The sequence below is a fragment of the Macaca fascicularis genome, chromosome 6, assembly GCF_037993035.2.
Source record: "Macaca fascicularis isolate 582-1 chromosome 6, T2T-MFA8v1.1".
In the NCBI taxonomy this organism is placed as follows: domain Eukaryota; kingdom Metazoa; phylum Chordata; class Mammalia; order Primates; family Cercopithecidae; genus Macaca; species Macaca fascicularis.
In genome coordinates, this window is record NC_088380.1 from 147,556,285 (window position 1) to 147,678,845 (window position 122,561).

At 39.5% G+C, this 122,561-nt stretch overlaps 11 protein-coding genes across 12 annotated transcripts; all 11 read left to right on the forward strand.

Moving 5' to 3' along the window:
• Nucleotides 1-14,949: 14,949 nt before the first annotated feature.
• Nucleotides 14,950-19,027, forward strand: PCDHB2 (protocadherin beta 2). The gene has a single exon (XM_005558032.5). The coding sequence runs from the start codon at nt 15,127-15,129 to the stop codon at nt 17,521-17,523; it is 2,397 nt and encodes a 798-aa protein (XP_005558089.3). The 5' UTR covers nt 14,950-15,126; the 3' UTR covers nt 17,524-19,027.
• A 1,770-nt stretch (nt 19,028-20,797) lies between these two features.
• Nucleotides 20,798-38,679, forward strand: PCDHB3 (protocadherin beta 3). Its single transcript, XM_015452015.4, has 2 exons — nt 20,798-23,230; nt 38,575-38,679. The coding sequence occupies exons 1-2, from the start codon at nt 20,975-20,977 to the stop codon at nt 38,581-38,583; spliced, it is 2,265 nt and encodes a 754-aa protein (XP_015307501.3). The 5' UTR covers nt 20,798-20,974; the 3' UTR covers nt 38,584-38,679.
• Nucleotides 38,573-55,184, forward strand: LOC107130077 (protocadherin beta-4). The gene is made up of 2 exons (XM_045394338.3): nt 38,573-52,366; nt 53,539-55,184. The coding sequence occupies exon 1, from the start codon at nt 38,770-38,772 to the stop codon at nt 41,155-41,157; it is 2,388 nt and encodes a 795-aa protein (XP_045250273.2). The 5' UTR covers nt 38,573-38,769; the 3' UTR covers nt 41,158-52,366; nt 53,539-55,184.
• Nucleotides 52,112-55,184, forward strand: LOC102143015 (protocadherin beta-5). The gene has a single exon (XM_015452016.4). It carries the CDS (start codon nt 52,332-52,334, stop codon nt 54,717-54,719), a length of 2,388 nt encoding a protein of 795 aa, XP_015307502.3. The 5' UTR covers nt 52,112-52,331; the 3' UTR covers nt 54,720-55,184.
• LOC102142377 (protocadherin beta-6) lies at nt 52,112-70,179 on the forward strand. Its single transcript, XM_073994452.1, has 2 exons — nt 52,112-52,366; nt 53,539-70,179. Exon 2 carries the CDS (start codon nt 67,156-67,158, stop codon nt 69,535-69,537), a length of 2,382 nt encoding a protein of 793 aa, XP_073850553.1. The 5' UTR covers nt 52,112-52,366; nt 53,539-67,155; the 3' UTR covers nt 69,538-70,179.
• A 2,547-nt stretch (nt 70,180-72,726) lies between these two features.
• On the forward strand, nt 72,727-75,957 carry LOC102145552 (protocadherin beta-17). Of its 2 annotated transcripts, XM_065546902.2 has the most exons (2): nt 72,727-72,933; nt 73,220-75,957. In XM_065546902.2, exon 2 carries the CDS (start codon nt 73,220-73,222, stop codon nt 75,284-75,286), a length of 2,067 nt encoding a protein of 688 aa, XP_065402974.1. In that variant the 5' UTR covers nt 72,727-72,933; the 3' UTR covers nt 75,287-75,957. The 2 variants fall into 2 exon arrangements, with proteins under 2 accessions (XP_065402974.1, XP_005558092.2); XM_005558035.5 differs by having other exon boundaries at nt 72,727-75,957.
• A 13,351-nt stretch (nt 75,958-89,308) lies between these two features.
• On the forward strand, nt 89,309-92,140 carry PCDHB7 (protocadherin beta 7). The gene has a single exon (XM_045394339.3). It carries the CDS (start codon nt 89,496-89,498, stop codon nt 91,881-91,883), a length of 2,388 nt encoding a protein of 795 aa, XP_045250274.2. The 5' UTR covers nt 89,309-89,495; the 3' UTR covers nt 91,884-92,140.
• Nucleotides 92,141-94,522: 2,382 nt separating this feature from the next.
• Nucleotides 94,523-100,174, forward strand: LOC102144815 (protocadherin beta-8). Its single transcript, XM_005558033.5, has one exon. The coding sequence runs from the start codon at nt 94,717-94,719 to the stop codon at nt 97,120-97,122; it is 2,406 nt and encodes an 801-aa protein (XP_005558090.3). The 5' UTR covers nt 94,523-94,716; the 3' UTR covers nt 97,123-100,174.
• A 2,275-nt stretch (nt 100,175-102,449) lies between these two features.
• PCDHB16 (protocadherin beta 16) lies at nt 102,450-106,540 on the forward strand. The gene has a single exon (XM_005595989.5). The coding sequence runs from the start codon at nt 102,623-102,625 to the stop codon at nt 104,951-104,953; it is 2,331 nt and encodes a 776-aa protein (XP_005596046.4). The 5' UTR covers nt 102,450-102,622; the 3' UTR covers nt 104,954-106,540.
• A 718-nt stretch (nt 106,541-107,258) lies between these two features.
• On the forward strand, nt 107,259-110,519 carry PCDHB10 (protocadherin beta 10). Its single transcript, XM_015452017.3, has one exon. It carries the CDS (start codon nt 107,395-107,397, stop codon nt 109,825-109,827), a length of 2,433 nt encoding a protein of 810 aa, XP_015307503.3. The 5' UTR covers nt 107,259-107,394; the 3' UTR covers nt 109,828-110,519.
• Nucleotides 110,520-114,833: 4,314 nt separating this feature from the next.
• Nucleotides 114,834-118,697, forward strand: PCDHB11 (protocadherin beta 11). The gene has a single exon (XM_015452019.4). It carries the CDS (start codon nt 114,982-114,984, stop codon nt 117,373-117,375), a length of 2,394 nt encoding a protein of 797 aa, XP_015307505.3. The 5' UTR covers nt 114,834-114,981; the 3' UTR covers nt 117,376-118,697.
• The last annotated feature ends 3,864 nt before the right edge of the window (nt 118,698-122,561 follow it).

The following is a 122,561-nucleotide window of genomic DNA, read 5'->3' on the forward strand; positions in this document are numbered from 1 at the left end:
GAATAAGAGTCCCTGTCATCCAATTACTAAAAGTTTGGTGGGAGGATATTAGTCGGCTTCGTTCAACACAACCTGCCTTTCATTCCGAAATTCATATTCCTTTGGAAAAAAGCAGAGTATTGTTCAGAACATGCTTGTCACATTATACTCCAGTAATCTTTATTATGGGAAGGAAATAAATATGAATGTCACATCAGATTTAGTCAATTAACAAATAAAGGAAACATTATGTTCCATGGAATACCATGCTGTCATGGCACTTATAGTATCCTGGGAAAGACTATGTATCTAACATATATACATATGTGTGTAGAGATATATACCCTACTAGTGGAGTCAGAGAAGGCCTCATTGAGAGAGTTGACATTTAAACTAGAATGCAAAGGAAAGCAAGGGCTAAGCAACGTGGGGATACAGAGAGAACATCACATGAAAAAAAAAAAAGGAAGACTAGAAGGAATTTGGAAATCCTGGAGAATAGAGAGGTTAGTGTGGCTAGAAGTCACTTATTAAGGAGAGGAGTGACTTTTAAAAATGAAGCCAGAAAAGTAGGCAGGGGCTGGGTCATTGCCAGATCTTTTAGTCTATACTGAGGATTTTAAACTTTATTATTAAAGCAATGAAAACTCACTGCAGATATTTCAGCCTCAGAGCGACCGAATTTTACTTTGATTTTTACAAGGTCATTCTGACTGGTCTGTGGAGAACTGGCTGAGTGGGTTCGAAAAAGACAAGAGATATATTTATAAGAGTCCAGTGAGCAAATGAAGATATTCTGGGTGAGGGTGTTGTAAGTGGATGCAAATAGAAATGGAATAATTTGTCATAATAATTTGAAGAGAAAATACACCAAACTTGATGATGGGTTAGACAGGGTGGTGAGAGAGATGGAGATGTTAAAGATACTTCTGATTACCATCTTCAGAAGCCTAAAGATCTTCCTTTTTAGGCTTTAGAAATTAAATCCTTTGTTCTCCCCTCAAAAGTGGCAAAACATGACATTCATTATGGTAGTACAGTATGGAAGATGCATCCTGAATCTTGAAAGAATCTACCATATATGGGCTCCTTAAGAAACTTAGGTCATAGCAGTTCTTTGAGAAACATTCCACTGTCAACAGTGGAAAAGTGAAAAAGTTTTGAGACTCGCTAGCGTGCGTACAACATGAATATGACATTCAAGATAGACTTCTTAGTTTAAAAGAATTAGATAGATTCATGGCAGGGCTACCAAACCATGTAGACTGGAGACCAGTATAAAAAAAAAAAATTTAGGCCATGGGCAGTTGCTCATGCCATAATCCCAGCACTGTGGGAGGCTGAGGCAGGAGGATCACTTGAGATCAGGAGTTTGAGACCAGCCTGGCCAACATGGTGAAATGCTGTCTCTACTAAAAATACAAAAATTAGAATGGTGTGATGGCACACACCTGTAATCCAAGCTAGTTGGGAGGCTGAGACATGAGAATCCCCTGAACCCAGGAGATGGAGGTTGCAGTGAGCTGAGATTGTGCCACTGTACTTGAGCCTGGGCGATAGAGTGAGACCCAAAAAAGAAAAATGTATATTTTAATATGTCTCTCTACATCTTTGATCTCATTGTCTCTTAAGAATTTATTGCCCATTTCACAGATGAAGAAATTGAGTCTTGTAGAAATTAGGTATTGTATAAGTATAAAGAACACATTATACATTTTATAAATGAAGAATCTTAGTAAGGTCAGGGAGGTTAAAGGGTCTTCCCACTATGGCACACTTAGTATGTAGAAATTGCTATATTAAAATTCCATGAAAGAGAAGATAGAACAAGAAAAGAAAGTGTATAGGGGATACAAAATTAAGAAGCTTTAATATGTAAAAGATAAATAAGGAGTCCCCAAAGGGATTAAAAGGGAATGGGTAGACAGAAAAAATTTCAAGAGTGTGCTGTCACAGGAGTCAGAAGAGAGTGTTTCAAGAAGGATGGAATAGTGGACTATGTTTAATGTTACTGAAAGTTCAAATGAGAGGAGAATGAAAGTACTGGATTTGGCATTATGGAAGTGAATTAATGAACACTTTTAGTGTTGAATTGTAAAAGTTTAAGGAGAGACTGAGGAATTGAGGAAGTATTGTCAGTACGTGTATAAAATCTTTTCAAGAAGCTTGAATATTTAAGAAATTCATAGAAATGAGATGGTCGCTGAAAGGAAGTGTGGGACCCTGGTAAGTTTGTTTTCGCCTTTTGTTTTGTTTGTTTTGTTTTTTTGAGACAGTTTCTCTCTGTCGCCTAGGCTGGAGTACAGTGGCGTGATCTCAGCCAACTGCAACCTCTGCCTCCCGGGTTCAATCAATTCTTGTGCCTCAGCCTTCCGAGTAGCGGGGATTACAGGCGTACGCCACCATGCCCAGCTGATTTTTTGTATTTTTAGTAGAGACAGGGTTTCACCTTGTTGCCCAGGCAAGTCTTGAACTCTTGAGCTCAAGCAGTTCACCCACCTAAGCCTCCCAAAGTGCTAGGATTGTAGGTGTGAGCCACCATGCCCAGCTTCTGGCAAGATTTTTAAGTTGGATGATAAGATCAAATAATTCATTGAAAAGAGAGAGTTTGAATATGCAGGAATTAAAATAATTCACATTCAACAAAGGTGAAACTGTGAGTGAAATTCTCATAACTTATGATGTGCTTAAAGGTTCTAAATTTTTGCATAAAGAAGAATGTGCTGCATGTTCCATTGAGGTAAGGGAGAAAGATAATAGAGTATAGTGTAGGAGTCATTTAGACTTATATTTGTTTGTGGGAGTAAACCAGACAATGTAGAGAAGTTCTTGCTTTCATAGTATTACACTAATAACAGTAAACATTTATGAGGTACCATGATGGTCCATGCTCTGAGCTGAGCATGTCATAAGTGCTGTTTCTTTTTCTTTTCTCTTTCTTTCTTTCTTTCTTTCTTTCTTTCTTTCTTTCTTTCTTTCTTTCTTTCTTTCTTTCTTTCTTTCTTTCTTTCTTTCTTTCTTCTTTCTTTCTTTCTTTTGAGATGGAGTCTCGCTCTGCCACCAGGCTGGAGTGCAGTGGCATGATCTCGGTTCACTGCAATCTCAGCCTCTTGGGTAGCTGGGACCACAGGTGCGCACCACCACACCTGGCTAATTTTTTGTATTTTAGAAGAGATAGGGTTTCACCATGTTGGCCAGGATGGTCTGAATCTCCTGATCTCATGATCTGCCCACCTCAGCCTCCCAGAGTGCTGGGATTACAGATGTGAGCCACTGCGCTGGGTCTGCACTGTTTCATTTAATTGTCACAACTTCCTGAAAGAGATAACACCATTATATCCATAATTTTTTTCAGATGATAAAGCAGAAGTTTGGAGAGATTAAATAATTTTCCTAATTTAATGTATGTGAAGAAGCAGAGCCAGGACTTGAATATGAATCTCAACACTTAACATCATAAAGTTGGTTTTTTTTGTTTTGTTTTGTTTTGTTTTTTTTTTTTGAGACAGAGTCTTGCTCTGTTCCCCAGGCTGAAGTGCAGTGGTGTGATCTTGGCTTACTGAAGCCTTCTGCCTCCTGGGTTCCAGCGGTTCTCCTGCCTCAGCCTCCTGGGTAGCTGGGATTACAGGTGCATGCCACCATGCCTGGCTAATTTTTGTATTTTTAGTAGAGACGGGGTTTCATCATATTGGCCAGGCTGGTCTCGAACTCCTGACCTCAAGTGATCCGCCCACCTTGGCTTCCCAAAGTGCTGGGATTACAGGCGTGAGACACCGTGCCCAGTCAACATCATAAAGTCTTAATCATCATTTTAAATATTTCCTTAAGGTATTGCTAACTCAAACTGCAGGATTTTCCTTTAAACTGGGAATGTGAGCCAAGTTCAAACAGAAGAAAGAGGCCTATTCCTATCCTTTTTTTTTTTTTTTTTTTTCTGAGACAGAGTCTTGATGTGTCAGCCAGGCTGGAGTGCAGTGGCCTGATCTCAGCTCACTGCAACCTCCACCTCCTGGGTTCAAGCAATTCTCCTGCCTCAGCCTCCCAAGTAGCTGGGACTACAAGCGTGCGCCACGATAGGCAGTTGTTTTGTATTTTTAGTAGAGAAGAGGTTTCACCATGTGGGCTAGGCTGGTTTCCAACTCCCGACCTCAAGTGATCCGTCCGCCTCGGCCTCCCAAAGTGCTGGGATTACAGGCGTGAACCACCACTACCGGCCCTATCCCTAGTCTTTTAATTGTCATCCCTTGACACTTCATACAGGGCTCTGTGATGTTGACTGACTGGCTGAAAGACTGCAACCCCCCCATGGGCTGTCATGTTCATTCACATCATTTGAAAAAAATCTTGTTTCCTGCAAAATCAAAAATACTTTATCTGCAGCAGAAGATCATTTCAATGGGTTTGTGTTTAAGTTGGTACCATAAAATTAAACTTAGCTCAAACCTCACCTCCTCTGAGACTTTTCCTGATACTCACTTCTATTCTTACTTAAATATCCCTTTTTAGTACCTGATAGTGCCTATGCAAATCACCCTGAGTCACCTTTTTAATATTCTAACCTTCTGCGGTGTAGGCACCAGGCTTTACTCAACTTTATATCCCCAGTGTTTTTTACAGTGCTTGAATATAATCTCTGTGTAAAAAATACCTGCGAAGAATTAATCAGTTCAATGAATTCATGGCCAAATGACTGGCTTGATGGAAATGGAAGAAATCCAATTCGGTTCCTCTCAAAGGAAATCTCACAGCTGATATTATGATAATAAACAATTAACCATTGTTTTTGTTCACATTAAGTAAACTAAATATTGGAGAAGTAATTAAAACTCAAGAGGTGAGAATTCCGCCACTAGATGTGAATATGAACAGATTTTGACAGTTTCTGCAGGAAAGCGCTGTACAGACCAGATTTTCAGTTCGGACGCCTGGTGGCACTACAGGCTAAAAAGTAGTAGGAGGAGGAGCCCTGCATTTGCCTGCAGACTCCATCTTAGAAAAGACAAAATCTGAAAGGTCCTGGGAACAGATACGAGATGGAAAACGTCCGCAGCGAGCTCAGATTTTAGAGCTTTCTTCAAATGAATGGGGACTACACAAATGTTTGGAAGTCTTACAGGACTTCCGAAGACTTCATTTACTAAGGGCAATGCACTCAGAGGATATACAGGAAATTGTGCGCGAAAAAATCTGGCAGAAAACGCAAGTGGTGGGTTTTCATTTTCTTCCCGGGCGTAGCGCAGGCGGCCCGGGAAAAGGAAAACTGCTTTTTTATGGTCAGGGTTTCTGGAGATTGGCGCTGGCGGCGGAAAGGGGAGCGGCGGGAGAAAAGACGGGAGCAAGATAGTTTCCAAAGAGACCAAATAACATTTTAGATTGACCCACAGAAGAGCCCTTACTCTCAAGTAGAAAACCGGACCTATAGGAGCCCTGCATTTCCAAGTATTACCTGTATAAATTTTTTTTTTTTTTTTTGTCTTTTGTCTTTTGAGAAAAATCTGTGTCTGAGGTGTAACCGTTTCCTCCTTTGAAAAATTCTTCTGAATGTTCCGGAATGTGCACCAGGAACATGCATGAGGTTTGGGTGAATTTTCCATCATTGGAAACTACACACTCATTTTCAATTTCCATTTTCACGATAATGTGCTGTGCAATATTGGGCTAAGTAATTTGTCCATACGTGTGAAAAAATCGCTGGATGAACCAGAACCCAAGGTAAGTTTAACTCTCCCAGAGAGGAATTGTAGATATTTGAGACCTCCTAGGTCCAAGTCATGACAATCAACGACAAACTTTGAGATGCAGGTCTCACAGCAACCTGGTTGTAATAGTCTCGGCTGAAGATTTAGTCTGAGTAAATAATTATGAATTGGCTCTCAGAATTCTCCAGGCTCACGGAATTCTGCAACCTCCGGAGAGCATTTTAAATGCTAGCAGAACATTTTAAATACCACTGATACCCCATGCATCATAAGCATCCGCTGCAAGAGAATTACCAGGCAATTTCAGTGCCACGTGGCAAATACTCAGGCAATTAACAGCAGAAATAGTTTCAGAAATAGTTTCTTCATGTGAAGGACGGTGGAAGACAATGCCATTGGATGACAATTACATAGAATTGGTCATATTGACACTTATCTGTCTCATCCTGGAGCACTTCTGGAAAGACTTCATCTGTTTAAGAACCATAATCTCAGCACCCTGAGATAAAAACAAAACAAAACAAAAGCCTTGATCCTTCCTACCAGAGTTTCCTTTCCACTGGATATTTAAAATATTCCATAGTCCGACAACCTAATAATGCAGGCCAGAAAAGACAGCTACACACAACATCACTTTATTTCCAATGAAACTAGATTCCAGGAAGCTCAAAACAATACAGTAGGTAGAGACAGCTATCATCTTTGGCATTCTTCCTTTTGGATTCTGGATAAAAGGTAGAGAAAAACAGCACCATTCTGAATGTTTTGGTTATTTTATGGCTCTAATTTCCATCGTGTTTTTTTCCTGAAGCATAGCTAATTGTTTATTAACAGTTAACAGATATTGACGGCTTAGCTATTTTTATCTTTTTATCTATTTCACAAAGGTCTACTTAGAAGCTAGTAGTGTATTTCCTCTTTATTGTTAAGCACAGAAAAGGAATGCATTTTTTTCTGCTCATGCCTAATTTCCTTTGATCTTTCTCAAAGGTAAATTACCTGTAAAACTTTGAGTAGACTGTCCTAGCAGATATTCTGAAGCTTGACAAGGAAACTCATCCCACTTCAATCCATAAAATGATAGTCTTCATAACTTCTCAAAGGTCAAGCTATTTATTTTAAAGCCATCTTTTGCTTTTCTTGATATTTCGTAAATGATGGCTGACAAGTTGTGATAGTCTACTTTTCAGCAGGACTGGTCTCCATTTACTTAGTTTAAGTAACTATTTACTTGATTACTATTATTAATATATAGTTTTAACTTTTTATTTGAAGTAGTCATTTGATGATTTTGGTGATATTGATGACCACGAAATCAAATGCAGATGTACAACTACAAGAGAAAAAAACTGTAGAAATAAATGTCTTTTTCATTATTTAAGACAGAAATCAACTTAGTTGCTGTGTAGCTTATTTATGTCAATGTTAAATTTGTGTTTGTTAATTTTTACTAAGTTTTCTTATTAAACATCAAAAATGATTAATTCTTTGGCAATTAATATCACAGCATATCCAGTACATTAAATGTCATGTAAAATAGACTGACAAAACAATCTTATCTTTTTTCTTCATGTCAATGTTTAATATTCTCCCATATGGTTTACGAAAATTAAAGAATATACAACAGAATATGCCTCAAATAAGACCTATTTGTTGATATTTAATATATTTATGATAGTTGCTCCAAAAAGGAAAACAGACATTATTCAATACACTGGATAATAATGACATAAATACAAAGTGTTTGGTATTTTCATTGGCCTTTCTCAAATACTTTTTTTCTTTCTAGAGAGTTTAATACACTAAGCGGTGGTGGGGGACGGGGGCGGTCCTATAATGGCACTGCAGGCTCAAATGGTGGTTAAAGCAGATTGCAAATACAGTGCTGTATGTTTCATATTATATTACCTTGTCTGTGAAAGTTGTATTGGATGCCTCAGATTCTGGTGGCATAAGTAATAGAAACATTAGGGTGATCAGAGTTTCTGCAGGACCATATTTGCTGGAAGGTGTTAGAAGAAGGAATAATGTAATACTTAAAGCCCAGTCTAAAACAAAGTATGATTCTGTTTTACTAGGCCTGTACCATTCAGGATACTGAACTGCAGAATTCTGTTCCAGAGCTGCTGGAGAGTGGTTCCTTCATTGCTAATTTTGCAGAGATTTGGGCCTTAGGATGGGGAACTTGAGATGTGCGGGGAGTGAGAGGGTAACTCATGTTTCTATAGATTAAAAAAAACCCAGCATTTTCAAATCAAAAGACTGAGGAGTGGGTACTAAATAGAAATTGGATCCATCTGTGAGTCTCAGAGCACCTTTGAAAAATGTAACTCATTTGAGTTACTCACTTGCCTTGAGAAAGGTAACTTGGAAAAATAAGTTACATTTTTACAAGGTACCTTGGACTCACAGATATAGCCATTCACTAGTGTGTATTACTGGATCTAAGAATGCTGCAAAAAATCAAGGAGAGCATCTTGTGGAGACCATATAGATGGCAGAATATGTAGACAGAGCAGTATTCATAAGTATATTTTGAATCCTAATTCCCATGTCTTCTCTTCTGTTTGTTTAGAGAATGGTGGCAGGAAATATCCTGAATGAGGATGGGCAATTTTCTCAATGGAAAGAAATGGGTTGAGGTTAATTTGACTATCATGATATTGGATGATGGGTCACCACATAGATCCAAATCTACATTGGTCTTCACCAAAGTTGTGGGTTGTTAGTGATTTTACTCAGCTGTAATATACAGTAGTTCAGTACAGTAATCCCAGAAAAAGTTTTTCCTCCCTGGCTATCACCTTTCTATCAGGAATTTGGATATAAGATATAATAGAAAACTATCTTTAAGGTTTTACCGGGCTACTGAAGACTTAATGAAAACTTTAATAAAACATTTACATTGGTATAAAAGTACCAAAAGCAAACCCATCATGCAAACCCATAAATTCCAAGGCTATACTAATCTACAGTGTGGATTCTGAGATCATCAGTAATTAAAGACTCTGGAAAATGTAACTTCTTGATGTAAAAGACAGTCCACTCCTAATCATCATGTCATCATTTATGAACTGGGTCCCAAGGAGCCATATCTGCCTTTAGACCATATCTGCTGTTTCCTGTGTTTCAGATCCAGACCACAGAAAAAAATAGATATTTTGGCTTCATAATATCACCCTCCCTTCACCCTAAAGCCTTCAATAGAGGTAGAATAAAGACAAGTACAATTCTATGATCACTGCCAGAGATCTGGAGTTACCGTAAGCTGAAAGGAAACAATAAAACCAGGTCTTCATTTTCACCAAACTGCCTCTACACTTTTCAAGTGTGAAAACACAGCCCTAAAAGTGTGCATTTTAGCAGCACATTGCCATAGACAGAGACTTAGAAAAACACGCAAGTAACTTATTTGCTTCTGGTTTCCCAGGACGTGCAGTACTCCACGACAGTGGACACAAATCATCTGTTTGTAAGGCCCTTAAGAGTCAAGTTCTGTATGAGAGAAACAGACACTAGTACAATGAGCTATCAGCATGGTATTGGTGTGGTTGGTAATATTTGATGGCAATGGCAGTTCCCCTTTGTGTTATATTTAATGCAGAACGGATTATGTGATGTTCAAGATGGTGGCAGTAGAAGGAGACTAGGTCTGGAAGATCTTCATGTCCTATCAGTTACTCAAAGACTTGAGTCTCCATCTGCATAGCATGTTAGCCCAAAACTAGGAAGTGTGCACACCAGGTTTGTGAGTGATGGTAATCTAGCCAATCATAGACTTCAGGTTATGGTCAAGGACACTGAGATGCCACCTGTGTACTCCAGAGTAAGACAACAACTGCTGCTGGTACAACTGCTGCTGGTCAGCTGTTTCTGTCAGCTCTACTGGCTACATCTTGACAGACCTCAGGAATATGGGGTCTGTCACTTAGATTCCTCACTTAGCATTTATTTGGTCATAACTATGGTTTTAAGATTCCTTTGTTCTCTTGTCGGCCTGCTCCTTTTCACAGTAGATGTTCAAATAATTACTCTGATATGAAAATATAATAATTTTCAAGTATTTCCTTATATTTCTTTAGCATATCTAAATTGATTATGCTTTGTATTTTGTAGTCAGAGTTTCAGGTTTCTTCCCCTCACCCCATATTCTTTGCCCTCTCTACACCTTTGGACTTCTTCATTGTTTACTAATTTTCGATATTGTACTTAGCCATATTTTCTTTTTTCTTTCTCTTTCTTTTTTTTTTTTTTTGAGACAGAGTCTCGCTCTGTCGCCCAGGCTGTAGTGCAGTGGCACGATCTCGGCTCACAGCAAGCTCCCCCTCCCGGGTTCACGCCATTCTCCTGCCTCAGCCTCCCAAGTAGCTGGGACTACAGCGCCTGCCACCACGGCCAGCTAATATTTTGTATTTTTAGTAGAGACGGGGTTTCACCGTGTTAGCTAGGATGGTCTCCATCTCCTGACCTCATGATCCACCCGCCTCGGCCTCCCAAAGTGCTGGGATTACAGGCGTGAGCCCCCGCGCCCGGTCCATATTTTCTTTTAAAGTAAAATTTCAATAGTGATCTTAGTGAAAATTCAATCGTCTACCAGATTACCTAAACCCGATTTAAGTTTTAGCCTATTTTAATCGTAAAAAAAGGTCTGAGATTTTTAGAAGAGGTCATACTTCTACTCTCTCATCTCTATTTCCATCTATATCGGTCTATCTAACTTTATCTGCAGTCCTGGTCAAGATTTTTATTTTCAAGGGGACAGATTGTCCTAATAGACTCTGATGGTTTTCCTTAAACAAAATTGGGCAAGATTCTTGTGCAGGTATCACTTTTAAAACCTTTTCTTGCTTATTTGTCCTGTGGGAAGAGAATAAACAACACCATTTCCCCTTTTTGAGTGGCATTTATTTCATGTTTCATTTGCTTGTTTGTTGTTGTCTTTGTTGTTTGAGACAGGGTGTCGCTCTGTCACCCAGGCTGGATGGAGTTCAGTGGTGTGATCTCGGCTTACTGCAACCTCTGCCTCCAGGGCTCAAGTGATGTTACCACCCTAGCCCCCCAAGTAGCTGGGACTATGGGCGTGAGCCACCACACCTGGCTGATTTTTTTTTTTTTGGTAGACATGGAGTTTTGCTACATTGCCCAGGCTGGTCTCCAACTCCTGGACTCAAGCAGTCCACCCATCTTGGACTCCCGAAGTGCTGGGATTACAGGTGTGAGCCACGAAGTCTAGCTGACCTTTATTTTGAAATCCTGTTTGCTTGAGCTTCATGAAATGTATGTCTTGATAGATTATGGGAAAACTTACTTGTATCCTCAATAAGGCAAAAGTAAATTAGTCGAATATGCCCCCAATTTTCCCCCTAGATTAGGGTAATAAACTATGCCAGAATACTCCCTTCTCATCCTAGAATATTTCTCTCATATTTTCTGCAGAGTCTTAGTGTTAGATCACTGAGAACACCTCCTTCTTCTGCCATCTTATGGCTAAGTAAAGCCAGCTTATGGGCAGAAGGCATTGAAAAGCTGAAGATCCCTCTCTATTTAAAGAGGGATACTAGTGGGGATAATATTTCCCTATCATTTGGTATTATCTTTGATAGGAAAATGGTCATGTAAATCCCTTTGACTACCCTTTCTCTTAATTCTTGTAATTTTCATCTCATGGCAGTCAAAAAATCAAATCACCCTTTTGTCCCAAAAAGAGAGGCTTAATTATGACAGATACTCGAACAATGTGTTCTTATTTATTTTTTGAATGGCTGTACTTTTGTAATAAGACTGAAATGACTTGCTTTCATTTTTTAGTGTTTTTGAAAATATTTTTCTATTCCTGTATATAAAATTATTTGTGTAATATTTTAATAGTTAGATTTTATTGAAACGAATCTTCAAAATTATGAAAGTGACTCCTAGGATAATGGCTGTGCTTGTGCAGCATATGAAAAGTAAAGCCAAACCTAAGAAATTAAACCTATTGTAATAACATAATTTTTAAATTATGTAATAGATTCCCTCATTACAATAAATTTACTATATGTAAACATGATATTTCATTTAGACTTATAAATATGCTATAAATTCTAATCTAATATATATGATTCCTTATTGAAGGAGATTAAGAAAATAAGAGCATTTGTAAAGAAGGAAGGTGTATTCTCATCAAGGTTTAAGAAAATAAATGATTTAAAATAGCATAGCAGATATAATGCATTTAAAGCTAGAAACCCATATACAAATATAAAATATTGGTGTTGGTTATATCATTTTTGAAAAAGAGAAACTTACTTTTATTTCTAGGTATGTTAATAGCATTGAAATGAAAGATGGGTAAAACCTTCTGAATTGTGAGGACACATGACAACATGAGAGGTTTTAAAATTTTTTTCACAATAAAACCTAATGTGTTCTTGGTTATTGTATCCTCTGATGTATCTTAGATATTAAGTTTTCTATTCTCCTGCTTGTGAGAGGAGCAAGATTATGTTATTTTCTTCATATTACCTATTTTCGTCTCCTTTATCTTATCTCAAATTAACTACAACTGATTTAGTTCAGAAAACCTGTCCAAAGGAAATAGCCATATACCTGGTTAAGTGTAAAATTTCAAGTAACCTTCCAGTTATAACCTGCCTGTATGATATAACTGATCTTCATGACATCTATTTCGGACCCTAATTAGGTTTTGCAGCTTATATAAAAAGCTGTTTTTAAAAACTTGGGCCTTGGATATTATTCACCTCAATGAATTTGTTTAATGCTCAATGTCAATGAATTAAAATATTTTGAATTATTATAACATCCATATAAAAGTAATAGTCATGAAAAGCAAAAAATAACAGGTAGAGATAGGCATGTTTTCTAAATGTTAAGAAAGGGAAACTGTGATTATCCTTTTTTTGGCAGTTACAGAGGATAAATGAGAGCTTTTTAAAATATTATGCTATTGTTACATTTAATAAATAATCCAGTCCACTTTTCTGAAAATACAGGGGATAGAAGAACAGGTTAAATGATACCATGAAGAAACAATCAGATTCAGAATGTGGGACATCCTACAAAACAACTAGTCTGGACACTTCAGAAATTTAATGTCATTAAAGATGGGAGACTATTCTAGAGTAAATAGATCTAACACCCAAATACCATTATCAAAGCTGGTTGAAAAAGTTTCTAAGACATTTCTTATAACAAATAGTTAAAAAAAAGTAAGTGCATTTGTCAAAGGAACTTGAGTGAATGTGAATTCTTATCAAAATTGAGGAAAAGATAATGGAAAGACAGTGAAATTTGATTGGGACTGGATTTTAGATAACATTGTAGAATTTTTTCAAATTTTCTTAAGTATGATAGTAGCATTATGATTATATGAGATAATATTGTAATTATGTGATACGTGCTGAAATATTTAGAGGTGAAATATGATGTCTGCAAGTTACTTTCATATGAGTCAGCAGAAAAGCAGGTGTGTGTGCAGAATAAGATAGAATAAATATGGTAAAACAAACAATTGTTAATTTGGATGGAGGTTAGAGTTATAGTTTGTGTATAGTTGTTTCAACTTTTCTATATATTTAATTTTTTTCTTCATCCCCCAGTTTTTTAACCCAATGGATCTTTTAGAGACACATCCTAATATTTATTATTATCATTATTATTATTATTATTATTTTGAAACAGAGTCTCACTTTGTCACCAGGCGTGGAGTGTAATGGCATGATCTTGGCTCACTGCAACCTCCGCCTCCCGGGTTATGCTTCTCCTGCCTCAGCCTCCCAAGTAGCTGGGATTACAGGCACCCATCACCACGCCTGGCTAAGTGTTTTTTGTATTTTTGGTAGAGATGGGGTTTCACCAGGTTGGCCAGGATGGTTTTGATCTCTTGACCTTGTGATCTGCCCGCCTCGGCTTCCCAAAGTAAAATTATTTTTTTAAAGCAGCCTTAGGTTTTACAGAAAATTGAGCAAACAGTACAAATAGTCCCCCTCACATACCGATTTTCTACCACTCAAAGTTTCCCTGTTATCAAAATCTTGCATTACTGTGGTACATTTGTTACAACTGATGAGCCAATACTGGTAAATTATTAACTAAATTCCATAGTTTAGTGTTCACTCTTTGTGTTGTATAGTTCTGTGGATTTTGACAACTGTATAATGTCATGTATCTACCATTATAGTATCGTAAAGTCCCCAGTGTTAACTTCTTCATTCCTCCTCCCTCTTCTTCCTAGCTACCCACTGATCTTTTAAGTGTCTCTATAATTTGGCCTTTTTCAGAGTATCATGTAACTGGAATTATACAGTATCATTTCCTTTTCAGTCTGGATTCTTTCACTGAGAAATATGCATTTAAGTTTCCTTCGTGTCATTCTGTGGCTTGATAACTTATTTCTTTATATTAACATTAAAAAAAACCCAAAGAGACAGAAAATTTAAAAAACCTAACAACAAACAACGACATACATACCTTGTTTGGAAGCAGATGGAAGAAACCATCACTGGAAATACATTTTTAAAGATAATTGGGGAAACTGGAATATTTACTGGCTATTTAATATTATGAAATTGCTCTTAACTTTACTAGATGTGGTAATTGAATTGAGGTTATGTTGAAAGTTCTAGGCATTAGAAAGGAAAATAATATTGATACATTTACAAGAAGAAGATATCTGGCTGCTCTTGGAGAGTTTCATGAGGCTCAGACACATCAAAGTTCAGGGAAATGTGAAGCGGGAGCAGTGCAAAGAAAGAAGTATGAGTAAGGAGACTATTTCAGTGCCCCTTAAAATACTCTTATTTGGATTCTGTGTTCGGTTGGGTTTGAGTGTGATGATGCTAACCTAACCACCACTGAGTTGCACACATGCCCAAACTCTGAATAAAAATAGAACTTTCTTAGTCTAAGCCTTTTTTCTGAAGCATGCTAGGACTGAGATCACTCCCTTCCAGGTTCTGAAATTTATTTTTTCCAGTTTGAAAAAAAAAAAACAAAAAACGCTTGGATCTGTGAGGGAACTGAAGTGAAGATTTATTTATTCTTGCCATGTCTCTGTGGGTGCAATGAAGAGCCTTTCGAAACGCCAATAAGACTTCGGTATATTGAAAATATACTACTTGAAAATACTCAATTTCTACTGCCATCAGCCTGAAAGAAAGCACTGGGATTTTCTTAAAGTTTAGGAGAAAATAAATACTCGGAAGAGACGCGGGGTGGCGCTGCAGCCTTAGAAGTAGCAGAAACAAAGCACCCAGCCGACGCTCCTTCACCCAGATAACTCAACTAAAGCAGCAGCAAGCAGGAAGAGGAGGCTTTCTAAGGCGGTCGCTCCGGGAAATCCGGGCCCTAGGATTGTCCACTCATCCCAGTATCAGCGAGATACGGGGAGATAGAGTCAGCGACAACGTGATCCCGAGCTGGAGCAGGTTTGGTGTGAGACCAGAAGGCAATGGAGGCCGGAGAGGGGAAGGAGCGCGTTCCTAAACAAAGGCAAGTCCTGATATTCTTTGTTTTGCTGGGCATAGCTCAGGCTAGTTCCCAGCCTAGGCACTACTCAGTGGCCGAGGAAACGGAGAGTGGCTCCTTTGTGGCCAATTTGTTAAAAGACCTGGGGCTGGAGATAGGAGAACTTGCTGTGAGGGGGGCCAGGGTCGTTTCTAAAGGAAAAAAAATGCATTTGCAATTCGATAAGCAGACCGGGGATTTGTTCTTAAATGAGAAATTGGACCGGGAGGAGCTGTGCGGCCCCACAGAGCCCTGTGTCTTACCTTTCCAGGTGTTACTAGAAAATCCCTTGCAGTTTTTTCAGGCGGAGCTACGGATTAGGGACATAAATGATCATTCCCCAGTTTTCCTAGACAAAGAAATACTGTTGAAAATTCCAGAAAGTATCACTCCTGGAACTACTTTCTTAATAGAACGTGCCCAGGACTTGGATGTAGGAACCAACAGTCTCCAAAATTACACAATCAGTCCCAATTTCCACTTCCATCTTAATTTACAAGACAGTCTCGATGGCATAATATTACCACAGCTGGTGCTGAACAGAGCCCTGGATCGCGAGGAGCAGCCTGAGATCAGGTTAACCCTCACAGCGGTAGATGGCGGGACTCCACCCAGGTCCAGCACGGCCCTGGTACGGATTGAAGTTATGGACATCAATGACAACGTCCCAGAGTTTGCAAAGCTGCTCTATGAGGTGCAGATCCCGGAGGACAGCCCTATTGGATCCCAGGTTGCCATCGTCTCTGCCAGGGATTTAGACATTGGAACTAATGGAGAAATATCTTATGCATTTTTCCAAGCCTCTGAAGACATTCGCAAAACGTTTCGATTAAGTGCAAAATCGGGAGAACTCCTTTTAAGACAGACACTGGATTTCGAATCCATCCAGACGTACACAGTAAATATTCAGGCGACAGATGGTGGGGGCCTATCTGGAACTTGTGTGGTATTTGTCCAAGTAATGGATTTGAATGACAATCCTCCGGAACTGACTATGTCGACACTTATCAATCAGATCCCAGAAAACTTGCAGGACACCCTCATTGCTGTATTCAGTGTTTCAGATCCTGACTCCGGAGACAACGGAAGGACAGTGTGCTCCATCCAAGATGATCTTCCTTTTTTCTTGAAACCTTCTGTTGAGAACTTTTACACTCTGGTGATAAGCACAGCCCTGGACCGGGAGACCAGATCCGAATACAACATCACCATCACCGTCACCGACTTGGGGACACCCAGGCTGAAAATCCAGCACAACATAACCGTGCTGGTCTCCGACGTCAATGACAACGCCCCCGCCTTCACCCAAACCTCCTACACCCTGTTCGTCCGCGAGAACAACAGCCCCGCCCTGCACATCGGCAGCGTCAGCGCCACAGACAGAGACTCAGGCACCAACGCCCAGGTCACCTATTCGCTGCTGCCATCCCAGGACCCGCACCTGCCCCTCGCCTCCCTGGTCTCCATCAACGCAGATAACGGCCACCTGTTCGCCCTCAGGTCGCTGGACTACGAGGCCCTGCAGGCGTTCGAGTTCCGCGTGGGCGCCACAGACCGCGGCTCCCCGGAGCTGAGCAGCGAGGCGCTGGTGCGCGTGCTGGTGCTGGACGCCAACGACAACTCGCCCTTCGTGCTGTACCCTCTGCAGAACGGCTCCGCGCCCTGCACCGAGCTGGTGCCCCGGGCGGCCGAGCCGGGCTACCTGGTGACCAAGGTGGTGGCGGTGGACGGCGACTCGGGCCAGAACGCCTGGCTGTCGTACCAGCTGCTCAAGGCCACGGAGCCCGGGCTGTTCGGCGTGTGGGCGCACAATGGCGAGGTGCGCACCGCCAGGCTGCTGAGCGAGCGCGACGCAGCCAAGCACAGGCTGGTGGTGCTGGTCAAGGACAATGGCGAGCCTCCGCGCTCGGCCACCGCCACGCTACACGTGCTCCTGGTGGACGGCTTCTCCCAGCCCTACCTGCCGCTCCCGGAGGCGGCCCCGGCCCAGGCCCAGGCCGACTCGCTCACCGTCTACCTGGTGGTGGCGTTGGCCTCAGTGTCGTTGCTCTTCCTCTTGTCGGTGCTCCTGTTCGTGGCGGTGCGGCTGTGCAGGAGGAGCAGGGCGGCCTCTGTGGGTCGCTGCTCGGTGCCCGAGGGTCCCTTTCCAGGGCATCTGGTGGATGTGAGCGGCACCGAGACCCTGTCCCAGAGCTACCAGTACGAGGTGTGTCTGACTGGAGGCTCCGGGACAAATGAGTTCAAGTTCCTGAAGCCAATTATCCCCAACTTCGTTGCTCAGGGTGCAGAGAGGGTTAACGAGGCAAATCCCAGTTTCAGGAAAAGCTTTGAATTCAGTTAAGTGTTAATAAGAATCTACTGATGCTAGTCTCATTTAATTTGTGGAAAGTCCTTTTTCACTGCTTTGCCCATTGGAGGTGTCTCCTTTTATTAGAACGTAACTATCTTATTCCAATTCTATGCATGTTACTGGTATTTATAACGTATGAGTTTTTGCGGTATAATGAATGTAAATTTTCTTTGTATTCTAATTGTTGGTTAGTTTCATTGCAATTTAATTGCATTTAAAGTGTAAATTTTGTATTTTCAGAAATCTTTAAGTTAGAGCATCTTTTCCAGACCTCACAGTCCGTAGTCCTAGATAATTTTGAAGTCCTACATTTGAAAATATTTGTTATCATTACATGAGTTATATTTTCCAGCCCAGAATATTTGTGTTTGTTATATCCTCTTAGGCTAGTGTAAATTCTATCCTGTGAATTCACATTGGCTAACCCTTTAAATAGGTATATTTATGAATAATATAGCAAGCACCGTCCTTACATTTTTCAATATATGTACTTTTTTTTTTCTTTGAGATGGAGTTTTGCTCTTGTTGCCCAGGCTGGAGTGGAGTGCAGTGGTGCAATCTTGGCTTGCCGCAACCTCTGCCTCCCAGGTTCAAGCTATTCTCCTGCCTCAGCCTCCCAAGTAGCTGGGATTGCAGGCATGAGTCATTATGCCCGGCTAATTTTGTATTTGTAGTAGAGACAGGGTTTCTCCATGTTGGTCAGGCTGGTCTTGAACTCCTGACCTCAGGTGATCTGCCCACTTCAGCCTTCCAAAGTGCTGGATTAAGGGCATGAACAACCGCCCCCAGGCCCAATATATATACTTCTTAAAATATTGACATATAAAAAGTATTAATCTTTAGAGATTGTAAAAATTCTAACTGTTGGATTCTACAAGGCATTAACATCATAAGTGCTCTAATAAATTTTTGTCAAAAATCAATCATTAATATTCTAAAATGTAGATAAATAATACACGTCTAGCAGTTTTCAAAGTCATGCTAATTCATCATGCTTTCGCTTTCAAATAGCTTTTTAAGAGCCCTCTGCTTATTCCAGTCCCCCCCCTTTAAAATCTTTTAAAATTATTAATAACCTATTAACATTGAGCACTTCATTAAAATCCAAAAAATATGAGGGAGTACATGTCTTTGTCCTTGACCTTTAGAAACCTCAAATATAGCTTGGTATTGCTGTTTTTAACATTTTCTGGAGCATTTAGGATTCACTTAGAAATAAGCCTTTTGGGAGAAAAATGTATCTAACACCACTCACTCTCTTTTTTTCCACTGGCTACTTCTATTTTTCCCCCTTTCATTTCCCTAGACTTCTCAATGCTTTTTTATAAAGGTGCTTGAGTTCTGTTTCTCAACAGCTCCCTCATTTATTGCATGATTCACACAGTCACTGGAACATTATAGGTTCTTAATAAAATTTTTGAATGATTGAAAGAGAGAAAAGTATTTTACCTGTGATATATTGATATTTAAATAAACTAAAACACTTAAAGGAAAACATTTTGCTGGAACCAAATACTCTTCGGTGTACAATGAATTACAATTTTTTTAATTGAATTGATCACCATTGTTCAAACATGCAGTTATCATTCTGTTGTTGCTTTCCTTCAACGTATTTTTCCTTTTTCTCTTAATGCTTAAACTGAGCCTCCTCTCCTGTCCACTGGCTTAAGAAATACAGATGAAATTGTGGTTTTTAATTTTGTTACTTAAATTTCCTTCCATAGTTCCCTAAATGACTAACCCAACTGTTTTCATTTCTTGCAGTTTACTTTCTCATCCATACATTAAAACAAATCTTAATTATTAATGTTACTCAGTCTATCTTTACATTTTTATATGATTTCTACATACATTTGAATGAGCTTTCCTATTAAAATTGTAATATTAACTTTGAAGGTCTTGTTTTGAGATTAGCAGTGGGGTAGAGCGCTGTGTTGGTATCAAAAGTCTCTGATCAACCAACTCATTACCTGTAAGATTTTGGATAAGTCACAAAGTTTCTCTTCTTCTACCCCAAATGATAACAGGTATTTGAATAGCTTGCAGTTATACTCAATATAAAGACATAAAAGTGATATTGCTATTATTTTTAGTATCACTAGTATTAAGAGCAAACATTCTTGATAATTGTGTAGAAGTACAAAAGAGGCTACATTGAACACATATTTGCATTGTTTTATTTCTCTACCAACAACCTTGCAATGGCTTCCTTTTGTTCTCAGAATAAAATGCAAGCACCCATTATTTGGCCTTGGTTTACCTTTTCAGCCTTCCTTTCCACTTACTCTTGAGACATTAAGTTTTGTATTCACTGTCCTTCATTCATTGTCTCAATAGCTATGCTTCACTCTCTCAGGGCCTTCACACATTCTACAGTCTTAGCTTGGCACACTTCTCCTATTTCATGTTTCAGATTAAATGGTGCACCTTGGGGGAAACTTTCTTAATCACTCTCCATTAACGTAGGTCCCCGTATTGCATACTTTCAGTGCACTCAGTACCTTTTCTATGTAGCACTTTTCACACTGTTTAAACATCTGTTTAAAGACTGTACACCCACTAGATGGAAAATTGTTGTAAGATATACAGACATTGTCTTGTTACCACCACTTGCCTAACTTCTACAAACTCAACAATTATCTGTGGAAACAAGCTAATACAGATGAAATGAATAATTGCAAATTTGCTCTGAAATAAGAAGAGAAAGCACTTTAAGTGTTCCTTGAGCGTGATAATGTGGAAGAAATTAGGCATTTGTAGCCCTCCGGATCCACCTCTGACATGATATATTTTCCTTTTTACCACCTTGCAGGAGGTGTCTTTTCCTTTTATTTTTCTGGTATAGGCAATTCGGACTCATTTCACAAAGTTTAGAAAAAAAAGAAAAACATAAATAGGATAGTAAAGCATGCTATCATCCAGAGGAAAAATCTTTTGAAGTTTGTGTGTAATTATAACAGAAGTGGAGGGGTAAGCTAGTGTCTGTACACTTCCGCTAAATCATGTAAATGAGGACTCTACCAGGAAGAATCGCTGCTCTTAGATAAGAGCGCATTTTATTTCCCTAGATTGCATTTATTTAATTCATATAACATGAGAAACTCCTCCAGTAGCGTCAACCAGGGTTGATAAGAATAAACGATAAAGCAAAACAAAAACACCTTCTCCAAGATTTTGAAACTGCAAGCGAACGCATGGTGGCGCTGTTGACTAAGAAGGCGAATTAAACCACGGGCATTGTGCATGCTCGGTGACGCACGGATCCAGTGTGGTAAACCAGGGGTTGTGAGCCGAGGCAGATTTTTGAGTCAGCAAGTCTGAGCCTCTGGAAAGGCTTATTGACTAGGCCGTCTGCAAAGGTTGTGGGGCAAAAGACTGTTTCCCAGCGCTGTCTGAGGTTCAGCTTGGAGACATTCCCTAGAAAAGCGTGACGGAAAGTGCAATGGAGGCGGGAGGAGAGCGATTTCTTAGACAAAGGCAAGTCCTGCTTCTCTTTGTTTTTCTGGGAGGGTCTCTGGCTGGGTCCGAGTCAAGACGCTATTCTGTGGCTGAGGAAAAAGAGAAGGGCTTTTTAATAGCCAACCTAGCAAAGGATCTGGGGCTAAGGGTAGAGGAACTGGCCGCGAGGGGGGCCCAAGTTGTGTCCAAAGGGAACAAACAGCATTTTCAGCTCAGTCATCAGACAGGTGATTTGCTTCTGAATGAGAAATTGGACCGGGAGGAGCTATGCGGCCCCACAGAACCATGCATACTGCATTTTCAGATATTACTGCAAAACCCTTTGCAGTTTGTTACAAACGAGCTCCATATCATAGATGTAAATGACCATTCTCCGATATTCTTTGAAAATGAAATGCATCTGAAAATCCTAGAAAGCACTCTACCAGGAGCAGTAATTCCTTTGGGAAATGCTGAGGACTTGGATGTGGGAAGAAACAGCCTCCAAAACTACACTATCACTCCGAATTCCCACTTCCACGTACTCACTCGCAGTCGTAGGGACGGAAGGAAGTACCCGGAATTAGTACTGGATAAAGCGCTGGATCGTGAGGAGCAGCCGGAGCTCAGCTTAACGCTCACTGCGCTGGACGGCGGCGCTCCCCCTCGGTCTGGGACAGCCCAGATAAACATCCAGGTCTTAGATATAAACGACAATGCACCAGAATTTGCACAGCCGCTCTATGAGGTTGCAGTTCTAGAGAATACCCCCGTTAACTCTGTCATTGTCACAGTCTCGGCTTCTGATTTAGATACAGGAAGTTTTGGGACAATATCATACGCATTTTTTCATGCTTCTGAAGAAATTCGCAAAACTTTTCAGCTAAATCCAATTACTGGTGATATGCAACTAGTCAAATATTTGAATTTTGAAGCTATTAATAGTTATGAAGTCGACATCGAGGCGAAGGATGGCGGAGGCCTATCCGGAAAGTCTACAGTCATAGTCCAGGTGGTTGATGTCAACGACAACCCACCGGAACTGACCTTGTCTTCAGTAAACAGCCCTATCCCTGAGAACTCGGCAGAGACTGTACTGGCTGTTTTCAGTGTTTCTGATCTAGACTCTGGAGACAACGGAAGAGTGGTGTGTTCCATTGAGAACAATCTCCCCTTCATCCTGAAACCATCCGTAGAGAATTTTTACACCCTCATGTCAGAAGGCGCACTGGACAGAGAGACCAGATCCGAGTACAACATCACCATAACCGTCACTGATTTGGGGACACCCAGGCTGAAAACCAAGTACAACATAACCGTGCTGGTCTCCGACGTCAATGACAACGCCCCCGCCTTCACCCAAACCTCCTACACCCTGTTCGTCCGCGAGAACAACAGCCCCGCCCTGCACATCGGCAGCGTCAGCGCCACAGACAGAGACTCAGGCACCAACGCCCTGGTCACCTACTCGCTGCTGCCACCCCAGGACCCGCACCTGCCCCTCGCCCCCCTGGTCTCTATCAACGCGGACAACGGCCACCTGTTTGCCCTCAGGTCGCTGGACTACGAGGCCCTGCAGGCGTTCGAGTTCCGCGTGGGCGCCACAGACCGCGGCTCCCCGGCGCTAAGCAGCGAGGCGCTGGTGCGCGTGCTGGTGCTGGACGCCAACGACAACTCGCCCTTCGTGCTGTACCCGCTGCAGAACGGCTCCGCGCCCTGCACCGAGCTGGTGCCCCGGGCGGCCGAGCCTGGCTACCTGGTGACCAAGGTGGTGGCGGTGGACGGCGACTCGGGCCAGAACGCCTGGCTGTCGTACCAGCTGCTCAAGGCCACGGAGCCCGGGCTGTTCGGTGTGTGGGCGCACAATGGCGAGGTGCGCACCGCCAGGCTGCTGAGCGAGCGCGACGCGGCCAAGCACAGGCTGGTGGTGCTGGTCAAGGACAACGGCGAGCCTCCGCGCTCCGCCACTGCCACGTTGCACTTGCTCCTGGTGGACGGCTTCTCCCAGCCCTACCTGCCGCTCCCGGAGGCGGCCCCGGCCCAGGCCCAGGCCGACTCGCTCACCGTCTACCTGGTGGTGGCGTTGGCCTCGGTGTCGTTGCTCTTCCTCTTGTCGGTGCTCCTGTTCGTGGCGGTGCGGCTGTGCAGGAGGAGCAGGGCGGCCTCTGTGGGTCGCTGCTCGGTGCCCGAGGGCCCCTTTCCAGGGCATCTGATGGACGTGAGCGGCACGGAGACCCTGTCCCAGAGCTACCAGTACGAGGTGTGTCTGACTGGAGGCTCCGGGACAAATGAGTTCAAGTTCCTGAAGCCAATTATCCCTAATTTCGTTGCTCAGGGTGCAGAGAGGGTTAGCGAGGCAAATCCCAGTTTCAGGAAGAGCTTTGAATTCAGTTAAGTGTTAATAAGGATCTACTGAGCTTCTCAGTTAATCTGTGGAAAGTCCTTTTTTACTGCTTTGCCTATTGGAGAATTCTCTTTTGGTATGGTTCAAGGCAAGTAGCAAGAGTAGAGCAAAATTTCAAATCCAGGGATGGCTTAGGTTTCATTAACAGAACTGGAAAATAGTTGTTTGGCTCTGAATGTTTTGTATTTCAATCAAGAATCCTTAGTCGATAGAACATTTTGTTTATATATTGATTCTACTTTTTCCGTAGTTAATCCATGCATACTCTCCTTTCATCCTAGCTTGCCAACGCAGTCTTAATTCGCCTTTTTTTTTCTAATGGGGAGCAAAAAGGAATTCATTATCTTTTAATAGTGATTTCAAATAGCTTATTGAAATAACTCCTTTCAATTTTTATATTATAAAGCAATGTAGAGAGAGTTCCAAACCACCAATTTTATAATTTCCCTTGTTGAATATATTCACATAATGTATTGTATAATATGCCCAAAGCAGCTTTGTCTATGGTTAACGAAGTTTTGAGAATAGACAAGAATGTGTTTTCTTTAATTTATAGTAATATATCATCTTTTTAGGGATGTAGTACTCAAATGAAAGTAATTTAGTTCATTTTCTGTGTTGACATTTGCAATTAATATTTCAATATTTTATGTGCTTATATTGGCCAAAATATGGACACAAATATAGACTAATAGGGATAATTACCCTTTGAAGTTTGTCTAAAGTGTGTTCATGATGACTGAGGAAAAAAAAATTAAACCTATGCCATTTTAAAAACGGACTGTTCTTTTCCATTTGACACAAAAACATTGTTTAGTAAGACATCTGGTGGAATGACAATTATTTGTTTCATAAATTCTGAGATGTAAGTGTTATCAATCTGAGAGTCAATTTTTAATTTCAAGAAAATACATGGGTATATGATATCTAAATGCTTCATGGTAAAAGTGATATCCTATCCAGTCCTACTTTATAATTAATACCTACTTGCTACTTGTATGGTGATATAGGAGAAAGATACTTTCTTTTTTTCCTGTCTTGGTTCCCTCCTTCAGATTTTAACCTGACATGATTTAGGATTATATATGATCTTTCTGGGATAGGAACTGTCCATCCATATCAGCATCCTGCCTCCTACAATGTAATTAAAAGAAGATGTACAAGAATAGAAAGTTCTAAAAAGGAGAAGGCAATATCGTTGTGAAACTCTAAATTAGCTACAACAAAGAATAAAATCTGGAAGCAACAAAAACATTGAATCTTATGGTTATATTGAATAAAATCAAAAAACTTATTTTAAGCAACAAAATATTTAGCTCCTAATTAGGGAATTGTATTAGGAAAAAATTAATTTTCTTCCTATAAGCATTTCCTCATCCACAGAACATCTATATATCTTCCTAGGAATTAAATACTCATGACTAGAGAAAAGAGAATTTCGCAAAGATTTTAAAAATTCCCCAAAAAGCAAGAGTTTAAGATTGACATACTTTCAAACATATGTTAAAGTGTAGTTATTATCACATTTAAATGGTGTCATTTTATGTAACTGAGCATCAAATGCATAAACCCTTTTTTAAAAAATCTTTTGAGACAGGGTCTTGCTCTGTTGCCCAGGCTGGAATGCAGTGGTACAATCATGGCTCACTGCAGTCTCAGTCTCCTGGGCTCAAGGGATCTGACCACTTTAGCCTCCAGAGTAGCTGGGACAACAGGTGTGTGCCACCACACCCAGCTATTTAACAACAACAAAAAATTTATTTGTAGAAATGGGGTTTCTCCATGTTGCCCAGGTTGGTCTGGAACTCCTGTGCTCAAGGGATCCTCCTGCCTCCACTTCCCAAAGTGCTAGGATTACAGGTATGAACCACCATGCACAGCCAAATGTGTGAATCTTTAATAGTCAGAGGAAAATTAATATAATATTTCCTTTCACTTTAAGTAGAATCTGGCTGTTTTGGTCAGATATTTTTCTTCTTTGCATATGTAGCTGATTTTCCATGAATATCAGGAAGAGGCATAGAATTCTTATCAAGATTTATCTCTCTTTGATTACCTTAGTCTCAGGTGGTATCAGAGCCAGAGAAGTATTCAACTGTGGAAAATATAGAGGGCAGTTCGTTTGGGGACTAATATGGTAAATGATCGGAGACTAAAGTTCAAAAGGCAATATGCTGAGTCATTTAGACACTGAAAATACAAGAACAGATACCATTAGTAATTTAGTTTTTAGATGTACTGGACTTATACATTGCTGAGAAAATGAATAGAATTTAGCAAAGCCAGAAAAGATAATCTAGACTAAATTTGAAGATGGGAAGCAATCACATCTTACTCTTGGTTCAAACCTGCTTCTCTTTCAAGGCAGTTAGAAACGTTTTACCCTTTTATTTGAAGACAACTTCCAACAATGTATTCATCTGGATATTTCATTAAATATAGAGAGAGTACCACATGTATAGTACTAACTAGTGTTGCCACGTTTTGGAATTCCAGAAACTAAAAGCCTGGCACAAGGTAAAAGGGATGACTTTATATATTATTAATAATTTTCTAGTAATTTTTCTTCTGGGCAGGCTAATTCATTATTGTAAAATATTTACAAATCAATCTCACCAGTATTCCAATTGTCAAAAAGTAAGAGAAAGAAAAATTTTACTCTCTTCCCTCATTCTAGAATATGTAAAATGACCTTAGTAGACTCTAAGCAACTTGAAGGTAGCGTCTGTTTCTGGTTTATTCATAGTGGTATTTCCAGCAAATAGCACAATGCCTCATTCATAGTAGATGCTCAGTTTATATTTGTTAAATAAATACATTTTAAATTATTTGGTAAATAAAATAATGTTCTAAGGAATTACAAACTTGTTTATTTGGACCTGATCTACACATTAAATTTTTAAAAACCATCTATATTCAGAAAGGGATGGAGTATAAAGAATAATTCCCTATAGAGCCAATTTTTTATTTAATGTCTCCCTTTGCATCTTGAGACTTGTGGAAGCTTGGAGAACTGTAAAATTATGTATTAATCTCCAAGTTGGTTCTAAATTGAGCTTATTCATATCTTTGATTTCAGGGAAAAAGAAAAAATTAAATGTAAGACATTTTTGTACATCAAATTAACTTTCTGAAATTGGTATTTAAATTCTCTGGCCTCTAATTGATACTTCTATTGAACTTGGATTAGTCTTAATGACATCAAGATTAAATAAAATTTTCAAGATCCCAAAGGCTTAACTTTTTTAAAATAGTCAATCATTCATTTATTTTCAAAACATAATTCTCGATCATGTGCATACTCCCTTCTTCTCTCTACAAATACTTTAGTTCAGAAATAACTTAAATATTTCCTTGACATTCACAATCTAGTTTTTAACACTGAGAATCAAAGGGATACAAATGAATTTTAAATTTTTATGTGGGGTTGTTACAAGACTAAGCTATATTCAAATATCAATCATTAAAACTAGTGAGGCCACTCGCTATACCACCATACTTTTCATAAATCTTCTTTGATAAATAAATTCTACTTCCTTACAAAAGAAGACTCTGTTTTTAAAAAAAATAACAGCTTTTCTCTATATCCCCCTACTTTATTCTGGAAACATCTTTTGCTTCTTAAAGTAATTGTTAGATTTTTTTAAGCCAGAAATCTGTTAGTCCTAATTATGAATTATTTTAATGTCAAATATGCATATGGTTAATCAATAGTTTGCTTGGTCATAGATTCAAAATTTTAAGCATATTTTCCTTCTATTCTTTAGGTATTCAACACATTGATGAAAAGTACAATGTCAGTCTACTTCTCATTCTTTTATCCGTAAACTTCTTTACTCTCTTTTAGATTTTTTCATTTATTCTTGCTGTTCTGATATATATGGTAGGCCCCAACCTGAGATTTACATAACGTACTGCATTTTTTTTCTTTGAGAAATTACAATTTTGTTTTGAAAACTTTCATTTGGCAAGTTTTCACAACTACTTGCTCTTGTTTCACAATTGCTATTTCCTTCTTTGTTGTTTGAGTCTTTTAAGTTCTTTCCATATTGTTTCAAGTTTCTATTTCTTATAGTAGATAAAACAACTCTTTTATTTGTTGAGTCTGTTTTTTGTGGTGTTAATCTTCATTTGCTTGCTGATATTTTATCGAGAACTTATCTCTTATTGGAAGCTTCTTTCACAGTAGCGCTTGTTTTGACAATCTTGGGGAAGGGAGGAAGAAGAGGGGTCTCAAGGTGGTTTCGCCCTGGCCGCTGCAAACCCAAGCCTTCATTTAAAAGCTTAGCTCAACTTTGCCACACCCAGGTGAAAGTTCTAGACCAAGCACTAAAAATATGTTTGAGATGGGACCCATGCTCTTTTGGGTGGTATTGTTCTGCATTCACTCAATGAGGCAAAAATCTCAGGGAATGTCATTGCTTCTTGGTTGTCATGGTTTCTGCTAAGGCTATAGACATGGAAGCTAATGGAGAAATTTAAAATGTTTCAATCTTCAGAGTAAACAAGTTGATTTTTAGGAAAACTGAACTGTAGCTGAAGCAATTGACACATGGGGACTATATGGAAAACATCATGGTCTTGATTCAAGTTACAGCATTCATGGTAATGCTCAGAAAAATAATAACATAATCCAAGATTCCACTGAAATAGTAGTTGCTATTTTTTTCTTTTTTTTTTAGAAAATAGCTTGGGACTCTGGTGATAATGCAAAATGGGCTTGCTCTTTCCAAGACAATCTCCTCATGAAACCATTTGTCAAAAATTAGTGTTCTGAGTCTGGGAACAGTGGCTCATGCCTTTAATCCCAGCACTTAGGGAGGCCTAGACAGGAGGATTGCTTGAACTCAGGAGTTCAACAACAGCCTCAGAAAGATAGTGAGACTCTATCGCTACAAAAAATTTTAAAAATTGGCTGGGTGTGGTGGCATGCACTTGAGTTCCTAGGTACTGAAGAGGCTGAGGTGGGAGGATCCTTGAGCCCAGGAAGTTGAGGCTGCAGCAAGCCATGATCATGCTCTAGCCTGGGTGATACAGCCAGACTCTATCTCAAAAAATAAAATTATTTTTGTAACAGAGAAGTCAGGGCTCTGTACCATCTCTTACTAGGGTGGAATCTAACATGCAGAAATATAGCACAGCATAATCATACTGTTCTTCAACACTGTCAACAATTCCCTGACCCAAACTTCATACACCTTATTAGTTTTAAAAAAAGAAAAAGTCCTACTCAGAATGCTGATAGTATCACTGCCAAAAACAGAGACTATCTAGGGACTAATACCTAAGTCACTTTCCCACAGCTGCCCAAGGACATATTCCTCAGTCCTCTTGGTATCCATCAGCATGGACAATGGAACCTGTGGGCTTTGATGTCCCTGTTTTTTGAGATTCTTGAAGAGTTTGAGTTCTAAATGTGTCTGGGGCTTTCTGGAGTTGAGCATCAAGATGTGGAGATCCTGGATGACACACAACTGTAATAGCTAGATAACAAAGAAAATTTATTACAAAACAATTCTATATTGTGTACTGAGCTGTCCAGGTAGAAAAAAGTGGTAACCCAGATGATGACTTGGGCTAGAACTCATGACTATTTTATTGGCGATTCAAGGCCTCAGAGCCCTGGATGTTAGCATGTAGGCCCACAACCTCGAAGTACAGAGTATGTGAAGCACATGTAGGCTCCTAAAAGACAACCACAACCAGGCACAAGCTGGTGCTGTTATTAAGGACAACTGGAAGCCACCTTTATTTGCCATGATCGTCCTACACCTGGTCTAGGACTTACCCTAGTCTTCTCTTCCATTTCTTTAACCACCCATAAAAGGATTTCCATTTTCTTGATCACTGACTTGACTCAGGCTTCTTTCTCTTTCGATTCTCTCTGTTCCTGTGCTACTCAGATGTGGAGGGTCAACTGGGAAACTTCAGTGTACTGCTGCTCAAAACAAGGCCTCTTCCTGAGCATTTTGGGAGTATCAACACCACTGGGATTTAGTTCTAGAGCTTTCAATGTGAGAAGTTTCTGGAATATCAGAAACAAATATCAAATTTCAGAAGCCAATTTTCTCTAATTAATGTGAGCTATCTATGAGGAAAGACTTTTAAAAGAAATTTAACTTCTAGAACAATGTGGGATTTATTTTTAAAAAAGAAATTGTATTCTCTAAATTGTATCTTTCTGAGGTTTTTTGTTTAAATTTCTTTATTTCTGAGGAAATGAATTTCTTCATCCCAAATGTTTCAATTCTATTTAATTTAAAGTAGGTAACTGGCAGTGTTGAAGTTTCATTGTCTATGTTTGTTATTATGAAAAAGGGTATTGCATATTTTACTGCAATTTTAAAAAAGAATATATTTCTGAACATCAGTGAAAATGGTAGAGAATGAACCTCCGAAAAATCTCTTCTTCAGGAAAGCAATGAGGAAACTGAGAGAAATTGTCAAAATCAACTGTTTCAGAACTCTGAAATTTAAACAAAGGTGTGCATCAACTTAGGGAGAATTTATTGAGGAAAAACGGTCTGACTCTTGGTTAAAAATGGTGGTTTTTGTGGCGTTTTAACTGGCCTATTTCCATCTGCATCTCTCTAGCCTCTTAGAAGCCTTTAAAATTAACAATTTACAATCACAGTGAAAATCAGCAGCTTGGCAGCCACCAGAGGAAACAGAATAGTACCAGAAAGAATTGCTATTATTTGATCTGTTTGTTGGCTCCCTGGAGGACTCCACTTGCAAGGCTGTCTTTAACTGCCTTCAATCAGAGCTTGTCTAGTGCAAAAAGTCTGGGTGACAGAGCAAGATCCTGTGTCGGAAAAAAAAAAAAAAAAAAAACAGGAAGAAAAGAAAGGAAGGAAGGAAAGGAGAGAGAGAGAGAGAAGAAAGAAAGAAAAAGAAAAAGAAAGAAAGAAAGAAGAAAGAAAGAAGAAAGAAAGAAAGAAAGAAAGAAAGAAAGAAAGAAAGAAAGAAAGAAAGAAATGAAAGAAAGAAAATAGATCAATGAAAATTATCCAGTCTTAGGAACAAAAAGATTTTTAAAAATGAAAATGAACAGAGACCTATGGGACACCATGAAGGCTACTAAATACACATACTTGAAGTCCCAGAAGGAGAGGAAAGAGACAAAATGGCAGAATAACTGAAGTAATGGCTGAAAATTTCTCAAATTTGATGAAAAACATTAATCTTCACATTCAAGGGGCCCAGCAAACTCCAACCAGGATAAAGTCAAAGGGATTCATGCCTTGACACATCATGATCAAACTGTCAAAAGTTAAGACAAAAAGAGAACCTCAGAAACAGCAAGAGAGAAGCAACTCATCACATACCTTATCCTCAAAAATCTTATCCTCAATATGACTAACACTGATTTCTTACAGAAATAATAGAGGCCAAAGGGGAGTGGGATGACACATTCAAAGTGCTAAAAGGGACTATCAACCAATAATTCTATATCCACCAAAAGTATCTTTCAAAAATGAAAGAGAAATTAAGACATTACCAAAAAACAGTAAGTGACTGATTACATTGTTAGCAAACCTACTCTACAAAGAAATATTAAAGGTAGTCATTTGGGCTGAAATAAAAGGACACCAATGAGTAACTTTAATCTACATGAAAAAATAAAAGCATCATAAAGGGAAAGTAACTTATAGGTATATATATATCTAGGGAACTGTAAATGTGTTTTTATTTGTAACTTGTTATTGGAAAGAACACTGCATAAAGCAGTAATTATAAATCTATGTTCATAGGTATATAAATTGTAAAGATGTAATTGTATGACAATGTGACACAAAGGAGGGGAGAGAGAACATAGTTATATAGAAACACAGTTCTGTATACTGTCGAAATTAAATTGGTATTAATCTGAACTTGATTGGTAAAAGATATTCACTTTAATAATCAGGGAAACCACCAAGAAAATAACTAAAAAAGGTAAAAAAAAAAAAAAAAAAAAAAAAAGACAAGTCAATTAAAATGGAATCCAAGAAAATATGTGTTTAACACAAAAGAGAACAATGAGGAAATAAAATAATAAGATGTAGAAACCAAAGCAAATTGCCAATATAAATCTACCTTATCAGCAACTATGTTAAATGTGAATGAATTGCACACTCCAATTAAAAAGCAGAAATTGGCAGAATGGATTTGTAAAAATGATCCAACTATAGGTTGTCTACCAAGGGACACTTTAGATTCAAAGACACACATACATTGAAAGTAAAAAGATGGAAAAAGATATATTATGTAGGCTGTAACCAAAAGAGCTGGAATGCCTACATTAATATCAAGCAAAATATACTCTAAAACAAACAAAAAAGTTACTAAAAATAAAAAGTTAAGGAGGGAAATTTTACAATAGTAAAAGAGTTAATCCATCAGGAAAACATAATAATCATAAACATACATGCATCTAATAATAGAAACCCAAAATAAGTGGAGCAAAAAGAGACACAAATGAAGAGTTAGACAATTTGACAATAATAGCTGAAGACTTTAATTCCCCAATTTTCAATAAATGATAAAACAATGAAACAGAGTATCAACATGAGAAAAGAATACTTGAATGACATTATAAACCAACAGTACTTAACAGAATGCTCCATCTAGCAACAGCAGAATACACATTATTTTCAAGTGCATATGAAACATTCTCCAGGATAGACTGTATATTAGGCCATAAAACAAGTCTTAATAAATTTGAAAGAGTTAAGATCATATAAAGTATGTTTTTCAGCTATAATGAAATGAAATTAGAAAGCAGTGGCAGAAGATAATTTGGGAAATTCACAAACATGTGGAAATTAAACATTAAAAAAATGAATCAAAGAAGAAATCACAAGGGACATTATATAATACTCTGAAATGAATAAAAATGACAATGCAACATAACAAAATTTATTGGATACAATAAAAGTTGTGCTTAGAGGGAAAATTATAGCTGAAATACCTATATATTTTTAAAAGATCTGAAATCAGTAGCCCAGACTTCCACCTTAAGAAGCTAGGAAAAGGAGAGCATACTAAAACCAATACAAGCTGAAGAAAGAAAATTATTAGATTAGAGTGGAAATAAATAAAACAAAATAGAAAAACAATGGAGAAAATAAACTAAAAGTTGGTGCTTTGAAAAGATCAATAAAATTGGCAAAGCTTTAGCAAGACTGATGATGAAAAAAGAGGACTCAAATTACTAAAATTAAGAAAAAGGAGGGAAAAGTATGACCTATTTCATAGGTCTTAAAGGAAATTATAAGGGAATACTATACACAATTTTAAGCCAACAAATGAGAAAACCTAGATGAAACGGGAAAAAAAAAAAACCCTAGATTAAATGGAAAACACAAACTACCAAAATTGACTAAGGAGAAATAGAAAATGTGAATAGACCTGAAATTGCCAAAACTGACTAAGGAGAAATAGAAAATGTGAATAGACCTGAAATTGCCAAAACTGACTAAGGAGAAATACTAGGTTGGTGCAAGAGTAGTTGTGGTTTTGCCATTACTTTCAATGGCAAAAAACGCAATTACTTTTACACCAACCTAACAAAAAACCCGAATAGACCTGTAATAAGAGATTGAACCAGTAATCAAAAACTTTCCACAAAGAAAAGCTCAGGACCAGATGGCTTCACTGGTCAATTCTACGAAATGTTTAAAGAAGAATTAACAACAGTACTTGATATACTCATTCAAAAAATAGAGGAGCAGGGACCACTTGTCAACTCCATTCTACAGAGGCCAGTATTAACAAGATGACAAAACCAGACAGTGATAACACAACAAAAAAAATACATACCAGTTTCCCTTATGAATATAGATGCAAACATTCTCAACAAAATGTTAGCAAACTGACTCTAGTATCACATAAAAATGATTACACACCATGGCCAAGTGAGATTTAGCTCAGGAATGCAAGGTTGGTTCAGCATGTTAAAATCAAGCAATGAGCCAGTTGCAGTTGTTCGTATCTGTAATCCCAGCATTTTGGAAGGCCAAGGTGGAAGGAATGCTTGAGACTAGGAGTTCAACATCAGTATGATCAACATAACAAGACCCCATCCCTACAATTTTTTTTAAAAAAAATTAGCTGAATGTGGTGGCTTGCACCTGTAATTCCAGCTACTCAGCAGTCCAAGGCATGAAGATTGCTTGAGCCCAGGAACTCGAGGCTGCAGTGAGCTATGATTGTGTCACTGCACTCCAGCCTGTGTGACCTTGTCTCAAAAAAGAAAAAAAGATTTAAAAAGAGATTTAAAGATACGTAGTCCTAAAATTAAAAATGTTAAATTTGTACTATTTTGAATAGTCTATTTTAAAAATGAAAGAGTATTTTTAAAACTTCACCATGACTTGAGGATGGTTTTGTTCTTACTTTGAAAGGGAGGAATAGAGGAAAATTAAACATTAATTTTTGAGAGAGATAAAGGGTGAAATAATTATTAGATTTTGACTATTATTTCCTTAAATCATATTTCCAATAGCCCCATTTCAAAATGTTAAGCTATCAATAATAAATGGTTCATATCAATGGTTTGTGGAATTTATTGGAAATTCTTATAAAAGGAATGATCTCCTGGAATGTTCTATTAAATAGGTACATTAGATACATCAGCTGACCATTTGAATGAAATAGCTGTAAAGCAAACAATAGTGCTCAGTGGTGAAAGCAAAGTAAATTTTACATTAGCCAACCTTCCAAACTTAAACCTGTAAGATATTTTTAAAGTCACACTCACTGAAATGTAAATGTAGGACGGAGATACTTGAATAATTAGAGTTTGACTTGAGAAATTTGTGATGGAATCTAAGATAATTTCTAATAATTTTTTCTAGAATAAAAATAGTATTTGTGTTAATATATCAAAATACTCAAATATGTGATATATAACTTAGAATACATCTTTAAAATCAGAAAATGTGGGCTGGGCGCAGTGGCTCATGCCTATGATACCAGCACTTTGGGAGGCCGAGGTCGGTGGATCACGAGGTCAGGAAATTGAGACCATCCTGGTTAACATGGTGAAACCCTGTCTCTACTAAAAATAAAAAAAAAATAAAAAATAAAAAATTTGCTGGGCGTGGTGGCGGGCGCCTGTAGTCCCAGCTACTCAGGAGGCTGAGGCAGGAGAATGGTGTGAACCGGGGAGGCAGAGCTTACAGTGAGCCGAGATCGTGCCACTGCACTCCAGCCTGGGCGACAGAGCGAGACTCCATCTCAAAAAAAAAAAAAAAAAAATATATATATATATATATATACACACACACACATACACACACACACACACACACACACACACACACACACATATATTAGAAACTGTGGGCTTTTCAACTTTGTTCCTTTTTTCTCAAGATTGTATTCTGGGTCCCTTGCATTTTCATGTGAATGTTAGGGTCAGTTTACCAATTTCTGCAAAAAAGCCAACTGAAATTTTGATAGGGATTGCAATAAATCTGTAGAGCAATTTGAAAGGTACCAATATTTTAACAATCTTAAGTCTTCCAATCTATGAACACTTTTCATTTACTTAGATCTTCTTTAATTTCTTTCAATGATGTTTTGCAGTGTTCAGTGTTCAGTTCTCCCACTTCTTTTGTTAAGTTTATTCCTTAGCATTTTATTCCTTTTGATGATATCTATTATAAATTGAATTGTTTTCTTGATCTCATTTTTGGTTTGTTCAATGCTACTGTATAGAAATACAATTGATTTCCACATAGTGATCTTGTATCCTGCAACCTTGCGGAACTCAATTATTTATTTTAGTAGTTTTTGGTTTTATTTTTTTGAGACAGAGTCTCACTCTGTCACCCAGGTTGGAGTGCAGTGGCACAATCATGGCTCACTGAAGCCTCAATCTCCCAGGCTCAAGCAATCCTCCCACCTCAGCCTCCCAAGTAGCTGGGACTACCAGTGCATGCCACCACTGGTATAATTTTTTTTTTTTTTTTTTTGGAGAGACAAGATCTTGCTGTGTTGCTCAGGCTGGTCTCAAACTCCTGGGCTCAAGTGCTCCTCCTGCTTGGCCTCCCAAAGTGCTGGCATTTACAGGCATGAGCTGCCATGCACGGCCTAAAATTTCTTTAAAATGATTTTTATCTTTTTTCAGTGATAAGGTTCTTGCCTATATTTTACCAGAAAGCAACTAGTTTCCTGCGTATCCCTCTATTTTATCTTTCTTTGTATATTTAAAATGAAAAAAATTAAATATCATGCTTCAGATCTGGCAACCAATTATGTAAATAGTCATATGAATCCTTCAGAATGGATAATACAGCTTTTCTGACTGGGATGAAATAGTTTTCAGGTGTTCATTCTTTATATCATTAGCTTATCTTATATAATTAGCTTATCCTTCATTCAGGTATAATAGATCTTTCTTTTCTCATAAATATGGCAGTTTAGGGAAATAAACTATGGCATAATATGCTAGGCCATTCTTCTAGGCCACCCTTTAACTTTAAACTATTTATCAGAACCTAAACAACTTTTCAAAAGATCTATACTTTTTTTCCCCAATATTTAAGGCTATAAGTAATTCATTATGTCACTCTTAATTTTTCCACCTGATTAATGATTGCAACAAAAATGTTGAGTATTAGTTTTCCTTCCAGTGTGTAAATTGTATAAACATCTCTCTCTACTGGTAACTAACTGTCTCTAAAGGGAGACAAATAATTTTTAAGTTTCTAATAATAATTGAAAACTTGAATATAAATATATTTCATACCATGTACCCCAGGCAAGGCTGAAGTTGGGATCTAAATTATCTAAAAAGTTGTTCACCTCTCCAGCTCTACTTAGGCATATAAAAGAATGGTTTCTGGAGTCACATGGTAACAGTTTAAATCCTGGCTCTGCCATTTCACGTGCTGTATGACTTTGGACAGATTATTTAAACTCTGTGTGCCATAATTCTTAATCTTTAAAAATGTGGCTCATAAGACTGCCCACCTCATAGGGTTGTTGGGGTGATAAAATGAGTCAATATGTGTAAAATGCTTAGAATAATATCTGGTGTATAGTGGTCACATATGTTAATGTTATTGAGATTTCATTTACTTTTGGATTGCAAAAGGAACTGAAAAGACCCAATTCTTACTCTACGTCAACAGGTAGGAATAAGTAAACAAAATATGGTTTGAATTTTGTCCTGAATGCATTAAATTGAATCTAACTAAAATCTGGTTACTATATTAGAAACAATTTTCTCTTTGGTTTGCCCAGGAGATTTGTTTTCCAGTTATGTCTAAAATAATATTCTTTGTTTTTATTCTTTTCAGTGTGTATTTTTATTGTTTTTCATTTAATAGTCATGCATAGTGTATCTTTTCTGATTTACTTTATTTACTTATTTATTTATTTATTTAGAGACGGAGTCTCGCTCTGCCGCCCGGGCTGGAGTGCAGTGGCCGGATCTCAGCTCACTGCAAGCTCCGCCTCCCGGGTTTACGCCTTTCTCCTGCCTCAGCCTCCCGAGTAGCTGGGGCTACAGGCGCCCGCCACCTCGCCCGGCTATTTTTTTGTATTTTTTAGTAGAGACGGGGTTTCACTGTGTTAGCCAGGATGGTCTCGATCTCCTGACCTCGTGATCCGCCCGTCTCGGCCTCCCAAAGTGCTGGGATTACAGGCTTGAGCCACCGCGCCCGGCCTTCTGATTTACTTTAAATGTGAAAGAAAATTCTAAGATGTTAATATTATTACCGCCATTGATATATCCCTTATAGTAATTAATGGAAATATAATCAAAGTAAATTGAGTTATATAATGCTTAGCATGTATTATATTCTCAAAATTCTGTATTCAATTTCAGACACGTTCATGGCTGAATATATGATCTGACAATAATCTACTTATATAGATAAAAACATCATTTGAGTGGATTAATTTATTAATTCAACCGGTATTTACTAAATAAAATCCATATATCCTTCAAAAATAATTTTTACTAATACTTTCTATCACTATCAGAATCTGAAATCTCAGATTTCATGCTTTAAAAATAATTCATTTAACATGAATTATAAATTATCATTATATGAGTTGGATAATTAAATAAAATAACAAGATATTTAAGGGGAGAAAATCTTATATGTGGCAAGATAAGTGGTGCTCCATTCAATATAATAATTGCAACCAATAAATTGGTTAACTGTGTCTCAGTGGTACCATTCTTTCTTATTGTTGGAGAGTAATCACAGTAGCTGCATGCTGTGGTGGGATCCATTTTTATACACGTCTCTTTACTTCAGCATGTCTGAGTAGAGACAGCCTAAGTCACCCTTTGGTCACAGAATAAAATATTTTATATCAGTGCTTCTTGTTTCCCCCAAAATTAGCTGGTCAAGGAATAAGATATCTGGGATACAAAAGGTGAGTGTGGTAACAGGCAAACTCATTATAAAATATAGATTACATCTATCTCACTAAATAAGTTCAGCTTAAAACCTTTATCTTCACAAAATTCTGTGACTGTGACTCACTTTTGTCTTGACATTATCCATATAATAGTCATGTAGAATAATCAAGTCCTGTCACCCTCTGAGCTTCAGTTTCAGTTTCTTTATCTTTTATTTCCTTTTTAGTTATAAGAATCTGTGATTCTAATACTATTTGCCTTACTCCTAGGTTCAGTGTAGGTTCACACCGTAAATTACTTGATACAAAATAAGATACCTGTTTATTCACCTGTATTACTATTTGCACGTTAAAGTAGGAAAATAGAACCTATCATTTCAAAGTAGTCCCCCTTTAGACCATGTATAGAGAACATCTTAAACTTTTGCATCATCACAAAGTTCTCACATTCTTAAAAAGAATATATGTAACTATTATGAATTGAATTGGAAGTGTATAAAAATTTGTCTCCTGTGGTTGGATTATGTAAAGAAATGGAGTTCTTTGAAGTTTCACTGATAAGGGTGTGGGGAGACTGAGATATCTTCTTGATTTGTGCTCATGATTATTCTGGTTCATGCACTGTAATGAAATAACCTTTTAAATTATGCAGTTTAATGTAATAACAAAGTTTGTAAAAATTCTGTACAGTTAAAAATGGCTTTCATTTGAAAACTTCCCAAATACGCTGTCTTGAAGTTGTTAATTTCTCAGTCAAGACGCAGGGTGGCGCTGCAGGCTAAGTTGTGAATAAAGAGTCCTAAAACGCTCGCGTATTCTTTTGTGTCGCTTAGACGCAATAAAAAACACACGGAAGAAGCGTTGCAAGCAGTGCAGGTTTATCAACGGCTTGGGGCAGCGATATACTAAACAAATTTAATATTAAAAGCAACTGTGTGATAATTCCTCCAAGCAAGATTTTAGAATTGAATGTCTAAAGTCTTGTTGTGGTTGCTGAAGGGATTGGATACAAGGACCTGGACTCCAACATGAAGAAGCTAGGGAGAATTCATCCAAACAGGCAAGTGTTGGCCTTTATTTTGATGGTGATCTTGTCTCAGGTTCACCTTGAGCCTATTCGTTATTCTGTGTTGGAGGAAACAGAGAGCGGCTCCTTTGTAGCTCATCTGACCAAGGATCTGGGCCTGGGAATTGCGGAACTGGCCGCCCGGTCAGCCGGGGTGGTGTCTGACGATGACAAGCAGCGTTTGCAGCTGGATCGTCAGACTGGAGATTTGTTTCTGAGGGAGAAACTAGACCGGGAAGAGCTCTGTGGTCCTATTGAACCGTGTATACTGCATTTCCAAGTGTTCCTGGAAATGCCCGTGCAATTTTTTCAAGGAGAATTATTGATCCAGGACATAAATGATCACTCTCCAGTATTCCCTGAAAGGGAAGTGCTCTTGAAAATACCAGAAAATAGTCAGCCGGGGACTCTATTTCCGTTGCTAATAGCTGAGGATTTGGATGTGGGCAGCAATGGTCTCCAAAAATACACAATCAGCCCCAATTCTCATTTTCACATTCTCACTCGAAATCATAGTGAGGGCAAGAAATACCCAGATTTGGTGCAGGACAAACCGCTGGATCGAGAGGAGCAATCTGAGTTCAGCTTAACCCTCGTGGCGCTGGATGGTGGGTCTCCACCTAGGTCTGGCACTGTCATGGTTCGAATCCTGATCATGGACATCAATGACAATGCTCCTGAGTTTGTGCACACTCCATATGGGGTGCAGGTCCTGGAAAACAGCCCCCTAGACTCTCCAATTGTTAGGGTCTTAGCTAGAGATGTAGATGCTGGAAACTTCGGGAGTGTTTCTTATGGCTTATTCCAAGCATCAGATGAAATTAAACAAACTTTCTCAATAAATGAAGTCACGGGAGAAATACTACTGAAAAAAAAATTGGATTTCGAAAAAATTAAATCTTACCATGTAGAAATTGAGGCCACAGATGGAGGAGGCCTTTCTGGGAAAGGCACTGTAGTCATAGAAGTGGTGGATGTGAATGACAATCCCCCAGAACTTATCATATCTTCACTCACCAGCTCCATCCCAGAAAATGCTCCTGAGACGGTAGTCTCTATCTTCCGAATTCGAGATAGAGATTCCGGAGAAAATGGAAAGACTATTTGCTCTATTCCAGATAATCTGCCGTTTGTTCTAAAACCAACTTTGAAAAATTTTTACACCCTGGTAACAGAGAGACCACTGGACAGAGAGACCAGAGCTGAGTACAACATCACCATCACCGTCACTGATTTGGGGACACCCAGGCTGAAAACCCAGCAGAGCATAACCGTGCAGGTCTCCGACGTCAATGACAACGCCCCCACCTTCACCCAAACCTCCTACACCCTGTTCGTCCGCGAGAACAACAGCCCCGCCCTGCACATCGGCAGCGTCAGCGCCACAGACAGAGACTCAGGTACCAACGCCCAAGTCACATACTTGCTGCTGCCGCCCCAGGACCCGCACCTGCCCCTCGCCTCCCTGGTCTCCATCAACGCGGACAACGGCCACCTGTTTGCCCTCAGGTCCCTGGACTACGAGGCCCTGCAGGGGTTCGAGTTCCGCGTGGGCGCTGCAGACCGCGGCTCCCCGGCGCTGAGCAGCGAGGCGCTGGTGCGCGTGCTGGTGCTGGACGCCAACGACAACTCGCCCTTCGTGTTGCACCCGCTGCAGAACGGCTCCGCGCCCTGCACCGAGCTGGTGCCCCGGGCGGCCGAGCCCGGCTACCTGGTGACCAAGGTGGTGGCGGTGGATGGCGACTCGGGCCAGAACGCCTGGCTGTCGTACCAGCTGCTCAAGGCCACGGAGCCCGGGCTGTTCGGCGTGTGGGCGCACAATGGCGAGGTGCGCACCGCAAGGCTGCTGAGCGAGCGCGACGCGGCCAAGCACAGGCTGGTGGTGCTGGTCAAGGACAATGGCGAGCCTCCGCGCTCGGCCACCGCCACGCTGCACGTGCTCCTGGTGGATGGCTTCTCCCAGCCCTACCTGCCGCTCCCGGAGGCGGCCCTGGCCCAGGCCCAGAACGACTCGCTCACCATCTACCTGGTGGTGGCGTTGGCCTCGGTGTCGTCGCTCTTCCTCTTGTCGGTGCTCCTGTTCGTGGCGGTGCGGCTGTGCAGGAGGAGCAGGGCGGCCTCTGTGGGTCGCTGCTCGGTGCCCGAGGGTCCCTTTCCAGGGCATCAGGTGGGCGTGAGCGGCACGGAGACCCTGTCCCAGAGCTACCAGTACGAGGTGTGTCTGACAGGAGACTCTGGGACTGGTGAGTTCAAGTTCCTGAAGCCAATATTTCCTAATCTCTTGGTCCAGGACACCAGGAGGGAAGTTAAGGAAAACCCCAACTTCAGGAATAGCTTTGTATTCAGTTAAGTGTTATATTTAGTTTAGTGAACCGTTTATTAGTTTTGTCAAACTTCCCATTGCAATGCCTTTATTTTAAAAAATTGTCTAGTTATCTAAATACTCATACCACAATTTCAAACCTACGCATGTCCCTGATAGAGCTAAATTTGTCCCTTTTTTATTGCTATTAATTGCACTTAACATTTTTAGTTATACTGGATATTGAGCATGAGTTTTCTCTATATTTGATCTATTGGTGATTAATCTTTCTGTGACCATATAATTAATCTTTCTGTGACCATAATCTTTCTGTGACCAATTAGGATAAAAATAAATTATATTTTAATGAAATCCTTAAATTAACATCTTTTTAATGGAACATTTAAGTGAATATATGAACTCTTGAATTTCTCAATATTCGTTGTGCCTGTCTTTACCATGTAACTTAATGTTTGCAAGGCCAGAGTGTTTGAAATTTTTGTATTTAACTTTATAATTGCCTTGTCCTTCCTGGTTGACTATACTAGGCTAAGCCCTCCTAATAGCCATGAGTATAAAATTTAGTATACTTGTTTTTCACAAATTGTATATAAACATGCATTTCATTACATTAGTAACACACTAAAATTGTGGTCCTTTTCTTCTCATGACCACCATACATCCAGTGATTATTTTGTTTATTTGGTTGCTACTTACCTAGCACATTGTAATGATCCATAAATGCTAATATTAAATTTTGTCAAAATAACTTATTTACAAATAATTATTAAAGAGAAAAATCTCATGTAATTTGCCATAACCTTTCAATAAATAAAACTGTTAAATCACGGCCTAGTATCATCTTAAAAAAAAAATAACTCAGAATCTGAAATAAGCCCCAAATTTCTCCCCAAAATCAAGACTTTTGACAGCATCATAGGTCTTCTGTGCTCCCTTTTACTCCCTATAAATAGAAATCCAAGTATACTTTAATATGTATATATTTTTTGGTTTTCCTACAGCTTCTCCCCATCTTTCAAAAGAATCAGGAAATTTCTTCTGCACCTTGGCTATTCTGTTTAAATCCGGTAATCAGTTGATCTCAGGTTTTTCACTGTACATTACTTTGCAGATATGGACAGTCTTTACAAAAATAATTTTTAAACGCTTAATTATTTTTGTTTGTTCTTTAATGTAAACTTCAGTTATTTTGAATTAATTTAACTTCTCCATTATGCCAAAGTTGCGTTGCATGAAATAAGTATTATTTTGTCCTTGTATAGACTGGAACAGTAATAAATTTATCTGAATTTAAATTGTTTTATGCTGTGATCAGTAAGTCCAGTAAACCAGGTAAAGTTGTATGGATATGACTATAGGACACCTTTATTTTACTTTTGGCAGAATATGAGCAATTGAAGAACTTGCTTTATAATCTAGCATTTATTTTTAAATCTCAAGTATCCTACTGGAGTTAAATTACTTGCACTTTTCTGTGAATTACTCTTTTTTTCTAAACATGTAATGAAATAAAAAGGAAAATTGACCAAGTTATTCTTGAAACATATTTTTTTTAGCATTTATTCAATTTAAAAATCAAAGTGAAGAAGAGATAAAAGTGAGAATACAATATAACATACAAATATATAAGACATAAATATGGTAGCCAACTTTAATGTCTCCTTCCATTTATTATTAGCTATTTAAATGAAATAGCTTTGAGGCCAGGCGTGGTGGCTAATGCCTATAATCCCAGCAGTTTGGGAGGCAGGGGGATCGCCTGAGGCCAGGAGTTCAAGACCAGCCTGGGCAAAATGGCGAAACCCCGTCTCTAAAAAAACCACAAAAATTAGCTGGGTGTGGTGGTGCACACCTGTAATCCCAGCTAGAGGAGTGGTTGAAGCAGGAGAATTCCTTGAACCCAGGAGGTGGAGGTTGTGGTGAGCTGCACCTCCAGCCACAGAGATCATACCACTGCACTCCAGCCTGGGCGACAGAGTGAGACTCTGTCTCAAAAAAAAAAAAAAAAAAAAAAAAAAGGAATGACATAGCTTTTATTTATGACAAGTAAGAAATCTGGTTGAAGTTTTCACCAACTATATACTGACATGATGAAAGTCCAAAATCTTTTTTTGTTGTTGTTTATGCAGGGTAAGTCCAATTTATATAATCACCCAAATGAGACTGTTCAAATAAACACCCCAAACCCACATCATCCTTGGATGTATTCATAAAGCATGAATTATTTCTTACCACCTAGGGGCTACTACCAGACTTTGGTGTAGTATAGATCAACATTTAACAATTCAATTATTAGAATTTAGTTGTAAACATGATCCAAATAACTTTCACAACATGCATACCTTATGAAAATAGGCCAGTTCTCTTGTCACAGAATAAAATTAGAGAATGGAGGCCAAGAATCTTGATAATAACACCCATTCCAACAGGTATTTTCTCAAATTAATCTAGTATATATGCATCTTTTACAGTTCCTCTGCTATTGTTATTTTTAGGCACAGCATATAGTGAATTTAACACACGCTGTTTTGGAGACAGAAATTCTGAAGGCAATGTAGCCCATCTCAATTTAGAATCCCCTCTCCTTGGCTGGGTATGGTGGTTCATGCCTGTAATCCCAGCAGTTTGGGAGACCAAGTGGGGAGGATCGCTTGAGGCCAGGAGTTTGAGACCAGCGATCTCTGCTCACTGCAAGCTCCACCTCCCGGATTCACGCCACTCCCCTGCCTCAGCGTCCCAAGTAGCTGGGACTACAGGCACCTGCCACCATGCCCGGCTAATTTTTTGTATTTTTTTTTTTTAGCTAGAGATGGGGTTTCACCGTGTCGGCCAGGATGGTCTCGATCTCCTGACCTCGTGATCCGCCCGCCTCGGCCTCCCAAAGTGCTAGGATTACAGGCGTGAGCCACCGCGCCCGGCCGAGAACCCTGTTTCAACAACCACAACAAAAAGTTAGCTGGTCATGGACACATCTGTAGTCCCAGCTACTTGGGAGGTTGAGGCAGGAAGATCACCTGAGCCTAAGAGTTTGAGGCTGTAGTGAGCTATGATCATGCCACTGCACTCCAGCCTGGGAGACCCAGCAAGACCCTGTCTCAAAACAAAACAAAACAAAACAAAAACAAAATCATCCCCTCTTCTTTTACTATCAAAAGTTACAAAATATATTTTAAATAGTCTAAGGTTAAAACTTATGCATATATTTGGTGAAATTCTGCTTCCAGAGTAGATGGATTATCTAGCAGCAGAAAGCAACTCTAAAAATTCGTTAAAATGTAAAATTATCTGTTTGAAGTAACTGAAAACAGATAATATAATAAGATCTGAATGGGCCAAGATTCCTGAGAAGGAAAATTCTTGGAGGTGAAAACTGATTCCTGATAGGAGTTTTACCCTGAGGAAATATGCTAAGTCTGAGAACAAACAAAAAGCTTTTGTCAGAGACAGAGTAACTTGGGGTCCACTGGAAGATTCAAGTTCATGGCTAAATTTTCCCCTCAGGACACTTGTCAAACTCAGGGAAGCCGAGGGAAAAAAACTAAAAACCTAATTGGAAAATTTCTGAAAAGCAAAGTGAACTTTTAATAGTCTTGTTACAGAAACATTAGAGTTTAGGACCTGCCATGGGAAGGGGCTGTGGAGAATATACCAAGTTCTCAGCTGAAAATTCTGGAGAGCCGGAACCTTGACAAAACCCAGTGCCTGTTTCAGTTGAGATGATTTGTTTAGACAGAACTCTATCAAGTTAACAGAGGAAAAGGTGAACTCTTGTTGGAGGAAGATAGTATCTTTATTTTTTTTTTTTTAATTTTTTTGAGACGGAGTCTCGCTCTGTCGCCCAGGCTGGAGTGCAGTGGCTGGATCTCAGCTCACTGCAAGCTCCGCCTCCCGGGTTCACGCCATTCTCCTGCCTCAGCCTCCGGAGTAGCTGGGACTACAGGCGCCCGCCACCTCGCCCGGCTAGTTTTTTGTATTTTTTTAGTAGAGACGGGGTTTCACCGTGTTAGCCAGGATGGTCTCGATCTCTTGACCTCGTGATCCGCCCGTCTTGGTCTCCCAAAGTGCTGGGATTACAGGCTTGAGCCACCGCGCCCGGCCGGAAGATAGTATCTTAACCTTGGATAGCTTTTTATGTAAATATTCAGCATTCAATAAAAAATTCCTAGATACACACACCAAAAACTGGATAACGTGAATAAAACCAAAAGAATAAAAAACAGACAATAAAAATTACCCATAGATGATTCAGATATTAAAATTAACTGAATGATGTTAAAATAAGTAAGACTAATATGTTAAAAATAAAGAACAATAGAGAAAATAAAGAGATAATTTCACTGGAGAATTGAACTTTAAAAGTGGAAGTTAGTTCTAGAACTGAAAAATTATATTATCTGAAATTAAAACTATTTAAATGGTTTAATGTCATAGTCATAAAAGAATACAGGATTAGTGGATGCAAGTCAATTCAATATTAACATCCAAATGTAAGCACAAAGAATAAAATAATAAAAAATACAGAAAAGAACATTAGTGATATATGGAATGTAATTTTTAAAAATGCTAACATACTAAAAGAGACAACAAGAATGAGGAATAAGCAATATTTGAAGAGATAATGATAAAGAATTTTCCAAAGTTGGTGAAAATCCTTAATCTTTCAAGATATTCAAGAAATAAATAATAACAGGCTAAATAAAAACAAAGCCCACTTAGGCATATCATAGGAGAGCTTCTCAAGACCAAAGTCAAAGAGATAATTTTAAAACCAATCATATAAGAAACAATATATTCCTGTTAAAGGAGCATCAGTAAAATGGAGAGTTGACTTTTCAACATAAATCAGGAAATCAAAAGACAAAGGAATGACATCTTTAAAGTCCTGAAAGAAAATTACTACCAGGCTAGAATTCTATTGCCAGCAAACATATCCTTCAAAAATGAATGCAGTTTTCAGACAAAAATTAAGAATTAACGACAGTCATACCTGCATGAAAAGAAATACTTTTTTTTGGTTTTTTGTTTGTTTGTTTGTTTGTTTTGAGACAGAGTCTCACTCTGTTGCCCAGACTGGAGTGCAGTGGCACAATCTCGGCTCACTGCAATCTCCACCTCCTGGGTTCAAGCTATTCTCCCCATCTCAGCCTCCTGAGTAGCTGGGATTACAGACATGTGCCGCCACACCTGGTCAATTTTTCTATTTTTAGTAGAGACAGGGTTTCACCATGTTAGCCCGGCTGGTCTTAAACTCCTGACCTCAAGGGATCTGCCCACCTTGGCCTCTGAAGGTGTTGGGATTACAGGTGTGAGCTACTGCATCTGGCCAAGAAATACTTTTAATGAAATGCATTAGACAGAAGGAAAACAATCCAAAAGAAATCACAGAATTGCAGGAATAAATGAAGAGCAATAAGAAAGGTCAACGTAAATGAATGTTGATTGAATATTGATTATACAAGGTAATAATATTAATACTAATTTCTTAAAGGATTTAAATTATATATAAAATTTAAATTTATAGCAATAATGTAAAAGGCAAAGGTATAAATAGAGTTAAAAAGTGTTAAGGCTGTACGCATTATCATGCAAGTAGTAAAATTAATAATGTGTATTAGATTCTTGTATATTGAAGTTGCGTGCTGTAATTTCTTGGCTAACCCTCAAAGTAATAAAACAGTAATTGAAGAGAGAAAAATTAAAAATATTTGAATAATCCAAAAGAAAAATTAAACTTTAGTGACAAATAGAAAAATAATTAGATGGAAGTATGAATGGAAAGAGATCAGATATTATATTAATTTTATTTGGATTAAATAATCCAATTAAACAACAAAAATTGTCAGACTAAAGAAAAACTCAACTCTGTGCTATCAAATAAGTGTGTGTGTGTGAAAACAGAAAGAAGGAAGATTTAAAGAATTGGATAAGGTATATAGTTATATAAACACTAACCAAAATAAATCTAGGTAGGTATACTTATGTAAGAGAAAAGAGACTTTAAGGAAAGATACATTACTAGAGATAAAGAGAAGTTTTAGAGGTAAATATACCAGAAATATGTTAGTTTTAAGCCTGAATACATCCCAATTAGATAACTACAAAATATATAAAGTTGACAGAATACAAAGTAGACAAACCCAGTTACACTGGGAGATTTAATACAACTCTCTCAATTCCTATTAGAATAAGAAGAAAAAACACACACATACAAAAAATATTGAAGATCCGAACCACACGAACATCATATTCAAATAAATTGACATACATAGCACACTGGAGCATACACATTCTTCTTACATGCTTGTGGGATATATAAAAATTGTTCATGTTCTTTGTCATGAATGAAGCCTCAAATATTTAAAAAAGAATTGAGGCCGGGCACAGTGGCTCACACCTGTAATCCCAGCAGTTCAGGAGGCAGAGACGGGCGGATCACGACGTCAGGAATTTGAAACCAGCCTGGTCAACATGGTGAAACCCCGTCTCTACTAAAAATACAAAAAATTAGCCCGGCGTGATGGTGGGCGCCTGTAGTCCCAGCTACTCGGGAGGCTGAGGCAGGAGAATGGCGTGAACCCGGGAGGCAGAGCTTGCAGTGAGCGGAGATCGCGCCACTGCCCTCCAGCCTGGGCGACAGAGCGAGACTCCGTCTCAAAAACAAAACAAAACAAAACAAACAAACAAAAAAACTACCAACCTACAGACATTTAAAATATAAAAAGGAAATATTATGAACAATTTTATGCCAACAAACTTGACAATTTATGTAAAACAGAAACCATCCTTTAAAAACAGGACAAAATTAAGATCTGATTAGTCATATCTATTATATTAATGAAAGTTGTTCATTAAAAACCTTCCCACTCTAATTCACAGAAGTGAATTCTCCCAAATACTTATGTCAAAATTATCACTAATTTGTACAAACTCCATCAGAGAGTAGAAAAATAGACAACATTTTCCAAATCATTTGGGTGCCAGCATAAATCTGAACAGGTTATAACATTCAAACCTGAATAGGATATTATAAGAAACAAAAATTACCAACTGTTCTTTTTTATAAACATATATGGAAAATTCATTTTTAAAAATATTAGCAAATAAAAATTTAAAATGTATAAAAGAGAAATAATAATTGGAAAATGGAGTTTATTTTAGGAATACAGAGACAGTTTAATATTTGAAAATTGATCATTGTAATTTACCATATTAAAAGATTTAAAAAAAACATGATTATTTCAACAGATACAGGAAAAAATCATGTAACAAAATTCAACACACAGTAGTGGTAAAATTATTAGCAAACTAAAATCAAAGGGAACTTTCAGAGTGACTTTAAAAACCTACAGGAAACATCATTAATGACAAATTTTCAAAAACTTTCCCCTGGAGATCAAGAATGAAACAAGGATACCTGTCTTTTCTTCTCCAATTTAGTATTCTATCACAGGTCCTAAACAGCGGAATAAAGCAAAGAAGGAATAAAAGGCACTCTGATTCGAGGGGAAAAAATAAAAATGTCTTTTTAAGTAGACATGATTGTATACATTGAAAGCCATGAAGAATCTACAGGCTACTAGAATTAACAAATGAAGTTAACAATGCCACTGGATACAAGGTCAACATACAAACATGAGTTCTATTTCTATATAGCAACAAAAAAGTGAAAAATTTAAATATTATGCACAATAATTTCAAAAATAGCAGCTATTTATAAACAAATCTCGTTGAATATTTATAAGACTTCTACATTGAAAACTAAAATATTGAGAAAGCTTAAAGAAGATCTAAATAATTACGGGAGTATACAATGTTCACTAGTTGGAAGACTCAGTGTTGGGAATATGTCAGCTCTCCCTTAGTCATTCTATAGATTCAGTAAAATCTTAAACAAAATTTCAGCAGCTTTCTTTGTGAAAATTAATGAGCTGAATGTTAAGTTTATTTGAAAATACAAAAACAGTAATAACCAAAGGAACCTTGACGAAAAGGAACCAAACTAGAGATACTACACCAAAGTCATGATCCATAGAAGAAAGAGTTAATAAGCTGGACTTCATTAAAATTAAAACTTTCTGCTCTGCAAAAGATACTATGAAGAGAATGAAAAGACAAGACATAAACTAGGAGAAAATATTTGCAAAAGACATATCTGATAAAGGACTGTTATTCAAAATACGCAAAGAATGACTGAAACTCAGCAACAAGAACCCAATTTAAAAATGAGCCAAAGACCTTAACAGACACCTCACCAAAGAAGATATACAGGTGGCAAATAAACAAATGAAAAGATTCTCCATTTCATATATTAACAGGGAAATCTAAATTAAAATAACAGTGAAATACGACTACACACCTATTAGAAAGACCAAACTCCAGGATACTAACAGTGCCAAATGCTGGTAATGAGAGCAACAGGAGCTCTCTTTCATTGCTGGTGGGAATGCAAAATGGTACAGACACTTTGGAAGACAGTTTGGTAGCTTGATACAAAACAAAATATACTCTTACCATGTTATCCAGCACTCATGTTCCTTAGTATTTTCCCAAAGGAGTTGAAAATTTATGTTCACACAAAAACCTGCACATGGATATTTATAGCAGTTTCATTCATAATTGCCAAAACTCGGAGGCAACCAAGATGTCGGTTAGTAGGTGAATGGATAAACAAACTGCAGTTCATTCAACCTGTAGAATACTATTCAGCATCAAAAAGAAATGAGCTACCAACCCATGAAAAGACATTGAGGAAATCTAAATGGATATTACTAAGTGAAAGAAGCCAGTCTGAAAAGACTACATACTGTATGATTTCAACTACATGGTGCTCTAGGAAAAGCAGCACTGTGGAGACAGTAAGAAAATCCATTTACATTGGGTTCTAGGGGAGGGAGGGAGGTATAAATAAGTGTAGCACAGGGGATTTTTAGGGCAGTGAAACTACTTTGTATGACACTATAAAGGTGAATACACATCATTTTTAATTTGTCCAAAGCCATAGAATATACAGCACCAAGAGTGAGCCCTAATGTAAACTATGGACTCCAGGTTATAATGACATGCCAATGTAGATTCATCAGCTGCAGCAAATGAACCACTCTGGTGGAGGATGTTGATAATGGGTGAGGCTGTGCTTGTGTGGGGACAGGGGTATGTATGAAATCTCTGTACTTTACTCTCATTTTTGCTGTGAACCTGAAACCATTCTAAAAATTAAAGTCTACTTTTAAAAAACTGGATAACTTACTTCTTAGATAACAAAACTCATGATAAAGCCATAATAATTAACACAATGAGTTATTATAGGATAAACAAGATTGAATAAAACATCTTCAGAGCTATGGTTACCTAATTTATAACAAAGACGACATTTCAAAAACAATGGAAAATGGATTGTTTTTTAAATAGATGGTGCAAAGTTTTAAGGCATTCAGATACTTATATTTTAAAACTTTTGACTCCAACCTCATTCACTTGAAAAGTTAATTTCAGGTTGATTATAGCTCTAAATGTGAAAAGTGGAATAATTAATCTTTCAAAATACATCATATAAGAATATTTTCATGACCTTGGAGTATGTGAACATTTAAATAGAACACAAAAAATGCTAATTGTAAATGAAAATTATTGACAAATCTGACTAAAGTGAAGAAATTGTATTCATCAAAGACACATAATAGACTTGAAATATAAACCATAGAGTGGGAAAAGATATTTGCAATACATATATCTGAAAAAGGACTTATACCCAGAATATATGAGAAACTTCTGCAGATCAATAAGCAAACAGGCAAATGCCTCCCCCCAAAAAAGTAAAAAGGTTTGTGTAAGCCCTTCACAGGATTGTATCCTAATGGCCGATAAACAGGAAAATGTGCTCAAATTGTTTAATCACTGGGGAAAATGCTAACTAAAATTACAATATGAGATCACCAAACACTAACTAGAGTGGTTTAAAATGGAAAAGATAGCATCAAATGTTGACAAGAATGTGGAGCAACTGGAACTCTCATACTTTGCTGGTATTAGTACAACTACTTGAGAAAACTTTCCCATTATCTGCTAAAGCAACATATATGTGCACACCTTAATGCACAGCAATCCAACTCCTTTGAAAATATTCAACATAAACACATACATGTGGTCACCAAAAGACTAGTACAAGGATGTTTATACCAGTACTACCCAAAATAGTTTAAACCTGGAAAAAAAAACAACGTTCATAAACTGGAAAATGAATAAACAAATCATAGTATATTCATACAACAGAATAATAAAAAGCAATGAGAATAAAACAAATAAGAACAAGATGCCACAGATCAATTTGACAAACATAATATTGAGGAGAAGAAGCCAGACACATGAGAGTAACAATCTATATAACTCCATTGGTATAAAGTTAAAAAAAAAAAAAAAAACCTATGACAACAGAAGTCAGGACAGTGCTTATCTTTTGGGGAGAGGGCAGTAACCAGACAATAGCAGGTGGGGACTTGGGTTTGGGTGGTATTTTTAATCTAGGTTCTACTTATAGGAGTGCGTTCACTTTGCGAAATTCATTGAGTTGTACACCTATGATTTGTGCCATTTTCTGGGTGTTATTGGTGTTTACTTCAAAGTGAAAGTAATTTTTCTTAAACTTTAAATCTCTATAGCTATTCATGATCACTTATTTAATATAATCAAATAAGAAACACCAAATAAAGTATATTTGTGTACTCAAGGGTACTTTTATGGAGATTAATATATAATTTTAGTTTTTTCTCAAAAGTATTCTCTCACTGAAAATTAACTCCACAACGTTTATTTAGAACTTTCAGTAACTAAGAGCTGGAGATACCACCGGGAGAGCTTATGGGACAAAAGGGTATGGATACACGTCAGGGTTAGAATTTAGGATGAAATGGCAAATACTATATGCAATAGTAAATTAGGACGCCTGGTGGCGCTGCAGGCTAAGAGTGTGGATAGTGGGCTCTGCGGATAACTCAGGCGCCATTAAGCTGAGAAATCCAAAGCCTGAATGCTTCCTAAAAGAAGGACGCATTTTAGGTAAGATCTAGTGGCTAGATCTTCAGAATGTGCGTCGTTCTTGTGGAAATCAGTTAAGAAAGATCGGATTCGAGGTTATTTAAGCAAATCATCTGGGTGGATTGTATACAGAGTTAAAGAAACTGCGCCTTCTGGACCGGGTCTGAACAATGGAGACTGCGCTAGCAAAAACGCCACAGAAAAGGCAAGTTATGTTTCTTGCTATACTGTTGCTTTTGTGGGAGGCTGGCTCTGAGGCAGTTAGGTATTCCATACCAGAAGAAACAGAAAGTGGCTATTCTGTGGCCAACCTGGCAAAAGACCTTGGTCTTAGGGTGGGGGAACTGGCCACTCGGAGCGCGCGAATCCATTACAAAGGAGACAAAGAGCTCTTGCAGCTTGATATAAAGACCGGCAATTTGCTTCTATATGAAAAACTAGACAGGGAGGTGATGTGCGGGACGACAGAACCCTGTATATTGCATTTCCAACTCTTACTAGAAAACCCAGTGCAGTTTTTTCAAACTGATCTGCAGCTCACAGATATAAATGACCATTCCCCAGAGTTCCCAGAGAGGGAAATGCTCCTAAAAATCCCAGAAAGCACCCAGCCAGGGACTGTGTTTCCTTTAAAAATAGCCCAGGACTTTGACATAGGTAGCAACACTGTTCAGAACTACACAATCAGCACAAATTCCCACTTTCATGTTGCTACTCACAATCGCGGAGATGGCAGAAAATACCCAGAGCTGGTGCTGGACAAAGCTCTGGACCGGGAGGAGCGGCCTGAGCTCAGCTTAACACTCACTGCACTGGATGGTGGTGCTCCGCCCAGGTCTGGGACCACCACAGTTCGCATTGTCGTCTTGGACAATAATGACAACGCCCCTGAATTTTTGCAATCACTCTATGAGGTACAGGTGCCCGAGAACAGCCCCCTTAACTCCTTAGTTGTCGCTGTCTCCGCCCGAGATTTAGATGCAGGAGCGTACGGAAGTGTAGCCTATGCTCTATTCCAAGGCGATGAAGTTACTCAACCATTTGTAATAGACGAGAAAACAGGAGAAATTCGCCTGAAAAGGGCATTGGATTTCGAGGCAACTCCATATTATAACGTGGAAATTGTAGCCACAGATGGTGGGGGCCTTTCAGGAAAATGCACTGTGGCTATAGAAGTGGTGGATGTGAATGACAACGCCCCTGAACTCACCATGTCGACGCTCTCCAGCCCTACCCCAGAAAATGCCCCAGAAACTATAGTTGCTGTTTTCAGTGTTTCTGATCCAGACTCCGGGGACAACGGTAGGATGATTTGTTCCATTCAGAATGACCTCCCCTTTCTTTTGAAGCCCACATTAAAAAACTTTTACACCCTAGTGACACTGAGAACACTGGACAGAGAAAGCCAAGCCGAGTACAACATCACTATCACCGTCACCGACTTGGGGACACCCAGGCTGAAAATCCAGCACAACATAACCGTGCTGGTTTCCGACGTCAATGACAACGCCCCCGCCTTCACCCAAACCTCCTACACCCTGTTCGTCCGCGAGAACAACAGCCCCGCCCTGCACATCGGCAGCGTCAGCGCCACAGACAGAGACTCAGGCACCAACGCCCTGGTCACCTACTCGCTGCTGCCGCCCCAGGACCCTCACCTGCCCCTCGTCTCCCTGGTCTCCATCAACGCAGACAACGGCCACCTGTTCGCCCTCAGGTCGCTGGACTACGAGGCCCTGCAGGAGTTCGAGTTCCGCGTGGGCGCCACAGACCGCGGCTCCCCGGAGCTGAGCAGCGAGGCGCTGGTGCGCGTGCTGGTGTTGGACGCCAACGACAACTCGCCCTTCGTGCTGTACCCGCTGCAAAACGGCTCCGCGCCCTGCACCGAGCTGGTGCCCCGGGCGGCCGAGCCGGGCTACCTGGTGACCAAGGTGGTGGCGGTGGACGGCGACTCGGGCCAGAACGCCTGGCTGTCGTACCAGCTGCTCAAGGCCACGGAGCCCGGGCTGTTCGGTGTGTGGGCGCACAATGGCGAGGTGCGCACCTCCAGGCTGCTGAGCGAGCGCGACGCGGCCAAGCACAGGCTGGTGGTGCTGGTCAAGGACAATGGCGAGCCTCCGCGCTCGGCCACTGCCACGCTGCACGTGCTCCTGGTGGATGGCTTCTCCCAGCCCTACCTGCCGCTCCCGGAGGCGGCCCTGGCCCAGGCCGAGGCCGACTGGCTCACCGTCTACCTGGTGGTGGCATTGGCCTCGGTGTCGTCGCTCTTCCTTTTGTCAGTGCTCCTGTTCGTGGCGGTGCGGCTGTGCAGGAGGAGCAGGGAGGCCTTAGTGGGTCGCTGCTCGGTGCCCGAGGGCCCCTTTCCAGGACATCTGGTGGACGTAAGCGGCACCGGGACCCTGTCCCAGAGCTACCAGTACGAGGTGTGTCTGACTGGAGACCCAGGGACCGGCGAGTTCAAGTTCCTGAAGCCTATTATTCCTAACCTTTTGCCCCAGGGCACTGGTGAAGAAATAGGGAAAACTGCCGCCTTCCGGAATAACTTTGGATTAAATTAGAGATCTCGTTATGACACATTGTTTTCTGCCATTTATCCCAAACTTTTTCAGATCTAGAATTCGAGAGTGTCATGGACAAAAATTTCACCTTGAGATTTAGCTTTTATTTCCCTTTTTAATGGATTCGTCTGCTGAACTTTATTCTGTCTCAAGTATTGAAAACTCAATTTTATTTCATTGCATTTATTTACATAGGGTCATTTCAAATCCATGCATGCTGTTGATTTTCCTGAGATATTTTTCTCTTCTTGTTGGTACTTGTTGTGATAAACCATCTTAATAAAATCAAATATTAATTTTATTTTCTATATATTCTATCCATTCTATTTCATGACACTCTTAAGTATTATATATTTGATGCTAAAATGCAAAAATTAAAAATGTTTCAAATCATTGTATTTTAATTGTTTAAAACAAAGACAAATACATACATATGCTAATAAATATGTGAAAAAATATGTAAAAGGCAGCAATCTTCTATTTACTCTTTTTTGCAGCCCTGATTCCTATTAGCAAACTTTTTAAAAACAGTGTAATTGAATTATTACTTACATGAAGAAAAGTGAACAAATCCTTTATGTTCAACTCAATATATATTCACAAAGTAACATATTTAGTACCAGCAACTTGAAGAGGAAATGAAACATCACTGGCACCCCAGGTGCCACACAAATTACTCCTTACAATCACTGCTAGCCCAAGTATGGCAAATATGCTGACTTCCTATACTATAATTTATATAAACAGAGTAATAGAGTATGAACTGCTTGTGTCTGGCTTTTTTCACTCAGCATTATGTTTATGAAATTTATCCATAATACAGCTTTTAAGTTTAGTCCTTTCATTCTCATTGCTGTATAATATTCCACTATATGAATATACTACAATTTATTTTCTATCCTTTAGATCAGTATTTGGGATAGGGCAAAGTTTGGCTGTTACAAATTATACTGCTATAACCATTATTTTAACATGCCTTTTGGCAACCTGTATATGCAGTTTTGTTGGGTATATGCCTAGAAGTGGAATTGTTGCCCATCTTGTAAGTACATGTTTACTTTTAGTAGACATTTCCCAATAGTCTTCCAGTGGTTGTACTAATTTACACTGCTATCCCCAGTATCTGGATGTACAAATTTTTCCACATTTCTGCCAACAAACTAGTATTGTCTGTTTTTTCATTTTATCCCATTGGCAAGCACTTTATACATTTTTTAGAACTCTTCTTATATTTACTTTCTTATCACTCAGGAATATGTTTGTAACCATTATGAGCTGAACTGTGTTCCCAAATCCCCCTCAAATTCATACGTTGAAACCCTAACTCCCACTACCTCAGAATGTGACTATATTTAAAGATAGGCCTTTAAAAAAAGAGGTAATCACATTAAAATGGGTCATCAGGGCAGATCTTAATCCGATATAACTGCTGTACTTATAAGACGAGGAGATTAGAACATAAAGAGATGCCAGACATGTGAACACACAGAGGGATGCTTATGTGAAGACACTAGAAGAAGATAGCCATCTACAAGCCAAAGAGAGAGGCCTCCAAATGAAACCAACCCTGCCAACACTTTGATCTTGGACTTCTAGATTCCAGAACTGTGAGGAAAGAAATGTCTGTTGTTTAAGCCACCCAGTCTGTGGTATTTGTTACAGTACCCCTCGCAAACTAATATAGTAACTTTCACAAACTTTAGACAATTTCCTATTAAGATTGCTGAGTAACTAGCACACTTAAAACAACTTCAATCTTTTGTTTTTCAGATAAAGCTATATTACCATTTTTGGGTACTTCTCTGGTCAAACTGAAACCTCTCTTTATTGTTCCAGTAATAACAGTTTCATTAGATTTTTGTATGGAAAAAAAGAATATCATTCTTGGCTGGGCACGGTGGCTCACACCTGTAATCCCAGCACTTTGGGAGGCCGAGGCGGGCGGATCACAAGGTCAGGAGATCGAGACCATCCTGGGTAACACAGTGAAACCCCGTCTCTACTAAAAATACAAAAAATTAGCCGGGCACCTGTAGTCCCAGCTACTTGGGAGGCTGAGGCAGGAGAATGGTGTGAACCCGGGAGCTGGAGCTTGCAGTGAGCCGAGATCGCCCCACTGCACTCCAGCCTGGGGCACAGGGCGAGACTCCGTCTCAAAAAAAAAAAAAAAAAAAAAAAAAAAAAGGAATATCATTCTTATTCTTCCTTTTATATCTGTTTCTCTCTTACACTTTCCAACCTCTCTCAGTTAACTTCTACTTTTACATTTTACATTTTTACAACCATAGCTAAGAATTACTTGTCTTGTCTATAGATATATTTTAGAACATGAAGATAATATTTAAAATTTACTTTTCATGACTATATAAATTATGAATGCCCTGCAGTCCCAAATTACCAAGAACACACCGTATCAGAACAAAGTTGGGTTTATTGACTTGTTGCAATGAAGGAGACTGTTCACAGTAGGAAACAGGGGCCACTTTAGTAACAGAGTCTTACAAAGGAGTTATAGGATTTGGTCTTCTGTTAGGTGTTTTTAGCAGAGATTCAACAAGTACAGGTTAGCTCTGGATTGGATGCTTTCAGAAAATTGGGGTAATTCTATATTATTTTAATGAATTTCACTTAGGAAGTGGGAAAAACACTGAAATTAAATCTGTAATTGGTAAATAAGCAGCATTCGCTCATACTAGCAAGGAAAAAGAGCTCTTTTGTTTTTTCTTTTTTGTTTTAGACATTGTCTCCTCAAGCATGAAGTCTTGCTCCATCAGGGTTACAAGGTTATTTTCTGGTCTTGGTGTTGTATGAAATTGTTTGCATTCAATAGGAGAAGATTATGACCGACCTATAAGTGTCAGAACAGTTCCAGGTTGTTGGGCTGATTATCTTCTCAAAATATTGTTCATTGCTGAGCCATATTACTTACTGAAGCCTCTAAGTAGTCTGGGATTACTTAGGGATATAAGTAATCTTAGATCTGAGATTACTTCATTTCTACTATTATTTTCTTAATAGTGTATCCCTAAGTTTAATCTTGTTATTCCCATCTGAGATTTGTGCTTGTCCATTATTAAATATTCTTAATGAAAAATTTAAAAAACAAACAAAAAAAGATATTGAATATTCTTAGTTATTTTTCTGTTCCTTATATTTCCTTTATTTTACATTTTTAGCTTTTCTTCTATGTCCTGATGTCTCTCACTTTATTTTTTAGTGATAGGGACTATCTTTCCTGCTCTTTGGATCCAATGTTGTGCTTCCTGTACCATTGAAAACAGTATGTTCCTAAAATCAAGACCAAATAGATTCATCATTTTAGACTTCATTAGTTGGCTTTACCATATTTTCAAAATCTCAATCAATAATTCACTTTACCACATTTCCTAACCTGAAGCCCTCTAGCTTTCTGCTTCCATCTGGACTAAATGATCTCTAAGTCTGTACAAAACTGTCATCTTGTCTTCATACCTCTCCTGGTTGAGTCAGATCACTTGTCTCCCTTTTTATTCCCTCTCTTTGCTACAATATATCCTGAAATGTCTTCCTAAGGGAGGGTTCACAAAAAAACAACTTTCTGCATCGCTGCCAGTCTGAAAATGCATTTAGTTTTCCTTCATATTTAATTGATTATTTTGTCAGATACAGAATTATTGCTTGGAAATTTAAAATCATTAATATATTGATTATTGATTCATAATTTTTGATTAAAAATTTTATGCCAGTGTGATTCTTGATTTTTTATACCCCCATCTCTCTCTCTCTCTCTCTCTCTCCATATTTCTGTAGAGAAAAGAATTTTTTGTGTCTCCTTCCCTCAGAATTTTCTCTCTTCTTTTTAAATGTCTTGAATTTCATAATAGTATTATAATTTTTTCATTCATTTTGCTGAACACTCAATGTACTTGTGTATTCTAACAATTTATACCTTTTTATCTCTGGGATTACTTCATTTCTATTATTATTATTATTATTATTATTATTATTATTATTTTGAGACAGATCTCACTTTGTCGCCCAGGCTGGAGTGCAGTGGTGCAATCTGCAATCTTGCTCACTGCAACCTCTGCCTCCTGGGTTCAAACGATTTTCCCGACTCAGCCTCCTGAGTAGGTAGGACTATAGGTGCACACCACCACATCCAGCTAATTTTTTTTTTGATTTTTTTTTTTTTTTTAAATAGAGTTGGGGTTTCACCATATTGGCTAGGCTGGTCTTGAACTCCTGGCCTTAAGTGTTCTACCTGCATCAGCCTCCCAAAATGCTGGGATTACAGGTGTGAGCCACTGTACCTGGCCCATTTCTACTATCATTTTCTTAATAGTTGTATCCCTACGTTTAATCTTGTTATTTCCTTCTGAAACTTATGCTTGTCAGATATTGAATATTCTCAATTATTTCTCTGTTTCTTATATTCTCTTTTATTTTACATCTTTAGCTTTTCTTCTATGTTCTGAAGTCTCTCACTTTATTTTTGAGTATTTCTAATGAAATTTTAGTCTTAGTGGCATATTCAAGTTTCTACAAACTTTGTTATTAAACATTATTATATATTATGTACTATTATTACTACTACATACTTTCGGTGTACTTGGCTATTTTCTGAATACTTTATACATATCTCATTTAATCCTCAAAATAATGGTACAATTAGTGTCAACATGTTCAAGGTGAACAAACTGTAACACACAGAGGTAAAGCAATTTGCCCAAGGTCACTGTCCTAATGAGTTTGGGCTGCTGTAACAAATACTATAGATTGAGTGGCTTATAAATAACAGAAAGTAATTTTTTACAGTGTTAGAGGTTGGAAGTCTAAAATCAGGGTGCCAGCATGGTTGAGTTCTGGTGAGGGTCCTCTTCCAGGTTTCAGAGCACTGACTTCTCCTTGTATCCTCACATGGCAGAAAAAATGCAAGACAGCTCTCTAGAATCACTTTCATAAGTGCACTAATCTCATTCAGGGCTGCTTCTTCATAACCTAATTACCACTCAAAGCCCTACTTCCTACCATCATGTTGGGGGTTAGGATTTCAACAATCACCTAGCTAATAAGAGGTGGATGTAGAATTTGAATCCAGGCAACCTGACCCCAGAGAAATTGCTTCATGTTTATTAAATAATTTTTTTTTAAGTGACCAGGTCTTGCTATGTTACCCAGGCTAGTTTTGAACTTCTCAGCTCAAGTGATACTCTTGCCTTGGCTCTTGAGTAGCAGGCAGATACTACCATGCCCAGCTCAGAAATTGCTGTTTGTTTGTTTTTACTTTTTTCTATTTTAAAATCTATCAAAATTCAAAAGAGTGCGTACAACATGTATGTACAATAATAATAAACACTAATAACATGGTCACTCATCTACCCATTACCCAGCTTAAGAATTAGAATGATGCCAAGATGTTATGCCTCCATCATAACATCTTTCAACCCTATGAAAAAGAACCAGTTTTCTGAATTTTTACTTAACTGTTTGTTCTTCTTTATAGTTGCAATAGAAAAGCTTGTATTCCTAAATGATTTACCATTTAGTTTCATCTGTCTTTGCAAATTATATAAATGAATTTATATAGTATGGATCCTCTGTGAGCTTGCTCTTTTTAATCATTATGCTATTGAATTTATACATGTTAATTCAGTTCATTCACTTAACTCTTCCATAGTATTCCATTACGTAAATGGAGTACTATGAACTTTAAATTCTTTTTACTAATGATTTACTTTTTGGTTGTTATAAGAGTTTTGTTACTATAAACAATACTGCTATAAGCATTCTTGAATATATTGCCTCATTCATTTCGGCAAAGGTTCCTTTTGGGTACAGGCACATCCAGGAAGGGATTATCTGGGTCATACCAAGAATCAGGAAAATATTGAAGTGAATGAAAAAGACGACAAAGAGATGCTGACACCAAGATGACAGTTGTTAGAATTATCTGACAAATATTTATATACAGACCTCATCAAAATGTTTTAATGAGCAATTATGAACATATTTGAAACAAATGAAAAACAGTCTCAGCAAAGAAATCAAAGATATAAAGAAATCCCTGTGGAAATTTTAGAAATTAAAGATACAATAATGGGGCCGGGTGTAGTGGTTCACGCCTGTAATCCCAGCACTTTGAGAGGCCGAGATGGGTGGATCACCTGAGGTCAGGAATTCGAGACCAGCCTGGCCAACATGCTGAAACCGCGTCTCTACTAAAAACACAAAATTAGCCAGGCGTGGTGGTGCATGCCTGTTACCCCAACTACTTGGGAGGCTGAGGCAGGAGAATCACTTGAACCCAGGAGGCGGGGAGGTTGCAGTGAGCCAAGATTGCCCCGCTGCACTCTAGCCTGGGTGACAGAGCAAGACTCTGTCTAAAAAATAAATAAATAAATAAATAAAAACAAAAAAACAAACCCAGATATAATAACTGAAATAAAAACTCAAGATAATGGGCTCCACAGCAGAATGGAAGGAACAAAAAATCAATGAACCAGAAAATGAAACAATAGAAATTACCCATTCTGAAGAGGAAAGAGAAAATAGACCATAAAAAATGAACAGAGGCTCAGGAACCTGTGGGGCCATACCAAAAGATCTAACCTTTGTGTCACTGGAGTCCCAAAAGAAGGCCAGAAGGAGGGTGGAGCTAAAAAAAGTACTCAAAGGAATAATATCTGGAAACTAAGCACATTGGCAAAAGGCATAAACCAGAGATTCAAGAAGCCGAACAAATCCCAAACAGGATACACCCAAAGGAATCCACACCAAGAGGCATCATAGTGAAATTTCTGCAAACTAAGGACAAAATATCTTTAAAGCAGTGAAGGAGAAATGACACCTTACCCACAGGGCAGTAACGATTTGAATGAGAGTAGATTCCTCATCAGAAATCACGGAGGCTAGAAGGAAGTTGCACAATATTTTTTAAGTGCTGAAAGAAAACAACTGTCATCCCAAAATCCTATATCCAGTGAAACTACCCTTCAGGAAAAGAATTTGTTGCCAGTATACCTACCTTAAAATATTTGCTAATGCAAGTTCTCCAAACAGAAAGGAAACAATTTAAAAAGCAATCTTGGAACATCAAGAAGGAAGAAACAACACAGGAAACAAAAATATGAGTAAATACAACAGACTTTTCTTTTTCTCTTGAGGTTCCAAAATTATGTTTGGTGGTTGAATCCAACATTATAATACTTTCTAAATGTGGTCCTAAGTGTATGTACAGGAAATATTTAAAACATGTTATAAATGAAGGAGGGCAAAAGGACACTAAGGGAGGTACATTTTCTATGCTTCATTTGAACTGGTAAAAATATCGGTTACTGATATCAATCAGTAAACTGATAAGTTGTGTATATATAGTATAATACCTAGAGTAATCAGTAAAAAGCTATAAAAAGTGATACACTAAAAAAAAACCACACACACTACAACTAAATCAAAACAGAATTCTAAAAAATGTTCCAATAACCCACAGGAAGGTAGAAAAATGAAAACGGAGAAACAAACAAAAAAACAGAGAAAACAAACAGGAAACAAAAAATGGCAGAGTTAATCTCTACTAATCTATAATTATGTTAAATGTAAATGGTTTGAGCACATCAGTTAAAACAAAAACGTTGGGAGAATGGGTTTGAAAAATTATGACCCAACTATATGTATCAAACTTAATTTCATATATAATGATATATGCAGTTTGAAAGTAAAAAGACAAAAATGTATACAATTATTAATGAAAAAATAAAGCAGGAGCTGGGTGCAGTGGCTCACACCTGTAATCACAGCACTTTGGGAGGCTGAGGCAGGAGGATCACCTAAGGTCAGGAATTTGAGACCAGCCTGGTCAACATGGTGAAACCCCGTCTCTACTAAAAATACAAAATCAGCTGCTGTGGTGGCGGGCACCTGTAATCCCAGCTACTCCAGAGGCTGAGGCAGGAGAATTGCTCAAACCTGGGAGGTGAAAGTTGCTGTGAGCTGAGATCACACCATTGCACGCCAGCCTGGGAGACAAGAGCAAAACTCTGTCTCAAAAATAAAGAAATAAGTAAAAATAAGAATAACTAACTAAATAAATTAATTAATAAAGCAGGGGTAGCCATAAGGTCATATAAAGTAGACATGAGAGCAAAGAAAATCATCATATAAAGTAGACATGAAAGCAAAGAAAATAATCAGAGACTGCATAGGACATATCAGAGACACAGCAGGATATTGTATAATGATAAAAGAAGAACACATAGCAATCCCAAATGTATATATACAAAACTGCAAAATGTATGAAGCAAAAACTGACAGAAGGAGAAATAGAGAAATCCACAATTACAATTGGAGACTTCAATGACCTTCAACAATTGATAGACCAACAAGGCAGAAAATCAGCAGCGATACAGAAGAACTCAATAATACCATCAACTAACAGCATCTGATTAATATTTATAAAACACTCCAATACCAGAATACACCAGAACACTCCAATACCAGAATACACCAGAACACTCCAATACCAGAATATACCAGAATAAAAAATACCAGAATACACCAGAATAAACAATACCAGAATACACATTATTTTCAAATGCTCACAGAACCTATGTAAGATAACCACAATCTCAGCCGTAAAACCAACCTCAACCAAATTAATAGTGAAATCATACAGAGTGGGTTCTCTAAGCACAATGAAATTAAACTAAAAATGAATAATGGAAAGATAAGAGGAAAACCTTCAAATACTCGGATATGTAGCAACATACTTCTAAATAATCTATGAATCAAAAAGAAGATCTCAAGGGAAATTTAAAAATACATTGACCTGAATTGAAAATGAAAATACAACACATCAAATTTTGTGAGACATAGCTAACACAGTGCAGAGAGGAAAATTTTATAGCACTAAATATGTACATTAGAAAAGAGGAAAATTCTCAAATCGGTCACCCACCAGTTTATCAGTTTCAAGCTTCTACCTCAAGAATCTAGAAAAATATGAGGAAAATAAACCCGAAGCATTCAGAAAGAAGGAAATATCAAAGATAATAGAAGAAATCAAGAAAATTCAAAGCAAATAGAGAAAGCAATAAAGAAACAAAGAACTAGTTCTTCAAAAAACATTTTTTAAAAAAAGACAAACCTCTAGCAATACTGACAAAGTGTCTTACCCAATCATTTCAGATTTCAAGTGTGATTTAATCCTTTATATTTTCAACTTCCTTGCAGCATATCTCCTGTAAATTGAGTTTCTTTAAGTGATTATTTATATATCATCTCTAACTTTTCCCTGTATTACTGTGTTTTCTTTCCATATAACTAAAGAAGAGTTTTAAGAGATTCAATTTGTCCTTGAAGGTCTTTTTCTTTCTCTTTTGATAAACTTGAATAATTTTTAAAAATTATAATGGGATTAACTGAAACATAAAATGGAAATCAGCTTGATCAGCTATGCAGTACAGGTACAGGTTGGGCATCCCTAATCCAAAAATCCAAAAATAGGAACTGCTCCAAAACCGGAAACTTTTTGAGCCAATCTGATGCCACAAGTAGAAAATTCCGCACATAAGTACATAATGCAAACTTTGTTTCATGCACAAAATTGTATTAAAATATTATACAAAATTACCTTCAGGCTATTTGTATAAGATGTATATGAAACTTAAATGAATTTCATGTTTAGACTTGGTTCTTATTCCCAAGCTATCCCAGTATGGACATGCGAATATTCTAATATCTAAAAATCTGAAACTGAAACACTTCTGGTCTCAAGCATTTCGGACAAGGGCTGCTCAACCTGTCATTACAGACTAACTAAATAAAATTAATTTTAACATACTTTACAATGTTCAATCAGTTAAAATACTATTTCAGCTTGCTGGTAACAGTCCAGCTAAATTAATCTATCACTTCACTTTAGCATACACGAGCATAAAGAATATAGGGCATGGTGCTTTTTCACATTGTCTACTTTTGCATCATGTGTCCAGATGAGACCAAGGTTTTGTTCCCCAGTTAATAAAACTGAGCTTCAAAATATGATTAAGATGATTCCCAGTGAATGATGAAAATGTTCCGTATCTTGAAAAAAGTGTGAGTTACACATATGAATCCATTTTTTAAAATGGCACAGTTAAGATTGGTACATTTCAACTTCTGTAAACATTGCCTTAAGAAAAGAACTATACAAAAGTAATCATTGAACAGGAAGCAGAGAATGGAGAGAAAGGTATAGACAAAATGAGACAACAGAATGTTGTAAAACTGATGGTGTACGGAGGCTTATTCTGTTTACTTTGTATATGTTGGAATTTTTCCATAATAAAAATTTTAAGTTAATGAGTCCTTATGAGAACATGTTTATGAATGCAAAGTTAATTCAGTCTACTCTAGCCAATCAAATCAAAGCAAAAGAGGGCAAAACAGAGAAACATTCTCCTGAAACAATCTAATGTAATCCATTTTCTATAAAAAGGCAGTATCTTGATAGACCTGACTGATATCTTTTTGTGTATTTTGAGATATTATCCTCTTTCCATATAACTACCAATGTTATCAAAGACTTTTCAAGGATCTAAATGGAGTTTGACAAATACTGTACTGCTGATAAATTTGCTTTGAAGTAAAAAATAATTCAACAACCTATATTCGAGGATGCCTGGCGGTGCTTCAGAGAAAGAGAGTGAATAAAAGACTTCGTGGATGCCGTTTAGCTGGAATCAGAACTCAGAATGCTCACTGAAAGAAGAAGGCATTTAAGATTGAGCAGGAAATAATGGCCTTGTTTCAGCAAAGAAGTGACACCCTTCCAAGATGTTTATTATTGTTGGTTTTACTTCATAAGTTCATTTTGTTACTCACATCCTCAAGGAACAGTGTATTCTCAGTAGCATCTATCAAGTGAACCCTGGAGGCTGGTCACATTCATAATCTTTTGTTTTTCTGGCTACATAGAGGTGATTTTGAACTATAAGATCATCTCAGCTATTTAGAGTTTAGATTTTATTTAGCCTTATTTATTTTACCTAGAGTTTATGTATTTGAAAATATCCTGATTTTTAATCTTCTATCACCTTGGCTCTTACCTGAAGTGAACTTTGTTTGAGCTCAATGGATTTCACCTCTCAATAAATATGAAATCAATCTGAAATGAATTGAATTGTTTGGCATATTTTGCCTCTTCTATGTGCACTAATCTGTTTCACACATTTTCAGTTTGTTTAGAAATACATATTCCAATGTATCTGAGCAGAAACTAGTGAGATGGGAATGGATATAGCCATAGTATTCCATCATCGAATTCCATGGCATTCACTCAAATGTAATTCACCTTTTTTTACAGTACCTTAATTTGGCCTGTATTTATAGGACTTGGTGTTCTTTTTGCTGTGAGAAGATGGTGAAGGTAATTCTTGAATGTTTGTTTTCTGCACTGCGTCATGTTTGTACAACAGGGTAATATATTTGGAACTGATTAAATAATGTAAGAGGGGAATTTGATCAAAAAAGTTAAAATAAAATGCACAAGCCTCTTAAAAGAATGCCTAATTCTATCCATGCAAAAATGGGGTAGAATCCTAAAATGCTTATGACAAATACTTGATTGCTTCTAGTCCCTCTTTTAAATTCTTTAATTTACTTATATACGTGTATCATAAATACTTTTTTGCCTCAGTTTCCCTCCTAATAGCCTAATTGTTCTTTTTACTGTGCAGGCATAACTGTATAACAAAGTAAGTTTTTTGTTCATGCCATTTATGAGTGTATAATTTAGATAATTTATTGTTTATTTTACCATTATTGTTGCTAACAAACTTCATTGTTTTGCATTGTTTGTTGGGACAATTAAATAGTGTACCTCTTGGACTCATGGATTAAATGGCTTATCAGAGATAAATTGCACTGCTGAAGAATCAAAGGAGAAAGATTGAAGTGTAGAATCTGCACTTCAATCTTTCTCCTTAATTAGCACCACCAGGAAATTTGATTCAAGTTCTAGAGGGGAGTGAACCCAGGAATTGGCTTAAAAGCAAAAACGTACACACAAAGAAACCAAAGCTCGCAAGCAATTATTTATGCATGTGGTCCACGCACTCAGTCTGAGAAACACTGACTCGACTTAAAAGTCTTTATAATGCTCAGATTTCGGAAATGCTATTGACCTGAAACATCTCATGAAGTTATTAGTTTGAACGCGAGGTGGCGGTACAAGCTAAGAGAGTGAATGAAAGCTCTGCAGACTCGGTGGACTCTGTTTCACCCGGAAGCCAAGTAAAAATACAGACCACATTTACAGCTAAAGCTGAGATAGATGTGTCCGGGAAGGCAGTCGTCGCCAGACAAGTTGTAAGAACTAATTTAAAAATCTCTGCAAAGACATCTGAGAGGGTCGACGGTGGATGTGGTGATTGGGAGCTGAAAAGGATTTTTCTTCTGTAATCAGGCAATAGACACGATGCAAACTAAAGTACAGAACAAGAAAAGGCAAGTGGCGTTCTTCATTTTATTGATGCTTTGGGGAGAGGTAGGTTCTGAATCGATTCAGTATTCCGTATTGGAGGAGACAGAAAGTGGCACGTTTGTGGCCAACTTGACAAAGGACCTGGGACTGAGGGTGGGGGAGCTGGCTGCACGGGGAGCTCGGATTGTTTTCAAAGGGAACAGACAACATTTGCAGCTTGATCCACAGACCCATGATTTACTACTAAATGAAAAACTGGACCGGGAGGAACTGTGTGGCTCCACCGAGCCGTGTGTGCTACCTTTCCAAGTGTTACTGGAAAACCCCTTGCAGTTTTTTCAGGCTTCCTTGCGAGTCAGAGATATAAATGACCACGCCCCGGAATTCCCTGCCAGAGAAATGCTCCTGAAAATATCAGAAATTACTATGCCAGGAAAGATATTTCCTTTGAAAATGGCACACGATTTAGACACTGGCAGCAACGGCCTTCAGAGCTACACAATCAGCTCCAACCCTCACTTCCACGTTCTCACCCGCAATCGCAGCGAAGGCAGGAAGTTCCCGGAGCTGGTGCTGGACAAACCGTTGGACCGCGAGGAGCAGCCCCGACTCACGCTAACGCTCACCGCGCTGGATGGTGGGTCTCCGCCCCGGTCAGGGACCTCCGAGATTCACATCCAGGTTTTGGACATCAATGACAACATCCCCGAGTTTGCTCAGGAGCTCTATGAGGCGCAAATCCCTGAGAACAATCCCCTCGGCTCTCTGGTTATTACCGTCTCAGCCAGAGATTTAGATGCAGGATCGTTTGGGAAGGTATCTTACGCCCTGTTTCAAGTCGATGACATCAACCAACCGTTCGAAATAAACGCAATCACAGGAGAAATTCGGTTGAGAAAGGCTTTGGATTTTGAGGAAGTTCAGTCTTATGACGTGGATGTTGAGGCTACAGATGGTGGGGGCCTATCAGGAAAATGTTCTTTAGTCGTCAGGGTCCTGGACGTGAATGACAACGCCCCTGAACTCACCATGTCGTTCTTCATCAGCCCCATCCCAGAAAACTTGCCAGAGATCATAGTGGCAGTTTTCAGTGTTTCAGATGCAGACTCTGGGCATAACCAACAGGTTATTTGTTCAATAGAGAACAATCTCCCTTTTCTACTAAGACTTTCCATGGAGAATTTCTACACCCTGGTAACAGATGGGGCACTGGACAGAGAGAGCAGAGCCGAGTACAACATCACCATCACCGTCACTGATTTGGGGACACCCAGGCTGAAAACCCAGCAGAGCATAACCGTGCTGGTCTCAGACGTCAATGACAACGCCCCCGCCTTCACCCAAACCTCCTACACCCTGTTCGTCCGCGAGAACAACAGCCCCGCCCTGCACATCGGCAGCGTCAGCGCCACAGACAGAGACTCAGGCACCAACGCCCAGGTCACCTACTCGCTATTGCCGCCCCAGGACCCGCACCTGCCCCTCCCCTCCCTGGTCTCCATCAGCGCAGACAACGGCCACCTGTTCGCCCTCAGGTCGCTGGACTACGAGGCCTTGCAGGAGTTCGAGTTCCGCGTGGGCGCCACAGACCGCGGGTCCCCGGTGCTGAGCAGCGAGGCGCTGGTGCGCGTGCTGGTGCTGGACGCCAACGACAACTCGCCCTTCGTGCTGTACCCGCTGCAAAACGGCTCCGCGCCCTGCACCGAGCTGGTGCCCCGGACGGCCGAGCCGGGCTACCTGGTGACCAAGGTGGTGGCGGTGGACGGCGACTCGGGCCAGAACGCCTGGCTGTCGTACCAGCTGCTCAAGGCCACGGAGCCCGGGCTGTTCGGTGTGTGGGCGCACAATGGCGAGGTGCGCACCTCCAGGTTGCTGAGTGAGCGCGACGCGGCCAAGCACAGGCTGGTGGTGCTGGTCAAGGACAATGGCGAGCCTCCGCGCTCGGCCACCGCCACGCTGCACTTGCTCCTAGTGGACGGCTTCTCCCAGCCCTACCTGCTTCTCCCGGAGGCGGCCGCGGCCCAGGCCCAGGCCGACTGGCTCACCGTCTACCTGGTGGTGGCATTGGCCTCGGTGTCGTCGCTCTTCCTCTTGTCGGTGCTCCTGTTCGTGGCGGTGCGGCTGTGCAAGAGGAGCAGGGCGGCCTCGGTGGGTCGCTGCTCGGTGCCCGAGGGCCCCTTTCCAGGACATCTGGTGGACGTGAGTGGCACCAGGACCCTGTCCCAGAGCTACCAGTACGAGGTGTGTCTGATGGGAGGCTCAGGAACAAATGAGTTCAAGTTCCTGAAGCCGATTATCCCCAACTTCCCTCCTCAGGGCACTGAGAGAGAAATGGAAGAAACCCCCGCCCTTCCGAATAGCTTCCCATTCAGTTAAGTGTGGGATTATTTTACTAAATCTTACTTATGTTTGAAGATCTCTTTTAACTTAAAGTTACATGTTCTGTTTCTTTTTAATTTACCTCTATTCTTTAGGTTGAAATTTTATATAAAGTAAGATACTGGGTGTCTTAGTATTTCCTGTTCATGCTTAGGAGTTTATTACTTCACTTGAGGGTACTTGACAATATGAACACAAAGCAAACTTTTATTTGCATAATTTTAAACTTTTGAAATTAAATTATCTATTCTTCCCCCACCCAAAAAAAAAGTATTGTTAATCCTTAAGTAAGATTGTATTTCTAGCTATTGGTAAGAGTTGTTTCACTATTGCTATGTAGGACCGTGTTTAAAATGTGAGTATTTCATATTATTTAATCCTCCAGTGTCTCATTTTGCAGTAACTCCTACAGTGTGTAACACTAAAAATAAGAACTAATGATGGCTAAACACTAAAGTAGCCATTCATACTTATGCATATTTTAGTATCTCATGATAGTCAATCCAAAATTTTTGTGACTATAGACTTTACTGAAGTGTCATCACATTAGTTTGTGAGCCTCATGTAAGAACATGATGGTCTTTAAAAAAAAAAAGTCTTACCAATTTTAAATGCTTAATAAATATTTGCTGAACATTACTAACATTCTAGTACTGATTTTTAAAAACACTATTGTATCTACAGCAAAATGCTAATATCCTCTGTACAACAAAATATCCTTGCCAATGAGTGAAAGTATGAAATATCACTTCTTTGTCAAATCACTATTGCTTTCCTTCAAAACAGAAAACACTCTTGACTCTTCTACTCACCCTACATACCACTACAGAAAATAAAATTCTTAACCGCACGGTTTACCTTTTTGGCTTTAACAATTTGAAAGTTGAAGGGCTTTCAAATTATATTTGCCAAACTCCTCCTCTCACTTTCTCAAGATATTTGGTATCTACCAAAATCTAAATAAGGTATTAGTGGCAGGTTATTTGGTAACATCAGATTTTCCCTACTAGTGTTGTGTAAGCATCATTTGCCTGTATTAACCATAAAACCATTTGCCTTCACAGTTTATCCCATATTTAGTCTTATTTGTGTCAGTTGTATTTGTGATATTTCATTTAAAAATCCCTCTTTCAACTTTCTATCAAAGGTAAGCAATGTATATTAAAATGACCATTCAGTGACTATTTTATTTTATTTTGAGACGGAGTTTTGCTCTTGTTGCCCAGGTTGGAACACAGTGGCACGATCTTGGCTCACTGCAACCTCAGCCTCCCCGGTTCAAGTGATTCTCCTGCCTCAGCCTCCTTAGTAGCTAGGATTACAGGTGTATGCCACCACACCCAGCTATTTTTTATATTTTTAGTAGAGATGGGGTTTGCCCATCTTGACCAGGCTGGTGTCGAACTGCTGACCTCATGATCCACCCGCCTCAGCCTCCCAAAGTGCTGGGATTACAGGCATGAGCCACCACACCTGGCCAACTATTTTATTTTTATCCTTAATTGAAGTGGAACTGGGCTGAACTAAGTTACATTTGACTGTGTTTTGTGTCCAGATAAGTGAACTGACTGTCATGGATGATTACCAACTGATTAAATAAGTGTGGAGAACATTTACTGTTTTGTGTTCTCAGATATATACCCTCTCCTCCTTAGAACAGCATTCTTCCTTGGTGAGATTCCTTCTTCCATTGTTCTCACTCCAGTCACTTGGCTTTCAGTTGAAGCAGTAGTGTTTTTCAATATCCCCATCCCCTTAATCCTAGAGAATGTACACTGGGGTGGTATCCTGTCCAATGCAGACAGGTCAATACCCTTCCCCAGAAAATGTATTTCTGACTTTGTCAACTTTGTTGTCTTTTTTACATTTGTAGAAAAGGCATTGCGTAGATTCTGAGCTTATATTGATTTTTTTTTTTTTTTTTTTGAGACAGAGTCTTGCTCTGTTACCCAGGCTGAAGTGCAGTGGCATGATCTCAGCTCACTGCAACCTCCACCTGCTGGGTTCAAGTGATTCTTCTGACTCAGCCTCACGAGTAGCTGGGACTACAGGTGTGTGCCACCACACCTGACTAATTCTTATATTTTTAGTAGAAACGAGGTTTCACCATATTGGCCAAACTGGTGTCGAACTCCTGGCCCCCAGTGATCCACCTCCCAAAGTGTTGGGGTTACAGGTGTGAACCACCACACCCGGCCTATACTGATTTTTAATAAGACAAACCACCTTTTTCTCTAAATTTCACTGGGCATTGCACATAATAAATTTATAAAGGAAAAAATCCTAAATGGTGGCCAGGTATGGTAGCTCATGCCTGTAATCCCAGCACTTTGGGAGGCCAAGGCAGGTGGATCACTTGAGGCCAGGAGTTCGAGACCAGCCTGGCCAATATGGTGAAATGTCATGTCTACTAAAACTACAAAAATTAGCCTGGTGTTGTATCACGCACCTGTAGTCCCAGCTTCTCAGGAGGATGAGTCAGGAAAACCGCTTGAACCTGGGAGACAGAGGTTGTAATGGGCCAAGATTGAGGCCACTGCACTTCAGCCTGGGCAACAACGTGAGACCGTGTCTCAAAAACAAAAACAAAAACAAAAACAAAAACAAAACCCACAATGGTTATGTAGACCAGAGACTAACAAGAAACAATATTTTTATTTTCTTTCAGGAGTTACAGGCACATTGTAATTTGAGAGTGAAACTAGATTTTGAAAGTTCATTATTTCTTCCAGTAAAATAGAACAAATTAGCATTTTTTAATAGAATGTAAATTCTCCAAGAGCAAGAATTTTTATGTTTCATTTACTGTATTATCCCAAGAAGCTACATGAATGTCCGTACAGGTAAATACTTGTTATTAAATGAATTTGCCTGGAGCAGAGTTTTGTGTGCTGAACTTGCACCTTTATAAGGAAGATGAATACAGATATAGACATTACTTTTGCTATAACAACCATTCTTAGCTACCTGAACAAGGCCACATAATAGGCGGGGGAAAAGGGAGTATATAACAGGCTATGACCTAAAAGGCCTGCTTTATGTTTTAGCTATCACAGTATACCGTGTGCTTTGAAATGAAAATTATCTGAAGTTGTAAAGCAGAACGCTTGGTGGCGCTGCAGGCTAAGAGTGAAAAACTGCAGCATCAGTGTCTCCTTAAAAGCTGTGCGGGTTTCCTGGCAGCTCGAAAAGGAAACACTTTTTCACCACTGGGGATAGAAGGTTTCAGAGAGGCAGCCATCCCATGTCGGTCCATGTTAAAAAGAACTAACTCAAGATATTTAAATCAAGATAGCTGAGTTGGCTGTAAAGCAATTATTTTGTGATTAATACGGCATCTTTTGGACCCTGAGGAATGATGGAGACGCCGCTCCCCAAAGCACCAGAGAAAAGGCAAGTGACCGCCATTATTTTCTTATTACTACTGTGGGAGGCGGGCAGCGCTACCATTAAGTATTCAGTTCTAGAAGAGAGGGACAGCGGCTCTTTTGTGGCCAACTTAGCAAAAGATCTGGGGCTGGGTGTAGGGGAACTGGCCGCAAGGGGCGCCCGGATTCTTTCCAAAGGGAATAAACAGTATTTGCAGCTCGAACAGAAGAGTGGGAATTTGCTCCTAAAAGAAAAATTGGACCGGGAGGAGTTGTGCAGTGACATAGATCCATGTATACTGCATTTTCAGATGTTATTGAAAAATCCGGTGCAGTTTATTCAAGGTGAACTACAGCTCCAAGATGTAAATGACCATGCCCCAGAATTCTTGGAAAATGAAATCCTCCTGAAAATCTCTGAAGGCAGCCATCCAGGGACTTCATTTCCTTTGAAAATAGCTCAAGATTTGGACGTAGGTAGCAACACAGTTCAGAACTACACAATTAGCACCAACTCCTATTTCCACCTTTTCACTCGCAATCACAGCGACGGCAAGAAATACCCAGAGCTCGTGCTGGATCAAGCGCTGGACCGCGAGGAGCAGCCCCAGCTCAGGTTAACCCTCACAGCGCTGGATGGTGGGTCACCGCCCAGAATTGGGACTTCTCATGTTCTCATAGTGATTGTAGATATCAATGACAACGTCCCTGAATTTACTCAGCGGCTCTACGAGGTGCAGGTCCCAGAAAACGCCCCTATAGGTTCCCTCGTCATCACCGTCTCTGCCAGGGATTTAGATGCTGGGACCCACGGGGAGCTCTCCTACTCATTTTTTCAATACTCAAATCAAATCATTCAGGCCTTTGAAATAAACTCAATCACGGGAGAAATTAGATTAAAAAAGGCGTTGGATTTTGAGGAAATTCAATCTTACCATATGGAAGTTGAGGCCTCAGACGGTGGGGGTCTTTCAGGAAAATGCACCGTAGCCATAGAAGTGATGGATATAAACGACAACGCACCGGAACTTACCATGTCCTTACTCATCAGTGATATCCCAGAAAACTCCCCAGAAACAGTGGTCGCTGTTTTCGGAATTTCGGATCCGGACTCTGGGAACAATGGAAAAATGATGTGTTCCATCCAAGACCACCTCCCTTTCCTTATAAAGCCTACCTTAGAAAATTTCTACACCGTGTTAACCGAAGGAGCGCTAGATAGAGAGAGCTGGGCCGAGTACAACATCACCATTACTGTCACAGACTTGGGGACACCCAGGCTGAAAACCGAGTACAACATAACCGTGCGGGTCTCCGACGTCAACGACAACGCCCCCGCCTTCACCCAAACCTCCTATAACCTGTTTGTCCGCGAGAACAACAGCCCCGCCCTGCACATCGGCAGCGTCAGCGCCACAGACAGAGACTCAGGCACCAACGCCCAGGTCACCTACTCGCTGCTGCCACCCCAGGACCCGCACCTGCCCCTCGCCTCCCTGGTCTCCATCAACGCAGACAACGGCCACCTGTTTGCCCTCCGATCGCTGGACTACGAGGCCCTGCAGGAGTTCGAGTTCCGCGTGGGCGCCGCAGACCGCGGCTTCCCGGCGCTGAGCAGCGAGGCGCTGGTGCGCGTGCTGGTGCTGGACACCAACGACAACTCGCCCTTCGTGCTGTACCCACTGCAGAACGGCTCCGCGCCCTGCACCGAGCTGGTGCCCCGGGCGGCCGAGCCGGGCTATCTGGTGACCAAGGTGGTGGCGGTGGACGGCGACTCGGGCCAGAACGCCTGGCTGTCGTACCAGCTGCTCAAGGCCACAGAGCCCGGGCTCTTTGGCGTGTGGGCGCACAATGGCGAGGTGCGCACCGCCAGGCTGCTGAGCGAGCGCGACGCGGCCAAGCACAGGCTGGTGGTGCTGGTCAAGGACAACGGCGAGCCTCCGCTCTCGGCCACTGCCACGTTGCACGTGCTCCTGGTGGACGGCTTCTCCCAGCCCTACCTGACGCTCCCGGAGGCGGCCCCGGCCCAAGCCCAGGCCGACTCGCTCACCGTCTACCTGGTGGTCGCGTTGGCTTCGGTGTCGTCGCTCTTCCTCTTGTCGGTGCTCCTGTTCGTGGCGGTGCGGCTGTGCAGGAGGAGCAGGGCGGCCTCGGTGGGTCGCTACTTGGTGCCCGAGGGCGCCTTTCCAGGGCATCTGGTGGACGTGAGCGGCACCGGGACCCTGTCCCAGAATTATCAGTATGAAGTTTACCTGGCAGAAAGCTCTGAGAGCCAGTTCAAGTTTCTTAAACCGATACTTCCCAACTTCTTGGGTGAAGGGACTGGCAGGGACAGCGAGGCAAACTCCAACTCCAGGAATGATTTTGGGTTCAATTAGGAATCTGACAACAGGTCGTGATAAATCATAGAATTCACTATTCATCTGTAAGTTCCCAATTCTCTCATTCACACAGTCACATATTCACACATTAGTAATGGCTGTTATATTTATAGCTATTTCAGCCTGCTGGACTATTTTCCATTCCCTCTAATTTTTGTTGTGGTGGTTGTCAACTATGTTAGTTATAGCATGTGCACACAATAGCAGATAAATGGTGTTTCCTAGGGTTGTTGTTTTTGTTTGGTCAGATTTTGGAACTCACAGGTGTTTTCAGGTTCCCAATATTTGAACTTGTTCATTGATACGTTATGATTAAGAGAATGGTGTTTCTAACTTTCTGATTATCATCAGCATGACTCTAAGTCTATTGTAAATCACAGCTTTTAGTTTAAAAAATACTTTTCATTTATGCAAAAATTTTAGTAATCTTGTAAATTGTTGCATTTCTGTTGTGTTGTTTCAAAAACATTACTCTTCCCTCAAATGAACCAATATTTTACCTAGGTGATGTTTTCTCTCTTGAATTTTTCTTTCAAAATTGATATTTATAGACCATCGGGTGTTATTCTAAAGGATTCAACTCCTATTACATGAAAGAATAATAGAAAAAAGGTTGGTTGACTTGTGATTGCTTTTTTAAAAAATAATAAATGGCTTTGGTATGTAAATAATGATTCTCCTTCTTTTAAAATAATATATAGCAACCGGGGTGCAGTGGCTCACATCTGTAATCCTAGCACTTTGGGAGGCGAGGTGGGTGGATCACCTGAGGTCAGGAGTTCGAGACCAGTCTGGTCAACATGATGAAACCCATCTCCACTAAAAACACAAAAATTAGCTGGGCATGGTGGTGAGTGCCTGTAATCCTAGTTACTCGGGAGGCTAAGGCAGGAGAATTCCTTGTGCCTGGGAGGTGGAGGTTGCAGTGAGCTGAGATCATGCCACTGCAGTCCAGCTTGGGTGACAGAGACAGATTCCATCTCAAAAATAAATAAATAAATAAATATATAAACGTATGATTCAAACATACAGTAAGTAAAAAAGAAAGCAAATTAGCATCATTATTCCACCATCAGAACTAATTTCATTAAGTCAACATAATTCTAAAATATTTCAATGGATGCATATAAGAATAAAGTAATAGATGAAAATAATTTTATAAAATGATCTATAATAAATTGATAGCTTCTGATTAAAATGATCAGATTGAATACAATAAAACGAAGTGTGAAACTATAGAACTTGCTTAAGCTTTGATAAGTAGTCCCTGTAAAGTTTAAAAAGCAAGATTAGATGCATATTAAGACATTAGCATTACTTAACCACCTGCTTAAAAATGAGCAGACAAACATTTTATACCCTTTCTCTTCTTTCTTAACCTTACTTATCCTTTTAGAATTAAATATATATTACCTTATCAATACTTATAACATTTACAATATATTCTGAAAGAATACTTGCCATAATTGTTTAGGCATTTCATATTGTTTTTTTAGACGGAGTTTCACTCTTATTGCCCAGGCTGGAGTATAGTAGCGCGATCTTGGCTCATTGCAGCCTCCACCTCCCGGGTTCAAGCGATTCTCCTGCCTCAGCCTCCCAAGTACCTGGGATGACAGGCATGTGTCACCGTGCCTGGCTGATTTTGTATTTTTGGTAGAGATGGGGTTTCACCTGTTGGTCAGGCTGGTCTCGAACTCCTGACTTCAGGTAATCCACCTTCCTCGGCCTCCCAAAGTGCTGGAATTACGGGTGTGAGCCACCACACCTGGCCAGCATTTCATATTTTTTAAATTTTAATTTAAAAGTCATATAATGCTACTTTTTTTTCAATTTTATTCATGTCTGACTGCCCAGGGTAACCACTTTTGATGTTCTTATGTGTTTTCCCATATTTACTTCCCTATTTTTAAAATCACATATGCTTATAAAGTGCTTTTTCTCAAATCCCAGTTTTAAATATCCAGTTTTTAAGGGGTACACACACAGACACACACACAACTTGCACATTTCCTCTACCTAGCAATATCAAAATTCTGTTTAGATAATGTTTATATAATTTTCACCATAAAAATGTTACTTACACCTAAGCCTTAAGAGTAAAAGGAAAAAGCCTATTTTTTACCTTTAAGGTCATAATTGCCTTCTTTTTCAACTACTTTTCTATCTACATTTTTAAAAATTATCCACAAATTTTGTAAAGTCTGAAGCTTAAGTTAAACTCATAAAGAAATCTATTGGTTCTATTCTTTTCTCCTGGAGCCATCCTGGAGCTATTCAGAGTCTTGTTCCATTGTACATTGTTTGCTCTCTAGACCTACTGCACAGCCGGCAGTTTGCTTTTCCCACTAACTTGGGAATTTATCTTCCTCTTGCATTTGATTTCCTCTTCTGGGATGTTACATCTTCCTCTTGTTTGGTTTTCTCCCTTAACTGTCAGAAGAATATTTGGTAATAAATCTTTTGATCATTTGAATATAAAAAATTTCAGATGTCAGAAACTCAAATGTCTATTTGAAGATTTTGTTGGGTGTGGAATTATAGGTTAGGAATTATTTGCTGCTAGTATTTTGAAGACATTCCTCTGTTGTCTTCTAATCACCAAAGTTGAGATGATCATCAACATTCTGATTACTCATTCTTTTCTGAGAAACTTTATTTTCCTTCTAGATCCCTGATTCTCAACCAATGGCAATTTTGCCATCTTTGGTAAATGTTTGGCAATTATCAAACTTTTGGCAATGTCTGCAAACATTTTTGATGGTCACAGCTGCCAACAGTGCTGAAGCTGAGAAACCCTGCTCCAGATATATTAAGGTTCTTGTATGTATCTCCAGTGTTCTAGAATTTCATCATTGTGTCATAGTGTAAGAATTTTGGTCTTTTATTGCACTAATTACTCAATGAGACTTGCCAATCTTGACACATGTTCTTCAGACTAGAACAGGCTTGTTAGGGATTTTTTAATTAAAAAATTATTTCCTCTACTAAATGGTTTTTGGTTTTTTATTCTGCAATTTCTGTTAGTTGTATAGTAACCTGGTTTGATATTTAATTTTTCTTATCCTTGTTCTATCTTCTGTCTTTATTTTCCTGGATTCCAGTAAATTTCCTCTATGGCTGAATTTTGAGCTTTTGCTATCATCATTTTACTTTCAAAAAGCTTTTTCTTGGTCTCTGCATATTTATTTCTATAGTAGCCTTGCAGTTTTAAAATTCTTTGGTGAGATACAATTCACATACCATAATATTCACTTTTTTAAAAATTGAGTTTGGTGGTTTTTAGTATATTCCAAGGGCTGCACAATTATTACCACTATCTAATTCCAGAACATTTTTCACATTTTCATCAGCACAAAAAAGAAACCTGTTATGCATAAGCAGTCAATCCCCATTCCCTCCTCCTTCCAGCCCCTGGAAACCACTAATCACCTTTATGTTTCTTTGGATTTGCCTGTTCTAGACATTTCATGTAAATTGAATCACAGAATATGTCTGGCTTCTTTCACTTAACATAATGTTTTCAAGGTTCATTCATGTTATAGCATGCATCAGCACTTTGTTCTTTTCTATGGCTAAATAATATCCCATTGTATGAATGTACCACATTTTGTTTGTTCATCAGTTGGTGGGCATTTGGGTTTATTTCCACCATTTGGCTATTATGAATAATGCTGCTAGGAACATTCATGTATGGGTTTTTGTGTGAACATGTTTTCATTTCTCTTGGGTGTATACCTAGGATTGGAATTACTGGGTCACATACTGACTCTATATAACTTTTGGAGGAATTATCAAACTGCTTTCCAAAGTGACTATACCATTTTACTTTCCTCTCAACAGTGTATGAGGGTTCCAATTTGTCTACATCCTCACCAACACTTATTTTTTGTTATTATAGCCATCTTAGAAGGTGTGAAGTAGTATCCTATTGTGGTTTGAATTGCATTTCCTAAATGACTAATGATGTTGTATTTCTCTTCATATGTTTATTGTTCATTGGAATATCTTCTTTAAAGAAATGTATACTCAAATTCTTTGCCAGTTATCTAATCTAATTTTTAAAATATTTTAATTGTGGAATGTTAGTAGTTCTTTATATATTCTAGATACTAGACTCTTATCACATACATGATTTACAAATTCTTTCTGCCATTCTCTGAGTTGTGTTTTCACTTTATTGGTAGTGTCTTTTGAAGTAAAAAAGATTTTTTAAAATTTTGATTAGCCCAATTATGTATTGTTTTCTTTTTTTTTGAGACAGAGTCTTGCTCTGTCGCCCAGACTGGAGTGCAGTGGTACAATCTCAGCTCACTGCAACCTCCGCCTCTTGGGTTTAAGTGATTCTCCTGCCTCAGCCTCCTGAGTAGCTGGGATTACAGGCGCCTGCCACCACGCCCAGCTGATTTTTTTGTATTTTTATTAGAGATGGGGTTTCACCATGTTGACCAGGCTGGTCTCAAACTCCTGACCTCAGGTGATCCACCCATCTCAGCCTTCCAAAGTGCTGGGATTACAGGCATGAGCCACTGTTCCCAGGCTATTTTTTCCTTTTATAAAATAAGGCACTTAAAAGTTGATAAACATTGTATGTTTGGGTGAGACTAACTGAGTGGTGGACCTCACCTTAGGGTAACAAAACAGGAAACATTTTATCTGGAGAAAAAATGTCAATATCTGTAAGTCTTTGCTCTTGGGCTCACATTGTTCTTCAGAGAGGAATTCAGTAAGGATGGGTAGGATGGAAGTTACTATAAACTTGACACCTAGCACTCTGTAAGCTCCTTGGTTTGAGAGAAAGTGTCTTAATTTTTTTTAGCCCACTTTCTCACTAAGATCTCAGTCCTGACCTAAGTTGTGCTGTTGTCCTTTAGTCCAGAGCCCTTCCTATTAAACCACTATGGATATTACACCTCCGATTTTCTGCCATGATGAGAAAAGGGAAAGTGCCTTGCTTCACTGACTAGGAAAGGAATTCTCAGATCTAAATACTCCTTATATATATTTTCAGCCAGTGTTGTTTTTAGCCTCTCCCTGGGTCCTCAATCTGGATTATTACTTTGGCTAGATTTGATTTTCTTACTAACTTTCCTCCTTTTCATTTGAGAGCAAAAAGAAAACTGTCAGTTACCAATTGTCTGTGTGCTTCGCATCTTCCAAAATTTTTGTGACATCTCTCCCCTACGGTTTACTCTCTTCCCATTATTTCTGTCTTTATAGCTTTGTTTATTTTAAACCCTTGCCCTCTATCATTTACATAAAGTTTCAGGAAAAAATTGAGAAAAACTAGTGTGCTCAAACCGGAGTAAAATGCAGTCCTTACTGTCAGTCATATTGTGCTAGTTTTCCTGTACCTGAATCATTTATGTTGTTTTATTGCTTGATTTGCTTGATTTCATCAGATGTCAGTCTTTAGATAAGAGTTCATAGGTGCTGTATTTTTTCACATGCTTGAGAAATACAGTTTAGCAGGGTATAAAATTTTTCAATGGATTTTCTTTTCCTCAAAGATTTGTTGACATTAAAGATAACATTAGTTCTTCTGTCATAGTTTCTACAGTCATCTATAAGTCATTTGATTTTTATCCTTAAGTAGTATTTTTTTCAGTAAGAATTCATCAGTACTAGCACAAGGTTTAATGAATTCTTTCCTGTTTGCTGCATTGTTGTCTTTGTACTTGAGCAACAGCTTGGCTATGTATAAAATAGTTGAGCCATAATTTATTTCCCTCAGAATCTTGTAGACATTTCAATTCTGTTTTGGTATGAAATGTTGCTCAGGGAAATTCTGAAGCCTGTTTGCTTCACCTGTAGGTAACTTGTTTTCTATCCTTGAAATTCATTATCTTTATCAGATTGTGTCTTGATTATAGTAATTACACATTACTTTTCCCTGGAACTCCTCGTGCCTTTTCAATCTGCTCATGCAGATATTTTCAAGTATATCATTTATTTATATATGGTAAGTATATTTTGTTTTAAAATCTGCCTTATAGTTCTAATATCTGAAGTTTGTGTGGGCCTATGCCTACTCTATTTTGTTTCTGCTCCTTCTCATGCATGATGTCTTTGTTTCTTTGTAGGACATGCATGGTTGATTGCCCTTGAAAATTTATTTGTGGGGTATCTACAAAGCCTAGGTTGCACATGTTCCATCTTTCAAAAGAGATTTTCATTTGTTTCAGCCAGGATATTGGAAACACTATCAATAGTGGACCATCACAAATTAATTAAATGGCTTAAGGCTCCTTGCATCTCAACCTATGTATATTCAAAATACAAATACACAAGAGGGCCACGTGCAGTGGTGCGCACCTGTAGTCCCAGCTACTCAGGAGGCTGAGGTGGGAAGATCACTTGAGCTCAGGAGTTCTATACCCACCTAGGCAGTATAGTAAGACCCCATCTCAATACACACACACACCCCAATATGTAGATACAACTTCCCAGGCATGGTTTTTTTTTTTTTTTTTTTTTTTTTTCTTCTGCTCTGCTTAACATCAGGGAGATTTCTATGTAATTCCCTGGAGTTGGAGGCTGAGGGCAGGTTTAGATTGCTTGTGTTTACACTGTATTTACATTATGGATGTATCCCTGAGGGGTCCCTTAATATGAAGAGGATCTTTCTATAATATGCTGCAACTGTGGTTACACCTGAGCCTTGATTTATATTTCTTTAATCCCACATAGCTTCAGATCAAAGCCTGAGTACAAATATTTTTAAATTCTCTGAGAGCATGAGAACTGTTGTTGTGATACTCTGTTTACCCCTCTATTACAGGCTTCCATAAGAAATTGGGCTTTTTCTGCCATTTTCTACTATGTTTTTGGCTCTTCATTAGTTTAGAAGTTTTTTCTTAAGTTTTGTCCATTATATTTTGTTTTCCTTAGGAGGGTCATATGAATTATCAATACTATCATTTTCAGAAATGACAAGCTCTGTCTAATGTTTATTCAACCTGAAGATTCAGTTTTTCCATCATTTCCATTATGTATTAATTAGGCTATTTTTCCTTTACATACATTGAATCCAATGTTTCATCAACTGAGTACTCTGCTCAGACAAATCAATAATCTCCCCTCTCCACTAGACAGTACTCTCTTCACAGAGAGGGCTCTTTATCTTATGGGCTTAGAAAAATATACACAGCCATTCATTGCTTAATAGCAGAAATACATTCTGAAAACTGTGTCATCAGGCAATTTCATTATTGTTCCAACATCATAGAGTGTACTTACACAAATCCAGATAATGTAGCCTACTATACACACCTAGGATACCCAGTAGAGCCTATTGTTCCTAGGCTGCAAACCTGTACATCATGTTACTGTACTGACTACTAGATAAAATTATAACACAATGGTGTTTGTGTATCTAAACATAGAACAGAAATGCATTGCACTATGACATTACTATAGGTATAGCATCACTAGGCAACAAAAATTTTTCAGCTCCATTATGATCTTCCAGGACCACCATTGTATATGCCATCCACGGTTGACCAAACATTGTTATGCAGCACATGGCTGTATTGAAATAAATGTAGGTGAATGAACGTTGAATAAAGTAATAAATAAATTTCAGTCTGTTATTTTATCTGGCTTAGTAAGCCTAAACATGATAACAAAATATTTTATTTCTTTATCTTTATAAAATACCCATTTATTATTTATAGTATTTGATATTTGCTTTGTTCACCTAATAATATGTCATTTAAAATATGTGACCCAGCTTTCATTTTTAACATTTACAATGTGATGTTGAGCCCTTTATTATTTCTTTACAAATAATACATTTTTAAAACTAATTTTGACTTACTGTGTTACACATGAAGGGAGGAAGAAAGATTTTTATTCACCTTCAGACCATGTTCTGCTTTTTAAAAAAGATATACATCAAATTTATCAAACACTTTTATCTTTAGTCTCTCAGGAGTACATCAGAAATTTTTTATTCTCCCCTATTCTTAAACTAAGTTGTATCAGATTAAGGGACTAGTACCTTAAAGCTTTGATGATTTTATGTTTCACACTTTTTTTTCTTTTACGAACTCTAATTGAGAGGCTCCTATTACTTATAATTTGAGTGAAGGAATAAAATTTTGAGTTTGGATGAATTATTCAGAGTTCAGGACAAAAACCAAAAACTACTCTGTGTGTCTCTAACCAAAACCAAAAAGGATATCAGCTACAAGAACTTAGATGCTTATATAAAATCACTGGAAGAACTGGACAAGCAGAAGAAAGACAGTCAGCACTGAAATGGTTCTGAAGGCATATGACCACAGCTGCAGCACAGGAATCAGGAAGCTGATGCTACTACTACTACCAAAGTTGTTGCTCCCACAGTGCCCTCTCCCACCTCCAAAACTGATGGCTGCACACTGACACAGAGTGTCTGGATGCCACAGTGGTCTCCAGTTCCCTATGAAGGTGATGGCTAAACAGAGGAATGCTGACTTGGCTGCAAGCATTCACATCTTTCTGACCTTATTGGTGAACAGTGGAAGACAACCTTTGCCTGTATTCTAAGACTCACATGAAGGAATCTCATTGGTAAAACCTAAGTTACATACAGAATAATAATTCTAAGAAGTCTGAAAAATGGAGTTTTATGCTTTCTAGACCCTGAATTTTTAAAAAATTTATAAAATGAAACAGGAATTGATGGCATATTCCGTATAGTACACTGGGGAAACATTGTTCAAAAGGCCTTGTCCTAGCATTTGAATTAATTTCTCTATTGCTTCGTAGGCTTAGCATTCAGTGAAGAAGGATTCTTTTGGATACAAGCCACACTGCCAATAAGGAGAGAGGCAGTCATATGTTCCTTTAATAACTGCTCTGAACTGGATAACTTTTTTGACCCTATCTGTTCCTAGTGGGCAGTTGGGGCAATAGGTCAGGTCTAAGTGGGTATGATATAGATGGCTACTTTAACCCAAATATACATTCTCCCCTTATTTATTACTAATATACTTCTGATTTTAGCTGCTTATGTAGGTATGTGAGCTATAGATTATATTCTTCAACCTCTCTTGAAGCCAGGTGTCATCTTGTAACTCAATCATAGACTGTGAGATAAAAGCAAGCACGAGTGCCATGGAGTACCTTATGGAAATAATCTTTTAAAAAAGTGAAAGCACACCCTTTCCTTCCTCTTTTTGTTGGCATGAATGGGGATGTAATGACTGGTTATTAGGCAACTATATTGGACAATGAAGTAAAGGCCATGTCCTGAAGATAGCAAATCAATGATGGAACCAGACTGGGTCCCATATATCATGGAGTGCATTTCAGCCACTAGCCTTCTTTTATATTTTGTTTAAGTCATTGTTATTATGACTTTGTCTGTAACTTCAGGCTAATTTGATATAGAACGTAGATCTATAAGTTATATAGAATATAATTCTAGCTGATATAAGAAGTTTCTTTAATAAAGTGATATTTAAGGTAAGAGTAAAAAGGTGAATAGAGAAAAATGTAAAACTTACATGCATATTTTAGAAATCAAGGTTTATTGAGAAAAAAGGAACAAAGTAAATGACTCAGAATAAAAACAAGAATTTTTTAAAATAAGGAAAATTAAAGGAATGAATTAAAAATATGAAAGCACAAATTGATTATACAGAAGAAAACCACATAATATTTGACCAATTAAACAAAAAGTTATTTCTTTAAAAAAGCCAAGGATATTTTAGGTTCTATGTATAACTGATGTATGAGACATGTACCTTTCATTTGGCTCCCTCTAAAAATGCACTAAGAAAAAGTGAACAGATATTTTCAGAAACAAACTTAATAAGGATGAAGAGAATAATGTAGAAGACAACAGGGAAAACTCTTAGAAGTTGGAAAACAGATGAATGATTTAGTAGACCTGACAAATCAACTACCAGTTGTAGTGTAAATGGGAAGAGCTGAGAATCAATCCTGTTTAGACTATGGGTCTAGAATCAATTCTGTTTAGATGGTGGGACATACAGAGGCATCTGAAATGTCAATCCTAGATCCTCTGGAAATGATAGTAGCATGCCAAATAAAAAAGATTGTGTTAAAGCTCCCTGTAAAGCAGTTAAATCTCTAGCAGTTAGATCACATTTCCCCACTCCAGTCACTGAGTAACCTACCTATCCCCTTGACCCTAACAGAAGTCTGGAGTTTTATTTTCTGATGAGTACAAAAAGCAGGGTTATTATATGAGAGGTGCTGCCAACAAAATGGAGGGCATGGGTAATATGGATAGCAAAAGTAAGTAACCATCTAAATATTGAATTCTGGTTGATTGTTAAAATGCTATGATAGTCATTAGAACCAATTACAAATATTTTGGTTCTCCCCTTCTTGGACATATGGTAGAATTTCAATTCTATTTCTTTTTAAATATGTATAGCCATGTAATTTTCTTTGGTTAATAAAATGTGAGAAGTGACATATATCCATTCTGGGCTGAAGTTTTTGGAGGCACGGTTTAACACATCTTCTTTTCCCACTATAGTGATCACGGAAGTATATGTGAAGATGGAATCTTCACAAGTTTAGATCCTTGACTGACTGCAGTGAGGAGGGCCCCAGGCTGAACTATATAGGGTATATAATATAAGAAAGAAATCAACTTTCATTGTGTTAAGCTGTTGAGATTTGGGGAAGTTGTTTGGTATTGAAGCATAACTTAGCCTATCTTGATGCAAAACTGTACTCCTCTTCACCCACTTAATCCTTCACCTTTTCCAATCTATATCTTTTCCTTTTTGATGGGGGATTTTAAAGGGTGCGGTAATCTGGCCAGTCCAACTAGAAAGACCTAATCACACTGACATTGAGGTTTCCCTATCCATCAGTGCTCCCAGTTCACTTTAGAATGAAAACTCAAAGTGGACAAGAATTACGAACCTACTCAGAGCCATCACTCAGCTCTGTAGTCTCCCAAATTAAATTAAGAACAAACACATGAAGAAAGTTTCTGAAAAGTCATACAGAAATTAAAGAAAAGCAAAGAGTAAAAAGGTAACTTGGAGAAAATGGAAAGTCTGCAGCAAGAAGAAAACTTGGGGGAAAAGCTATTATTAATATCATCAGATGAAAAAAGAAGTTACTGCATCTAAGAAATAAGTCCAAAAGAGAGCTCTTTAAATAAAAGAGATAAGTCTAGGAAAATACTAACCTAATAAAGAAATAAAAATAAAAATAAAAATAAGGGCTTGAAGACAAAGTTAAGAAAACGTTCAAGAAAATACTGCAAAAATATTTTAAAATGGCAAGTAGGAGAGAAAAAAATAAAGAAATTAGAGAACCATACCAGAGGTCTAACATCTGAATTACAGAAATTCTAAAAAAGGAATGGGAGTTAGATTATTAATGAAATAATTTAAGGAGATTTCTAAGATCAGGAGGAAATTAGTTTCCTAGATGAAATGTCTCATCAATTATACTGTACAATGGATGGAAAATAACCCCAAGCCAAAACATGTAATTGTTTAATTTTAAAATTCTTGGGACAATGACACATAGAAGATAAGAAATAAGATTAGCTTTAGACTTCTTAGCAAACAGATTGGCTTGGAAATCTCATTGACAAAACAAAAATTCTGAAGAAAAATTATTTTCAAGCTAAAACTCTATACTTAGTCAAACTACTAATCAAGTTTGAGGGTAGAATAAAGACATTTTAGTACATTTAAGATCACAAAAACATTTAACTCTGAAACACCCTTCTCTGAAAACTACTGGAAGATATCTATCAAAATGAGAGCCCAATTCAAGACAGAAGAAACAGAAATGAGAAGATCCAAAGCAGGACAGAAGTGAAATGAATCTCTGGGTGATGTTGAAGGAGGATCCCAGGATGACAACTGAGTCTCAGGCATAATGAACAACTAGTCCAGTAAGGAGCTATTTGACTCGAGAGACAGGGATTTTGAAGGATATCATTAGCAATCCTCTTAACATTGTATCATCTTTTCAATCATATGAACCTACTGGAGGATGTGGTCTAGTTAATTCCACAGAGTAAACTGAAAAAGGGCAAGTTATAAAATCCCAGAACTAGCAAACACATCCAGTATAAAAGGCAAAGAATTCCAAGAATGAGAGCAAAGAAAAAATCCAGAATGATAGCTGTGCAGTAGGCATAGAAAGCAACTGCCCTATTCAAAGAAAAATGGAAGTCTCAGGAGGAATGGAAATGACTATGGGGAAAATTGTGCTGAGAGGCAATTGTATCTGTGGGATGAATAAGTGATAGGGATTAAAAAAATCAATAAATGAAAAGGCAAGACAATTATTAACTTCAAGAAAAAATTGAAAAAGAAAATATAATTAATGCACAATAATGCTCCCAATATATGGTAAGTAAAAGAAAATCTGAAATACCTAAAATGTAATCTAACATAATAAGGAGTCAACTGATAATTTCTAAAATTAATTTATCAAAATATATCAGAAAACAGATTAGTGACCAAAGAGATAACTAAAAGTTTTAAAATGGCTACCTCTTAGGAGGGGAACTAAGAAAAGTGATGTGGAAAAGGGCAGAAAAGCATTGTATTTTATTATAAGCCTCTTAGTGCTATTTAATTTTGGACAAGGTCACATATTATTTTGAAAAAAATGCATTTCGAAATATCAGTAGAGCTCTTGCAAGTCTCAGCAAGAACAAAAAGGAGATAAAATGCTAAACATCACTAACAAAAATAGGGATACAATTAAAGGTAAATAACACAATGAAAACATGCCAAGAAATTTGCAAACTAGATAAAATGATTTTCAAAATAAAATGCAAGTTACTTAAAAATACAAAACCTGAACAGATTAATAACCAAAGGTAAAATGTACATGGTAGTCATAGATCTACTGCAAGTGAAGTCACCAAACCTAACCAGTTTAAAAGGCAAGTTGGAATTAAGCATGTAGAAACATAGAATAATATAATTATTAAAACTATTGTATAAAATAGATAAAAAGCTCCTTAACACATTCTGTGATGCCAGTATAACAGTTTAATACCAAAGCCATAAAAGGCAAACACACCCAAGGAAAACAACATTAACTAGAAAAATCCTAAAACCATGTTGACACATCATATCTATTTGTGCACTAAAACAATAATACATTATGGTTAAATGCCATTTATATCAATAACTCAATAATTCAGAAACTAAAGAATAACTGCATTATTTCAACAGCTATCAAAAATCACTTCAAAATATGAAAGAATAAAAAGAAAACTTTCTTGATTCAAAAAAGGAATATTTACCCCAAATTGAGATCAACCATCATAGTTGAAGATGAAATGCTAGAAGCACTTCCACAAATGCAAGATTGACCTACTTGCTACTACTAATTTTAAGAGTATTCATTGGATATTGGAGATTCTAGTCACTGGAATTATAGATGAACAATAATTTCTATATAATACTTAAAGCAGGTGAAGGACGAAGGTCGGGTTGGGGGAAGGCAGAAAGTGTTCCAAGAAATATCACAGGTAAAGAGTAAGACCTGGAAAGTGGAATAATTGTTTAATTCACAAGAAATTGGAAAAAGGTCAATTATTCTGCCATATTCACTTTATTATTGTTAAATACTTGACAAATAAATAAAATGTCCCCAACGAATATTTGTTGACTTCAAGGAAGAGGCTTCATTTTCTCATATATATTTTTATTATCCATTTTTAAAATAGGAGGTTTTCTTAGAATTTCGGTAGGGAGCCAGAGTTTAGTTGCATGCCCCTAGATTTAAGAAGACAATAAATTAATTCTTCTACGAATCCAGATTATCACAGGGGAAAACGACATCAGCTTTTACTTACTAGCATTACTGTGACCATTTGAGGATAAAGATGGAATGAAACAGCAAAGAACCCGGGGACAAATCACTCTTGTTGCAGAATTCCTTCAATCCGCCATCTTTTTCCTCTAGTCTTCATAACGGGAATAACACCCACAAAACGCAAGGTGGCGCTGCTGGCTAAAAAGAGAGAGAAAAATACCTTCCCAAAGAAAGGATGTTACAGATTCCAGAGTAAAAACGAAATCTGAAAAGTGTAGGAAAGGAAAAGGTGGTAATAGGAATTGGGGGAAAGTAAGGATCCTTCCCCACAAACATTGGTATTATTCAGCTCATTTCAAAGGATTCGGCTGCTGCCATTTGTGAGAGCTGCTGGAGGCTGAGTGGAAGTCATTTTGAAAGACTAATCCAAGGAAGAATGGAGGCCAGAGTAGTGCCTGCTGTGCAGAGAAGGCAAGTCCTATTTCTTTGTGTTTTTCTGGGAATGTCTTTGGCTGGCGCCGAACCGCTTCGGTATTTTGTGGCGGAGGAAACCGAGAGAGGCACCTTTCTTACCAACTTGGCGAAAGACCTAGGGTTAGGGGTAGGGGAACTGAGAGCCCGGGGAACTAGAATTGTTTCAGACCAGAACTTGCCATTTTTACTGCTCAATCCGCTTACTGCTGATTTAATTCTAAATGAGAAATTGGACCGAGAGGAACTGTGTGGCCCCAGAGAGCCCTGTGTGCTGCCTTTCCAGTTGTTACTGGAAAAACCTTTTCAGATTTTCCGTGCTGAACTAAGGGTCAGAGACATCAATGATCACTCTCCAGTATTTCTAGACAGAGAGATTTCCTTGAAAATATTAGAAAGTACAACTCCAGGGGCGGCATTTCTCCTAGAAAGTGCACAGGATTCAGATGTTGGAACCAACAGCCTGAGTAACTACACCATCAGCCCCAATGCGTATTTCCATATTAATGTCCATGATAGTGGGGAGGGGAATATCTATCCCGAATTGGTGCTGAATCAAGTGCTGGATCGGGAAGAGATACCAGAGTTCAGTTTAACCCTCACCGCTTTAGATGGCGGCTCTCCTCCCAGATCAGGGACGGCCCTCGTACGCATCCTGGTTCTAGACATAAATGACAACGCCCCTGATTTTCTGCAGTCGCTTTACCAAGTGCAGGTGCCCGAAAATAGCCCCGTTGGTTCCATAGTTGTCTCCGTGTCAGCCAGAGATTTAGATACCGGAAGTAATGGGGAAATAGCCTATGCATTTTCTTATGCCACTGAAATAATTCTCAAAACGTTTCAAATTAATCCAACATCTGGCAGTCTTCATCTTAAAGCGGAACTGGACTATGAGGCAATTCAAACTTACACATTAACTATTCAGGCCAAAGACGGCGGCGGGCTTTCTGGAAAATGCACTGTGGTGGTTGAGGTAACAGATATAAACGATAATCGACCTGAGCTGCTCCTGTCTTCACTTACTAGCCCAATTGCAGAAAACTCATCCGAGACAGTCGTGGCTGTTTTTAGGATTAGAGACAGAGATTCTGGGAACAATGGAAAGACAGCGTGCTCCATCCAGGACGATCTCCCCTTCATCCTGAAGCCATCTGTAGAGAACTTCTATACTCTGGTAACAGAGAAACCTTTGGATCGAGAGAGGAACACTGAGTACAACATCACCATCACCGTCACCGACTTGGGGACACCCAGGCTGAAAACTGAGCACAACATAACCGTGCTGGTCTCCGACGTCAATGACAACGCCCCCGCCTTCACCCAAACCTCCTACACCCTGTTCGTCCGCGAGAACAACAGCCCCGCCCTGCACATCGGCAGCGTCAGCGCCACAGACAGGGACTCAGGCTCCAACGCCCAGGTCACCTACTCGCTATTGCCGCCCCAGGACCCGCACCTGCCCCTCTCCTCCCTGGTCTCCATCAACGCGGACAACGGCCACCTGTTTGCCCTCAGGTCGCTGGACTACGAGGCCCTGCAGGCGTTCGAGTTCCGCGTGGGTGCTGCAGACCGCGGGTCCCCGGCGCTGAGCAGCGAGGCCCTGGTGCGCGTGCTGGTGTTGGACGCCAACGACAACTCGCCCTTCGTGCTGTACCCTCTGCAGAACGGCTCCGCGCCCTGTACCGAGTTGGTGCCCCGGGCGGCCGAGCCGGGCTACCTGGTGACCAAGGTGGTGGCGGTGGACGGCGACTCGGGCCAGAACGCCTGGCTGTCGTACCAGCTGCTCAAGGCCACGGAGCCCGGGCTGTTCGGTGTGTGGGCGCACAATGGCGAGGTGCGCACCGCCAGGCTGCTGAGCGAGCGCGACGCGGCCAAGCACAGGCTGGTGGTGCTGGTCAAGGACAATGGCGAGCCTCCGCGCTCGGCCACCGCCACGCTGCACGTGCTCCTGGTGGACGGCTTCTCCCAGCCCTACCTGCCGCTCCCGGAGGCGGTCCCGGTCCAGGACCAGGACGACTCGCTCACCGTCTACCTGGTGGTGGCGTTGGCCTCGGTGTCGTCGCTCTTCCTCTTGTCGGTGCTCCTGTTCGTGGCGGTGCGGCTGTGCAGGAGGAGCAGGGCGGCCTCGGTGGGTCGCTGCTCGGTGCCCGAGGGCCCCTTTCCAGGACATCTGGTGGACGTGAGCCACACTGGGACCCTTTCCCAGAGCTACCAGTATGAGGTGTGTCTGACTGGAGGCTCCAGGACAAATGAGTTCAAGTTTCTGAAGCCAATTATCCCCAACCTGCTACCCCAGAGCACAGGTAGGGAAGTTGAAGAAAATCGCCCATTTCAGAATAATTTGGGTTTCTGATAAAGAATGAAAATAAATCCGCGTCTGTGAATACATTTTTGATTAGGAATTTATTGTGAGGTGCCTGTAAAGGAATGTCTTTAGATCATTTCAAATATGTACTCTTGAAGACAAGAAATAAATATCTATACATAGAATAGGATCCTGATTTAGTACCAAGAACCCTTCATAAAGCATCAAATGTATATGTGTAACGTTTTATGTCAAACAATTATGCTTAATATACAGTCCATTAAATGTAAGTCTTGTTTAAGATATTTTAAATTGCTTTCCATTTTTTTCAATCTCTACTGAGACTTTCTGAGTTGATTAGAATGCTGTATGAGTGTACATACCCTAGTCTCAGCATAGACTGTAGATCTTTTTAAGCATTTTTAAAAAACGTTTTTAATGCATCATACACTATTTTAACACTTTTAATCTGAGAAGCATATGAGGCATGTTATTTTAGGAATGAACAAATAGATGGTCTTAGAGAGTCAATAAGTTCACTAAAGTGCACTAATAAGTGACAAAACTGATCATCCATCCCAGATCTGTCTGACTCTGGGTCAGTGACCCTGCTCTAATTCCATACTGTTTTCTGTCATTAGATATCACCTGGCAAGTTTCTGCCTAATTAAGGAGAAGAAGTCTTTTATCATATTTATACTACTGTTCAATCTTTTCTATATTTAGAAATAATAATGTACATATTTATCTATAGTTTTCTTATAAACCAAAAGTCCTGCTTTTCTGGGTCAATTTTCAACTATTATTACTAATGCTCTAATCTGTCCAAACTCAAGTGAAAAACAAAATTGAAAGGGCAACCTGTGCCTTCTCCTTGTCCTCAGAATATATGACTTTCATTTCACAGAAAAAGATTAATGGTCCTGAGTAGGAATATTACATAATATTGATTGCATCATTAGTTAATTATTTTCTTTACATTGTAGATTTTCTGGCATCACCCATACTTAACATTTGTAATACATTTTCCTGATTTGAAAGTTTGTTTTTAAAAGTTTTCTATTAATTATTGTGTACTATTGAATCAGGAAAATCTAAGAAAAATAATAGTTTTAAATGCATAATATCAAAGAGAAACATAGATGTTCATTAAATTTTTAGAAATTCTGGGAACTTAAGGAAAATCACTTTTTAAATAAAAATTTACAACTGATTTTTATTTTTAAAATATCTAGATAATTTTTGCATGGTTGTGTTCTGAAAATATTATAATTTAGTGCTGGTAACTCTAATAAAGGTAGTATTACCGTATATCACTGGTGGGATAGAATCTAAAGGCAAAAAAAACAAAAAACAAAAAAAACCCACATCACAGCAGTAAAATCTTAAAATGCTTTCATGGTCTTAGGACAAAATTATCTAATTTCTCCAACAAATAAATGGCATGAAAAACAGGAGGAGAGAAGTCTACACTAGGAAAGAGATTAGGAGATCTATCAATCAAATGTAATGTGTAGATCTTGTCTGGATCTTGTTTCAAACATCAGCAATGACTTTGAAACACTTGGATGAGTTTTAATATAGATGGATATTAAGTAATACTAACTTAATTTTAGGTATAATAATGACATTGTACTTAAGGGTATTTTTAGAGTCACTTAAAGTCATTATGCATTTAAAGAAATGTATAATGAAGTATTCGTGGGTGAAAATTCAGTTTGTCTGGAATGTAAAAATGTTGGAGGGATAGAGTCAAGAATTATGGCAAAACATTGATAATAGTTGAAGCTAGTACTGAGCACTTGGAGGTTCATTTTACTCTTCTCCTTTTATGAGATATGAAAAATATCAAAATAAAAGCTTTTTAAAATTGATGCTATTAGAAGAGAAGTGGAGGTAACAAAAAAGGACATGCTTCCCCAGAAACAAAATCACCTCTGCTGTTACAGATTTTGTCTCTATTTAGACAAACTCTCCAGCCTTTCTTTGTTTGTTTACCTTCACTGTTTGACATAACTTCTCTACTTGAGATAGTCGTCTTCCTGTACTATTCTATCATGTGAATTTTGAGGTGTTTTTCTAGTTATAGCAATGGATTTATGCAGAGTCACCTACCTGGTGGTATAAAATTGCCATATACTGGGTATATAGTTTATTTTTAAGGTTAATCTCTCTTTGAATCAGTTTCCTCATGTGTAAGGTGGGGAATTCACAACAGCCCTATGTGGTAGATGCTATTATTATCCTCATTTCACAGATGAGGAAATTAAAGCAGAGAGATTAAATAATTTGTTCGAGGTTGACAGCTACTAATTATTCATATGGTTCATGGAAATAAAACTATAAAGGTCTAAATGTTGTCCATGTTAACTACAATTATATTTGAAATTTTTTGCATATATTCTTTTTGCCAAGCTAGACTGTTACCTAAATATTTCCTTTTTGCCCAAAACTCAGTTAGTATTGTTAAAAGACTAATGTAATTTCTCCTTCGGACAGTTGTCTGCTCAGTAACGTCCGGCGATATTAAAGGTGGTGTTGTACCTTACATAGTCCCAGGGTACATACAGGCAAAGTTGGGAATATTACATCTATTATCATCTCACAAAATGTAAGATCCTGTGAGGACGCGTGGTGGCGCTGCAGGATAAGAAGGTACAAACCAGAACCTCAACTGCAACTCCATTAACCAGCAAAAAGCAGCAGAACCTGGAAGCCCACGGGAAGCTTGGATGCCAAAGAGAGGACGGCTGGGTCCTCTGGAGAGGACTATTCACTGGAATATTTCTGAGGTATCTGTGGAATAACCACAGCCTCTGATACTGGGGACTTTACAGTCCCACAGAACAGTCCTCCCAGGAAGCTGAACCCACCAAGAACAATGGAGGCCAGCGGGAAGCTCATTTGCAGACAAAGGCAAGTCCTTTTTCACTTTCTCCTTTTGGGCTTCTCTCTGGCGGGCGCGGCGGAACCTAGACGCTATTCTGTGGTGGAGGAAACAGAGGGCAGCTCCTTTGTCACCAATTTAGCAAAGGACTTGGGTCTGGAGCAGAGGGAATTCTCCAGGCGGGGGGTTAGGGTTGTTTCCAGAGGGAACAAACTACATTTGCAGCTCAATCAGAAGACCGGGGATTTGTTGCTCAATGAGAAATTGGACCGTGAGGATCTGTGTGGTCACACAGAGCCCTGTGTGCTACATTTCCAAGTGTTGCTAGAGAGTCCCTTCGAGTTTTTTCAAGCTGAACTACAGGTAATAGACATAAACGACCACTCTCCAGTATTTCTGGACAAAGAAATGTTGGTGAAAGTGTCAGAGAGCAGTCCTCCTGGGACTACGTTTCCTCTGAAGAATGCTGAAGACTTAGATGTAGGCCAAAACAATATTGAGAACTATATCATCAGCCCCAACTCCTATTTTCGGGTCCTCACCCGCAAACGCAGTGATGGCAGGAAATATCCAGAGCTGGTGCTGGACAAAGCGCTGGACCGAGAGGCAGAAGCGGAACTCAGGTTGACACTCACAGCACTGGATCGTGGCTCTCCGCCCAGATCTGGCACTGCTCAGGTCTACATTGAAGTCGTGGACGTTAACGATAATGCCCCTGAATTTGAGCAGCCTTTCTATAGGGTGCAGATCTCTGAGGACAGTCCAATAGGCTTCCTGGTTGTCAAGGTCTCTGCCACGGATGTAGACACAGGAGTCAACGGAGAGATTTCCTATTCACTTTTCCAAGCTTCAGATGAGATAAGCAAAACTTTTAAGGTCGATTCCTTGACAGGAGAAATTGAACTAAAAAAACAACTCGATTTCGAAAAACTGCAGTCCTATGAAGTCAATATCGAGGCGAGAGATGCTGGAGGCTTTTCTGGAAAATGCACCATTCTGATTCAAGTGATGGATGTGAATGACCATGCCCCAGAAGTTACCATGTCTGCATTTACCAGCCCAATACCTGAGAACGCGCCTGAAACTGTGGTTGCACTTTTCAGTGTTTCAGATCTTGATTCAGGAGAAAATGGGAAAATAAATTGCTTCATTCAGGAGGATCTACCCTTCCTCCTGAAATCTTCTGTGGGGAACTTTTATACTCTACTAACAGAGAAACCCCTAGACAGAGAAAGCAGAGCCGAGTACAACGTCACTATCACCGTCACTGACTTAGGGACACCCAGGCTGACAACACACCTCAATATGACCGTGCTGGTCTCAGACGTCAATGACAACGTCCCCGCCTTCACCCAAATCTCCTACACCCTGTTCGTCCGTGAGAACAACAGCCCCGCCCTGCACATCGGCAGCGTCAGCGCCACAGACAGAGACTCAAGCACCAACGCCCAGGTCACCTACTCGCTGCTGCCGCCCCAGGACCAGCACCTGCCCCTCTCCTCCCTGGTCTCCATCAACGCGGACAACGGCCACCTGTTCGCCCTCAGGTCGCTGGACTACGAGGCCCTGCAGGAGTTCGAGTTCCGCGTGCGCGCCGCAGACCGGGGCTCCCCGGCGCTGAGCAGCGAGGCGCTGGTGCGCGTGCTGGTGCTGGACGCCAACGACAACTCGCCCTTCGTGCTGTACCCGCTGCAGAATGGCTCCGCGCCCTGTACCGAGTTGGTGCCCCGGGCGGCCGAGCCGGGCTACCTGGTGACCAAGGTGGTGGCGGTGGACGGCGACTCGGGCCAGAACGCCTGGCTGTCGTACCAGCTGCTCAAGGCCACGGAGCCCGGGCTGTTCGGTGTGTGGGCGCACAATGGCGAGGTGCGCACCGCCAGGCTGCTGAGCGAGCGCGACGCGGCCAAGCACAGGCTGGTGGTGCTGGTCAGGGACCATGGTGAGCCTCCGCGCTCGGCCACAGCCACGCTGCACGTGCTCCTGGTGGATGGCTTCTCCCAGCCCTTCTTGCCTCTCCCAGAGGCGACCCCATCCCAGGCCCAGACGGAATCGCTCACTGTTTACCTGGTGGTGGCGTTGGCCTCAGTGTCATCGCTCTTCCTCCTGTCGGTGCTCCTGTTCGTGGCGGTGCGACTGTGCAAGAGGAGCAGAGCTGCCTCTGTGGGTCGCTGCTTGGTGCCTCAGGGCCCCTTTCCTGGATATCTGGTGGATGTGAGCGGCACCAGGACCCCATCCCAGAGCTACCAGTATGAGGTGTGTCTGGCAGGAGATTCCGGGACCAGCGAGTTCAAATTTCTGAAGCCAATATTACCCAATATTCAGGGCCAATGCCCTGAGCCAGAAATGGAAGACAACTCCAAGTTTAGAAATGATCTTGGTTTCAGCATTCAACTGAAATAATCAGTTTTCATATTGTATGTTTTAATGTTTATGATAAATTTAGAGTATGGTGTTTCTGTTAACCTCCTATAAATTATAAATTATACTAAACTTTCCTGTGGGACTTCTCATGTTGTCGCTGTTTTAAATATGGTATCTCATCTTTTCTTCATTAGTATACCAATTTGAATAGTTTTAAAGCTTGCCAGTCAAAACACTGATGAGGTCAATAGCTGTACAAATACTAGTTCTGGAATATCTGGAATATCTGAAAATACTAGTTCTGGAATAAAAGGAGTGCATAAGCGGGAAAAACAATGAGAAATTGCTTCTACATAGTCAATTGAAGTTCCCTGTTGATTTGCTTCTTAGTTCTTAATTCATTAGGTGTATACAGAGCAGTAATGCAGGAAGGTTACAGTGAAGTCTGAGCAGGAAGGAAAGAGAGCTAGTACAGTGAGAATGCCTGGCTCCTGCTTTATTCTGCCTCATAGTACTTATCTTCTTTGATGCTGTTTGATGAACATTTCTCTTAAAAGGTTATATAATTTTGCTTCCTTTCATTAATATATCGGTATATGTTTTAATATAATTATTTTGAATTGCTTTCCACTTTTGTGGTGTTCAAATAGGAAGAAACCTTCCCCATATCTACCACAGTAATGAAATTAGTTTTTCCCCTTAGAGAAATATTGACCCTCTGTGATGGAATTTGCAGTGGCCACCCATATCCATTTATCTTTTCCTCTTTAGTAACAGGTCTCAGATTTCGTTTAGGGCATTAGTTTGCTTAGTCAAAACAATACATTTTCCCAGCCTTCTTGGTTGGAAAACTGAACGTATGACTGGGTTGTAGTCCCTGAGACGTGTGTACGAGTGTTATACTGACTTCCAAGAAGACTGTTTAAAGGGAGATGATTCATCTAGGAAGGGGGCCCCCTTTTTCCTTCTCTAAGTGCTCCTTGTTGCCTGGAATCTGTATGTCATGGCTAGTACAACAGCCATGTTGGACCCTAATGATTGAAACATTAAGGATTATGACAGATAGTATAAAAGAAACTTAAAAGATACAAGAGTCCCTGGTGACCATGGAGTCGTCATGTAATCTCTGCATTACCTACTTCTGAACTTTGTTTTTTTACTTAGGAACTGCAATTTTTACTTAAAATATTATATATACAGTAAAATGCACAGATCTTAAACACACAGTTTAATCTGATTTTTTAAGCTTTTACTTGTTGATTTCTCATTTAGTTAAAATTTAGTTTAAAGTGGTATACAGGGTGTCTTGCATTTATTATCTTTTAAAGTTTCTCCCAAACCATAATACGATTGGTATATTTCTCCTTTTTTATGTATGAAAACACTGAGGCTTAGAAAGGTAAGTAACTTGCTCATAATTCTCAAGCAACATAAGGAAAAGTATTAAATACAGTCTAAGTCTACCTAAATCTAATGCCCCAGTTTTTAACCAATACATTATATTGGCATTAACTGGTAGCATTGTTTTTCTAAGAAAGTGAAATGTATCTATTATTTCTACTTCTATTCCATGACCTAAACTCCCATGTAAAAATGTAACTTTTAGTTTATAGTTTGTATTTGTCTCTTCACCGATGTCCATACTGATGTAGACCACTAAACCCAAAGCCCTTATAGAAGCATTGACCTAAATAAGTTGGATCAGACATCATAAGTGATATTCATTTTGAATGAATCAGTCTGATTATATTCCCATACCTTGTCATCTTGTCAATATGTCACATTCATTGCTGCAGAAATTAGTCTGAATAGTCTGAAAGGCTGAATAGGAAATAGAGTTACTCTATGGTTGCATTGAACTTATTGTGCTCTTTCTTCATTCTTTTTCTGCTAACCCAAATATTTATTTGTAATATATATAATATATATTATATATGTATAAACACATATTTCTTTGGAAACATTTAAAAGTAGTTGTTATTTTAGTTTTAATTATAAATGAAATAACTAATTTCTGAAAAATATAAGCAATGTTGTGAAGGAATGCCTATCACTTCATAACTAAGAGATTTGGGGAATTTCAGATAAAAAAATCTGAGGGACTCCAGTTGTTTGCTGTTAAAATTAACCTTATGCCTTTGACAACTCTTCCTAAAAATTACGCTGAAAATATATGTGTATAGTTCATAAATGACTTTATTCTGAAAAAAAGACTCATTATAGCTGAATCAGACATTCTCCAGCATTGCTGTAATAATGCTATTCTTATAGAAATTATAAATTTTTGTTGACTCAGCTGCTGGGTGCATGAGAATCATCCATACTTATGTTATGTATTCATTTCCTCTTGCTCCTGTAAAAAATTGCCACAAACTTTATTGCTTAAAACAATAAAAATGTATTGTCTTACAATTCTGTAAATCAGAAGTCTAATATGGGTTTTATTAAGCTAAAATCAAGGCATTAGCAGGGGTGCATTCCATTCCTGTGACTCTAGGGGAGAATGCATTTCTTTGTCTTCTCTCTTCTAGATACTGCCCACATTACTTGGCTCACGGCCCCCTTTGTCAATAATCAAATTATTGCATCTTCTCTGACCATTCGTCAATAGTCATAGTTCCCTCTGACCATAGCCAGGAAGTGTTCTGTCACATTCAGATAACACAGGACAACCTCCCCTTCGAAAATTTCTTTTTTCTTCTTGTTTTAGAGATGGGATCTCACTCTGTCACCCAGGCTGGGGTGCAGTGGTTCAATCACAGCTCACTGCAGCCTCAACATGTTAATCATATCTGCAAAGTATCTTTTGCCACGTAAGGTAACCTATTTGCAGATTTGGGAAAATTAGGGAATAGACATCTTTGATTGGCCATTATACTGTCTACTACCACACATTGGCTGTTTGGCCACAGCACCACCTGTGGCCAAAGGCACGTAAAGGTCTTCATACCAGCAGTTTGGGCCTTATTGATTAGATGATTTAACCCAAGGCAAGGAAATTAACAAACTTCCAAAAGTTATTAACAAAAAACATTAAATTGAGAAAGATATCGTGAATCTTTACTGCAATTTAAATTATGAAAACAGAAAACCCAAACAAAAGAATCCAAATCTAATAAGGGACTTTTATCTAGAATATATAAAGAACTCTTGCAATTAAATTATAAAAAGACAAATAACCCAATTAAAATGGGCTAAAATCTAACTAGAGATTTCTTCAAGATAGATATAAAAGTGGCCAATAGACACATGAAAATGTGCTCAACATCATTAGTCATATGGGAAAGACAAATCAAATGTACAAGATACCACTTCTCACCCAATAGAACGACTATAATCAAAAAGTCAGATAACAAGTATTGGGAGAAAGAAAAATCAAAATCCTAATACACTGTGGGTGGGAATATAAGATGGTGTAACCACTTCATAAAACAGTTTTGGCAGTTCCTCGAATAAACATAGGATTATCACATGACCCAGAAATTCCACTCTTAAGAAATGAAAACTAGGCTGGGTGCTGTGGCTCATGCCTGTAATCCCAGCACTTTGGGAGGCTGAGGTGTGCAGATCACCTGAGGTCAGGAGTTTGAGACCAGCCTGGCCAACATGGTGAAAACCCGTCTCTACTAAAAATACAAAAATATTAGCTGAGCATAGTGGCAGGCACCTGTAATCCCAGCTACTTGGGAGGCTGAGGCACAAGAATCGCTTGAACCTGAGAGACAGAGGTTGCAGTGAGCTGAGATCATGCCACTGCACTGCAGCCTGGGTGACAGAGCTAGACTCCATCTCAAAAAAAGAAAAAAAAAAAAAAAAGAAAACATCATCCACGTAGACATTTATACATGAATGTCCATAGCAGCATTATTCATAATAACCAAAAAGGTGAAAACAACCCAAATGCCTATGAGCAGATGAACTGATAATCAAAATGTCATATTCTACACAATGGAATATTATTTGGCCAAAAATAGAAATTAAACATTGATAAATTCTACAACTTGGATGAACCTCAAAAGCATTATGCTAAGAGAAAGAAGCCAGCCAAAAAAAGTCCAAATGTTATATTATTCCATAATATGAAGATCCAGAATAGGAAACTCCATGGAGACAAATAATAGATTAATGGTTTCTCAAGGCTGGGCACAGGAGGGATGAGGGAATTGGTGGGGGGTAAGGAGTAATAGCTGAAGGATACAGAGTTATTCTGAGGTGATTAAAATGTTCTAAATTGTGATGATGGATGCACAACTCTGAATATATCATAAGCCAAGAATCATATATTTTATTGATTGCTTTATTTTTGAGACAGAGTCTTGCTTTGTCACCTAGGCAGGAGTGCGTTGGTGTGATATCGGCTCACTGCAACCTCCACTTCCTGGATTCTCCTGCCTCAGCCTCCCAAGATAATTTTTGTATTTTTAGTAGAGATGGGGCTTCACTATGTAGGCCAGGCTGGCCTTGAACTCCTGACTTTGTGATCTGCCTGCCTCAGGCTCCCAAAGCACTGGGATTACAGGTATAAGACACTGCACCTGTCCTGAATCATATATTTCAAATGGGTAGATTGTATTTTTTAAAATTTTCGTGGGTACTTAGTAGATGCATATATTTAAGGGTGGATTGTATTGTATGTATTTAATTGTATCTCAGTATATCTGATTTTTAAGTAGAATAAAAGAGAAATTATTCTTGTCATGATAAAAACAATTCAAAATTGTGGCAGGCCCAACCTTGACATCTGCTTATTTGGGAAGTCATTTTCCAATAATTTGAAAGTTGTAAAAAACTCACAGTTCTCAGACCTAGGTGATAAAGAGGAAGTAAATTACTCTCTAATAAAGCCTTGGTTAACTATCCTCTTTAGAACTACTACTGATTGCAATGTTGTAGTTTCTATGTATAGTGCCTGTAATACGTAGAATGACAAATATGTGGTTGTGAAATTGTTCCCATGTCACTTCAGAAACATTTTGTTTATGATATTTTGGGCTGGATGATTCAAAAGTAGAGAAACATTATGCTCCTAAGTGTATATTTCTTCTCAACTTAAATGTTAATTTCAATTTAAACATTTTATTTAATCATTAACAACCCAACAGCATTAAACAGTCAATAACATGTGACTGTTTGCTCCTTGTACTCCTCCCTGTACAACAACATCACAGCGCTCCATCTGTACACACAAAAGACACATGAAAATAGGACTCAGCGTTTCGTATTGCATAGCTTATTCAGTACGTTTAAAATAATTTTGCCGCCAATTTCAAACCAGAAAATATGACTCAGTGAGAACGCGTGGTGGCGCTGCAGGTTAAGATGATGGAAAATAGAATTGCCCATGCCGCTCCAGGATCCAGCAAACCGTTTCCCAAAGCCTGGAAACAAAAGAATAGCGGAGCCAGAGCAAACCCGAATGTGAAACCTCTTTAAGACACCACTGGGCTGCTTGGTTCTGACATTCTGGACTGCAAAACCGTGCTACTAGGATCCTGGGGATACGTGAAGCCTCTGTGAACCAACTTTTCAAGAAAAAGCAATGGAGATTGGATGGATGCACAGTCGGAGACAAAGGCAAGTCCTTGTTTTCTTTGTTTTGCTGAGCTTGTCTGGGGCTGGCGCCGAGTTGGGGTCCTATTCCGTAGTGGAAGAAACGGAGAGAGGCTCTTTTGTGGCAAATCTAGAAAAAGACCTGGGGTTGGGGTTGACAGAGATGTCCACCCGCAGGGCCAGGATCATTTCCCAGGGGAACAAACAGCATTTGCAGCTCAAGGTTCAAACTGGGGATCTGCTCATAAATGAGAAGCTAGATCGAGAGGAGCTATGCGGTCCCACTGAGCCTTGCATACTACATTTCCAAGTGTTAATGGAAAAACCTTTAGAAATATTTCAGGCTGAACTGAGGGTGATAGATATAAATGACCATTCTCCCATATTCACTGAAAAGGAAATTATTCTAAAAATACCGGAAAATAGTCCTCTAGGAACTGAGTTTCCTCTGTATCATGCTTTGGACTCGGACGTAGGAAGCAATAATGTTCAAAACTATAAAATCAGCCCAAATTCCCATTTTGGGATTCTAACCAAAGAACGCACTGATGGCAGGAAATACCCTGAGCTAGTATTGGATAAAGAGCTGGATCGGGAGGAGGAGCCTCAACTAAGGTTAACCCTGACAGCGCTGGATGGCGGCTCTCCACCGCGATCTGGAACTGCTCAGGTTCACATTGAAGTGGTGGACATCAATGATAATGCCCCTGAGTTTGAGCAGCCCATCTACAAAGTGCGGATTCCAGAGAACAGCTCCCTTGGCTCCCTGGTTGCCACCGTCTCCGCCAGGGATTTAGACAGCGGAGCCAACGGAAAAATATCATACTCACTCTTTCAGCCTTCAGAGGATATTAGTAAAACGTTGGAGGTAAATGCTATGACAGGGGAAATTCGACTGAGAAAACAAGTAGATTTCGAAGCGGTTACGTCTTATGAAGTGCACATCAAAGCCACAGATGGAGGAGGTCTTTCAGGAAAGTGCACTCTTCTCCTGCAGGTGGTGGACGTGAATGACAATCCCCCACAGGTGACCATGTCTGCACTCACCAGCCCCATCCCAGAGAACTCGCCTGAGATTGTAGTTGCTGTTTTCAGCGTTTCAGATCCTGACTCCGGAAACAATGGGAAGACGATTTCCTCCATCCAGGAAGACCTTCCCTTTCTTCTAAAACCTTCAGTCAAGAACTTTTACACCTTGGTAACAGAGCGAGCACTCGACAGAGAAGCAAGAGCTGAATATAATATCACCCTTACCGTCACAGATATGGGGACTCCAAGGCTGAAAACGGAGCACAACATAACAGTGCAGATATCAGATGTTAATGATAACGCCCCCGCTTTCACCCAAACCTTCTACACCCTCTTCGTCCGCGAAAACAACAGCCCCGCCCTGCACATCGGCAGTGTCAGCGCCACAGACAGAGACTCAGGCACCAACGCCCAGGTCACCTACTCGCTGCTGCCGCCGGAGGACCCGCACCTGCCCCTCTCCTCCCTGGTCTCCATCAACGCGGACAACGGCCACCTGTTCGCCCTCAGGTCGCTGGACTACGAGGCCCTGCAGGCCTTCGAGTTCCACGTGGGCGCCGCAGACCGCGGGTCCCCGGAGCTGAGCAGCGAGGCGCTGGTGCGCGTGCTGGTGCTGGACGCCAACGACAACTCGCCCTTCGTGCTGTACCCGCTGCAAAACGGCTCCGCGCCCTGCACCGAGCTGGTGCCCCGGGCGGCCGAGCCGGGCTACCTGGTGACCAAGGTGGTGGCGGTGGACGGCGACTCGGGTCAGAACGCCTGGCTGTCGTACCAGCTACTCAAGGCCACGGAGCCCGGGCTGTTCGGTGTGTGGGCGCACAATGGCGAGGTGCGCACCTCCAGGCTGCTGAGCGAGCGCGACGCGACCAAGCACAGGCTAGTGGTGCTGGTCAAGGACAATGGCGAGCCTCCGCGCTCGGCCACCGCCACTCTGCATGTGCTCCTGGTGGACGGCTTCTCCCAGCCCTATCTACCACTCCCGGAGGCGGCCCCCGCCCAGGCCCAGGACGACTGGCTCACGGTCTACCTGGTGGTGGCGTTGGCCTCGGTGTCTTCGCTCTTCCTCTTGTCGGTGCTCCTGTTCGTGGCAGTGAGACTGTGCAGAAGGAGCAGGGCGGCCTCAGTGGGTCGCTGCACGGTGCCCGAGAGCCCCTTTCCAGGGCATCTGGTGGACGTGAGCGGCACCGGGACCCTATCCCAGAGCTACCAGTACGAAGTGTGTCTGACAGGAGGCTCAGAAGCAAATGAGTTCAAGTTCCTGAATCCGATTATCCCCAACTTCCCTCCTTAGGGCACTGGGAAAGAAATAGATTACTATTCCACCCTTCACAATAGCTTTGGATTTAATTCTTGATAGGAACCCATTTGATAAATTATTTAACTTCTTAAGATTGTCTTGTTGATTAAATTGTTCATGCTCACCACCACCAATAAGGTGTTATTTTTCTCTGATTGTTAGTTCACATTATATTGTTAATTTCAGTTTCTCTTTTCCTTGTATTTACCCCAAAGAGGTGTTGCATATGGAATCCCAATTAACAAAATAGACTTTATCTTCAAAATTGATATAATTTAAAATTTTTCTGTCTTTTTATTTTATTTACTTCCTATTCATTTTTTGCTCTATTTTTCATGTTAGTTCTCAGTTTCCTAGAACCTCAAGTATTAAAATAACCTGTTGCATGTATTAGGCATATTTCCTATGTTACATTTCTTTTGTCTATTTTCCTTTCAAAATTGGTATTCTTGTTGGGTTCAAGCTAAATTTTCATTATAATACTTTTTAAAGTTCCTTCCTTCCCTCCTTCCTTCCCTCCTTCCTTCCTTCCTTCCTTCCTTCCTTCCTTCCTTCCTTCCTTCCTTCCTTCCTTCCTTCCTTCTTTCCTGAGACACGGTCTTACTCTGTCACCCAGGCTGGAGTTCAGTGGCACAATCTTGACTCACTGCAACCTCTGCCTCCTGGGCTCAAGGGATCCTCCCACCTTAGCCTCCCAAGTAGCTTGGACTACAGGTGCGTGCCACCATGCCTGGCTAATCTTTTGCAGAGATGGGATTTGGCCAGGTTGTCCAGGCTGATCTTGAACTCCTGGGCTCAAGCCATCCTCCTTCCTCAGCCTCCCAAAATTCTGGGATTACAGGCATGAGCCAATGTGCCCATCCAAAGTTTTATGTTTTTTTTTGAGATGGAGTCTCGTAAAGTTACCTTTTGAAAAAATGTTCAATTTTCCCTGTATTGATATCAACCTAAATAATATATAATATTCCTATTGTGATATGAGAAATCTTTAACCAGCCTTATCTAAAAATAAAAAGAGAAGCCATTGTAAGACATTGAGTATGTGCAAATGTGTTTGTGTTTGTAGCCAAAAGGCAAAGGTATTATGTAAAAATATTTAATAATTTATTGTTTCTATTTCTGAATTAAAAAATCGAAGGTCCCTGTTATATTTTTAAAGGCTAACAACTCAGTCTCATTAAGTTGGAAAAAAAGCAACTTATCAAGGAGACATTTATATGGTTTGGCTTGTATATTCATCATAGTATATATTGGTGGTATCTAGCCCTTTCTCTGTAAAACATCCCTGTGTTTAATCTGTATTTCTTACTTATTATGTGAAAAATTGAGTTTCTTTCTAGATATTAGCCCTTTGAATAAAATTCTGTGTGAGTCAGATTTAATAATTTGTTCTCACTTTCAATAGTGTTAGGATAAGTGTTAGTTTGATCTGTTCTTTACCTCCCCTTATTTGGTTCAGAGAAATTAGGGCCTACTAGATTTTCATTAAAAGGGACCTGAAAATAAAAGCCAGTCCCTTCTTTAACTCTGCAAATTATTTTAAAGCTAATATAAGAAAAAAAATTGCAAAGTATGAACAAATTGAAGAAAATAATTTTCAAATAGCAGAGTTTGAAAGGCACTGAATATTGTTTCACGTCTTACTAGAGTTTATTTTATGCACGCCTTAATATAGCAAGCATTTAGTGAGTGGCTAATTTGCCAACCAAAGATGACTAAGACAGTTGTTCTCAAGTAGTTCACACATTGATGAGGGGGCAAATTGGCCTGAAACAGAAAGCAATAATATTTATAGAGTAAGCATAGTTGTATACATAAGTTTTAGAGAAGCACAGTGGAGAGACAGCCTAAATGCTTGGTTCTGGACTACAGAGCAGTGATTCTAGTTAGGCAATGTAATGAGATCTTGAAGAAATTTGTTGAAGAAGATGTGAAACAAGATTTTTGTTGATGCTAATTTTTGGTGTTCCTATGCTCAAAGTTTTGGGGAAAGTGAAATCGGTTGTTTTGGTGGTTCCAGAAGGCACCCACAATTTTCCCTTTGTTTGCATAAGAGTTGTGTCAGAGGCTAAAGGCCTAGTACACAGCTAAATGTAACACAGAATTGAACAGGGTTACTACTAGAAACATTTTTTCAACTGTTCAATTTTTAACTTTTCTCATGAAGCAATGAAGAATTTTTATGTAGACAAACACAAAAATTGGGCATAGCCATTTGACTGTATTGGGAGCCACAAGGTGGCGCTGCAGGCTAAAGAGATGGAGGAACAAAATTGACCAGACTGCTACGGAAGTCCTTGACAAAAAGGAAATATCGAGACAGATGGGCTGAGAAGAAAAGCTGTCGAGCCCCCGATTGGGAAAGGAAAAATTAAAAACCCTAGATCTCTGCTACACATAAGTCTGGGTTTGCGATTGCTATTTGTGCTGGGGCAATGCGATTGAGACTGACATTGAGGAAAGAAGCAGCTATGGAGGCCAGGGGATTCAGCTTCCCAAGACAAAGGCAAGTCCTGTTTCTTTTTCTTTTTTGGGGAGTGTCCTTGGCAGGTTCTGGGTTTAGACGTTATTCGGTGACTGAGGAAACAGACAGAGGATCCTTTGTGGTCAATCTGGCAAAAGATCTGGGACTAGCAGAGGGGGAGCTGGCTGCAAGGGGAACCAGGGTGGTTTCCGATGATAACAAACAATACCTGCTCCTGGATTCACACACTGGGAATTTGCTCACAAATGAGAAACTGGACCGAGAGAAGCTGTGTGGCCCTAAAGAGCCCTGTATGCTGTATTTCCAAATTTTAATGGATGATCCCTTTCAGATTTACCGGGTTGAGCTGAGAGTCAGGGATATAAATGATCACTCGCCAGTGTTTCAGGACAAAGAAACAGTCTTAAAAATATCAGAAAATACTGCTGAAGGGACAGCGTTTCGACTAGAAAGAGCACAGGATCCAGATGGAGGACCTAACGGTATCCAAAACTACACGATCAGCCCCAACTCTTTTTTCCATGTTAAAATTGGTGGCAGTGATGAAGGCATGATATATCCAGAGCTAGTGTTGGACAAAGCACTGGATCGGGAGGAGCAGGGAGAGCTCAGCTTAACCCTCACAGCGCTGGATGGTGGGTCTCCACCCAGGTCTGGTACCTCCACTATAGGCATTGTGGTCTTGGACGTCAATGACAATGCCCCACAGTTTGCCCAGGCTCTGTATGAGACCCAGGCTCCAGAAAGCAGCCCCATTGGGTTCCTTATTGTTAAGGTATCAGCAGAAGATATAGACTCTGGAGTTAACGCGGAAGTATCCTATTCATTTTTTGATGCCTCAGAAAATATTCGAACAACCTTTCAAATCAATCCTTTTTCTGGGGAAATCTTTCTCAGAGAATTGCTTGATTATGAGTTAGTAAATTCTTATAAAATAAATATACAGGCAATGGACGGTGGAGGCCTTTCTGCAATATGTAGGGTTTTGGTGGAAGTATTGGACACCAATGACAATGCCCCTGAACTCATTATATCATCACTTTCCAACTCTGTTGCTGAGAATTCTCCTGAGACGGTACTGGCTGTTTTTAAGATTAATGACAGAGACTCTGGAGAAAATGGAAAGATGGTTTGCTACATTCAAGAGAATCTGCCATTCCTACTAAAACCTTCTGTGGAGAATTTTTACATCCTAATGACAGAAGGCGCGCTGGACAGAGAGAGCAGAGCTGAGTACAACATCACTATCACCATCACTGACTTGGGGACACCCAGGCTGAAAACCAAGCACAACATAACTGTGCTGGTCTCCGACGTCAATGACAACGCCCCCGCCTTCATCCAAACCTCCTACACCCTGTTCGTCCGCGAGAACAACAGCCCCGCCCTGCACATCGGCAGCGTCAGCGCCACAGACAGAGACTCAGGCACCAACGCCCAGGTCACCTACTCGCTATTGCCGCCCCAGGACCCGCACCTGCCCCTCCCCTCCCTAGTCTCCATCAACGCGGACAACGGCCACCTGTTCGCCCTCAGGTCGCTGGACTACGAGGCCCTGCAGGCCTTCGAGTTCCGCGTAGGCGCCACAGACCGCGGCTCCCCGGCGCTGAGCAGCGAGGCACTGGTGCGCGTGCTGGTGCTGGACGCCAACGACAACTCGCCCTTCGTGCTGTACCCTCTGCAGAACGGCTCCGCGCCCTGCACAGAGCTGGTGCCCCGGGCGGCCGAGCCGGGCTACCTGGTGACCAAGGTGGTGGCGGTGGACGGCGACTCGGGCCAGAACGCCTGGCTGTCGTACCAGCTGCTCAAGGCCACGGAGCTCGGGCTGTTCGGTGTGTGGGCGCACAATGGCGAGGTTCACACCGCCAGGCTGCTGAGCGAGCGCGACGCAGTCAAGCATAGGCTGGTGGTGCTGGTCAAGGACAATGGCGAGCCTCCGCGCTCAGCCACCGCCACGCTGCACGTGCTGCTGGTGGACGGCTTCTCCCAGCCCTACCTGCCTCTCCCAGAGGCGGCGCCGGCCCAGGCCCAGGCCGACTCGCTCACCGTCTACCTGGTAGTGGCGTTGGCCTCGGTGTCTTCGCTGTTCCTCTTGTCGGTGCTCCTGTTCGTGGCGGTGCGGCTGTGCAGGAGGAGCAGGGCGGCCTCTGTGGGTCGCTGCTCGGTGCCCGAGGGCACCTTTCCAGGGCATCTGGTGGACGTGAGCGGCGCTGGGACCCTCTCCCAGAGCTACCAGTATGAGGTGTGTCTGACGGGAGGCCCCGGAACCAGTGAATTCAAGTTCTTGAAACCAATTATTTCGGATATTCAGACACAGGGCCCTGGGAGGAAAGGTGAACAAAATTCCACCTTCCGAAATAGCTTTGGATTTAATATTCAGTAAAGTCTGTTTTTAGTTTCATGTACTTTTGGTGTGTTGCATAGCCATGTTTCCATTAGTTTACTTTTAAATCTCAAATTTAAGTTATTATGCAACTTCAAGCATTATTTTCCAGTAGTATATCCCTGTGATTTTACAATGTTTCATCTTTTTTTTTTTTGCATTAATAACAACTAGGTTTAAGGTAATTAGTATATTTTCTAAATGATAGTGTTAAGATTTTAATTCTTTCCAACTGCCCAAGGAATTAATTACTATTATATCTCATCACAAAAATCTGAAGTTTTGATTCATTTCAGAGCTTGCATCCCATGATTCTAATCGCTTCTGTCTATAGTGTACTTGCTCTATTTAAGGCATATCTACATTTCCAAACTCACTCTAACATTCTATATATTCGTGTTTGAAAACCGTGTCATTTATTTCTAAATCATGTATTTAAAAAGAAATATTTCTCTACTACTATGCTCATGACAAAATGAAACAAAGCATATTGTGAGCAATATTGAACATCAATAATACCCTTAGTTTATATACTTATTATTTTATGTTTAAGCATGCTACTTTCACTTGGCCAATATTTTCTTATGTTAACTTTTGCTGATGTATAAAACAGACTATGCCTTGTAATTGAAATAAAATTACAATCTGCATGAAAATAAATACAAATAAAACATTTTAAAATTTGTGTTTGAGATTGCTGGAGATATTCATTTTTATGTTGCAAATTTATTTTAAATACCAAATTTTTTTTTTAAATACCAAATTTTTAATAATAAAGAGGAACTAAGGGTTAGAACGGAAAAACAAGTTTCATTAGTTTTTTATATTACTATATGTTAAATATATACTATATATAACTAACATTTTATAGTGTTCTAAATTAGCTGTTCTGCTAGTCCCTTACCACAGTGTGGTTTCTTCTTGACTTGATCTCAATATTTATAAATAATATGTTTATACTACTATATCTTGATATTGTTTTGTATTTGAACCATTTCTTTCTATAACAGAAAAGCATTTAGCTTTCTTATTTCCAAACTAGCAAACATATACAAACATTGCAAATTGTTTTTCTCCTATTCTCCCAATATAGATGCCACAGTTTCTTAGTTAAATTAGTAGTTAGTATCTATATTGCTGTGTGCTTCAGAATATGCATTTGTGTACTGTACTATAATTAAATTTCCTTACTTGAAAAGTATGGTTCCTAGAGTTCATAATTGTTATCTCATACTTGCATTATTTTCTATGTACTTCTATTGTTTTTTTTCCATATCTTTCATTTGAATGTATTTTCTCCTTAAAAATATTCCAATTTTTAAGATACTCTGTCAATGACATTTATTTTCAGGAGCTCTTTCAACCTGAATTTCCTCTGTTTCATTTAGACTGGTTCATCTATAGACTGTTACCCTGGGATTTCTTTCCCTTCAGTACTTTCCTTCATGAGTCTCCTTTTACAAGGTCCAGTATACTCTTCTTTCTTAGTTTACTCTCTTATTCAGCTGGCACACATCTCTCAAGGCCTTCATATAAATGAATGCAGAAGAGATTTTTTAAAATTGTCTCCTTATATTGTGAAGACATCTTTTTTGTTTGTTTTCATTTGCTTGATAGTTTGACTGGGTATAAAATTCTAGTTTGAAAATAATTTTCCGTCAGATTTTGAAAGCTGAAACTGTTTCTTTTACTCATTGCATGTCGAGTTCCTTTTCAAAAGACTGACTTGATTTTGATTCCACCTCTCTTTGTTCCTTCTCTCTTACCTCCTTCCCTGGAAGCCCTGAAAAACTTTTTCCTGGTATTCTGAAAAGACCTTAATATAGGCATTCTATTTATTAATCTGGCCATGCAGGCATACCCTGTTAACATACAGACTCTCACTGTAAGTTCTGAGAAATTTTCTTGTTATGTTTTAGTAATAATTTATCCATTGAGTTTTCTACAGTATCACTTTAACCAGAATCTCATTAAATATTGCACCTCCTGCATTGATTTTTCTGAGACTCTAAATTATAATTTTTTTCTTCTTTTCCATCTCTTGTTCTACTTATGAGACAATTCATGTAGTCATCTAATCTTCATATTTAAGTTTTTCTTTTTGGATAACAAATATTTATTTTTAAGAACTCTTTTGGTTTTTCATGACATATTACAAATTTGCAAATGTAAATCTTCTTTCACCTATAATTAATCTATTTATTCTTTAAAAATACATTATATAGTAAGAGTTATTATTATACCTATTTTAAACTTGCAAGTGAATCAAAGGGAAGAATTTGCCTAAGGCTATATAGCTAGTAAGGGGCACTTAAGCCCTAAGCTATTCTTTGTCTTCCAGATATGAATATGTACTTGATAGGGTTACTGTTAACATTAACTAGGTAAATACATATGAGGCACTAGAATAATGAACTTAGAATAAGTCAATAAGTGTTAGCTCTTTCTACATTTTGTTTCTCTGGGGATATTAATCAGACATTTTAAAAGGCTTTTTTGGCTGGGCGCGGTGGCTCAAGCCTGTAATCCCAGCACTTTGGGAGGCCGAGACGGGCGGATCATGAGGTCAGGAGATCCAGACCATCCTGGCTAACACGGTGAAACCCTGTCTCTACTAAAAAAACCAAAAATCTAGCCGGGCGTGGTGGCAGGTGCCTGTAGTCCCAGCTACTCAGAAGGCTGAGGCAGGAGAATGGCGTAAACCTGGGAGGTGGAGCTTGCAGTGAGCCGAGATTCCGCCACTGCACTCCAGCCTGGGCGACAGAGCGAGACTCCGTCTCAAAAAAAAAAAAAAAAAAAAAAAAGGCTTTCTTTTGTTTTCTGAATTATATCTACTGCCTCCTGTTGCTTTTTGTGTGTGGCGGTAGTATTACAGTTTTGGTCTTTCTATTTCATGTAAGCATTTTCTCAAAAGTCTTGTGATCTTTGGCTATCTTGTTATATATATGAATGATGACACAGCAAATGCTGACAGTCAACCCTTCATGAGTATTGATGACAGGGCTTCACTCTAATGTAACCATGATAGGATAGAGCTGCTACCTTGGGAAACCCCCACATATCAGTACATATAAGTCTTTATCTGCACCTTTCATATTCCCCGGGATAGAATTCTACAATATTCAATGTTCTGGGGTTTGATGGAGAAGACGTCAGGCATATATCTTGTGTCCTACAATCTGAGAGTATCATGGCGAGGAGTCTCACTATACAGAAGGCAGTGTTTTGCCTAATCTCCTTATCTTTAGTTTCATACCTCCTACTTTCACTCAGTTCTGCCTGGGGTTTCCAAGACTGGAGATAGTATAATTTCTCCAGAATATAATCTAATTTCTCCAGAGTATAAGCTTTCCATTCTCTGGCTCTCAGTTATTTTCTAGTCTCTGTATGGCGGCGAAAAGACCACAGAATTCAACTATCCAGTATACATACTTTCAGCTGATAACTTCTTTTTAAAGGCCTTACTTGACTTCAGCCTTCTTATACACCTGGGTCCTCCAAGTTTGGTACCTATTAGGATTATACAGGGAAAACCCAGTAGTTTATTTTTAGTATCTCCAATGCAGGAACTTTATTTTAGACATTTCTTGGAACTGTTGTTAATTGTTCTTTCATCTGCTTCCTATCATCAGATAATTTGTGTATTCACTTATGTATTCTTAGTCTTTGTGAGTTCATACCTTTTGTTAATTTTCTGTCATTTTAGAGGAGGTTAAGAAGAAGGAAGGATAATTGTATAGTCAATCCACATACTATTCAATTTCTACTCTTCTGCACTGATAATTTTTCAACCATGTGTCTAGTTCACATTTTTACGAATGTAATTTGAAATTAGCATTTTTTAAAAAATGCAGACTTCTTAGATATCCTACATTCTTCAGAGTATTTTGAGATGTCTAATAGTGGATACCATTGGCAGGTTCCAAGCACCTATTCCAACCATCTCCCTCATTATGTAGCAGCCATGCACTTCGGCTAGGATTGAAACCACCTCACGTTTAAGGGGCAATTTCTGACTGGATTAAAACAAAGGGCCAAAGATGGAGTCTTTAGATTCTGGGACTACAATCTCTACCTTTAATCCTATACATCTTGAGACACTGATTTCTTCAGTAACAGGCTGAAGTGCTCTCAATTGGGCTAATCAGAATGAAGGCTAAGATTTTGTTCTATTATTGAGGAAGAAAATCTCTTCAGCTTCTTGAGCTGAAAAACAAAGCAGATAGCCATAATTGTTGCTGGAATAAATCTTGGGAAACTGAGGGAGGCCAGTCTTAGAAATAAGCCTGCTTTAAATGAAACTAACATGTTTGTGCACTTATTATTTTTTGAGAAGCTGGAACTAAATCAAGGATTCTCATAATGTGTTCTACTCCCAATATCTTACTTTGCTTTCTCGCAGTTCACAATTCTTTGCTACCAAGGAAATCTAAATGAATGCCTTCTTGTGCTATCATAACTATCAAAGTATGTCCCATCTCATGGTTAATCCAGTTTCATATCAAATATGAGAGGACTTCTAAAATGACCCATGTATACTTTGCATTTTCATTACCACCTAAGGAAAGTCAAGTAGTGATAGAATTTTGTACAGCTTAATAATATTATTGTTGTTTTATGTTTCCAATCTTCTCAGAAAGATTACAAACTATTGGGGTCCAGGAATCACATCTTGTATTTCTGTATTCACCACAACTAAGCATGTTTGGCTGTGTGGAGAGTAGGGAAAGGTAAATGCTTTAAGATGAATATTAACAGCATATCAAACTAAAGAGAACATGAAATAATTATTATAGAAGATGCAATATATTTGTAATCACTTGAACACGATGAATAAAACAATGTTTGTTTCCGGAGGACATATAAGTGAATGGAATTTACGTAGCTTTCACCAAACTGTGAAAATCTATGGAGACACTTGGTGGCGCTGCAGTATAACATCGTGAAAAGTAAATTGATCGGATGGTGTTGTGAACACTGATAACCAGTGCACACAGAGAAGCAGAAGACAGAAAGAACAAGCCTTCAAGAGGGTGACTTAGAAGCCATTCAACAGGGTTAAAATCCTTAGACCATAGAGGATTTGGTGGACAAGTCAGAGACACGTTCCCCAGAACTGAAGCCATTCTTCAAGAAGCCTACAAGAAAGGAGCTATGGAGAACGGAAGAGCATGCACTCAGCAGATAAGGCAAGTCCTGCTTCTCTTTGTTTTGCTGGGAATGTCTCAGGCGGGCTCTGAACCTGGGAGCTTTTCCGTGGCAGAGGAAATGCAGAGCGGGAGTTTTGTAGGCAATCTGGCAAAGGACCTGGGGCTGAAGGTGAGAGAACTGTCCTCACGGGGGGCTCAGGTGGTCTCTAATGATAAGAAACAGCGTTTGCAGCTGGACATAAACACTGGGGATTTGCTCTTAAGTGAAACACTAGACAGGGAGGAGCTCTGCGGTTCCATTCAGCCTTGTGTGCTACATTTCCAGGTGTTAATGAAAAACCCCACGCAGTTTTTACAAATTGAGCTTCAGGTCAGGGATATAAATGATCACTCTCCCATCTTCTTGGAAAAACAAATGCTCCTAGAAATCCCAGAGAACAGTCCTGTTGGTGCTGTGTTCTTACTAGAAAGTGCGAAGGATTTAGATGTAGGAATTAATGCTGTAAAAAGCTACACAATAAGCCCCAACTCTCATTTTCACATTAAAATGAGAGTCAATCCAGACAATAGGAAATACCCCGAGTTAGTTCTGGACAGGGCACTGGATTATGAAGAGCGCCCGGAGCTCAGTTTCATCCTCACTGCTCTGGATGGCGGGTCCCCTCCAAGGTCTGGAACTGCCTTGGTCAAAGTGGTGGTTGTGGACATTAATGACAACTCCCCTGAATTTGAGCAGGCTTTTTATGAGGTGAAGATTCCAGAGAATAGCATCCTTGGCTCACTGGTTTTGACTGTCTCAGCTTGGGATTTAGACTCTGGAACAAATGGTGAAATATGCTACACTTTATCCCATGCTTCAGAAGATATTCGCAAGACATTTGAAATTAATCAAAAGTCTGGAGACATTACTTTAACAGCACCGTTGGATTTTGAAACGATTGAATCATACTCAATAATCATTCAAGCCACAGATGGGGGAGGACTTTTTGGAAAATCTACAGTCAGAATTCAGGTGATGGATGTAAATGACAATGCTCCTGAAATCACTGTGTCATCAATTACCAGTCCAATCCCAGAAAATGCGCCAGAGACCGTGGTTATGGTTTTTAGTATCCAAGATATAGACTCTGGGGACAACGGAAGAATTGTTTGTTCCATCCCGGAAGACCTCCCATTCGTGCTAAAATCTTCAGTTGAGAATTATTACACGTTGGAAACAGAGAGACCACTGGACAGAGAGAGCACAGCCGAGTACAGAATCACCATCACCGTCACTGACTTGGGGATACCCAGGCTGAAAACGGAGTACAACATAACTGTGTTGGTCTCCGACATCAATGACAACTCCCCCACCTTCACCCAAACCTCCTACACCTTGTTCGTCCGCGAGAACAACAGCCCCGCCCTGCACATCGGCAGCGTCAGCGCCACAGACAGAGACTCGGGCACCAATGCCCAGGTCACCTACTCGCTGCTGCTGCCCCAGGACCTGCACTTGCCCCTCGCCTCCCTGGTCTCCATCAACACAGACAATGGCCACCTGTTTGCCCTCAGGTCGCTGGACTACGAGGCCCTGCAGGCCTTCGAGTTCCGCGTGGGCGCCACGGACCGCGGGTCCCCGGCGCTGAGCAGCGAGGCGCTGGTGCGCGTGCTGGTGCTGGACACCAACGACAACTCGCCCTTCGTGCTGTACCCGCTGCAGAATGGCTCCGCGCCCTGCACAGAGCTGGTGCCCCGGGCGGCCCAGCCGGGCTACCTGGTGACCAAGGTGGTGGCGGTGGACGGCGACTCGGGTCAGAATGCCTGGCTGTCGTACCAGCTGCTCAAGGCCACGGAGCCCGGGCTGTTCGGTGTGTGGGCGCACAATGGCGAGGTGCGCACCGCCAGGCTGCTGAGCGAGCGCGACGCAGTCAAGCATAGGCTGGTGGTGCTGGTCAAGGACAATGGCGAGCCTCCGCGCTCGGCCACCACCACGTTGCAAGTGCTCCTGGTGGACGGCTTCTCCCAGCCCTACCTGCCTCTCCCAGAGGCGGCGCCGGCCCAGGCCCAGGCCGACTCGCTCACCGTCTACCTGGTGGTGGCGTTGGCCTCGGTGTCTTCGCTGTTCCTCTTGTCGGTGCTCCTGTTCGTGGCGGTGCGGCTGTGCAGGAGGAGCAGGGCGGCCTCTGTGGGTCGCTGCTCGGTGCCCGAGGGCCCCTTTCCAGGGCATCTGGTGGACATGAGCGGCACCGGGACCCTGTCCCAGAGCTACCAGTATGAGGTGTGTCTGACAGGAGGCTCCGGGACAAATGAATTCAAGTTCCTAAAACCGATTATCCCTAATATCCAGGCAAAAGGTCCTGGGAAGACTAGTGAAGAAAACCCCACCTTTCGAAATAGCTTTGAATTTAATTTTTAGTAAGAATACTATTTACATTTTCATGTACTTTTTTAGTTTTATAGAACCATATCAATATTATTTAATTTAAAACTAGTTACATTATTATGCAATACAACTAATCGTATTTTTAATTTTTTCTTTTCTTTCCCCACTTTTTTTTTTTTTGACCTAGTCTCGTTCTGTCACCCTGGCTGGAGTGCAGTGGTGTGATCTCAGCTCACTGCAACCTCCGCCTTTCGGGTTCAAGCAGTTCTCCTGCCTCAGCCTCTCGAGTAGCTGGCATTACAGGCGCCCACCACCATGCCCGGCTAAAATTTTTTTTTTTTTTTAATCTTTAGTAGACTTGGGGTTTCACCATGTTGGCCAGGCAAGTCTCAAACTCTTGACCTCATGATCCACCCGCCTTGGCCTCCCAAGGTGCTGGGAATACAGGCGTGAGCCACTGCGCACCCAGCATTTTTTTTTTTTTTTTTTTTTAAATACAGAGTCCTAAGCCACCCAGACTGGAGGTCAGTGGCAGGATCTCAGCTCACTGCAAACTCTGCCTCCTGGGCTCAAGCAGTCAGCTCACCTCAGCCTCCAAGTAGCTAGGACTACAGGTGTGCGCCACTGTGCCGGTTACTTTCTGTATTTTTTGTAGAAACGGATCGTCACAACATTTCTTAGGCTGGTCTTTAACTTCTGAGCTCAAGCGATGCACTCCCCTCAGCCTCCCAAAGTGCTGGGATTACAGGCGGCCAGGCTATTTTCAATTTTCACTTATTGCATATCATTGTGAATAACATTGTAAATCCTTTTTATATTAAGTAACAGGTAGTTAATCCATTTCTAATAAATAATTTTAAGGTTTTAATCCTTTCCAAGTGTACAGTAATTTATTGATTATTATTTCTCACTCTAGAACACTGACTTTGATTTTTCTCTTGGGTGTTTTGTTTCGTTTTGTTTTGTTTTTTGAGACAATGTTTCGCTCTTGTCACCCAGGCTGGAGTGCAATGGCGGGGTCTAAAAAAAAAAAAGAAAGAAAGAAAGAAAGAAAGAAAGAAAGAAAGAAAGAAAGAAAGAAAGAAAGAAAGAAAGAAAGAAAGAAAGAAAAGAAAAAAAACAGTATTTTCTTTAATTTCCAGACTCCTTCTATTGAGTGGCTTCTTCTAGAATTACCTCAATACTTCTAAACGATATGTTTTCGCTGTTAAATCTTGCAACTCCATTTTACATTTTAATCACTTCTTGCTATGGATTTTAAAAAATGATTTAACTTTCTTTCCAACTAATGTAAACCAATATAAGCACTGCACATTCCCTTTCTCCTATTCTCCCAATAAAATTGTTACAGTTGTTGTTGTTGTTGTTGTTGTTGTTGTTGTTGTTGTTTTTGGCAGAGTCTTACTCTGTAGCCCAGATTGGAGTACAGTGGTGTGATCTCACCTCACTGTAACCTCTGCCTCCCGGGTTCAAGTGGTTCTCCTGCCTCAGCCTCCTGAGTAGCTGGGATTACAGGCACCCACCACCACACCTGGCTAAGTTTTGTAGTTTTAGTAGAGATGGGGTTTCACCATGTTGGTCAGGCTCGTCTTGAACTCCTGACCCCAGGTGATCCACCCACCTCAGCCTCCCAAAGTGTTGAGATTACAGGCGTGAGCCACCGTGCCCAGCCTACAGTTTTTTTTTAAGTTAAACTAATAGTGTTCATATTGCTAAGGTTTCTTCAAAATATACATTAGTGTAGTGTGATTAAATTTCCTTTCTCGAGAAACATTTTTCCTAGAACTGAAAATTGTTTTGTACTTACCTAATTTTCCATTTACTAATATTAGTTTCTTTACATTCTCTAATTTGAATCTCTTTCTTCTCAAAATATTCAAATGTATCCGATACCCATCAATTATTTTTATTTCTTGGTGATCTTTCACCCAGATCTCTACTTCATTCATACTGGTTGCTCTATAGGCTGTCACCCTAGGACTTTAAAAAATATTTTTCTTTATTGGTCTTCTTTTATAAGATCCAGTATGTTCTTCTTTCTTAGTTTACTCTCTTATTTTGTTGATGCACATCTCTCAGTACCTTCATAAAAATGGATACAGAGGAAGTAAAACTTTTTGAGAGCTTATTTTGTTATTTTCTTTTTTAATTTGATTGATAGTTTGGGCATAACATTCTAGGTAGAAAATAATTTTCCCTCAGATTTCAAAAACACTGCTCCTTTTATTGACTGCATATAGAATTGCTGTTCAGAAGACTGATTCCATTCTGATTCCTATGTCTTTTTATGTGATTCCCCTCACCCTTTTTTTCTTTCTTTCTGGGAGCATTTAAAAAATTCCCCTAGTCTTCTGAAAATACCTTAGTACTGGCTCTTTATTGATTAATCTGGTCATATGGCTATGCCCTGTTCATGTTTATCTTTTTTCTTTTTTCTTTTTCTTCTTTTTCTTTTATCTTTTTTCTTTTTTTCTTTTTTAACACAGCCTGGTAACTGTGTTACCCAGGCTGGAATGCAGTGGCTATTCATAGGCACAATCATAGCACCCTGCAGCCTCTAACTCAAGAGCTACTCCTGCCTCAGCCTTCCAAGTAGCTGTGACTACAGGCATATGCTAGACCCCTTGGCTGACGTTCAGATTATCAATTTTATTTCTGAGAAATTTTGGTTGGGCATGGTGACTCACACCTGCAATCCCAGTACTTTGAGAGGCTGAGGCAGGAGGACTATTTGAGGCCCCCAGTTTGAGACCACCCTGGGCAACATAGAGAGAATCTATCTCTATACAAAAACAATTTTTAAGAGGAATTTTCTTGGTATGTTTTACTCATAATTTCTCCCCTGAGCTTTCTGGATTCTCACTTCAACAAAAATCTCAGTTAAATATTAGACATCCTAGATTTACTCTATGAAACTCTAAGCCTTTTTTCCTTTCTTATTTTTTCTTTGCCTCTCATTCCATTTTTTGGACAATTTATTTAATCACTCCATCTTTCATATTTAAGTTTTTCTTTATGACTGACAAATACTTTTAAGAGTTGTTTTTGGTTCTCTGAATGTTTTTCATGGTATCCTGTCATAGATTTATAAATGTAATATTTTCTCTCATTTATAATTAATCTTTTCTTTAAAAATGCATTATGTAGTATTGTTATTATTATCCATTTTAAAAGTGAAAGTGAGTCTAAGGGGAGTTGAGAACTTGTCCAAGGTAATATAGCTAGTGAGGAGCACTTAAGTCATAATCTAGTCTTCATCTTACAATAGGAATACATACTTCACACAGTTACTATTTAGATTAAATGGATAAATGCATTATGAGACATTTAGAACAAAGGGTAGCGTAGAGTAAATACTAAATAAGTATTAGCTTTTATTAGATTTTCTTTCTCTGGGAATATTAATCAGACATTTTGAAAGGCTTTCTTCTGTTTTCTATATTATTGTTCCTTCTTTTTTCTTGGTGGTAGTGATGGTGGTAGTTTTGGTCTTTCTATGTCATGTTACGGGCATCTCCTCAAATGCCTTGGCTATCTTCTCATATTTTAGAAGGATGATAATATCAAAATGTTGACAATCAACTCTGTGAGCAAACAGTACCTGTTGATGGCAGGGCTTCATTCTAATATAACCATGCTAGGATAAGGCAATTACCTTATGAGACACCAAATATTAATATGTGTCTTTACTTGGGGCTTTCATATTCTCCAGGTTAGAATGCTACAATATTCACTGTGTGGGGATGAACTAGGGGTCAGGCATATACCTTGTGTCCTACAGTCTAAGAGTATTGCATGAAAAAGGACTAGAAGTCTAACCATGCAAAATGCAAAGGTTTGCTTACTCTCCCTATTTTCAATTTGACACCTCACAATTGTGCTCAGGCTGTGCCTAGATCCCCAAGACTAGAGAAAGTTCCATTAAATTTGTCCAGAGAACAAACTTTCTATTTTCTGGTTGTGAGTTACATTTCTGTCTATGTAGGGTGATGAGAAGGATAGAGAATTCAATTATCCTCTACACATACTTCCAACTGATAACTTTTTTTCCATCCTTAACTGACTTCAGTCTTCTTAAATACCTGGTTCCTCCAAATCTTGGCTTAAATGAGATTGTGTTTCTTGTGAGTATCTTCAATGAAGGAATTTTACTTTAGGGGCATTTTTTGGAACTGCTAAGTCAATTGCTCTTCCACCTGCTTTGCTTTCTGTATTAGAAAAATATGTGTGTTTACTTGTGTATTCTTAATCTTCATTAGTTCCCATTTTAATTACTTTTCTGTCATTTCAGTGTGTATTTTTTAAAAAAAGAGAGGTTAATTGTGTATGGTCAATCCATCACTTTTCAACTTTTGCCTTTCTGTACCAATTACTATTTAAATCATGTATCCAGCTTACATTTTTAAGAATATTAATTGAATTTAACATTTTAAAATCCAGACTTATTGGATTCTTCTTCCATCCATTCTTAGCGCACGTTAAGACTTTCTATAGTGAACATCACTGATGAGCCCTTAGCATCTATTCCAAACAATCTCCCTCGTTATGTACCAGTGATTTACTTTGGCTAGGACTGAAACCATCCCAAGCTTAAGAGGTGGTCCCAGACAGGATTAAAACAAAGTAATGGCCAGAGATGGGTCTTTAGATTCTAGGGCTAAAATCTCCAAGTATAATTCTATACCTCTTGAAACAATGATTGCTTCAGTCACAGGCACATGATCTTACTTGGTCTAATCAGAGTGAAAGTTAGGTTTTTGTTCTATGTTTAGGGATAGACTCTTATTTTCTCTTCCTGGGCTGAAAGAGAAAACAGATAGCTACAGTTGGGACTACAATAAATTTTGGGAACCTGGGGCAAGCCAGCTTTAGGAATTAGAGTCTACTTTAAATGAAACTAACTTGCTCGTGCTTGTGTACTTATCAATTTTTTGTAAATTATGAAAAACTGAAACTAAATGATAGGTTTACATAATATGTTCCACCCCAATCTCTTGCTTCATTTTCTACCTGTTCACAATTCATTGCTATTAAGGAAATCTATGGAAATGCCTTTTTATGCTGTCATAATGACCTAAATTTGCCTCATCACAAGGTTAATGCAGTTTCATAACTTCAGAAAGGACTTTTGAGATCACCTTCCCTTTCCCTTACCATGTAAGGAAAGCCAAGTAGTAATAGAGTTTCATTCAGCTCAACAATTAGTTATGCCCTGCTTG

Excerpts from the sequence above, each read along its gene's own strand:
- PCDHB2 (XM_005558032.5), top strand. The coding sequence starts at position 15,127 with ATGGAGGCCGGAGAGGGGAAGGAGCGCGTTCCTAAACAAAGGCAAGTC.
- PCDHB3 (XM_015452015.4), top strand. The coding sequence starts at position 20,975 with ATGGAGGCGGGAGGAGAGCGATTTCTTAGACAAAGGCAAGTCCTGCTT.
- LOC107130077 (XM_045394338.3), top strand. The coding sequence starts at position 38,770 with ATGAAGAAGCTAGGGAGAATTCATCCAAACAGGCAAGTGTTGGCCTTT.
- LOC102143015 (XM_015452016.4), top strand. The coding sequence starts at position 52,332 with ATGGAGACTGCGCTAGCAAAAACGCCACAGAAAAGGCAAGTTATGTTT.
- LOC102142377 (XM_073994452.1), top strand. The coding sequence starts at position 67,156 with ATGCAAACTAAAGTACAGAACAAGAAAAGGCAAGTGGCGTTCTTCATT.
- LOC102145552 (XM_005558035.5), top strand. The coding sequence starts at position 72,896 with ATGATGGAGACGCCGCTCCCCAAAGCACCAGAGAAAAGGCAAGTGACC.
- PCDHB7 (XM_045394339.3), top strand. The coding sequence starts at position 89,496 with ATGGAGGCCAGAGTAGTGCCTGCTGTGCAGAGAAGGCAAGTCCTATTT.
- LOC102144815 (XM_005558033.5), top strand. The coding sequence starts at position 94,717 with ATGGAGGCCAGCGGGAAGCTCATTTGCAGACAAAGGCAAGTCCTTTTT.
- PCDHB16 (XM_005595989.5), top strand. The coding sequence starts at position 102,623 with ATGGAGATTGGATGGATGCACAGTCGGAGACAAAGGCAAGTCCTTGTT.
- PCDHB10 (XM_015452017.3), top strand. The coding sequence starts at position 107,395 with ATGCGATTGAGACTGACATTGAGGAAAGAAGCAGCTATGGAGGCCAGG.
- PCDHB11 (XM_015452019.4), top strand. The coding sequence starts at position 114,982 with ATGGAGAACGGAAGAGCATGCACTCAGCAGATAAGGCAAGTCCTGCTT.